The sequence below is a fragment of the Piliocolobus tephrosceles genome, chromosome 4, assembly GCF_002776525.5.
Source record: "Piliocolobus tephrosceles isolate RC106 chromosome 4, ASM277652v3, whole genome shotgun sequence".
NCBI lineage: Eukaryota > Metazoa > Chordata > Mammalia > Primates > Cercopithecidae > Piliocolobus > Piliocolobus tephrosceles.
The window spans coordinates 34811018-34955196 of NC_045437.1; the positions used below are offsets into that span (position 1 = coordinate 34811018).

Here is a 144179-nt window from a genome sequence, read left to right on the forward strand (position 1 = left end):
CTATTTTTTAACAGCTACTGGATTGTAAGGTTGATTGACTTCATATTCTTCTTCTTTAAAGGGCTTCATAAAAACATTTCAAGACCTAGGTGCCAAGAACCTGGAGCCAATTGAAGTTGCTGTTCTCTTGAAGCATCCTTTTATTCAAGACCTGATTTCAAATTATTCAGACTATAAGTTTCCTGTGAGTATTACCCCAAAGTGCTCTAATGTGGTTGGGCTCCGGTTCAGGACATGCTACGATGTTTCTAAATGTGAGCTGGCATGGAAGAGAAAGAAACTGGACTCTGCCAGGCCAGGCCAGGCCAAAATCTGGAGAAGCTAAGCTGGTAATCATACCAGGCCAGAAAGGTCAACCTGAAATATCCAAAGGGCAGCCAGCTTAGGCACAGTTGATAGGTGGTAGTTAAAGCTGGCTGGGTGACAGTGTTAGGATTGTCAGTGTAGCCATGTAGTGACCCTAGCCTGTGATTGAAGAGTTTGGAGAATAAGATTCCTCCTGCCAAAAAGAACTAACCAAGACAATGATCTCCAGCCAAGTGCTGACATATTCATTGTACTCTAATCACTCATGGTACACATCATCTCTGTAGTGGAAATGATAGTGTGTGCAAAAGGTTGGGCACCACTTCCATCAGGAAAACAGTGTGCAAGATGGAGAAACTAAGGACAAACCCAGAGAAACTGGACAAACCCAGCAGAAGAAAGGAAGAACTGCAACTCAGAAATCACATAACCACCAAGCAGGTCTGGACCACACGTGCTAAATGTGCATCCGCTAAGGCGAGTCCCGGGCCTTTAACAGCAGGGGCTAAGGAAGGCAGAGGCTGACACCAACTCCCTTTCATACTGTGGGACTACATCCCTCTCAGATACCAGTTTAACATGAAGTCTCCCTGTTTGGCTCCTGTGAGTAGTGTATTGAACTACAAAGGGTTTGCTGAGTTGAAAATAAAAGCACTTTCACTTTGGTAAAGTGTAGATTATGTATGTTCACTTCTCAATGACAACAAGTTACATTTTGCCGTTTTCTTCCTATACACACAAATGAAACTCTTCAGACTTAAATATCTTTCTGTGTGCCTAAATGTTTTTGTTCTAAATTGCTGATTCTTTAAAAATATTAAATTATTAATTAATATTAAAATTAATTTTACTGCCTGTATTAGTATAACTGAAGTTGATTTCTAACAAGCTAGCAGCTGTTTAGACACAAAGCCTATGCAGTAATGAAATACGATTATAGCATTTAAGAACACAGGCTCTGGACTCAGGTCATGGGACTGAATCTCAGGTCTACCCCTCAGTAGCTCCCTGACCTTACCTTTCTCTTAATCCTGGCTTTCTCATCTGTTAAATGGGGATGAGACATTCATATTGAAAGGGTGATGGTGAGGATTAAGTGAGGTCGTGCGTGTAAAGCACTTGGCATGGTATCTGACACAAGGGAAGGACTACAGAAATGATGGCTGTTAGGGGTACTATTCAATATTGATCACCTACTACTGAGACCCATGGCATAAGCTTCCATAGGAGAGAGAAAATTGAGTACATAATTTGGTCACTGCTCTAAAAAAAATTAACCCCTTTTTGCAAGATAATTTTTATATGCGGGAATCTCAAGAAAATGATGTAAGTTAAACCAACCAAGTGCAAAATTATAGGAATTCAATACATGACATTTTTGTGCTGGAAGCATGGAGGGAGTCTGCCCAAGAAGGAATAAACTGGGTCTTGAACGATGGCCAGGGTTTGGGAAAGTAGAGAGAGGGAAAGGGAAGTCTACATGGATTTTGCTGTTGGGGTAGGGAGGTAGCAGGGTCCTGGGTGAAGGCAAGGTCTGGGGAAGGCATGGAAGAAGGACTGCAGGAGCCCCACCCCATGAAGAGCCTGGGAAAGGTATAAAATGATCCCATTAAATTGGTAAGATCAGGCCAGATTGTGAAGAACCCAGATATCACACAGGAAAATGTGGATCCCATTTGAAAAGCAAGAGAGAATGAACAGACTGCTGAGCAGGGCATGATATGATATTTCTTCATCCCCAAGCATTCCTTGGGGATACTGTGCCGTAATATCATCCTGCACAACGTGGGTTCCATAGGCCCATCTCTCTAGACTGCATTTTAGCTTACATGCCCTGCTCCACTTATCAGGGAATAGCTCTCTTATGTTGAACCGGTAAAATAATTTGCAAAATTCTTTGGGATTATGTAAAATAGGACTTATTTTATGTTGCCGATTACAAGTAGGAGCATAAATTGATGCCGCAATTATTTCCTCTCATACTGGGAAGAAGACTCCCACAAAGTCAGGATGGTTTGAAAATATCTTCACTCTGAGCAGAGTGATTAAATACAATAAACTTGCAGGGAAGATTCTATTTGACATTTTGCTTGAGGAAAGAAAATAGCCAACGGATGGCTGCCTTCAAGAGTTAGCCTTTCCGAATAGGTGCTCTGACTTCCCAGGAAAGCTGTCATCCATAGGACTCCCTGCCCTGCCTTTTTTTTTTTTTTTTTTTTGTTATTGTTTGAGACAGTTTTGTTCTTGTTGCCCAGGCTGGAGTGCAATGGCATGATCTGGGCTCACTGCAACCTCCACCTCCCGGGTTCACGCGATTCTCCCGCCTCAGCCTCCTGAGTAGCTGGGATGACAGGTGCCTGCCACCACACCCAGCTAATTTTTTGTATTTTTATAGAGATGGGGCTTCACTATGTTGGCCAGGCTGGTCTCGAACTCCTGACCTCAGGTGATCCACCTGCCTCGGCCTCCCAAAGTGCTAGAGGACTCCGTTTAAGTTATACATTCCCCTCATTTCTGAAGGAGTGTCAGCAATTAGCAATGTTAACTGAAGTACTATCGGTATTTGGAGCAGCACAGTTCCTCTTTGAAGATAACTGTCCCAAGTGTGGCAGAATACCTAACATTTCAGGCCCTACCCCCTGTATTCCAGGAGTATCCTGACATTCTGACCTCCAAAACTACCTCTGCCTGCACATTTGCCAAACCTTCCTTGGTGCACAGTACCCCTCTGGCTGAAAGCCGCCCAGCGGAGGGTGTCTGTCTTCTGTTAACCAGTTTCACAATACCAGTAGCACTTGGCATTCTCATAGCAGAGAGTGAGTTAGTGAGTGAGTTCATTGCCAGAATGTTTCTCTAAGATATACCCGAGTCATCTAGTTTAACTCTTCCTCCTCACATCGTCCACACCTCGTCCTGGTCACTCCACGAAGGAATCTAATTAGAGGCCAGTAAACTACCACCAGTGGGAGTCATTCGTATGATGGTCCATCAAGAAGAGTTGTGCCTGTGTCCTGAAAAGTCTAAATTCTGATATTTACAGTGAAAAAAAGGGTCCCTTTCCAGTAAGGGGTTCTATTCTCATTTTTGCTAACAACAACAACAACAAAAGGAATGAAGGGATGGAGAGAAAAGAATCTTTGAAGAACCACTGCACTTGTCCTGTCATTTTTTGCTTCAGATATCCATGTACAAGTAAATAGATCACATTTTTATAATACACTTCAACCACAGTGATGTCATTTGAAGATCTTTCAAGATAAGAAGAGCAAAAGCTAGAGTGTGGTTTTTCAGGTTAAAATGTTGTTTGCTATTATAAACAGTGGCAAGTGAAGGTTGTTGCCTAACAGCTTTATGTTTACAAGGTTCTTGTTTAGAAGTGACAATGTTTTAAGATATATATTTGAAAACACTAAGTATGCATAATTGTAATAATGTATTAAGGTGGACTGGTTTTGTGGTTATGAGAGTGGGCTCTGGAACTTCACTGACTGGGTTCATACCTATGAAGTGTGTGGCCTTAGGTAAGTGACCTCAAAGTGCCTTGGTGTCTGCATCTGTAAAACAGGGCCAATTATCATAGTCACCTCATGGTGGGGTGGGGGGGAATTGTACAGATTAAATGAGATAATACATATAAAGTACTTAGCTCAGTTCCTGGAAGATAGAAAGCACTCAATAAATGTGACATACTACTACTACTACTACTACTACTACTACTACTACTACTACTATTAGGTTGGTGCAAAAGTAGTTGTAGTTTTTGCCATTACTTTCAATGGCAAAGAACCACAATTACTTTTGCACCAACCTCCTTCTACTACTGCTGGTCTGTAGTAGTTACCGTGCACAGTAAATAATTCTGAATCATGTGCAATTATATGTGGATGGACTAGTGAGCTGGCATCTAATCTCTTGAATGCATATGTCTTATCTTTGGAAAAAAAGAAGGACTTTCACTGGTGCAGGACCATGATGATAAAGGGTCCAAACACGTCCCAGGAAGCCTCTGGTCCATACCTATGTGGAAGTTCCAGATTTTGTGTTGGACATTATAGGTATTCAGCTAAAGTCACTTATTTAATTTCCACTTTCATAGGCCTTGTTTAAAAATGTTATTTTCAAATAATTCTCCTAAATTATTAAAAAAATGATTTGTGTAAATATAACAAGATCAGTGAGGATATTGGAACTGCGTTGTTGGTGAACAAAGTCAATTTCCTGTGATAAATATATATTTATAAATGTAAATGAATAAACAATTTTCTCTAAAAACTTAATAACTTTAGTCTCTTGTGATGAACACAGACTCAATTGTTATACATCTTTTATAACAAATCTGTAAATCAAGCATATTACCTTATCATTGAGGTTTATATTCAATGGGAGACAGCAAGAAATCTTTTAATGTTAAAATCAGAATATCACCAAAAAATATCTTATGAACAAATGAATCAGGACCCAATTACATTAGGATAACATACCTATAATTGTAAGTGTGAACTGAAGGAGACTTTCATCCCTCTGTGTCTTCAAGGCACCTGACTTTAAAGTACTCTCTAAGCTTCTCTTTATCTTTATAACAAAATATGATGGCTGCTTCAGTGCTTTGTGTTTTCAAAGCACCAGTGTCAAACATTTTCTGGCTTTCACAGGCTCTTCTCCATTCACTGCTACTGAAAATTATGGTCCCTGATTTCAGCTATAAATTTAGCTAAAACTGGTTTAAATATATCTGGAGCTTATCATTTTCCCCATGCTATGGAGTGTCAGATAATCACAAGTTAGCTTGTTCCTTCATCCTCAAATTAACTTCTGATAATATTAAAATGACATTAGTTATTATAAACATACTATATAAAGACGACATGTTATTAAGAATTGTAGTGGGCTGGGCACAGCAGTTCCCATCTGTAATCCCAGCACTTTGGGAGGCTGAGGTGGGATGATTTCTTGAGGCCAGGTGTTTGAGACAAACCTGGTCAACAGAGCAAGACTCCTCTCTACAAAAAATTTTAAAATTAGCTGGACGTGATGACATGTGCCTGTAGTACCAGCTACTTAGAAAACTGAGGTGGGAGGATTTCTTGAGCCTCGGAGATTGAGGCTGCAGTGAGCTATGGTCTTGCCACAGCACTCCAGCCTGGGTGACAGAGCGAAACTCCATTTCTAAAAAAATAAATAATAAATGAAAGCATTGTACTGGGTAAGACTAGAAAAGTCAATGGGGAGCAGTTTTCTTTTCCATTTGGTTCACTTAGCATTGACCTGTGGCTTTAGGAGATAAGGAACAAGATCTCTAAAGAAAATGATTCACTATGATCCCTCACAGTGACTGATAGAAGCAATGCATAGAAGCAAGGGTCAACACAAATGGTGAACAAATTCATGTCTTCTCAACTAAAATGATCACAGTCAAATTGAAGTCTTTGAAACTCAGCTCTGAGGAAAAGGAACTTATATTGTTAAAACACTTCTCTAAATTTGTGAAATAAAAAAAAAAAAACCTAAAAGCTACCTAAATGCAATTCTGTATTTTTCATGTGTTGGTACTCCTTCTACATTGTGATAATAGTTTAAATATATTTTGAAAAATATCTGTGATTTAAGATGTAAGATAGCTGTATAGCAAATGAAAAACAGATCATTCTTTCCCTGATGTTTTTTAAATGAAAGAATGAGACAGTTTCAGGAAAGTAATCTTTTGTTTTAAAATTCTACAAATCTATAGACATGATTAATTTAGCATTAGCATTTTCTTTCATAGAAGGTGAATACTGGTTTTTGTATTCATTCATAAGGAAATAATCTTTTAACTTGCAGATTTATTATATGCCAGGTTCTGTGTAACTGCTTTTACAAATGTTAATTAACCTAATATGACAACTGCATTATTAGGCATGGAAACTGGGGTTCCAAGATCTTAGATAGCTTTCCAAAGGTACAAGTAGTAAGTCTCAGGGTGGGATTAAAACTAAATGGAGAAGTTTGCTCAGTGGAAAAAAAGAAATAAAAGCTGTTTAATGGTTGCCATGTACTATGTGATCATTTATTAGTATTTGTGTAGCATAGTATTGATCATCCTTTATTAGCATTTGTAACTTCTCTTTGAACCATTTGTCTTAGGATATTAAAATAATTCTCCAAAGGAGTGAACATGTACAAGGAAGTGATGGAGAGAGATCACCTTCAAGACATACAGAGGAAAAGAAATGAGGACAAAAGAGTGTGATTTTTGTAATTCAGCAATAAATCTTGCAAAAATTAAATGTGACCATGGTGTTTGTCATATATGTTATGATTTTAAGTATAGAAATGAACCCTACCAGTTTATTATCAGCATTGAAGAGAACCTTCCTTAACTTGGAGAATATTTCATAATAAAGAGAGAAAAAGAAAACCAAAGTAAAAATCCAAAATAAACAGCATGCATTTTGAAGTGATTCTGAAAATGGAAGGCGCCAAAACAATATGTTCAAAAATAAAGAAGTCATGAAAACTCCCTATGAGGGCTATCTACATTAGGCAGATATAGTGAAAATTTCCCCAAAACTCCACATCAGCACAGTGCTTCTAGGTACATCTTATAGTTCTTGCTCCATATGCAGTAAAATTTCCAGGTTTATTTCAGTAGCCAAGAAGAAGGCTGCATAATTGAACTGCTAGTAAAGCTTTGTTCCCATCATCTATTCGTAATTATTTCTTAATAGAATATATTTCCTTCATAGATAGATGTACAATTTCATCTTTTTGCTTGATAAGTTGGTGACTCAAATTCAATGACACTTATCAAGAAACTTTCAAGAATGGTGATGTATTCTCAGTGGCTGGGCTGCTTCTGTGATAACCCCTGTGGGTCTCCTCATTGACTAGATCCTCCTCTTCTGCTCAACCTCTGAGTGTAGGAGGGCCTTCTCCATCTATGGTCAATCCCTGGATGATCCACTGATTTCCATGACTTCACGGGTATTATAGAGTCTCCCAACACTGAAATTTCTATTCCTACCTTCATCCATAATCCAAATTTCTCTGTCTTAATGGCCCCCCATTTTCCACATGGATGACTAATAGTCATCCCAAACTCAGCGTGTCCGGGGTGAATTTCTGATTTTCCTCTTCCTCAAACCTGCTCCTCTAAGCCCTCTTTCATTTTAGGCAACTGTGTCCTGCTATTCAAACCAGAGAACTTGAAGTCATCCTTGAGTTGCCTCTCTCTCTCATATCCTACCTCCAGTCTATCACCAAATCAGGTAGGATAGACCCTGAAAATGCATCTAGAACGTGATCTTCTTTACTTCTTTGTCGCAGGAAGTCTGGTCCAAGCCATCACCATCTCTCGTTTGGATTACTGCAGTATCCGGGTAACCAGTGATCCTGTTTCTGTTCTTACTCCCCCTACAGGCTGTTTTTAAGCACCGCAGCCAGAGGGGACCTTTTATAATTCAAGTCAGGCCATGTTACACTTCTGCTCCAACCCTCTATGTCCTGTGTCACCCAGAATGCAGCTCAAGTCCTCATCTTGATCTTACCCTCGCTACCTCTTTGACCCCATCTCCTGTTCTCCTCTTTCTCACTGCTTAAGTCACAAAACTACCTTGCCCATCTTGGAACCCACCGGGCACACTCCTGCCACAGGGCCTTTGTGCTTGCTATTCTCTCTGCTTAGAATGATTTTCCTCCCACATCTCTACATTATTTGTCCCACAAATTCCTGCGAGTCTCTGCTCAAATGTCACTTTATCAATAAAGCTTTCTCTCACTACCTTATACAAAATAGAAGCAACTCACCACATCTTACCCCCACGCTTACTTTTTTTCCCCATCACACTTATCAGCGTCTAACAAATTACAGTATATTTTACTCTGTCATCTATCACTCCAGTCAGTTGTAAGTTCTGTGAGGTCAGAGTTTTGTGTATTTTCTTTGTTGCTGTGCCCCAGAACCTAAGACTCAAAACCATACCAGTTTTATGTTATGTTGATACATTTGTGCAAAATATGTGAGAAAATCACATTTAAATTGATCACTACGTCAATGAGCAGCCCAAGGCAATTCTTATTGTTAATGGGAATTCTAATTCTAATTCTACAAAGAGACACATTTCCTAATTTTGCTTCTTGTGGGGTAAAGTTCACTTGAAGCTTTATTCCAAGAGCACTTATCTTCAAGCTAATGGAGGATACTGATCCAGATGATCCAGATGTGTGCTTGGGAGATGGAGAAGAAGCCCTACCTGAGATTACAAAATTTCAATTTAGCTGATTCACATGTGGGCCAACAGGGTAGTTCTAGTAATTCTAGAGAAGAGAGAAGAAGAATATCTGAAAACAGAGTTCAAATCAATAAAATATCATAAGGACATAGGCAGTAAGCAAATCCACATTTCATTAAGAATTGAACGAGACAAGGCAACAATACATTGCAATAGAAAAACACCAAAGCATAGCAAGCAGCATTCCCATAATAATTTTTAGCACAGTGTGGTTAAATAGGAAAATTATAGAATCTCTCTTTTGAGGCTCATTAACTCCTCTAAGCAGTAGGATGGCAACCAGCACACAAAGTGTCTCCTGGTCTTTGCCAGATCAGAGTCTCTTAATCATCGTCAGAATGAAGCAGGTCTGGTGACTAGGCATGAGCCAGAGTCTCTCTCACTTCTTCCACTGTTTGCACATTTATCTCCTACCCCTATTTGCTTATCATAGCATGATCTATTTAACACATAACCGCAATCTTATCTGACCTTGCTACTACTCACTTATTTTCACACGTCTTTAGTAAACATCTCATTGCATTTCCCACAAGCTCTGATCCAGATGTCTTTTTTATTTTCCACAATGTTGGTCCCACCTCTATTTTCTTTATAAAGGCAAAAGAAATAATAATAGCATGTATTGAGCACTTGCTATGGGTTATGAGGCTATGGGTTATGCTATGTTGCCTGCATAATTTTCTTATTTTTGTCCTTGTAATAATGCTCTGGATTTGCTATTACTTTCCCCTTTACAGGTGAGGACACTGAGTATCAGAGAGGTTAGGTGACTTGCACAGGATTGCCCAACTAGGCTCAGGCAGAACTGTGATTCAACCCCAGTAGAAACCAAGGTCAAAGTCCATGCTCTTTCCTCCACAACACATTGCCTCCCTTTGAGATGGGAATCTCTGAGAGCTGTAAGAATGTCCAGTGTGAGCCTTTTCACTTTCCCTCTTACCTCTAACAGTGCCAAACTTTGCTGCTTCATGTAACCTCTGCATCCATACTTATTCTCTCATCCTTCCCTTCAGTCCCAGAGTACCAAACCTCTTAAAGTCTGTTTGTTCCTATCATGCTATAGGTCATAATCCCTCCCCGACCTCTAAAACCTTAGTCTATCATTATTTCCAATATTGTCCGTTTTTGGTCTGTCTCCTCTGGCCACTTTTCCTCAGGATATAAACCTGTTCAAGACTTAAAAGATATGGGGGAAAGCTCCTTCCTATAACACTACTCTACTTATGCCTAGAGTTACTTTTCTGTCTTTCTGTTACTGTTTTCTTTTACTGTCAGACTTCTTAAAATAATAATTTGCCCTCATTCCTCCTACTTTACCACCTGGCAGTTATTTTTATGAACAGATATTCAATTTTGTCAGATAATTATTTTCTGCATCTAAAAATTTATCATGTTTTCTCTTTTTTAGTATATTGATATGGGAAATTACTTAGTTTAATTTTGAGTGATGAACCAGCCTTGCATTCCGGGAATGTATTACACTTTTTGTATAAAAATGGATTTGAGTTACTAATATTTTCTTGAGAGTTTTTTGACCTGGGTTTGAGAGAGATATTGGTCTATAGTTTTATTTTCTTGTAATATACTTGGTTTTCATAGCAGGTTAATTCTGGCATCATAAATGAGTTAGTATGCATTCCTTCTATTTTATAGAAGAGTTTATGTAGAATTAGTTTTTATTCCTTAAGTATTTCCAATAAAGCCTCCTGACCCAGAGTTTTCTTTGTTGGAAGAATTTTAATTACTAATTCAACTTATTTAATAGCTATGGGAGTGTTAAGATTATCTGTTTCTTCTTGAGTGAGATATGGTGTCTTTCAAGGAATTTGTCCTTTACATCTAAGTTCCTAAATTTATTGACAAAAAATTTGTAATATTCCCTTACTATTATTTTAATATTGGTAGGTTCTGTAGTGATCACCTCTTTTTATTCCTGATATATGTTTTTTGTCTTTTTTCTTGGTCACTCTGTCTAGAGATTAATCAATTTTATTCATCTTTTCAAATAACCAGCTTTTTAATTTTATTAAATTTTTATCTACTATTTTTCTGCTTTGCAGCCAATTTTTTAACCGGTAAAATATCTTGCTTTCTCCTTGCTGATCCACTGACACTTACCCCTCAGAAAGTTCCTAAATGGCCTTTCAATAAACAAATGCAGTAGCAATTTATCTCCATATTTGTATCCTGTTAATCACTGCTCATTTTCAAAATTTTATTCTCCCTTGGATTACAAGAGCGACTACAAACTCTGCTAACTGTCCTTTTATCTCTATAATTACTTCTTCTTATGCAGTTTATTTTCTCTTCCTATGTCTCATTCCATACTCTCTTGATTATTCCAACCATCTACTTATCTTCCATTCTCATCGGTATGTAAAGGACTTAAATATTTTTCTTCATCTCTGACTTCTGTGACCTCCAGAAGCTCACACACATCTACCTACTAGCCTGAAAACCTGCTAGGCTTCTTAGATATAATCTCCAAATTTGAGTCTTCATCATTACTCATCTCTTTCCAGATACAGGGCATTTGGACATCAATAGGGCATTTTTACAGTTATTCATATCTCCATGATATCCTTGGGAACAAGGTAGACAAATACGGCTAGATGCAAAGACAAGTGAATTTACAACTGGTGAAATAACTTTAGCAAACACAGAAGATTCACACATGGGTTATTCATTAACTGTCTTCCTCACTGGACTGATGACTAGAGGGGATAGTGACCATTTCTGTCTTATTCACCTCTGTGATACAGTCCATCAACAAAGATATTCAAAGAGAGGTATAGAATTCATGTTAATTAGAATTGTGGTTGACATAAAGTTGAAAGAGATTGGAATTAAATTATGTTTACCAAGAGAAAGAGGACCCAATAATTTCCTGAAGGATGAGTCCCACCTAACAAGATTGAGATACTAATATTAGGTAACAATAGATAATAATAGCTAGTATTATTGAGGGTTTACTGTGAGCTAGGAACTGTGCTAAATGCTCCTTATCTCATTTAGTTCTGACAATTCTGTGAAGTAGGTACCCTTAAGATTGCCATTTATATATGAAGAAATGAGGTTTAGAGAAGTTACGTAACTTGCCCAAAGATATACAGCTGGTAAAAAACAGACACAGACTAGGAACCCAATACTAACCCCAAAAGCCCTCCTCTTACCCAGTTGTCTATGCTCAGGTACAAATAACCCACCACACAAACACAGGATGAAGCATGGCTTAGCAGTGTTTAAAAATAAAAACAAAAGGCTTTGTTCAACGTCAAGTGAATCTAATTGGCTGTGTTATGTGGCCCCAGGAGAACCCATTATCTTCAGAGAATTGGTGGTAATAAAACAGCTCGATAATGGATGTGCTGACTTTCCACTGATATGTGGTGGTCAGACCTCAACTGCAGTTCTGGATAAAGTTAATGGCCTCACAATTTAATATATGTGAACTCTATGCAGATGAACTGGGATATATGTCAGTTCTATACACATACACGTGTGACTGAAGTGAGGAAACTTCATCCTTGAGAAGAGAAGCTTCAGATTTGGGGGACAAGGAAGAGAAACTTCAGATTTAGGGGAGCTATCACCAACCATCTGAAAACCTGTTTAGATGAAGCATCCTTTCCGGGCCTCCAGGGATGAACTAACACTAGTGGTGAATGATAAAGCATGAGAGATTTCAGTTGACCATCGAAAGCTATGAGCTCCCTCTCACCAAAAGCACAGAAGTTTTCTGACAAAGGCCAGGTTCACTGTAGCAGGGAAGTTGACAGCCATGGCAGGAGCCCAGTCCTGCTCTTTGTCCTGCTCCTCCTGAAATTTCATCTCTACTGAATCAGTTGCTCAGCTCTACTACCCAAACTTCTAACTCCCCAAAGGGCCCTTTCAGCTTATCCTTTATCATGTGTGATTCTCTCACTTCTCTAGAACACTCTGACTAGGCTTATCACACTGTGAGCATCCCAGATTTCCTTGCACTGGGACTCCAGGCCTCAGAACCCAATACCATACCCAGCCACTTAGTTGCTGTACTATCCGGGCCAGTCTATGGTTCCCTAACAGATTATTAAAGTGGGAGACGAGGGAATACCAACATCAGATGTAGCAGTTGACTGGATGACCTTGTAGCCCCTTCCATTTCTGAGGCTCTACAGGAAGAGTTACTCCTCCTAACTTCCCATTCTATATTAATGACAACATCTGTGGTTCTTCTGGTCTCCCATACTCAAAACTTCAGTGCTGTCCTTGCTTCCTCATTCTCTCTCTCCCGTCATACCCAAGTCTTACTGGTTACTCTTTGTAAATTTTTCTCACAATTTTCCTCTCCTTTGGGTTCCCACGGTCACTACTCTATTTCAAAAGCTCTCAAAATATTTTTTCTAGACTTGAAATACTCTTCAATTGACCCCCTCTGTATCTTCTCCCCAATCCTCTATATTTCTTTCACAGCACAGTCTCTACTCTACTCTCAACATAATATTCCTGAAACTCTGATTCAGCATGTCACATTTTTGCTTAAAAAACCTTCCTTCTGAGGCCAAGTATGGTGGCTCACACCTGTAATCTCAGCACTTTGGGAAGCCAAGGTGGGAGGATTGCCTGAGGCCAGGTGTTCAAGACCATCCTGCTCAACATAGTGAGATGCCATCTCTACAAAAAAATTAAAAGCTAGCTGAGTGTGGTGGCATGCACCTGTAATCTCAGCTACTAAGGAGGCTAAGGTGGGAGGGTCACTTGAGCCCAGGAAATCAAGGCTGCAGTGAGTTATGATCACATCACTGCACTCCAGCTTTGGTGACAGAGCAAGACCCTGTCTCTACAAAAAATATATATTTTTTTTAGTTAGCTAGATGTGGTGGTGCGTGCCTGTAGTCCTAGCTACTCAGGAGGTTGAGGCAGGAGGATTGCTTGAGTATGGGGGGTGAGACTATAGTGAGCCATAATTGTACCACTCCACTCCAACCTGGGCAACAGAGTGAAACCTTGTCTCAGGAAAAACACAAAAATCCCTTCCCTCTGACCCCTCCCTACTAAATGAATTTTAGATTTCATAGAATGTTTTTCAGAACCTGACTCTATTATATGTTTCAGTGCTTACTCATCTTTTTCTCACACTCAACACCCAACTCAGCTTCACTCAGCATAGCTTCTGGCACTTGTCGTATACTTAATAAATTTGGAATGAATTAATTAATGAAGATGGAAGTCACCTACTAACAGAAGTGGAGATGAACTCTTTAGAGTGGAGATGTTTCTATAATCTTATATGTACCTTATGCTAGATCTATAGAGAGAATTGAATTAATGTTTACAGGATTGTGTGTGTGTGTGCAAATGAGCGTGTGAAAGTAGAAAGAATGTCACTTTTCTTTTCCCTAGCTGACCCCTTGTAGCTCAGGATAGATGAGACTAGGCACCATGAGGGTGCATCTACTAGAGGCTGAGAAGCTCTAGTCTACTACATGAAAGCTAATGAGAACCACAAAGTCTATTATAATCAGCTGCTTTTAGGACCTGGAGCCTGGTCTAATCCTAAACAGGTCAGCCCTGCAGCTTGACATCCAGACTGTATCTAACCCCTCCCCCACTCTCTACCCATTTCTTACCTAAACAAAGGGTGTTCTAACTCTGCCTCAACACCCTTTGCAACTTATTTTATCTCCTTTCATACTTTATTGAACTTGACTTCTAACAAATTCATATTGCCTATTGGCATAGCTCCTACTGTCTCCAGTAGCTTTTCTGCCATATTCTCTGGCAAAGACATAAGACTTAGCAGGGCATCCTTCGTTAGTTACTAGATACATCGCTGAACATTCTATTGAGCCAGGGACAAGCAAATGCACAAGCACATTCACTCACAGATCTTAGCATAAGGACTGGGTGAAATCTTGTTTTCAAGCTTGTTTCAAAACAAATCTGGAAAGAGATGCCACCAAAGTCTTGTGGCTGAAGTTCAAAGCCCCAGAGGGCCGCACTGGGCTCAAAGCAGTGCCTTGAGCACTCGAGTTCCAAACACAGGCTGTTGTGTCTTTGCTCACTTCACACTAACCACACGGAGAAAATAGCGACAGCCTCACCTTGCTGTGCCCCCACAAACCTGGCTGAAACCACAACATCCTTCTTGTGTATGGCAGACTCCACCATGCACTCCAGAGAGTGAGGCTCACTCTTCTCCCAACAGATTTCACTGTGAGCCCATTTCATGGTAACATCCTTTTAAATTAAAGAGAGTTTTGCACCATGCTCCCTCCAAAAGTGTCCAAAGGAAGAGCATCCTCGACTGGAAAACATCACTTAGCTTTCTGATGCTACAGGAGCCCTTTACAATTTATTTCGGAATTTAACTACCCTTTATAAAAGGTTTGCCCATTGTGCCAGGTGCATGCTTGGCAAGTTCCTTTAAAATACTAAGATGCATATATTGCTGTTATTTCTTTCAGAGGGCAATTTCCTCCAAGCTGATAAACATGTTTCTAAAGATTGCATTTTCCTAAGGAAACTGGGAAAAGTAGCAAGCAGGTGATAATAAACACTTTTTGGAGGTTTTGCATGTGCCAGCTACTATTCTAAGCACTTTGTAATAATTAGATCATTTAATCCTCATGCATAGGCAACCTTATAAGGTGAGTATATCACTATCTTCATTATACAGAAAAGGGAGCTAATGCATGAAGGGGTTGAGAAGCTCACCTGATTCATAGCCAGCAAGAGGCTAGGATTTTCACCTAGGAAGGGATCTGTCTCCAGAGCCTTTGCCCTTAACCATCTGACTAGACTAGACTACCTCTCTGTCACCTATGGGCCATGTAGAGGCATCTTGAGGGATGACCAAGCATGTAAAGTCCCCAAGAGCTTCTCTGAGCTAAGGACTGAGCTTCCCAACCCTCTGCATTTTGTGCATCTGCTCCCTACTGCAAAATTTTGCATGGCCAGGCACACTGGCTCACACCTGTAATCCCAGCACTTTGGGAGGCTGAGGCAGGTGGATCATTTGAGGTCAGGAGCTCAAGACCAGCCTGACCAACATGGTGAAACCCTGTCTCTATTTAAAATTCAAAAATACCCAGGCAGTAGTGGCGCACACCTGTAATCCCAGCTACTCGGGAGGCTGAGGCAGGAGAACCGCTTGAACCCAGGAGACAGAGGTTGTGGTAAGCCAGGATCAAGCCACTGCACTCCAGTCTGGGTGACAGAATGAGACACTGTCTCAAAAAAAAAAAAACAAAAAACAAAAAACAAAAAAACTTTGCCATTGGGGCCTTAGCGTATGAAACCTGATTTCCTTGAGCTATGTACCTCTTTTGCAGCTACTTGGCTTGCGTCATCTAGGTTCCTAATGTCCGTATCCTCACCCCCTGATTCTGGTCTCATATTTCTCGTCACAGTATTCTTTTCTTTGACCATCTGAACTTGCCCTGGGTCATCTACTCACTGACTAGCCTCACAGCTCAGCAAGAAGGGTCTAAACTCTTTGTCATGATAAACACTTCAGACTGATGACAGTGGAACAGATGAGCCCACAGAATATGCTCCTCCAAATCAGCCCCTCTGCTGCAGAGGGGTCATGATAAATTCAGGCGCCTCTGTAAGCCTAGTAGCTGCTTGTAATGGCCCAATGGAGGAGCATGTGCTAGAACTGAATTTCTTCAACTGCATGATTATGAGACACGGGGACATGGGCTGCAAACATAGATGATAAAGATTTAGCAGGCAATTAGAAAATGTGTAGCAGGCCAGACTTTTCCACAAATGGCTTCTCAATCTATTTTTAAACCTTCCCACTTTAAAAAAGTGAGCACAAGATAGATTTTGCTTTCCTTTTAACTCTTCTAGAAGAAAACAGAACACAAGCACTATGATAAACAGCAATTGCCGGGCGTGGTGGCTCACATCTGTCATCCCAGCACCTTGGGAGGCCGAGGCGGGCAGATCACCTGAGGTCAGAAGTTCGAGACCAACCTGACCTACATGGAGAAACCCAGTCTCTACTAAAAATACAAAACTGGCAGGCACAGTGGTGCATGCCTGCAATCCTAGCTATTTGAGAGGCTGAGGCAGGAGAATTGTTTGAACCCAGGAAGCGGAGGTTGTAGTGAGCTGAGATTGTGCCATTGTACTCCAGCCTGGGCAACGAGAGCAAAACTCCATCTCAAACAAACAAACAAAAAACAGCAATTGACCTTCATCTTCAGTGCTGGAGAGGCCACAGGGCATGGCAATGGCTGTCACACATTAACTGGTTGCTACCAAATATTATCTGGGAGTGCTGTGGGAAGCCAGAAACTCAGATATTTATGTAAAATCTCTTAAATTTTAAGTATTGACATCCAATTCAAATATTCCACAACACTATGTGGTCTAGCTTTGTGTAAACCAAATAAATACGTTCGTGGAGCTTGTATATATGGCCTGTGGTTATCAATTTTTCAAGGTCAGATTCAAGCAAGTCAGAGAAGGTGTGGGCTTGGCAGTGAGGGGACAGGCTTCAAGTCAAGGCGTCACAGTTTAAAACTATCTGCCCAGGGCCACCACTAGCTCATTCAGGGCCCTTGTGTCTCCTCACAAGTCACTCTCTGGGAGGATAAATGATAAAAAGACATCCCTTCCTTCAGACTGATGTAGCACATGGCAGGGAACAAAGATTGGCTAACAGAGGTTAGCTTCCATTCTCCTCTCAACTGGTTACATTATGACAGAGCATAAGCCACCCAACCACAGGCGGCTGCTTTAGGTGGCCCCAACCAGCAAACCTGGACACTCAAACCATATGGGTGAAAAAATTTAAAAATCTTAGGAAGGAAGACAATCAGCAGCCAAGTTCCCCAGTTATTGCTCTTCAATTCCAAGGCTGCCAGTCATTTGATTCCTGGGAGTCTAGGGGTGCGCAGTTGGCTCAAAATCAGAGCTACAAGCCTCTTGACAGCCTGATTTCACATCAGCTGTATCTCTGGCCCACACTAGACACACAGGGTTAGAAGTGAGATACTATACAGATGCGTGGGATGAAGCTGAGTCTTAAAGAAACCTATAAGTGGTAGAGTAGGACAGGCCCCAAGAACAAGCCTGCAAACACATTGCACAACCTGTCGATCCATTTGCCCACACATTCCTTTGCATTAAGAGGATGTTTAGGCCAGGCGCAGTGGCTCATGCCTGTAATCCCAGCACTTTGGGAGGCCAAGGAGGGTGGATCACAAGGTCAAGAGATCAAGACCATCCTGGCCAACATGGTGAAACCCCGTTTCTACTAAAAGTACAAAAATTAGCTGTGCATGGTGGTGTGTGCCTGTAATCCCTGCTACTCGGGAGGCTGAAGCAGGAGAATCGCTTGAACCTGGGAAGCAGAGGTTGCAGTAAGCCAAGATTGCGCCACTGCACTCCAGCTTGGCAACAGAGTGAGACTCCGTCTCAAAAACAAAAAAAAAAAAAAAAAGAAAAGAAAAAAGAAAGAAAGAAAGTGTTTAGCAATGCACCTTTGTGAAACTTTCAATTTAATCTGCAAAACTAAACTGAAATGGAAAAGCCAGCACGGTTTCCTGTAACCACCCCTCCAATACCACTATTTTCAGGCTACGGTCACTGAGATGGTGATTACCATCTACCCACATATCAATTGTAATCACACTGTTGGTCTGGAAATCACAGATGGGGGATCTATTTCCAAATTGGCTGCAGGCTCACTTCACAAGGCACTCCTCTCCTTTCACAGAAATTTTCAGGAACAAGAGAGCATGGAGAGAAAATGTATTCCCCATAACCACCCCATCACACAGTTTCCTTTCATGGCCACCAACACACCTTTTTTTTATTCTTTGGGGAATAAAGTAAGATTTTTATTGAGAATAAAATGCGTCTTCTGAGAACCACATTACTGATTCTAGTGGAGCATTGAGGGAAAGCATCCCCTTTGTTCTCCTCCCATCCTCTGTTCCCTTCCTTCTGTCCCAGGACCCAACCATCCACACCAGACATTCCCCAGAGCTGAGCTGCACAAGGCAGCATGCAGCATCGCAGAACCTGAGAACAGAGAGCAACCTCCTCCTCACTCCATCATCCTGTGAGGGGCTGGGTGCTGCTCTCTCCCATGCAGAATGGAACTGATTTCCATTTCTACTCTAGAGAGGGCAAGAAAAGGGGACTAAGGTTTAGGTAGGACTGACCTTGCTGTAGAGCCAATGACTGAACAGCTGGCTGGACTCTTGCCCCTGGAAGCTCCTTAAGAGTTTTGTGGATCATATCTGCTTTGCCATGAAACCCTCTGATTCAGGTACTAGAGCTCAGAGAAGTCCAAGCAATAAACGATTATTTCTTTTGAGTGTAGATTTTTTGCTGTGAATGTAGCAGGAACCCCAGCGTAAATTTAATTTGGGACTCAGAGGCCCATATGCAGGAGGTATAATCCTGAGACAAAATATACCTTGAACATCAAAGAAACAAGGGCCCAGCAGCTAGATTTTATGACAAGGCCATGGCCACAGTGTGCTTTCTGATACTTGGATTTGTCTTCTCGGAAAGCCCTGATACCCATGGCCTCAGGAGAGAGGAACCTGTTAAGTAAATGCCAAAAGTGGTGTTTCACTAACATCCTGGGACCTGGCACCTTCATACCCCTAAAGAAGACAGACTAAGTTATTTCCTTTCATCCACAAGAATGTCATGCAAGCTTTGTCCCCTCCACCCTACACACATGCTAGGACTCCGGTGTCCCAGCTATAGCTGGAGACAGATGCCCACTGGGAGAAAGAAGCTGCTCTGTAGAAGAAAAAAAAAAATTCCTGGCAGGAGTGTTGTTACCTGAAAGCAGGGGACAAAGCCAATGAAAAGTAAGAAATGGCAGATTATTTGGTGGCCAACCAGATGTTTGTGAGCATTAATGAGTACAACTCCCCCACCATAAAAAAGTCCCCCAAATAGTTGGGCAACATTTTCTAGGTTGGCGGTCCTGAGAGAATGGGTGCGTTTGGGTACATGAGCCAAACAAATTTGAACCGTTGCTCTTAATGTAAAGCCATGGAGACCCAAAAGATTGTGGCTCCTGGAGAAAATAGATTTCAAAGACCGATATATTTTAACCTTTGGAGACTTTTTAGAAGTTGCATATATTTTCAATTTAGCCTGCATAAAATATTTCCTAAGAATAAGGTGTATGTACAATGGATTATTGAGGTAGAAGATGAATTCTTGTCCTAGGTAGATTTACAGGAACCAACCGTGTGATGAGGATGCTCCATTTCTAACTTAAAAAGGCAGGACTACTTACCCTACGCCTTTGAACCTCACCCCTACTTTGGTGTCAACAAATCTAATTGTGGACCCTGCAACCAAGATATTCCATACTTGTTTGCCAGTTCCTTGATTCACAGCAAACCTGAGAATACCCATATCCCAAGATAAATCAGTCAGAATTTTTAGTGCAACTTTCTGATTTGAGGAAGTCTTAGATTATTAAAAATTTAACAGTAGGATGGTAATCACAACTCAAACTATGGGAATGTTGCAGAGGAAAGTTTGAAAGTATTCTGTGACACTGACTCACTGTCTGTCTCATCAAATGTTCCCTGTCAGAAAAACCCTCATTGACATCATTACATTTTCATATCCTCAAAAAGCAAGCCATGCTGCTTGGAGAATTTTCCTTTACCACTGCATTTCTTAAACTGGAACACACTAACTGACCATATGGGCATTAGTGTGTGATGAATACACACTAATCTGTGCCTGCAGACTTGAGGGTGTATAGGAATACATGCACATGAAAAAGTTCAACATTATACAAATATTTAGTGAAAAACAATTTCCATCCAAGTTTGTCTGTCAGTTCCCATCCTCCATCCAAAAGTCAGCCACTGTTAGTAATTTCTTAATTATCCTTCCAGAGAAGACAGTTAATAAATATATTCCCAACTTAACAGATTGCAAGAGATTTTAAAACAGTAATTTTTAAATGGTAAAGTGCATATGGATCACCCAAAGATCTTATTAAAATGCAGATTCTGATTCAGTAGGTCTGGAATGGGGCTGCAGGCCTGCATCTCCAACAAGCTCCCAGCTGAGGCCATTGGTTCTGGTCCGTGAACGCTACTTTGAATAACAAGTACTTTAAACATTAGGTTTATTCTAATCCATGCTGGTAGAAATGTGAGCTGATACAGGCTTTTTGGAAGCAAGCTTAGAAAACCCCATTAAAATTAAAAATATTTGAAGTCTTAAACTCAAAAATCTCATTATTGAGGATCTAATCCATAAAAAAACAATAGATAGATGATAGATAGATAGATAGAAAGTATATATATATATATATATATATATATATATATATATATTTGTTTTGTTTCCCAATAAGTATAAAACAAAGCCCTACTTCAAGGAAACAATTAATTGTAATATAACTATAACATGGGACTCTGTGCTGTCATTTAAAGAGAGTAAGATTTCAGAGATAACTGGTTTGTGCAGAGATTTCCACAATGTATTGTCGTTGTGTGTGCAAAGCTAGACTCAGGCAAGTATGTATTATATAATTCTCTTTTTTCAAAATAAAAGACAAAAATTAAATGCATTTGTTTGTGTTTCCATATATGAATGTGTGTAGCATTTATACTCATAGATGTGCATATGCTATATATGATTCTGTGAACATATAGAAAAATATGTAAGATACACTCTAAGTTATTAACCTGAATTTAGAGGATAAAAGATTATTGTACATGAAAGCGCAAACAAAAAAATAAGAGGAAAACTGCATTCGAATAGCATGTTTGATATCATATTCATGCAAAATTATGGGTGTATGTGTATTTTTATACATAAAGAAATTGAGGGCCCAGTGCAGTGGCTCACATCTGTAATCCCAGCACTTTGGGAGGCCAAGGTGGACCAATCACTTGAGGTCAGGAGTTCAAGACCAGTCTAGCCAACATGGAGAAACCCTGTCTCTCCTAAATTAGCTAGGTGTGGTGGCTCACACCTGTAATCCCCGCTACTCAGGAGGCTGAGACAAGAGAACCTCTTAGCCTGGGAGGCAGAGGCTATCGTGAGCCGAGCTCGTGCCACTGTACCCTGGCCTGGGCAACAGAGTAAGACTCCATCTCAAAAAAAAAAAAAGAGAGAAAGAGAAATTAATTGGAAAACCTTGGTTTTTTGTTTTGTTTTGTTTTTGTTTTCTTTTTATGAGATGGACTCTCGCTCAGGTTGGAGTACAGTGGTGAGACCCCAGCTTACTGTAACCTCCACCTCCTGGGTGTAAGCAATTCTCCTGTCTCAGCCTCCCAAGTAGCTGGGACTACAGGCGCATGCCACCTCGCAGGGCTAATTTTTGTATTTTTACTAGAGATGGGGTTTCACCGTATTGGTCAGGCTGGTCTCAAACTCCTAACCTCAGGTGATCCGTCCGCCTTGGCCTCCCAAAGTGCTGGGATTATAGGAGTGAGCCACTGTTCCCGGTCACCTTATTTTCTTTATTTTTAAAAACCTATATATGCCAGCAAGTGCAATATACATATATAAATACATTTTAAGGTAAAACACAAGACTTCAATGTCCTCAGAACATGTCCTCCTTTCTTAACTTACTTCAAATGACTTTGAGATGAAGGTTTGAGAATTCCTGCTTAGATCATTGCTGCCTGCATGGTACCTCTCAGTTTGATTGCTCTGAGTAGAAAAAATAAATGACAGTGAAGACTGATATTTTAATAATGACGAGGAAGGTGATGATCTGGGATCACCCCGTATCAGTTACTCTTAATAGCAGGCACCTGTAGTGCCTATTATTACTTAAGTAATAATAGTGATTAAAGCTCCTTGAGTTCTACCTTGAGTTCTACTTGAGCTCAGAAACTAACCCCTATCTGCAACACCTTCCTCTTTAATGCTTGTTCTCCCCACTTTACTCCCCAACCCCCACTCCGAAGAAATAAACACCAAATTAGCAGTATCTATATCCCACATCACGGTGCAGAATGTGGGGCAGATTACCAAAGGATGTGAGAGGCACACAATTTGAAGTCTTTTTATCCTCAGAGTTAAGAAACATTATTTTTTCCTCCCTACCACTACCCACATCTGAGCACAATCAGCCAGCCAGCCAAAATACACATATGGCAGATCAGCTAGAAAAAAAAATACGGCCATACTTGCATTTTGTTTTGAAGATTTTCAGATAATATCAAAGATTGTTTCCAAGCCGCAGTCCCAGTTTTACAGTCCAGGGCAATGCTTTAACCATTTCAGAAATGAAAAAGAGTATAGGTTTCCAACTCTTTCTCCTTGGAAGCTCTAGAACAGATCTTAATTCACTTCAATGATAAAGCTATTTGACCTAAACAAATACGTGATCTGATACATCACGTGCTGTCACCCAAAATGTTTATTTTTATGAAAAATTGAAAAGTAGTAAGATATCTAGATATCCCAAACATCTACTATGTGCTTCCTTCTCTTCTAAGAAGATTCCTTCCTAAAAGAAGGTTCTAATCATGGATTAGCACAAAGACAGTCTTCCTTGTCTCATTTTTGTTGTTACCTGCAGTAATTTTTCTTACATTTGAATGAAAACAAGGAGAAAAAAGTTAGAACTACATAGTCCTCCCTTTATATTGATTAAATATAAGTTACAGTTCATTCAAATGGAATCGGGTACAATGAGAAGACCAGACAGCTGGGCTTCAAGCTGTGTGTTAATCATGCTCTGTCAGGTTTTTTGTTTATTGGTTGGTTTAACTATGTTTAACCTTGGAATCGTTTTCTTTATTGTTAGTACCTAATTAAACTTCCAAGTTACCTGATTTAGTAAAATTCTGAATTATTTGATGCCACAGTAATGATATTTTGCTTTAAAGGCAATTTCTACTGTTATTGTAATCATCTTATCTGTTTCTATCCTGGCTTGAAGCCCAGCTGTCTGGTCTTCTCATTGTACCTGATTCCATTTGAATGGATTGTAACTTATATTTAATCAATATAAAGGGAGGACTATGTAGTTCCAACTTTTTTCTCCTTATTTTCATTCAAATGTTACATAGATTTTTATTGTTAGAGCTGAACACCTTTTTAAATAAATATACTTGTGCCTAGCAGGATACCAGTCTGACCTATTTCAATGGGAATGTGTTGAACAATTGCAAATCACCAACACTGACTGACCTATTTTCAATCATATAAGGTTTCTCTGAAACACTTATCAAGAGAGAACACGAATTTAAATCATTATGGAATTGCCTCTTCAAACAAGAGCAAAATGACAGAAAATGCTACTACAAAATCCTATTCTCTGTTTTTCAGATAGTGTCATCTTTTTCCATGATCCTCTTTTTCTTCCTCCTTGAGTGTTGATTCATTATCATCAAGAATCAAGTTGCTACTTTAGTTAACTCATCTCCTCTCAAATAACCAATTGAATCCTTTTTACTACAATGATTACTCATACCTAAATGAACTTTTAAACAAATCTCTGAATTAAAAAGCTGTTTGTAGGATTGGATGAAATTATCTGGGATTTTTATGAAGTATCATTGCAACATTGTCTGGATATCATGTTTTTGATACTGAACACTGCTGCACATAAAATTATGTTTATTTAGGACTTATGGAAATGCAACTCAAAATGACACTTGATTAAGCTTTTGAAGGATCTAATCATTTACAGTATCTGAAATTATCCAGATAAATCATATATCCATTCATTTCTATTGTATAATTAACAATGTGTTGATTACATGTATTTTGGGTGTTCCCTTATTGGGAAAAATGTTTTTAACACCTATAAACCACAAGTAAAGTGTCAGATTGAACTAAGCTCTTTGTTCCCGTAATTTGTTCAAGACCAACTGTATCCGTAAGCAAAAGTTGCTATCAGCATGATTCTGGGCCAAAGTGCTGACTTAGAACATATGTGGACTCACAGCTCAGAAGGTAGTGGGTCTACAGAAATAAAAGGCTGAGGGTGAACTGGACTTCAGAAACCAAGCAGAAAAGGGGTGTAGGAAATCATTTTTATTTCAATGAAAAATTGGCTCAAGACTTTTGTTGTGTTTTTATTGCCTGGAAAACAAGACTAATTTCAACTTATCTGAAAATTCAGTCTCACAGAGCACCACTACCTCAAAGTGGCTAAAACAAAGTGAACTTCTGGGGCATCACAAAAATAAAAGCTGATGTGTCAAGACAGAACTGTTGTCTAAACTATGTAAACAGGAAAACCTAATTTCTCTAAAGTTTCCTACCTGAACACATTTTTGTTGTTGTTGTTCAAACAAGCACGTTGATATATTATCAGGAAACATCAAGATGCTGCCTGCAATGGTTAAAATACCGATTCTTTGACAACATAACTTACCACAAGATAACCAAGAAAGGAATAGATGTAGCCAACCAGAACTTAGCCAATTGTGTGTTATCTGCAACAAAAAGGGGGAAGGGACCAAGGAGGAAGAAAGATGGGCAAGAACATGTTCAAGATTATGACTTCCTTACATTGAGAACTGAAATAAGAATGTGAGGGTAAATTGAACCAGGATTATTAATTAACCGAATCTTTTAAAACTTGAAGTCAACCCATTTTCATTATTTGAAAATTTTAAATCGGAAACTACCTTGTTTCTGAAAACCTGAAAGATTACTCTTTTCTGATTTGTTCCACTGAAGTAGCATCAACATGTGCATTTGCTCTCCTAGAAGGTACAGGAATCTTTTTCAGATTATAGAAAACATGGTAGGGCTCTCAAGAGAGTCGTGCTGAAAGACATTTGCTGGCATCCCAAATCCGTGATCTTAAACTAAGCCAGGGCAGAACAACTTGCAGAAATGTTAGAGGAGAACCATTCAGATAGCTAGAGGGCTGACAGATGAGACAGTAATGAAAACATAGAGGATTTGATTTGAGATTATTCTTCCTGAAAGAAAGGTGTGTGTGTAATTTGGTAATGTTTTTCATGTATGTGAAGATGCCTCTGAAAAGCCATGAATAACATTTTTTTTTTGATGTTTTACTGACTTCAACAAAAGAAAATGAACTTAAGCTACTGCATAAAGGAATTAGCTTCACTTCCAAGCTTGCTTGCTTTTTTTTTTTTTTTTTTTTTTTTGGAGTTGGAGTCTCGCTCTGTCACCCAGGCTGGAGTGCAGTGGTGCGATCTTGGCTTACTGCAACCTCCGCTTCCTGGGTTCAAGTGATTCCCCTCCCTCAGCCTCCTGAGTAGTTGGGACTACAACTGTGCACCACCACTCCCGGCTAATTTTTGTATTTTTAGTAGAGAACGGGTTTCACTGTGCTGGCCAGGCTGGTCTCAAACTCCTGACTTCAAGTGATCCACCCACCTCAGCCTCCCAAAGTGCTGGAATTACAGGCATGAGCCACTGCACCCAGCCCAAGCTTTCTTTATTCAGTAAACTTTTATGAAATTGAACTAGAAGACCTCAAATGAAGCTCCAGGCAGTTTCGGACATCAAGCCTCTCTTCAGTGAACTCCCTACTTACTGAAGGACACAGACTAGAACAGGTCTTTGCCCACTCATCCCTATTGTAGTGAGTCCCCAAGAGGCTATGGGAAGCAGCAGAGGGGCAACTAGAATGTGCACCACAGGGGACTGTGAGGCATCAGAGTAGAACGCCAGAGAGACGACGGAGTCTATTCCTTGGACACAAGATTGGGGAATTTACTTTTACTGAGATGATTTTGGAAGAGTCTTTTCAAGGCCCAGACTAACTTTAGGGTTTGGCTCATTCCCACATACGTAATTTCAAAGTTGTATTCTCAGAGGCATATTCATGTAGTCACGAAGAGCATGGGTTGAAATCATATGAACTTACATCTTTCTTAAAACGGCTGTGTGACTCCAGGAATATTACTTAAATCTCAAAGCCTCAGTTTTCTTTCATAGGAAATAAAGTTGTCATAATAATTAAATGAAATAGAATGAAGATCCCAGCATGTGTTAGCAATGATGATGATGACGATGATGACAATGATCGAGGATGCCAGTGATAAGGAGCCCCATGTCCATGCATTTATTCATTCAGTTCTTTAAGGGGTTTTTGCCAATTTTAAGCCTATTAAGAGTCACCTTTTCTTTCACTGTAACATAGCCCTTTGACAATTATAGCTTTTCGGCCATGAGCAGTTACTTCTCTCTCCTGCCTGGGGTCCTTTCCATTACCATTTAGAACTTTCAGATTTTTCTTTTGATAAACATTCTCACAATTCTTCCTCAATTCCAGTCATAGCAATTCCAAATTATTTGCTGGCACTCATGATTAAAATTCTTACTTGGCATCATAGTTGTTCCTGCAAATGCCTCATAAACAAACATTTCTTGTAATTGCAAAATATCTACCTAGAAAGTTGAGGGAAAGGAGTGGTGGCACCGGTTTCTTTTTTCAGTGTTAATCAGAGAAAGACTGAAAGTGATGTTTTATGACTAAACTTTTGAAGAAATGAGACTATTCAAGTTGTTGAAGTCTTTGTCTGGAATCTGTGGTTAGCGTTAAGCAGACACTTCCGACATTCTCTTTTATTGTCTTGACTAAATGTTTAAAATTTAAATATGCCAAGTGATGAAATTTAAAATTTCTGAATAATTTTAACTTTAAATATCATAAAATACGCACTTAGATCTCATATCCTAGTTCATCTGTGAATGCAAAACATAGCAATGAGTTATCATCTTGATTACCAAAAAGGAGAAAAAGTTCTGAGCAACAGTGAATCAAGATTGGTGTGAACACAAAGAAGGGGAAAAACACTACAGCAAAGTACGGGGAAACTGACAGTGAAAAACATCTATTTTTTTTTTTACCAAATGAGAGGCAATTAAAAACTCACAAAATATAAAAAAGAAAGATCAATGTAAGTCAGACCACAGTGAAGACTGATTGCTTTACATACTCCATCCTTCAGCCTCCTAGGACCATGTTAATTTGGGGCACAGTGCAGGTGCTCTATCCACATAACACCAGAACGGGTGGCTGACCAGGGAAAAGTTCAGTGCATTGTGCGTCTGACCTCCAAAGAAAGACTGGTTTGACAGTTAGTATTTTGAAGTGACTGACTTTGGTGATTGACTAGAAAAGCCCAGGTTTGCATGAAAGCAAATAAAGGGAGCAAAATAGAAAAATCAACCTTTGATGCTGAGGACAACAAAGAAAGCAGATATGGACCAACCGGCAATAATAGCCACCATTTGCTGAGTACCTGTTACATGCCATGTTCCTGCTAAATGGTTTAAGGCTCATAACTGCCCTTTACAAAGGCATTATTATCTGCATTTTTGAAACGAGAAAACTGAGACTGAGTGGAGTGAGTTGCACAGCCCTGTTCTTTCCACCACTCTGTAAATGATCTCTGATGTGATTGATAGCTCTCTAATGCTAATTAGCCTTTTCCATGTTGTATCGTGGTTATCTGTTTTAATTGCTCCATCCTCTCATGTCAAGAGAAGATAGATCTTTAAAATGTTTGCATCTTCTTGAAATCTAGTCCCTGTTTTACAGTAATTTTTTTTAAAAAATTGAATACTACAATTTAAGAATTTTGTCTAGAATAGAGATTTCTAAAAATCTTTTTATTTGTTTATTTCTTGCTATGTATATTCTAACTCTATGCCTGAGCTGGTTATTTAAACTTCCTAAGTTTTAGATACTTCACCTGTAAAATGGGAATAGTGCTACAATTTACAAGAGTTGTAGTGACGCATAAATAAAACAATAAATACCTGCACAAAGTAAGCAATGACAAAAACTACTGCTGCAGAAACGCTCCTATTAAAGTGGAAATTGATCAGTATACTGAAGATAACAGTATAAAGAGTAAAATAATTAAAAATCATAACGTGAACATTTTTTACTTAATATGCATTCATTTCTAAAATGTTGGTATAAGACTAAACAGTTTTTCTTTTAGTATAGTTCCTTTTACTGGAGATTAATATTGTTTTCCCTGTATTTCATAAGGCCTCATCTAATAATTTTTAGTTTATCTTTCTCTTAAGTGGAGTAATATTATGTTGTGAAGCTGAGTGAACAGCCATTTACATGTTTACATTTTTATACTAATCATTAAAAATTCTCTCATACTTAATCTGCTGCAATTTTTTTCTTTCCTTTTTTTGAGATGGAGTTCCTCAGGCTGGAGTACAGTGGCATGATCTCAGTTCACTAAAACCTTTGCTTCTGCTTCCCAGGTTCAAACTGTTCTCCTGCTTCAGCCTCCAGAGTATCCGGGATTTCAGGTGCCCACCACCATGCCCAGCTTGTTTTTGTATTTTAAGTAGAGACGAGGTTTCACCATGTTGATCAGGCTGGTCTCAAACTCCTGACCTCAGGTTATCCACCCTCCTCGGCCTCCCAAAGTGCTGGGATGAAAGGTGTGAGCCACTGTGCCTGGCCTCAACTTTACTTTTCAAATAATTCAAACATGTCTTATAGAAATGATAATTTTTATTTTATATTGATAGTTCACCAGTTGATCTAGTACTTAACTTACCTGTATAATTATAATAACAATTACATCTGGTATAAACAAGTTTGCAGACACATACAATTTGTCTTTCATAAATAAACAACTCCACTGGTCAGAGCAGTGTGGCTTGGGTGGTCAGCAGGCCTGAGGAGTCAGTTATGAGAAGGTCAGATAAGATAGTTTCTATTATACAAGGTTGTTATTATTGTCTGTTCTCTCTCTTAACATGTAGTACTAATATAGATTTTACTGAAGATTTTTTTGAGAATTTGGAGCAAGGCTGTTATGTGGTACAATACACACAGTAAGACAGCCCAGGACTCTCAGTTCGCACAAAGATCTATTGCATATGGCACTGCCAACTTGTGCTGCATCCTGCTCTCATTAGTCCCTCACTATCTTTTTTTCTCTGGTCACTCAAGCTCTTGGTATCTATCCCCAATTTTCCTTACAAGTGCACATTGGCTATTTATTTTCTTAAATAAAACAAAGCACACGAATTGTCTATCAATACTAAAACTTGTTTTTCAGCCACAAGTCGACCCATTGCCTATAACTACACCCTTGAAGAGCCAGCCCCCATTCATCCAACCACACAATGATCTTGTTCAACCCCTTGCACCCAAAGAGAATGACACGGTGTCTGGTAGGTCAAATATGCTCTCCACCACACTTGTAGTTTCTATGAAATAGAGTCCAGTTTCAAAGAAGTGAGATCTTTATTGCATGTGCACATCTATGAGTATTTCAGTGTGAAGTAAGATCTATTCAATCAGTCTCACTGAAGTCCCATGAATAACATATAATTCTTCAAATCACATCATCCGCTCTATGATTCACCTCTTCCTGTGTCTATTCTGTGATTCTACTTATTCATACTAGAATACTAAAGTATGATTTTTTTTATTAGTAATGCTTTCTCCAATCAAATATCAGAATAGGACTTGACTTGAACAGATGCTCTCAACAAGATATTGCCCTCTTCTATTCTCTCCTCTCCATGAGATTATAGATGATAGATAGATAGATAGACAGACAGATAGATAGATAGATAGATAGATAGATAGATAGATAGATAGATTTTATACACACACACACACACACACACACACACACACATATATAGTAGGTTAGAAAGACATGCCATTGAAACAATCAACAAAATTGACAACAACCATTAACTAGACCACCATGTAAAAAGAGAGAAGATTCAAATTACTAAAATCAAGACTGAAAGAGCAGACATCACTACTGGCTTTACAGTAATAAAAGGAATTATTAAATAATTTTAAAATAATAAAAGGGAATACTATGATCCACTATAGGCCAACAAATTAGATAACCTAAATGATGGACAAATTTCTAGAAAGATACAAACTACCAAAACTGACTCAAGAAAGAAATTGAAAATTCAAATAACCCTGAACAAGTAGAGTGGTCAAAATAGTAATTTTTAAAATTCCCACAAAGAAAAGCCCAGGCTTGGATTGCCTCACTGAAGAATTCTCTCAAATATTTAAAGAATTAATGCCAATACTTCACAAATTCTTTCAAAAGATAAAAGAGGATGGAATACTTTCCATAAACTTTTTATGACCTTTTACCATTTTCTACTAAAAAGCAGATCAAGGTTCCAAGAAAACCCTGTTACTCTGACACACAGACCCCAATGCTGGCCTTGCACCAGCATGCTTTTGATATTAATGTTTAATTTATAGACAAACTCTGAACTAATCATATCCCTCAAAATCAGCCCTTACAATCTCATCTCCCCATCTCTTCCTCGATGCCCCTGAACTTAGAGAGATTAAATGGTTTTAATTTCTGGCCCTGTGTCTCATGAAAGCAGTTCATTTTGATTGTCATCCTCTCCCTGGTGTGAAGATGAGGTTTCAACTGGTGTCAATGCTCAAGATTTAGCAGGGGTCAGTGCCTTTTTCAGACCCAGGAATCAAAGCCCTTTAACCTGAGCACAAGGATTAATTAATACAATATTTATACTGCAGAAAGTCCTATCATTCTAACATGTCACAAATTAAAGCACTGTGATTTTGTGTCTAAGAGTTACTGCCTGAAGCACTTCAAACCACAATATTAAAGTAGTTAGGTTACTCTCTACATATGTCTAATTGCTAGCATTCTAGTGGCAGAGCTGTGACTAAAAGCACCAAAAATGTGATAAGTTCTATGCCAAATTTATCAAAGTAAGGCAACTAACTTTTATCTCCATCATTTAAAAAAATGGTAAATGCAAATATGGGTTTTGGAAATTCAATATAAGGGTAAATAATCTCCTTTCATTTAAATATCATACAACTGTGAACCCCAAATATCTGAGACAAGTCTCAGTTAACTTAGAAAGCTTATTTTGCCAAGATTGAGGACATGGCCTGTGACACAACTTCAGGAGGTCCTGACATGTTCCCAAGGGGATTGGGGCACAGCTTCGTTTTATACATTTTAGGAAGACATGAGGCATCAACCAATATATGTAAGATATACATTTCTGTCCAGAAAGTCAGGACAACTCAAAGCAGGGAGGGGATTCCAGGTCACAGGTATGTGAGAGACAAAGGGTTGCATTCTTTTGAATCACTGATCAGTCTTCCCAAAGGAGGCAATCAGATATGCATCTATCTCAGTGAGCAGAGGAATGACTTTGAATAGAATGGGAAGCAGGCTTGCCCTAAGCATTTCCCAGCTTGACTTTTCCCTTTAGCTTAGTGATTTTGGGGCCCCAAGATTTATTTTCCTTTCACACAACAAAAAGAGGGCAAAATAAGAACAAGCACATAGTAATTTATTTTAAAAGCCGTCATCACATATTTATAAGACTAGTTTCTATATATAATACTGACAACTGATTAGATAAACTTTCATTACTAAAATCTTCAAACAAGTGCAACACTTGTACATATTTTGCTTTTAAATACACACATGAATGCCTATCTGTGATAAACAGCTTGGGATCAAAGATCACTAAGCTTTTTTTTTTTTTTTTTTTTTGAGATGGAGTGTCTCTGTCACCCATGCTGGAATGCAGTGGCTCCATCTTGTCTCACTGCAACCTCTGCCTCCTGGGTTCAACCAATTAAGTGAATGTCATTTAATTTTAATAATGGTAAACATAACTAAATTAGTTTGAGAAAAATCTCAATCAATATAATTTGCTTAAGAACAAGGCCAATTTTTCCTGAACATTAAAACTTTGAACACACATCACAATTTTTCTTCATTACCTAAAGGAAAAGGTCTGAAACAAACTCAAATTATTGATTGAATTAAATTACCTTGGAAATAAACACCATTTAAACATATTTCTTCTCAACTACTTTTTCAAATAACAAAATAAAGAATGCACCATCTCTGCTCAGAACTTGCAAAAATAAGTCTTATTTTTTTGTCATGAACCTCAAAGCTCTTGTAGTTATCTAGATCATCAGAGGTAAACAAAACCAACCAAATTTTAAGTGACTGGTGTGCTCCATCAGTTTTTGCATGCTTGACAAAGGTAACTTAGGAATTCTAGATATATATATCTAGAATATATGTATATATAGATGTAAATATATATAGAATATCTAGAATATATAGATATATCTATCTAGAATTCTAGATTGATATATCTAGAATTATATATGTAATATATGTGCAAAATTCAGTTTTACATATGTAATATATGTAAAATATATGTATATATTTATATATGTGTAAAACCCATATATATGTGTGTATATATAGGTGTATTATATGTATATATACCTATATATACACATCTATATATAATATATACACACATATATACCTATATAGGCACATATATACACACACCTATGTATATACACACACATATGGGTTTTACATTATATAAATATATACATATATATTTGTATGTATATGGGTATATATATGTGTGTATATACGTATATATACATATATATGTAAAACCCAAAGTAGAACAAACAGCAAATAAATGAAAATTAAAAGCAAAACAAATAAATGGGAAACCAACCCCAAAGTTTTCTCCTACTCAGTTAACCTTGGAAGCTAAAGTGCAACTCAGAGCCTAAAAAAAGGACATGATAGATATTTCACTCCTGATACACAAATTACTGTCTTTAAGTCCACCAATACCACTACACATTTTGGTCAATTAAGAAATTCACTTTAGGCACATGACCAGTAAGTACCTCAGTGCTAACACTATCTATGCAGAAGAGTAAATACAGTGTGAAATAAAGTAATGCAAGCATGTGTGTGAAATTTGGCTCCATGTTAAATCTGGCTTCATGCTTTAACTTAATTAACAAAAAATTGACTACCAATATATTTCTTTACAATATTGCTTAATTTACCTTCATCAAGACTAAAAGCTTTAACTGAGACAATGTTAATTAGCCAAATTTCTCCAATTTTCTATCAGGTTTTAAAGAATATTTTACTACCAAATTTTTTCAACTTTCTATTTTCTCTGTATGTGCATGAAGATAGACACACAGAGAAATGGGGAAAACTATATATGACTTACACAGACCATCTATGGTATGCTTGGACTTTCTGTTTTGTCCTAAATTTTCTTTTCTGTTTTAAATAATCAGTCATTTTACTTTAAGACAAAAATTCAGCATACAAAATCCTTTCTCATACAAAATTATTCTATTTTCTTGATAACCTTTCTTACTAAAAATACAACTTTATATCCATAACTTTCTTCACATCTCTCTCCTCTACTTACTGATTTCTTTCTACCTTGTTTTATAAATAACCTTTTCAAGTCTATAATTTGAATTCATCCTACGATAACTTCTGAGTTAGTCAAAAGCATTCTTTTTCTCACTGAGAACACATTTTCTTTGGCACATTTTATATACAGAATTGTATATTAACTAGAACTTTTATCCTTACTAACCTTAAATTTCGGGGAATCCTTAGGAAGCAAGAAATCCTGAACTATCATATATTTGCATTTTATGTATAAGAACAATTCCACAATTTTTAGAAACACGTTTCCCCATATCATAATCCTCTCTTAACTGGAAAAGACTCAGGCATCTAATAAGCATCAAAAATAATTTTAAGATTTAAAATTACACAAAAAGTTCACCTATAGCATTCACTCATTTACATTTTATTTATTTTAGCAGTTTCTCTAGGTTATTTATGCATCATTTATTTGTATTAACCATTTGATAACCTGTGAATATCAGGTATTCACCTAAATAAGAACCTTAAAGTTAACTACATGGGCATTTTCACCAAAAACTTAGAAGATTCAGCTGTTTTCATTAAACCAACAACATTAATTAGCCTAACTTATCAAAAGATTCACATATAGATCACTTTGCTTTGGCTGGGTTTACAGTTTTATAACCATCTGTGGCAAACCTTGATATTTCAAAATATCTGGCAAAGACAAACATAAAACCCAGACAAAGATATATGCTGACAATTCTGAAGATATTTCTATTTTAATTTACCAATAATTTTAAAGACAGCTTGTTTAGTAACACACATGAATTTGAAAATGGATTTATTTACTTAATTTATGAACACTATTTTATTTATAAGCCAATTTAGTGGACACTATATATAACTAAATATACATGCACATAAACACATCTAGACATGTATACATGCACATGAACAAATGAGCCAAAAGTTTTTACCTTGGAACTCTACCCGTGAGCTAGCAATACAAACTCACCAGTCTATAAACATGTTGACATGGCTGAACTTTGTCAGCTCTGATAGGTAATCCAGTGAAGGCTGCAAACTAAAATTTTGGGTAAAGCAATTTCCATAGCAGTTTGATTTTTAAAGGTCAAATCTCTCCAACTCTAAAGAGCACTGGGGCCAAATAGCACCACAGAAGAATACCACCTGAAACCTACTAATGAGATCTACCCCTGCTTAGAACAGAACAGCAACATAAAAGCCTGTTCTTTTATGGGAACTCCATCTCATTTTCCCATTCAACAACAACCTTCAGATTCCAAAGAAAACATGAGCCAAGCAGTATTATGAAAAGAAAGTCCGTTTACCAAATTCTAATTTTCCATGGCTGTATCAAACACACACAATCACCAAAACACAATCCAACTGCTGCAGCAACAAACAAGCACCAACAGTGTTTCTATTAGTTCATTCTCACACTGCTGTGAAGAAATATCTGAGACTGGGTAATTTATATAGAAAATAGGTTTAATTCACTTATGATTCAGCATGGCTGGGATGCCTCAGGAAACTCACAATCATGGCAGAAGGGCAAGCAAATATATCCTTCTTCACAGGATGGCAGCAAGAAGTGCTTAGCAAAGGGTGAAAAACTCCTTATAAAATCATCAGATCTCATGAGAACTTGCTATCATGAGAACAGCATGGAGGTAACTGTCCCCATGATTCAATCACTTCCCACTGGTCCATCCCATGACATATGGGGATTACGGGAACTACAATTTAAGATTAGGTTTGGACGGAGACACAGCCAAACCATATTACCCTATCCCTTGCCCCTCCCAAATCTCATGTATTCACATTTTAAAATACAATCATGCTTTTTAACAGTCCCCCAAAGTCTTAGCTCATTCCAGCATTAACCCAAAAGTCCAAATCCAAAGTCTCATCTGAGACAAGGCAAGTCCCTTTTGCCTATGAGCCTGCAAAATCAAAAGCAAGTTAGTTACTTCCTAGATACAATGGAGGTATAGGCATGAGATAAATACACCCATTCCAAATGGGAGAAATTGGCCAAAACAAAGGGACTACAGGCCCCATGCAAGTCCCAAATCCAATAGGGCAGAGATTAAACCTTAAAGTTCCCAAATGATCCCATTTGACTCTATGTCTGACATCCATGTCACGCTGATCCAAGAGGTAAGCTCTCATAACCTTAGGTGGCTCCACCCTTGTGGCTTTGCAGGGTACAGCCCCCCCTCCCAGCTGCTTTCATGACTGGCACTGAGTGTTCATGGCTTTTCCACTCGTGTGTTGCAAGCTGCCAGTGGATCTACCATTCTGGGTCTGAAGGATGGTGGCCCTCTTCTCACGATTCTACTAGACAGTGCTCCAGTGGGGACTTTGTGTGGGGGCTCTAACCCCAAATTTCCCTTCTGAACTGCCCTAGCAGAGGTTCTCTGTGAGGGCTCCTCCTCTGCAGCAAACTTCTGCCTGGACATCCAGGCATTTCTATACATCCTCTGAAATCTAAATAGAGGTTCCCAAACCTCAATTCTTGACTTCTATGCACCTGCAGGCTCAACACCACGTGGAAACTGCCAAGGCTTGGGGCTTGCACCCTCCGAAACCACAGCCTAAGCTGTACCTTTACCCCATTTAGTCATAGTTGGAACAGCTGGGACACAGGGCACCAGATGCCAAGGCTGCACATAGCAGAGGGACACTGGACCCATCCCACAAAACCATTTTTTCCCTCTAGGTGTCCGGACCTATGATGGAAGAGGCTGCCAAAAGGTCTCTAACATGCCCTAGAAACATTTTCCCCATTGTCCTGGTAATTAACATTTGGCTCCTTATTACTTATGCAAATTTCTGCAGCAGGCTTGAATTTCTCCTCAAGAAGTGGGTTTTTCTTTTCTACTGCATCATCATGCCACAAATTTTCCAAACTTTTATGCTCTGCTTCTGCTTGAACACTTTGCTGCTTAGAAATTTCTTCCACCAGGCTGGGCACAGTGGCTCATGCCTGTAATCCCAACACTTTGGGAAGCCAAGGTGGGTGGGTCATGTGAGGTCAGGAGTTTGATACCAGCCTGACCAAGATGGTGAAACCCTCTCTCTACTAAAAATACAAAATGGTGGCATATACCTGTAATCTCAGCTACTTGGGAGGCTAAGGCAGGAGAATCGCTTGAACCCGAGAGGTGGAGGTTGCAGTGAGCCAAGATCATGCGATTGCACTCCAGCCTGGGCAATAGAGTGAGACTCTGTCTCAAAAAAAAAAAAAAAGGAAAAAAAGAAATTCGTTTCACCAGATATCCTAAATAATCTCTCTCAACTTCAAAGTAGTTCCACAGATCTCTAGGGCAGGGGCAAAATGCCACCAGTCTCATTGTTAAAGCATAGCAATAATCACCTTTATTCTGGTTCCAACAAATTCCTCATCTCCATCTGAGACAACCTCAACTGGGACTTTATTGTTCATATCTCTATCAGCATTTTGGTAAAAGCCATTCAACAAGTCTCCAGGAAGTTCCAAACTTTCCCACGTCTTCCTGTCTTCTGAGCCCTCCAAGTCTCCAGTAAGTTCCAAATTTTCTCACATTTTTCTGTCTTCTTCTGAGCCCTCCAAACTGTTCCAATCTCTGCCTGTTATCCAGTTCTAAAGTTGCTTCCACATTTTGGGGTATCCTTATAGCAGCATCCCAATCTCTGCAGTACCAATTTACTGTATTAGTCCATTCTCACACTGCTATGCAGAAATACCCAAAACTGGGTAATTTATAAAGAAAATAGATTTAATAGACTCACAGTTCAGCATGGCTGGGATGCCTGAGGAAACTTACAGTCATGGTGGAATGGGAAGCAAACATGTCCTTCTTCATATGGCAGCAGCAAGGAGAATTGCTGAGCAAAAGGGGAAAAGTCCCTTATAAAACCATCAGATCTTGTAAGAACTCATTATCAAGAGAACAGCATGGAGGTCAGCATCCCTGTGATTAAATTACCTCCCACTGGGTCCTTCCCATGACATTTGGGGATTATGGGAACTACCATTCAAGGTGAGATTTGGGTGGGGACACAGCCAAAGCATATAAGTGTCCAAACTGAGACAGTCAAGGTGCTTCCTTTCTCCATCAGTTGGGCTTGATCAACCTGCAAACAAAAATTCCTTAGGAATTTCCCAAATTGAAAGGAGCCAGTCCCATTGTCTGGGACCCACAAAAGACACTCACTTGCCTGGACACACACACGACATGCAGTTACAAACAAGTCCCCAAGAGTTTTTATACTGAAACAGTCAAGGTGCATCCCTCTCTTAGTCAGTTGGATTAGTTCAGCCTACAAATGGAAATTCCTTTAAAAATGTCCCTAATTGAGTGGAGCAGATCCTGCTGTCTGGGTCCATAGAGGACATTCATCTATCCAGATGCAGATGTCATAAAGGGTGGTCTTTCCTAGGCAATCAGGAACATGGTTGCGGCCAGCAATAGTGAAGCCAGAGAAAAATGGGAAGTTATCACCAGCCAAAATTGAGCAGACAGCTGCTTAAAAAGCCTTCTGAGACTGCTGACACACAGCAGCCCAGTCATGAGCAACACAGTCATGGTCAGGCAACTAAAATCTGTTACCAAAGCACCAGGGGTTCAGTTAAGGTACTGTTCTCATTACACAGAAAGCCAATTACTGAGACAACAATTATTGCCAAGGAAGAAGGCTTTAATCGGGTACTCCAAATGAGGAGATGGAAAATCAGTCTCAAGTCCATCTCCCTGGCTGACTAAAATTAGGGGGCTATGCAGCAGGGAAGAAATGTAACTATGTATGGGAAAACAGGAGCCCAGGAGGGCTAAGGAAGCAATCATGATGTATGAGGGGCCATTATCTGGTGGGTTTCAGGTCTTTGATACCTTTTGAGAGGCCTAAACTCACGGTCTGGCTCTGCTTCAGAAGAAAAGCATCAATTTCTATTTTTATAAAAATAAATAATAACTGACTATGGCAGATGTCCCAGACTTTTTGGCACCAGGGACTAGTTTCGTGGACGACAATTTTTCCACAAAGTGGGAGCAGGAGATGATATTGGGATGAAACAGTTCCACTTCAGATCATCAGACATTAGTTAGATTCTCATAGGGAGCACATAACCTAGATCCCTCGCATGTGCAGTTCACAATAGGATTCACACTCCTATAAGAATCTAAGGCTGCCACTGATCTGACAGAAGTCAGGCCTTAGGCAGTAATGCTCACTTGCCCACTGCTCACGTCCTGCTGTGTGTCCTGGCTCCTAACAGGTCACAGAGCAGTACCAGTCTGTGTCCCAGGGACTGGGGACCCCTGGTCTATGGCACTATTGGGTCTGTTTCAATTAAAGCATGCGACAAAGGGATAGGAAGGAAATTTTTTAACCTGATAAAGGGCATCTAAGAAAACCCCATAGCTAAGGGTATGTTTAATGGCAAAAAAATAAATAAATACTTTGTCACTGAAATCAGGAAAAAGACTCTGACAAATTCTATTCTATATTGTCCTTGAGAGTCTAACCAGGACAATTAGCCAAGTGAAAGAAGTAAAAAGCCTCCAGACTGGAAGAAAGAAGTAAAACTATCACCGTATGCATAAACATGATTCTAGATATAGAAAATTGTCTACATTCACAAGAATCCACAAGGAAAAAAAAAAAAACAGAAATCCACAAGAAAAAACACTATTAAAACACTATTAGAACAAAAAATTGTAGGATATAAGATAAATATACTGAAAGCAACTGTATTTTTATAACAAGCAACTGATAGTATGAAAAGGAAATTCAGAAGACAAATCCATTTGCAATAGCATTCAAAAGAAAAATAAATACTCAGGACTACATTTAACAAAAGAAGTGAGAACTATGAAGCACTATTGAAAGAAATGTTTTAAAACTTTAAGAATGGAAAAATATCCTGTGCTAATGAATTAGGAGTTTTGATATTATAATGGCAATGCTCTCAAAATTAACCTTCAGATTTAATGGAGTCCTGTCAAATTCCAGCAGCCTTTTTTTGGAAATTAGTAAATTAATCCTAAAATTTATATGAAAATGCAATAGACCTAAAATATGTAAAATAACCTTGTAAAAAAGGAAAAATAAAATTGGAGATCTTAATTTCCCGATTTCAGAACTTACTACAAAGTTATAGTAATAAGGACAGCGTAGTGCCACAAAAAGAATAGATATATAGATGAATGGAATAGAATTACGAATCTGAAAAAAAAAACCCGTATAATATGGTTAATTGATTTCAGACAAGAGTGGCAAGACAGCTGAAAGGAGAAAGAACAGTCTTTCAATAAGTAGCTTTTCCATCAACTGGATATACATATCCAAAAGAATTAAGTTCCTATATAATTTTTTTTTGAGGTGAAGTATCACTCTGTAGCCCATGCTGGAGTGCAGTGGCATGATCTCCGTTCACTGCAACCTCTACCTCCCAGGTTGAAGCGATTCTTTTGACTCAGCCTCATGAGTAGCTAGGACTACAGGCGCCCACCATTATGCCTGGCTAATTTTTGTATTTTTAGTAGAGATGGGGTTTCACCATGTTGGCCAGGCTGGTCTTGAACTCCTGACCTCAAGTGATCCACCTGCCCTGGCCTCCCAAACTGCTGGGATTATAGGTGTGAGCCACTGCACCCAACCCATCTCTATGTAATTTGTACATGACGTGATTCTTTCTAGAGAAGTCATGAGGAGAACCTTGGGACTGCTGGCATGCTTCGGGTCTCCAGCAATAAGATTTTTCAGTAAGAAAGCCAAAGGCTGCCACCCGCCAGGCCTCAAACAAGGGTATAGCTGGTGAGAAGGTGATGGAAGGGGATGGATCAGCTGCACAGCCAGGCAGTTGTTCTTAACATCTTTGAGGTCACAGACACATGAGAATTAGGAAAAGCTACAAATCTCTCTAGAAAAATGGACAGCAAGTTTTGCACACTACTGTGAGGGGTTTCCTGCCCCTCCTACCCCAATCTGTGTTTAGGACCCAAGTTAGAGCACAGATGGACATGCCAGTAAGAACAACGCTCTGATCTGGTCTGGCTTCTACAGCAACAGAGCTTCAGGTAATTGCTAAGTCCTAAAGAAGAAATATATGCCTTTGACCACTCGTATGGGGCTGGAAATAAAAAAAAGAAAAAGAAAATCTTTTCTCTTATCCTCACCACAAATGTGTACCTGATGGGCTGAAGGAACCAACATGAGAGTGTTGAGTGAGGAGAATGGCAACCTCCCGCTGCTTAAATCTGTTTTATGTTGTGGTTCTCTGCATGGAATTTTGTTTGGAAAGAAAATGAGTTCTACTGCTTAAAAAACTCTGAATTCTAATAAATAGGGCATGAACTTAGAATTGCACTTGGGTTCCAATTCTATTCCTGCAAATGCCTCTCACCTACACTGTCCTAATCTGCAAAATGGGAGAATAACATTTACTTCAGAGAGTTACTCTGTGACCAATGAACATGGTTCAGTGCCTGTCACACAGGTATTGGTTGCATGTGAATTTTCTTCACTGTCTGCTTTAATCAAGAAGACAGCAAATATGGCAAGTGATATTAGAAAATATTAAACCATGTTTCTCCTTCTCCCATTAAATTCACCCTTTGACCCTCTCCGACCAGTTACCCATTGCTCCAAGCAAAATTTGTCATACTGGAATACAGACTTTAAATTCCTGCCCATGGTCTTTGAGATGCATGAGTTTGCATAACCACTAAATATACAACCCTTTCAGGGGCTGCTGCTTCTCTCGCCATCCATTCTCTCCTTCTTTCTTTAACTAATTTTTGTTGGGCATATAGCAACCCCCTCTTCAGACTCATTACCCTTTGTCCATTGCAGCTAAAGTGCCCATGGTGACTACTTTCTGGCCAAAATGTTATCAGCAGAAGTAACTTTCAGATCATGTCCTTAAAAAGGAACCCCGTCACTTTCTCCTTTTTATCTACTCTCCCAGAGATGAAATGGGATCATAGTGCTGGTAAGCTAACATCAAATACAATAGGTAGACATGGGCAGCCACCTAGGAAATGAAAGATAGACCGGGTTCCTAATTGTATGAGCTCACAGAGCTGCCTGCCTGCTGTGAATAATCCACTAATTGAGAGAGCAATAAATTTTCATCCTTGCTAGAGCCACTGTGTTTCTGGGTCTCCCTGTTTTGGCAGCATAGCTCAACTAACACATATAACAAAAAAAAATTCTTTATTAAATTCCAGAGTTTCCTAAGACTGACGATAAAGTGAAAGCAAAAGTTGGCAATACATTACCATTTTCTTGGAAAGCATCTGGAAAGAATGATTGTATCTTAATCACTTAGCCCAGGGGTATGCATTGTGACCAGAGACACAGCCCTTGCTCCTGCTTTTTTAGGAACATCTGCTAATTCTCCGTGACAATTCCATGAGCAGTATCATTCAGGGTCACTTTTAAGGTTGACTTTACATTTTTTTTTTTTTTTTTTCCTCAAGACAGGGTCTCACTCTGTCACGCAGGCTGCAGTGCAGTGGTGCCATCTTGGCTCACTGCAGCCTCAACCTCCCAGACCCAGGTGATCCTCCCACCTCAGCCTCCTGAGTAGCTTACAGGTGGATGCCACCACACCTGATTAATTTTTTGTTTTTTTTTGGTAGAGGAAGGGTTTCACCATATTGCCCAGGCTGGGACTTTGGACATTAAATTTGGGAAATTATAGGCTAGCAGAGTTGCTCTTGGGGACTCAATTTGCACAGAGGACTGGGTTCTAATAGAGCAGAGGAAGCTTCAGAGCAGAATTCAGGACTCTTGCCAGCTTTCCCAGTGGTCTGGGTTTGGAAACGACCTGCAGGGTGTGACCACCAACTGTGGTCCCTCAGGAACCACTCTGCAGGATAGGAGCTTACCCTGAGGCAAGTACTGTGTGCAGGGGCAAAGTCTGGATCTGCTTGATCCAGACTTTTCTCAGAAACACAGTGGGTCACTGTGTCTGACACTGAAGTGGGCAGCATGAGCTGCTGTGAACTGTCTGTCTGCTGGGAAGGCCTGAGAGGGAGACACTGAGCTATGGGGACACCACACTGGCTCCCACTGCCCAAAGGGGCGCCGCGACTCAGTCTTTGCCTGAAGGCATACCACTCTCCCTACTCTTCCCAGGGTCAGACCTCTGGTTCACAGTTTTATCAAAATGTGAGCATGTCCTGAATTTGAAATACCACTCACTTTCTGGCAGAAATGTCATCAGCAAAGAGTGAAAGGTTGGTGCTCAAAGTTTCCATTTTTATTGCATCCAGAGACAGAGGCTAAAATCTCATAAAGGTGAAAAAAGCATGACATTTCAAACTCTGCCCAGAAAGAACACAAATGGCAGCAGGACATGAGGCTGAAGATGTGGGGGAAGGAGGAAAGGGAAATGAAAGAAGAGCCACAACAAGGAAAATGTCATGCTCCTGGAAATGAAACTTCAAGATACTGGGACTCCCCCTCAGAACCCTAGGGACTGACTCAGCATATGTTGATCAAATGCTAGAGACTATTCTTTTAGGACTAGAGTGTCATTAGCTTTCCCTACAGCCATCCGCACCTTCTTGACACCCTTGGATGTTTTTATTTTTATTTTTATTTTTTTTGTCCACAGCTCTTGAGGTCCCCAGCCTCTCTCTTGTGCAGGACTGGATTTTTTTTAAACAAGAAAACTGGTCCCCAGGATTGTTTGCCACCTTAAGGATAAAACCTATTAAGAAAGGTAAGTTGACAGTAGATGGGGGCAGTTCATACAGATTTTATAGAATGTGTCATAGAATGTGTTTTCAATATTTTTCAAATATCAAATTTTGCCCAGGATATTCCTGTTGCAACATTTACTGCCTGTTATTATTGCTCTTTCACTTTATTGTCCTTCAATATACAGTCCCAAGATGAGTGACTTTTAAATCATCCTCATTTAGGACAATTTACTAAATGCTTAAGGACTATTTTATAAGCTTCATCTAAAAACTGAGTCAGAGGAACGCTTCTGTCCTTGAAACAGTTTGTTTCCCAGGGTTCTCATGATACACTGGTATCTGTTCATAAATAAATTCATAATTTCTGTAGAGAATCGAGTCAAAATTTCTGTTCCTTATAGATGGATCCAGATACTAAACATTACAATAAGACAAGATGCTCAGCCTGAATAATTTTCCCAGGAAAATCTTTGTCCTTACTCATTAGAAAAAAAAAAAAAAAAAAAAGGAAGACCTGGACTAGATTTTTATCCAGTTAAGAAACAACAAACAACCAAATAATGCATACACCCCTCTAACATTTTAGGATCTCAATCTCACTGAAAAGTCGGTTCTTTGAACTTGCTAGGACTCTACTGGTTATATAGGAATACCACAGAACTTATTGCAATCTGAAGATAAAAGAAAGTCTTTTTGTGTTTTGCCTGTTGGGCAAATGGCCTGAACAATCACGAAAAAGGAAGAAAGGGAAACTTGGTCAATTGGTATCAGGAGTCTTAACAAGGTTAATGTGTTCTGCTTGTGCATGAGAAAGAATCAAATGGCTTTTTTTTTTTTTTTTTTTTTTTTTTTTGAGGCAGGGTGTTTCTCTGCCACTCAGGCTAGAATGCAGTAGCACAATCTCAGTTCACTGCGCAATCTCGGTTTACTTACTGCAGCCCTGAGTAGCTGGGACTACAGGTGGGCCCTGCCACGCCTGGCTAAGTTTTCTATTTTCTGTAGAGTCAGAGTCTCACTATGTTTACCAGGGCTGGTCTTGAACTCCTGAGCTCAAGTGATCTGCCCACCTCAGCTTCCCAAGGTGTTGGGATTACAGGCATGAGCCACTGAACCCAGCTGGCTTTCCTTTTTAATGATTCACTACATCATACAAACTCATTAAACTAAAGGAAGACAATGTACAAAAGAGAGATGAGAAAATGTAACCATGAAAGGAAGTGATGGATGAAGAGGAGGAAAAGAAATACGTCCAAGCCAGTTGCCACCCCAAACTGCTTGCTTCTACCACAGCCCAATGTTTGCATCCTGATTTCACATTTGGAGGCCTGAGTGCCCCCAAATAGTCTTCCTCATCCTCCTTTCTTCTTTCTGTGCTTGTCTCACAAAAGTAATGACAAAGTAATACAGTAAATGTGTGTTACCTGGGGGATAGGGTGAGCTAGGTGGTTCTTCCTCAGCTTTTCTAAGTCTCCAAAGGACTAGCAAGACCTGAGTGAGGAAAGAGAGAAGGCACTGTTGTTCCCCAACAATCTCTAGAAGGACTGGTGATGCATGTCATTTTTCTTTGAGCTCCCCACACTTTAGTCTTCTCTCTGAGGTCTTTTCAGCATCTCCTGCCCCACCCAGAGAGTAAGCACCCCTGTGGAAATCCCCAGAACAAACCAGCACATGCTGTACCAAAATATTGTGTCTTGGCTTTGTTCTTTTACATCTTCACAACTAAAGGAAAGAGATACAATCAAAATGATAGTCCACTTAAATGATAAACAAGAGAATTTAAAGAGACATGACCCAGTTACTCACCCATGAAGTGACAATCTGTTAGCAGTTTAGGAGATCTGTGTTGGTAGATAGATATAATTTGGGGTTTTTCCTTGAACACTTGCTTAATTCATGGGAGTTTATAATTATAGCTTTCTTGAACGGGTATTTAGCTCAGTGCACAAAACATACCAATTTTTGTGAATCAGGCTTACAATTTTCTAACCAAGCTTTCAAAACAAGGTTAGAAATTAGGACACAAATTATTATCAATGCACAAAATTTTCACTCTTTATTTGACTTGGAAAGTGTTTTCAAATGCCCAGAGAAGGCCCTGAAAAATGGAGAAGATGGGATATGTCCCCTTCAGTTGGATTCTTGCTCCGAAGTATTCCTTGAGCCTATAGTCCAAAGTGTGGCATTGTAACTGGTGCAGACCGAGTGTCTTAAAACAGAAAAGGAGGAGGATCCAGAGACTGGTACAAACGTCCAACCTCCTTTTTTTCTTACTTCATTATTGTCAGATAATTGTAATGATGGGACAAGCTAAATCACGTGTCTTTTTTTTTTTTTTTTTTTTGAGACGGGGTCTCTGTCGCCCAGGCTGGAGTGCAGTGGCGTGATCTCGGCTCACTGCAAGCTCCACCTCCTGGGTTCACGCCAGTCTCCTGCCTCAGCCTCCTGAGTAGCTGGGACTACAGGCGCCCGCCACCACGCCCGGCTAATTTTTTGTATTTTTAGTAAAGACGGGGTTTCACCATGTTCACCAGGATGGCCTCGATCTCCTGACCTCGTGATCCGCCCGCCTCGGCCTCCCACAGTGCTGGGATTACAGGCGTGAGCCACTGCACCTGGCCAGTCACGCGTCTTTTAAAAGCTCTCCGATTTGTTTTGCACCTAGGGGGATGTTGCTTGTCTCCGCTAATTTTAGCCATTTCACAAGCCCATAGGTGCAATTCTACCTAATGACAGTGAATCCAACAGAAGTTCATAACTCTAATCACTTAGTTTCTCTGCACTCCTCACCGTATGATTGCAGTCTTGTGGTGTCTTTCCAAAAGAGAGCCACTGCGAATCAAACATAGAGGTTTATGGCCTAAATCCAGGTTAGATTATTTTTTTCAAGAAAAAGAAAAAAAAAAAAAATCCAACAGTTACCAACAAGCAGTCAGGCTTTACAAATACCACCACTTTAACCATGAGGCCATATTAAGAAGGTTTTTGACTGGCATACAGGTTCGGGGGAATCTGAGTTGTCTGTGCCATGGTCTCAGACTTCTGCCCTGTATATCTAGGCAGTAATATAGTTCAAATGTACTATATGTACCTGAAAAGTTGTGTGGCAATCAAATTTTCACAAATAGAATTCTGTTTTAAATACACTAAGAAAGGACCTACTTTATCCTTTAAACAAGAGGTCAGCAGACTTTTTCTACAAAGGGTCAGATAGTAAAGATTTTATACCTTTTGTACCATACAATCTCTATCCCATCTACTCAGCTCTGCCATTGTAGCATAAAAGCAGCTGTAGATGATACACAAATGGGTGAGGCTATATTCCAATGAAACATTATTTGCAAAAACAGGTGGTAGACTAAATTTTGTCCCAAGGCTTACTTGGGGAAAAAATGATCTTTTGAAAAAGAAAAAATAAATAAATAATTAAACAAAAATTGGTCCCTAGGTCATAGTTTGCCAACTCCTGCATTACATTAAACAAATAATTCTTGAATGTCTACTATGATGCATAAGATATGAGTAAATACCAGGGATACACAGAGAACAAAAGAGAAAAACTGCTATTCTTGTGAAACTTGGAAGTAAGCTATTTAAAATAGACCTACGATAAAGTACTTCATATAGTGCAGACTGTTTCTTTAAAGCAAAACTCACTCCAAACAACCAATTGATTCACTTTGTAAGTTTGAGTTTTCGTCTTGAGATTCTTTTAAAGTGGGCACTTAGGTAGGGTTGCTCACGCCTGTAATCCTAGCACTTTGGGAGACTGAGACAGGCAGATCACTTGAGGTCAGGAGTTCAAGACAAGCCGGCCAACATGGCGAAACCCCGTCTCCATTGAAAACTCAAAAATTAGCCCAGCATGGTGGCATTCGCCTGTAGTCCCAGCTACTCAGGAGGCTGAGGCAGGAGAATTGTTTGAACCTGGGAGGTGGAGATTGTGGTGAGCCAAGATCATGCCATTGTACTCCAGCCTGGGCAACAGAGCAAGACTCTGTCTCAAAAAAATAAAAATTAAAAAAATAAATAAAGTAGCCTCTAGCCTAAGAGAGCTTGAGGTGTGAATCTACTGCTTTACTTTAAAGTAAGCGCAGTAAGTGTGGGGGCTGCGGGGAGTATCCAGGAGGAACAATAATTTCAGAGGCACTAGGTCTCTTCATGTCCTTTACCTCTGCTTACAGCAGCAATATTTTTACTCAGACTTCCTGTTTCTGGAACTTGCCTTCTTTTTTGCTGTGTTTATACTTCCCTTGTCTGTGGTTAGAGAAGTATAAAGCCCTAGATCTAAGCTTCTCTGTCTTCCTCCCTCCCTCCCTTCCTCTTCCTCTCATTCATTTCATACACACTGGCTCACACATCTCTCTCTCTCTTTCTCTCTCAGAATGACAATTCTAGGTACAGCTTTTGGCATAGTTTTTTCTTTACTTCAAGTCGTTTCTGGAGAAAGTGGCTATGCGCAAAATGGTGAGTCATTTCTTACTTTTCTTATGGATTTTGGATTATCTGTAGCATGGTTTCAGGCTACTCAGTTCCCTAACAGACCTGAGTCAGGCACTGGGTTGGAGTGGAGTTTGAGAATTTACTACATATTCAGTCATTTTTTTAAATGTTCTAACCACCATGACAGGGGGCAGGAGGTCAATACTATGGGTGGTTTATAAGACCTCAGAGTTCTCAAGAAGGAATGCATTTCACTCCCAAGTGTAGATCTTAAATGTTGGAAGATTCCTCTGCCCTTACAAAAAGAACACTCATGTAGATGCTATGACTGTGCTTGTAGGAAAATGTCCAAAGTCATTTTACCTTGTCAGGAGATGAAATTGGATTCATTTTGTTTGACTTTTTAAGAAATCCTGAAAGCACAACTTTCAGGATGAGATAATGTCCAGAAGCAATCAATAGCTTTGTCTGCGTTGACCAGTGCTATACCCTCAACACCTAAATCAGTGGCTAGAATATGGTAGACATCCAATAACTTTTGAAAGTGTTTTCAAAATAGTTTTGAGAGATTTATGTGAGATTTTAAGTAAATAACTGACTAGAGAAAGATCTAAATAAGTTTACTCATTGCAATACACTGAATTGCCTCTACACCAACAAATTGGTCATATATAATGATTCTCTTTGGGATCTAAAAAACTTAATACCAAGAAGCCAACCCTGCCCATATATAAACACATTGTAATTATAACAAAACTAGACAGAAGCGTCTAACAGTAGCAGGAGGCATGTGGGAATTTAGACAATCAGCTTGCTCCTGCAAATTAAGCCCTTTCACTTCAAGAGTTAAAGAGTATTTGCCTGTAGACAATATCAAACACATCAGCCTAATGACTCAGCTTATATATTTTGAGTCATGTAATTACAAAGGATGGAAATCCCTAGAATTTTCTCATTAAGGGGATTGTCAGAGAGTTTGACGTTTTTTACAGTGTATGACTCACTTTATGGGGGATGATCATTATTCTCTGCTAAACATTGCCTTGGATTTCCACAAAGACTGATGTGTGGCAGGAAACATAAATCTTACTCTCTTTGGTGTCGTCTATACTCACTATTTCACCATGGTGATCATACTATTTTTAAAATATATAAGAATTCTAGTTGAAAGCTGAGTTTTCACTTCAACTTTTTAAGTTTCAGATTTTTTAGAAGATGTATAATTACCCTATTCACATGATTACATCAAAATACTTCCCAGTTTGGGGCATAAGGAATTCACATGCAGTTGCTGCTTGTCGAAAGTTGTCAGTTTTCTGATCATCACAAGGATGATCAAGAGAAGAAAGGTATACTTTTTAAAAATCCAAATCATTTACACTATTAATCAACTAACTCCATTCAGTAGGAAGAAGACTTCTAAATGACACTGGCTTGCCTATGATACATATTCCACAAAATTTAAATTTTTATGGATAAATATGTCTAGATACCTATTTAAATATGAATAATATTAATTATTGAGCATTCAAAGAATAATAGATTAACTCATTATTCAAAAGCTCCATGTAATTTCAAAACCATAGTGATTATAACACCTTCAATTGACATAAACTTTTTAAAGAGACGCTCAAATGTTTCATGTACATTTTCAGAATTAGAATTCTTATTTTACCTTTTCATTACTTATTTCTCAGAAAATGTTATACTCATAGCTAATCTCTATTAAATCCTTACTGTGTTCTAAGCTGCCTCTTTGTATATATCCATTCAGTGATTGCTCATAGCGTGAGTTTACACATTAGAACACATGTTTTAGAGAAGTTGCCTACCTGACAGAGGACCACAGATAGACTATGCAGACAGAATTTAAATGCACATCTGTCCAGCTCTGACGCCACAGGTCTTAACCACTGTGTACATTACTACTCTTAGCCAAGAATTTTTCAGCTCGTGTCATGCAGAATATTCTCTTTGTGAAATGCCATCACATTTTATAAGTCACTGAAGGGAATTTTTCTTGGTTACAAAGGAACTCTGCCCAGTAATATCTACTGAAAAGTCAGTGAGCTGCTTCCTAAAACACAGCCATTTTAGGTGCAAGAAACAGGGTATAAATGGCTTGTTGTATGTTGTATGCTTTGCCAGACTGAATGGAAGTGGGAGTCCTTTGTTTTGTGATGTGGGTGCTGGCATCTGCTAGAGTGTGCTGTCTCTATTGAAGAATCGTGAAGACAAAGCTGGCCCACAGGATGTCTGAATCCAAATAATAATGTATGTTCTGTGTATAGGATTGGTGGAAGAGAAAATGTCAGGACAGTGTGAGGAGTGCCATGTAAAGTCAGAACCACCGCATTTAGAAAGCTACCACTGCACAGGGAAGAAATCTAAGTCTACAAAATTAGCGGGCTGCCTCTCATTATTTCATGCTCTCATCAGAAGGAGGGCCATATCCTGCTGAAATTACATAAAGAGTTTTGCTGGTGGCAGAGCTGTGAGCTGGATGGATTCTGGGAATGGCCAGAAAGATAAATGCCTGTGGCTGTGAGCAGCACCCACACCTATGGTCTAGCTAGGACTGTTTGAGATTTGTTGCTTTGACTGAACCAACCTGTCATTCAACTGGTTGGTCCATTCGCAATCAGCTTTACTAACTTTCCCATTTTCCCTACTGAGTTATTTAAGTAAAGAAAGTGCTGTTCCAACAGCCCTTGATCTCTGGGACACTCAACTGGGATTCGATTTTAGTATATTCTGTTTCCAGTGTAAAGCCTTGGAAGCATCTAATTTCTAGTACCAGTGAACCAAAAATACATGGATGCAGTCCTAGGCTCACACTTGAGCACTCTGAGAATGGCTTTGCTTGCTCTGGATTTTCTCAGGTCCCAGTGGTTGTACACTTTCTGACATATTTATTCCAGCCTCACTTTGCTATCATGTAAAACATACATAAAAAATGTAGATTTCATTATAGGGTCTACAACTCAGCTTAAGAAATCAAATACTATGTGTGACAGATTACACTTTCCAAAAGTGATAGCAAAAAAAAAAAAAGAAAATTTTTGGTTCCCCACTTTCTTCCACAATCCTGCTAGAATCTATAAGATACTCTGTCTATAGAAGAATCTATAAGAGCAGAAGCAGTATGTAGAACATTCACAGGAAGTTTCACCAAATCTGAGTCCTGCCAGATCTAATTTTTTTCCTAACCACATTTGTCTCAGTCAGTAGCTTAAGATAATGGAAATAATCAGTGCCACTTTTAGTTGGGATGCCTTTTTAGGCAAGGGAAAGTGACCTCTTAAAAAAGCAAAATTCTGACTGCAAGATAGCTATCATTGTCCTTCATTTAAGAAAAAAAAGATACTAGGGAGGGAATAAATTATGATTTGTAATAAAGTCAAAAGTGAGATTAGGTAGCATGGGGATAATGGAAATAAAGTGCCTCTTCTTTGAAATGTAGGGACAATCAATGTAACAAATGTAGTAGAAGAAACTCCAGTTTAAATACAGAAAAAAAAAAAAATGTGTTCAGTGCCTCTGGTTCTTTAACTCAGAAATATTTGGCGGTTACTTACTCATTATGATGGATTTTTTTTCTATTGGAAAACTCTGTTAGCATTGAGCATTTTTGGGTTTTTTTGTTTTTTGTTGGTTGGTTGGTTTTGAAGCATTTTTCTTGTCTTCGCCCTTGGGCTTTCCTTCCTTAGATAATACATAATCCATTACTACTGCATGTCTGCCACGGAGTCTGCTATTTTATTAAGGTCATGCCATATTTCAAAAGGATGCATTTATTTGTTTCATTAACAGCTGCATGTTTGTTCCTCCCCAGGAGACTTGGAAGATGCAGAACTGGATGACTACTCATTCTCATGCTATAGCCAGTTGGAAGTGAATGGATCCCAGCACTCACTGACCTGTGCTTTTGAGGACCCAGATGTCAACACCACCAATCTGGAATTTGAAATATGGTGAGGGATGGTGGTTTTAATGGTTGCTTAGGCATCCTCTGTCTCTCTTTTCATGTGCTCTTTTTAATAGCTGCAAAAGAAAGAATATGTGGCCTAATTAACAAATGTTAGCATCTAAGGAATTCCCAACAGCCTCCTGAAACTGCGTGTCCTTCACCATAAACACTCAGGCAAAGCTCCTCTCATGGTCCAACTTTCAGATCCTGAGGCTCAGTCAAATGACACTCTGGATCTTGGGGATCCCACATCCCTCCCAACTTCATGTCAGAATTTAAAACCTGCGTCTCCTACAACATGCCTCGCCAAAAATCTATTTGCCCAACATGAGACAATCCAGTGTCTTCAAGTTGCATCTGAGAGTTAAACTGCCTTGTTTCCAATCCCAATACCAGTGCTTACTAGCTTTTTGACCAAGAGAAAGTTATGTGATATATCTATGCCTCAGTTTCCTCACCTGTAAAATGAGATAACCTGCCTCACAGGAAGGTGGTGATGGTTAAATACTTTCATCATTTAAATCATTCCAAATAGCCAGTGAATAATGAGTAATAGGGAAGCAAGATTAAATTATAATTCTGTGAATATTGACCTAACTTCTACCATCTTGACACAATTTGATTTCAGATGATCCTCTCAATGTAAATTTTCCAAAAATCCACAGGAACAAGTTGGCATTGTTTTCACAAGGTCTCACAGAAAAGGCAAAGAAAAAGAGTCTTTGATTTGAAAGTTTACTAAAGGTCTCAGGGAACTTTATCTTCTCCTTCCACCATACGTCATCTCTTCTTGCCAAGGGTTACTATCTCTGGTGATTTGAGACACTACTCTAACTTGAAATTCTGATGTGAGGCTATCTCCAAATTCATATCCGAATGACCTAATTTTTACTTAGTGTCCTAGTGAGCAAAATAAATCAAGATCCACCAGTAGTAATAGAAGGCTTCCTACATTCCATAGACACTGAGACAATTCTCCATAGTCCATAGTCCAAACAAGCCCTGAATTCCTGTTTATGTTAATTTATAGGAGCTTCCTGCATCTATTCATTGCAGCGCTTCCTGCTGCAGTCCTTAGATAAACATGCTCTTGGACTTGAGTAGTGTACTGGGTTCTCCATCTGCCTCTGTTCACTTCCCTAACACATTTTCCAGGAATAAAATATGTAGAAAGAACTGGAACCAGTTCAGTGTCCACAATCTAGGCTGGAAATGGATTGCCCTAAAACAGCCGAACAACTCATTCAAACAATGCACTCATTTTCATGGGCAAATCACTCTCCCACACAGAGATTTGATATTGGCTTTTTGGCTAGTGGGCTGAGTGTTCATCCTGGTTTCTCTTGGCCAAGCTGAGGTTGACCTTTCTGTTTACTTTCATTCACACCATATTTGACCACTTCCTTGCCCACTTGAACACACTTACCCTTTAACATGTCTCTTGATTTTTCCTGTCATATTGTAATTGCAATCTGTCCAGAGCCTCCTCTATTTGGGTTTTCCAATTGGATTCAGGTATTTCAGTTGGAAAGGGACTGCCTTAAGAAATATTTTCAGCAGAAAAAATAAGTATGAGCTCTTTAATAGATTAACTCCTGGATTTCAGAGCCCTTAAAAGGATGCCCAGTTTCACAAGACAGCCATATGGTCATCCTTGATTGTCCATTGCTCATTAATTTCATTCTCAAAAACATGGGAATGAGCTGAGAATACCATTTTATATCCCCCTTAAATTCCCAACAGTGCTAGAAACTTGCTACAGGTTGGGGCCTGTAATTGGATATTTCACACATACTTTCCTTACAAATATATTCTATACTCAGGGATTGAACTAAAAGTTACTGTCCTAGCTTCTCTACAACCCATGTTTACCTAAAATTCAGAAATGGGACCCCGCTCCCAGTCTCCCCTTCTAGATTTATTTATCAAATCGTGCCAACATTACCATCTTCAGATCTTTCCACCTGGTGTTTGTCCTAAGCTTATTCCCTGGTATCTGTCTACCTTACCCAAAAATTCAGTTTTAATTTTTATCCTGTTCCAAATGGGAAAGCCCATCTACCCCAACAAGGAACACAACTCCCTAGTAACTTTGAAACACACACATACACACATACTCTTTAAAGCCTAAACAATTGCATACCCTAAAAGATAGCAGTTAACAAAAGTAACGATTTGGAAGAACAGTTTTAAGGAATGTCCCCAAAGTAATCAATATATTTTACCAGTTAATTAACTTAACATTTCTTCACCAATCTCTAGTTTTCATGACTGTAGGAGCTTAACCAGTCACTCTCAGACCACAATAAACCAAAGGTGAAAGATTCTGTACCTAAAGCTGGGGCACTCTCCCCTGTGTTTAAACTCCTGGCCAGCTCACCCGAAGCTAGACAACCATGCTCTTCTTTTTGTGCTGAGTCCAGGAGCTGTTCTTGAAAGGACTCATTTGAGCACATTTAGAGAAGAGTGTACACACATCCAGTTCACCAAGGAAAACCAACACACATTGTAGGTTGTAGGTAATAAAAGGCCTCCCTAGAACACACTCCTTAGGATTTAAACAAAATTACATCTGGTTAATGGAAAGAATTCTTTCATATACGCAAACTTACCCAGAGGAACTTTTCTGCCCAGATCTTCACTTCCAATTTGACCCAGTTATGCCTCTTTAGAGCTATTTGGCTGAGCTTAAAGAGCACATAGGAAAAACAAATTGGTAACTGTGTTTATCACAGAAGAGGAAAATTAAATTTAGGGTTAGGAAAAGAAAATAACCCTTGGATTTTACTTTTATTCTATCTTTACAATGAGAATATATACCTTTGTTACTTCTTTAATGTTTACATTATTTATTTATTTTTGTTTACTTTCTTGTTTGATTACAATGGATTTTAGGGGTAAAATTTATGTGTGGTAAATGCACAAAACTTTAGTGAGTTTTGAGAAATGTCTATGACATGTAGCCATTCCAACAGTAAAGATATAGAACTTTTTTTTTCCCTAGAAGGATGCTTCATATTCCCTTCCAGTCAATCTTCATATCCCAGGAGCAATCATAATTCTCAGTTCTATTACCCTTTGGTTTTTGCCAGTTTCTGATTGTTCTTATTAATAGAATACTCTTTATTCTTTTCTATTTTCTTTCATTTAACATAGTGTTTGTGAGAGTTAGCTATGTTGATGTCCATCTCATAGCTCATCTTTTCAATTGCTGAATAGTAATTCCGTTGTATGAATATATCACAAATTTTTAATTTTTTCTCCTCTTGATAAATATTTGTGTTTTTTCAAGTTTGAGACTATTCTTTTTTAGGTTGCTGTTCACATTCTTGGACAAATCAGTTTGTGAATATGTATTTTCATTTCTCTGGGGTATAAAACCTCAGAATGGAATTGCTGTGTCATAAAGTAAGAGTGTATCTAAGTTTATAGGAAACTGCCCAACAGTTTTTCAAAGTGGTTATACCATTCTACTCTCCTCCCAGCAATGCATGAGAGCTACACATCATTTGCAACATTTAAGTTTGGGATAGTATTTCACTAGACTTTTAATTGCATTTCTCAAATAACAAATGTTGAACATCTTTTCATATACTTGGTAATTTGCATGTCTTCTTTGGGTTAGAATCTGTTAAAATCATTGAGTTATTTGTCCTTTTATTATTGCTGGATATGAGTTCTTTATATATTCTGTATACATTTCCTTTGTCAGATAGATGTATTGCATCTATTTTCTAGTCTGAAGTTTGCTATTTTATTTTCTTAATGGTGCATTTTACTAAGCAAGAGACGTTTTTGTCTTGATGGAGTCTAATATATCATTTATTTTCTTTTATATGTAGTGCTTTTTGTATCCTTGCTAAGAAATCTTTGCCTACTCCCAAAATTGGGAAGACATTTTCTTATGTTTTCTTTTAAATGTTCTACAATTTTAGCCCTCATATTTAGGTTAATATCCAACATATAATTAATCCTATATAGCTATGTGGAACTAGGGATTATATTTTCTATACATTTACTCAACTGTTTCAAAGAAATTGGTTGAAAATGATGTGCTATGACTCCATTGAATTTATTGGGTGCCTGCATTTAAAAATCCATTAACATTATATGTGAGTCTATTTCTGAATTCTCTATTCTTTCTATTGGTCAATTTACTTATCCTTATGCCAGTACTAAATTATTTTGATTATCATAGCCTTATACTAAGTTTGAAGTCGGGTTTCTGAGGCTTCCATTTTCCAGTGTTGTTTTGGCTATCATGGGTACCTTGTATTTCCACATAAATTTTAGAATCAGCTTGTCACTTTCTTAAAAAATTCTGCTGAGATTTTGAATCATATTATATGGGCCATTTTGGGGAAAATTTCATGTTATCAATATTGAATTAGCTAGTCCATAAACATAGCTCTCTATTTATTTAGATTTCTTTTAAAATCTGTCAACAATGTTTTGTCATTTCTAGTGCAAAGACCTTGAACATCTTTTATTAATTTTATTTCTAACTATTTTATGTATTTATTTACATCATAAATTGAAATATCATTTTTAATTTTATTTTCTAATTGTTTGATGCTAGCCTATAGACATATAAACTTACTTTTGTATCATAGCCTTGATAACTCACTTTATTCATTTCTGTAGTTGTATTGAATATTCTTTACCATTTTCCACGTGAATAAACACGTTGTCTGTAAATGCTGGAAGTATGTTTTCCTTCTTTCCAATCTGGATACATTTTATTTGTTTCTCTTGTCTTATGCATTGGCTAAAACCTCTTGTACATCACTGAATAGAAATGGTGAAAGTGGATATTCCCGTCGTGTCCTGGTCTTAGGGAAACAATTCATGTTCACAATTTCAGCATTAAATATGATATTAACTGTATGCTTTTGTAAATGCTCTCTATCGGGTTGAGGAAGTAACTTCCTATTTCTTATTTGCTGGGGGTTTTTAATATGAATAGATGCATTCATGTTACTAAATTATGCTTTGAATGCATCAGTTGACTATAACCAGGTTATTTATGTCTTCTAGTCTGTTAATGTGGCAAATTATATTGATTAATTTTTGAATGTTTAACCTGCTTTGGTTTACTGAGATATGCCCTACTTTGTCATTATGTATTAAAATTAATGTGTTAGTATTTTCTTGTAAAATTTTGCTTATACATTTTGAGGGATATTTGTTTATCAGCTTCTTTTCTGTAATATTTTGGCCAGGTTTGGGTACAAGGATTAAGCTAGCTTCAAAAAATAGGTTGACAAGGGTCATTCCTCCTCTAGTTTCTAAAAGAATTTGTGTCAGATTGGCACTATTTCTTTCCTTATACATTTGATAGAATTTACCAGAATATAACCCTCAGGCATAGAGTTTTCTTTGTGGGAAAGTTTACTGATAATAAGTTTAATTTCTTTGACAGAAATATAACTCTTGAAATATTCCGTTTCTATGTGGGTCAGATTTACTAATTTGTGTTTATGAAAACATTTTCATTACATCTAAGTTATTATATACATTAAAATAACATTTAAAATTTCCTTATTGTACTTTTAACATCTGCATGTTCCATAGTGATATCTCCTCTTACATTCCACATATTAGTAATTTATATCTTTTGTTTTCTTAACCAGTCTTGTTAGGGTTTATCAGCCAAAATTACCTACGAAAATCCCTTACGTTACCCATCAAGTATATGTGATATTATGTATATAACCCTTTATACTATGTTATCATTTTCTTTAACTCTTTTTTAATAAATATTTTTATGACTCTTATTTCTCACATATATTCCTATGGAGCAGCAAAAAAAAGCAATTACCTTTCTACCTGAACAAAGCATTTGTGTTCCAATGATCAATTATAAAAAAATACAGAAATGTCCTATAATTTTATAAACATGTTTTGACTATTTCATGTTCAATTGCATCTAATTGTAAGTAAATCATCACTAAGTATCATAGCAGCAGAAAGCCATATGATTTCAATTCATTATCTCTCATTCCTGAACATGCCCCCACTCACCCACCCACATACCTATGAGCAGAGTTAAAGTCTAACATACATCAATGTGCATATGATACTATTCCATTGTATATAGGAACTCCTACCTGAATCAAGACATATCTCCTTTTTATTCCTACAGTGGGGCCCTCGTGGAGGTACAGTGCCTGAGTTTCAGGAAACTACAAGAGATATATTTCATCGAGACAAAGAAATTCTTACTGATTGGAAAGAGCAATATATGTGTGAAGGTTGGAGGAAAGAGTCTAACCTGCAAAAAAATAGACCTAGCCACTATAGGTAAGAAGTTGTATATAAGGGTATGGTTGTCATTTTGGGGATACCTGAAAACACTGTGTCTGGACATTCTGTAGGTTAAAAGTAGACAAGTAGTGGAAACAATTGGCAATAGACAATAGCTAATTCCCTACTGGAAATTTTTTTAATAAATGAAAATTTTAAAATTTGTACTTTCCTGCCATGAAAGAATTCTGAGGATCTTCAAACCCACCTGTGAAAGAGAGTGTTTGTGCAAATCTACATTAAGAGTCTAACTGGAGCTGGGTTTCTTGTCATCCATCCACAGGTGTCCTTTCCTTCCTTACCTGTTCTTTCCTTCCTCACCTGTCCTTCTCCTGAATTCCTTGTGGTATTCTCCCCAAATCCCCAAATAAGTTTAGCTAACTTGTCAAATTATTTTTAAAAGTATATATGCCTTCTCTATTAGTCAGAGTTTTCTAGAAAAAAAAAGGGAATCAATAGGAGAATAGATAGATAGATAGATAGATAGATAGATAGATAGATAGATAGACAGATAATTGACAGGAGAGATTTCTATTAAGAAACTGACTTTTGTGGTTGTGGGAACCGGCAATTGCAAAAATCCATAAGGCAAGCCAGTAGACTAGAAATGCAGGAAAGAGTGCAGTACTGAGTCTAAACTCCACAGGGCAAGAAACTCAAGCAGATTTTCTGTATTGTACTCTTGAGACAGACTTCCTTCTTCTTCAAGGAACCTCAGTCTTTGCTCTAGAGGCCTTCTACTGATGGGGCGATGCCCACCACATCATGGAAGGCAATCTACTTTACTCAAAGTCTACTGATTTAAATGTTAACCATGTCTAAAAAAATACCTTTAGCATTCCCTATTCGAGCCCACTTCAACACTCAAAAAGAAAATTAAAGGTAAGAGAGCAATACTCATTAAACACAGGAAAGAGTGAGAAACCTAGCTCAGCTTTGTCTCAGTTTTGTTTCACTAAGATGGTAAAATAGAGAATTAAAGCAGAAGTCCATGTGTGAACAATTAACTTGTGAAAAAGCAAATGTAGTAGAAAAGAGACATTAGGCAGATGGCTGTGCATGTTGGTCACAGACATGACAAGTGTGGGTCCTGGTTAGTGGCAGAGGACCAGGGATGACAACAACAGGGTATCTCTGAGGTTATGAAAAAGTTGGGTTCTGATCATTTGGAGATGAGGCCTCTATGGATAGGGCACCATATCCAAAGTTTCACCATTTACATTGCAAATATACATTCACTTCTCTGAGAGTGAGCAGAGAAGGCAAAGGTTCTGAGTCTTCTGACAAGGTCCTGGAGCATCAGAGGAGAACCCATTCTTACAAAACTCCACACCAGCATGCAAGCACTTACATGCACACAAGCACTAACAACACACCAAGAGCCTCCAGGTGACACCTGCCACCTCCAAATCCCCATATCCCACATGCTTAATGCACTTACAGTCTCCATCCCCCAGAAGACTGTAAATCTGACATGCCTCATCCGAATGGCAAGGGGAAGAGGTACGGTACACACACTGCTGATAGCACAGGCCCCTTTGGAAGGGGTGGTGTGAGTCCCTTGGGGCTATGGAAAGCACCCCTGGACAAGCAGGATGAGAGGTGGTGGAGGCATGTCTCACAGTAGCATCTCCTTCTAGGTCCTAATGGGACACTTCATTAATGGAACTACCATTTAAGTGAATTTAAACTGGATGCTTCTGATTGAGCCCCAGAGCTAGCGCTCCCCTGCCACCACCTGCACCCTCACTTCCCCTTGTTTAGGTGTCTCCCAACCCAGTAAGGCTGAAGAGGGAAGCTTCCTGCCTTCCCACTTCTCTGGGCAGAGTAGATTGATATGATTGTTCAGATTGTACGAGGATGTATTCCCTCTAAAATATTGCTTGAAGAATGAGCCCCTTTTTCTAATTTGCTGAAAGAAATCATTTGGGCTTGAGGCAGAACTGTCCAGAGGGCACCAGGACCAGCCATTGTGATATGTAACAAGGTAGAGAAACAAAAGTTAAATGAAGAAGAGTGAGCCTCAGAATCAAAGAAATGAATTTGAATCCCTTTAAACCATTTTACAGGGACCTGAACATAATTAACTTCTCTGAAATTCAGTTTCCTTATCGATATGCTGGGGATAAGTGACTGTTGTTTGAAGACAGCATAAACAAAGCATGCAGTACTTAGGAGATGTGTTCTTCCTTTAATTCCTCTATTATTAAAAGATGGGCACGGGCCAGGGGCTTCAGCTCAGAAGGCCTTGTTGAGAATGGAATGGAGGGCAGGAACCGGGGAGAGGGGCAAAAGCATTGCCATCATTCTCTGTTGGGCTGTTCTCCACCCACCGCCTTTCCTCCTGCTTCCCTCTAGGTCCAGGGCATCTTTCCTTTTGATAAACTTCCCTTTTATAATGCATCCAAGGGTGAAAAACGAAGTCACTACTTTTTTGCCTCTAAGGCAAAGTAGCAGAAACAGGCAGTCACCACTATGAACAAGTGACTACAACAAGAACTGGGCCAAACTCTGCATTTTATTGGGCTGGCAAGTAGCTCTAAATCCCAGCTCACACTCTACCGAGTGAAAGTTTGATGAACCCACATCCTCTTGTGAACAACTGCGCCCGAAATCAGTCATGCAAAAAGTAGCACCCCCATCCCCAGCCAGCTAACTTCCCAGGCTGTGATCAATGAGCAGCCAAGAGGCCAGGACAGGGAAGTCTCAGGACCTTTCTAGGAAATCAATACCTTTCTCTGGGTTTGTTCTACCTGAAGTAATACTGATCTCCCTCCAGCAGCTTGGCATGTGTAGAGCATTTGATCCTAACAGCAACTCTGCAAGGCAGGAAGGCAGTAGGAGGAAGCCCACAAGGAATTAAGGCATTCCTTCATCATTGAGGCAGTGAGACTGACAGAGGGGACCCCCTGAGGCCACTCTGGAAGGTCTTAGCCAGGGCTAGGATGCAGACCCTTCGTGTCACTGTAGCTGAGATGAGGTGCAGGGTTCACAGCATATAACCGAATTTTATTACAAGAATGAAGACTCAGAGTTTAAATACTCCTGCTTTGGGGCTCATTAGTAACAAGTTCTCCAATATTCAAAAGCGAAGAGGATGTGTTTTAGTGTAAAATTAACACTAGCTGCTGTAACAAATAAGCCCCCAAACATATGATATCTCAAAACCGTAAGTTTATTTCTCACTCACATCAGAGTCAAAATGGATGTTTCTAACCTGCAACTGGGGCTTCTCCAAGCAGTATTCAGGGCACTTTCCATCCTGTGGCTCCACCGTCTGTAATGCAGGACTCCAAGTAGTGGAAGAGGACACAGCCAAGGAGTCACATATGGGTGTGTGTCTGGGCCAGGATGGAAGTGGGTGTGCATTTCTTCTGCCCACCTCATTCACAAGGCCACACCCCACTGCAAGGGAGGCTGGAGAATGTGGACTGGATTTAAACCCAAGAAGAAGAAATGGTTTTCTGAATAGTTGGCCATTTACTGACACCAAAAGGGTCAAAGTGATTTGCAGAGGAGATGAATTTTAAATACTATAATTATTTCCTTGGCTGCCCTTTAGACAGAATTTATTTCTTTTTCTTTTCCAGTTAAACCTGAGGCTCCTTTTGACCTAAGTGTCATCTATCGTGAAGGAGCCAATGACTTTGTGGTGACATTTAATACATCACACTTGCAAAAGAAGTATGTAAAAGTTTTAATGCACGATGTAGCTTACCGCCAGGAAAAGGATGAAAACAAATGGACGGTATGTAGTTCAGTTACGTTAATAAAATAAAAACTTATCAATGTTTTCTATTTTGTTGGCCTAGTGGTGCATTTCCCCTGGGAGGACCCAACAATTTTGCTTTCAAAACCTACCTTCTACTGAAAGAAGCTCCCAATATTGGCCCCACGAAAACCTGGGTCTTCCCTGGTGCATACTCTTCTAGCTCTGGTTATTTTTTCTGCTCTAATTTTGGTCTTCAGAATGTTTCTACATTAGTAAGTTGGATAACAATAAAGATTGAGGTCAGATTAATCCTCTGTATTCAGGGGCCTCAGAAAGTATCATATTTAGTGCCGCTTTCATAGGCAAATCTGGCAAAAATGTTTATCTGGTTATGATCACCAAGTCATAGCCACATTCTCGCTTATGGGATTCATGGGACCAGCATGAGGTAAGGAAGAGAGGCATAATGTTTGTCTTTGTTTTGTTTTTTATTTTAAAGCCCAAGGTCTTTGTTGTTGAAGTAACAGCTTCATTTTTCTTCATAATCAGGAGGGTTACTTAGATGCTCTCTTCATGATTTGTTGAGGTTGGAATGATTTGGCAGTCCCTGAAATTTATTTTGGGGAGGAGGTGGCAGAAGAGTGGAGTGTACCAGGTTATGAGATTTCTGTTAACCCACCAGCCTAACTTCTGTTCTTTCTGCACCTTAGAGACGAAGAGGAGAGATGATGATTTCTCTTTCTTAAGACCTTCTTATTCTTGCTGTCCTCTTTTTTTCAGGCCAAGATTGGCCTTGTTTGTTTGCAGTATGATGCAAGATGCCACTTGCATAAATGTAACTCCTTCCCCAAACCACTTGCTCCCTCCTTCTACTTACCTACCCCACCCTTGATCCTGCCATCTTTCATTATTCATGTGAAAATTGCATCAATGGAAAAGCAACTTAGTGGAGAAAGGAAGGATTATGAATAAATGCTTCCAGGACAATTAGTTAACTAAAAAAAAAAAAAAAAAAAAAAAAAATTTTTTGAGACGAAGTCTTGCTCGGTCATCCAGGCTGCAGTGCAATGGCACGATCTTGGCTCACTGCAATCTCTGCTTCCCAGGTTCAAGCAATTCTCCTGTCTCAGCCTCCCAAGTACCTGGGATTACAGGAACCCACCATCATGCCTGGCTAATTTTTGTATTTTTGTAGAGCTGGGGTTTCACCATGTTGGCCAGACTGGTCTTGAACTCCTCACCTCAGGTGATCCACCCACCTTGGCCTCCCAAAGTGCTGGGGATTATAGGCATAAGCTGCCACGCCGGCCAAAAATTTTTTTAATTAAAAAAAATTATGATAAATGCCTAGCCGCCTTCATATAACAACAACAAAATAACAGATGATTTAAGGAAATTATATAAAAGTGAAACTCTAAATAAACTAGAAAAAATATAGCCAAATGTTTACATAATCTTGACATGAAGAAGAACATTCTAAGCATCAAAGCTGTAGAAGGAAGGAAAGGATTGAGACATGTGACTACATAAAATGTAGAGGCTTATATATGTCAACACACATAATAATCAAAAATCAAAAATGCAAATTTAAAAGTAGGCTTAAATTGCCACATAAACAGCTGATAGAGGGTTAGTATCATTAATAGATAACAAATTCCTATAATTCATTAAAAAATCACAATAGAAAAATGAGCAAAAAATTTGGGAAAAATCTCATGAAATACGGAATAAATTCAATAAATACATCAACATGAACTAATTATCAAATAAATACAGATATAAATAACAATGGACTGCTTTTTATCTATCAAATTTACAGAATTTTTTTTATCTTAAAGATAATACACTGTGTGGGGGAGGCTTTTGTCTCTATATCACTATTCACAATGTAAAATGGCATCTTTCTGGAAAGAAATGATTCCTGCTCAGTAACCTAACCTAACCTTTCTTCTCCCTTTGATATGCGAAAGGATAGAGAGAAAAGAAGAAGATACTGAAGTGTGGAAAGGGAGAGCCTGGGCAGTGCCTAACTCACCTGAATAAGACCCACCATTTCACTCTCCTCCTAGACCACTCACAACATCCTTTATAAGCTCAGATTCTGTCCCTAATCTTGCTGTTGACTCCTTTATATATCAGAGCTCCTTATTCTAACAAATATGAGACAACCTTGAGAGAATGCTTATGGGACTAAAGGAATCCCACTTGAAATGATGTGGGAGATTTAGGCAACACCTCTTTTCCCATCCTAAGAATGTAACTGCACTCTACTCTCTAGCATGTGAATTTATCCAGCACAAAGCTGACACTCCTGCAGAGAAACCTCCAACCTGAAGCAATGTATGAGATTAAAGTTCGATCCATCCCTGATTACTATTTTAAAGGCTTCTGGAGTGAATGGAGTCCAAGTTATTACTTCAGAACTCCAGAGATCAACAATAGCCCAGGTAAGGAATGGTGGTAGAGTTTTTGTTCCCCCAGAGTGCTTTGCATGTCAAAGTGTGGGAGCAAGTGAGAGGAAGATTGTTGAAACTAACCTGCAAAATAGGACACCCCTGGAGGGCATTCTTACACTTTCTTTGGAGAATGACTTGCCTGCTGTCTTCGCCCCTTTTGTAAAGAACAAAGAAGCAGAGGGAGCGGGGTCCTTATTACCTGAGAATTAGTACAGGCCATCTGTGTTCCTGGAAGCTGCCACACATTTTGAACAAAATCCCCACCCACTACCTCCAGTTAACCAATTTAGCTTGGGACCCCAATGGTTGCAGTCTTTAAGGCCCCTCTAAGAAGCACCTTTATTGGTGTCAGGTATGTGGTCAGGTGTGGCTGTCCTGTATCTCCTTTTCCAGAAGGATGAAGATGTCCTTGGGACTGGAACTGAGAATGTCTAGGAACTGAGACGTCCCCTCCCTAGAATTTGCAACAGGGGTGAACCTCTCTTTCATCAACTCCTGCTCTGGCTTCTTTCCATTGGTAGAAAGTTCAGAAGGGAAGAGAGCATTGGTACCTTTGATGCTAAATCACGTTTACATTTCAAGTGGCAGATGCTCTAGGCCTGGTCACCCAAGTCAATGCCTTTTAAACCAAACTCCCTCCATAAAGCTGTCACATCTTTCTGTTAACTCAAAAGCAACTTTCAGGAAGTAGTAAGTCGGCCCACATTACTAAGTAAATGCAAAGCATCCTGAGACCCTACCCTCACTGCATGGCTACTGAATGCTCACCACGATCTATTCTTGCTTTCCAGGGGAGATGGATCCTATCTTACTAACCATCAGCATTTTGAGTTTTTTCTCTGTGGCTCTGTTGGTCATCTTGGCCTGTGTGTTATGGAAAAAAAGGTGACCTTCTTCAACTAATAAAAAGGGTGATTGTGTGGGATCACAGACAGTCAGAGCTTGAGTCCCATTTATTGATGAGAAAACCACAAAGGGGATTAAGGCATTTCACAAATTTAGTGCCCAATATCCCTATCTATCCTCAGTGAATTTCCACAGTTAATTTCATAAGAGTCAAAAATGTATAAACTGGACATTAGGCAAACCCTGTACCCAAAGTAAGAATTCTGTAATGCAATGTTTCCCAAGCTTTTCTTCCAGTATCTCTTAAAGGTTGCAGAAGCCATCATTCATGGCAAATGCACAATGCACTTGAAGTCTTGACTTTAGGCATATAAATTCATGGGATTTTGTATTCTAATCCATGCTAAGACTATGTTTGTTTCATCGTAAAAATGATGTTTTAAACATGCACTTGTTAAGTTACTTACTATACTAGGAGAATGCCCTTGGCAGAAGGCTACATATCCCCAGGATTACAAATACCTTAATTTGAAAAGTACTGCCTTGAAAGTACTAAGCAATTTCCCTGGGCAACTTGAAAAATATTCCCCCACTTCCACAAAAATTAGCTGCCAGAGTTGCTGTCAGTAAAGGGAAGGAATAAAAAGACAACACTTAAATTGGAAGTAAACAACGGGGTCAAATTGTACTTCATAGCTCCACCAAAACTACCTCCTTGCAAGCTTTGATATTCCTTCCCTCTAGGGCTTTTTCCCAGAGGTATATTATTGTCATGTCTTGTTCACAGAATGGATTGATAGCAGTGGTCTCTGGTCCAACCCCTCCTTGAATTGATAGGGCACCGAGGCCCACAGAAAACCAGTCCCTTGACCATGGTCACCCACCTAATTGTGATAGAGCCAAGACTAGAATTCTGTTCTTCTGATTCCAGGCTTAGAGTAAGTGGGAAGACTCAGTGTGCCTGTGCCCTCTGCCATTCACTTCATCTATCAATGTTCTCTGATTTCAGAATTAAGCCTATCGTATGGCCCAGTCTCCCTGATCATAAGAAGACTCTGGAGCATCTTTGTAAGAAACCAAGAAAGGTGAGTGCTTTTGGTGCTTAAAAAGTATTGTGTTGGCAACATCCCAGTGGTCAAAAATGATATTCCAGGACAAGGAACAGTTGAACCTCACCTTTTGGTATTTAATGCATCCTGTAACTGGGGCCCCTCCTAAGACCCTAGCTGCAGTAGGGAACTGAAATAAGATACACATCTCAGAACTTCTGGGCTCCCTGGGGCTGGAGGTCATAGCCAGTGGTAACTTCAAGTCTTGAAGTGTCTCAGAAGCTCCAGAAGCAAGGAGTCCATTGAGGAATATGCAGGTAATTCTGTGACATTCCCTGTCAGAAAACTCTTTAGACCTACTCTGGAACTGAACATTTGGTGGTGTGTCTCTCTGGTGCCATCTTAATGCCTTCTCTGCTTTTTCCGTGCAGAATTTAAATGTGAGTTTCAATCCCGAAAGTTTCCTGGACTGCCAGATTCATAGGGTGGATGACATTCAAGCTAGAGATGAAGTGGAAGGTTTTCTGCAAGATACGTTTCCTCAGCAACTAGAAGAATCTAAGAAGCAGAGGCTTGGAAGGGATGTGCAGAGCCCCAGCTGCCCATCTGAGGATGTGGTCATCACCCCAGAAAGTTTTGAAAGAGATTCATCCCTCAGATGCCTGGCTGGGAATGTCAGTGCATGTGATGCCCCTATACTCTCCTCTTCCAGGTCCCTAGACTGCAGGGAGAGTAGCAAGAATGGGCCTCATGTGTACCAGGACCTCCTGCTTAGCCTTGGGACTACAAGCAGCACCCTGCCCCCTCCATTTTCTCTCCAATCCGGAATCCTGACATTGAACCCAGTTGCTCAAGGGCAGCCCATTCTTACTTCGCTGGGATCAAATCAAGAAGAAGCATATGTCACCATGTCCAGCTTCTACCAAAACCAGTGAAGTGTAAGAAACCCAGACTGAACTTACCGTGAGCAACAAAGATGATTTAAAGGGGAAGTCTAGAGTTCCTACTCTCCCTCACAGCAAAGAGAAGACAAAATTAGCAAAACCCCACTACACAGTCTGCAGGATTCTGAAGCATTGCTTTGACCACTCTTCCTGAGTTCAGTGGCACTCAACATGAGGCAAGAGCATCCTGCCTCTACCATGTGGATTTGGTCACAAGGTTTAAGGTGACCAAATGATTCAGCTGTTTTTTTTTTTTAAGAGGAAATAATGAAAGAGTAAAGAAAATGAATGAGGAGTGAGGGAGGCAGGAAGAGAGCATGAGGGGAAAGAAAGAAAGGAAAATAAAAAATTATAGTTGCCATTATTAGGATTTAATATATATCCAGTGCTTTGCAAGTGCTGTTGTGCACTTTGTCTCACTCCATCCTGACAATAATACTGAGAGGTGTGTGCAATTACTATGACTACTCACTTTTTAATAGATCATTAAGTTCAGAACTAAGGAGTTAAGTAACTTGTCCAAGTTGTTCACACAGTGAAGGGTGGGGCCAAGATATGACGGCTGGGAGTCTAATTGCAGTTCCCTGAGCCATGTGCCTTTCTGTTCACTGAGGACTGCCCCATTCTTGAGGGCCAGGTCTCACTGGGTGTTCTTAGATAATTTATGATCCAAACTGAGTCACTTTGGAAAGTGAAAGGGGAACTTACATATAATCCCTCCAGGACAATGAGCAGAAACTAGGACTGCCCCCAGACAAGTGTGAACATACATGTGGTTGCTTAAATTAAAATGATTATGAGAAAGAAAGAGGGGGAGAAATGGTCTTGTGGGTGTGAAGTCCCATGACCAGCCATGTCAAGAGAAGGTAAGGAAGGCAAGAAAAAGCCATGAAGCCCATTTGATTTCATTTTTCTGAAAATAAGCTCAAGAGGGAATACATTAGAAACTCACAATTTCTCCTGTTTGTTACCAAGACTGTGATTCTTTTGCTGCTACCACCCAACCACATCCATCCGTGATCTCAGAGGAACATGTCACTGACCCTGGACACGGGTACATTTGATGAGTGAGAGGAGGCATGACCCCTCCCATGTGTATAGACACTACCCCAACCTAAATTCATCCCCACATTGTCCCAAGTTCTCCAACAATAGATGCTGCCACAAACTTCAGGGAAAAAGAGTTATAAGTACATGCAATGAGTGAACTGACTGAGGCTACATTCTTGAAGATACATAGAAGAGACATATTAGTGCTTGATATTTATCATCTTACCTTTCTTGGTCTAGATTGACTTACAATGACTAGCTCAAAGTCAAGGCAACTCAGTAATGTCAGCTCAGGGAAGTGCAGCAAACCCCTCTCCCAAGGCCTTCAAACCCTGGTTGTTCACAGAACCACAAAGGGCAGATGCTGCACAGAAAACTAAAGAAGGGGTCATAGGTTTAGGGTTTTGTTTGAGATTTGTTGTTATTGTTTTCCGCTTTGAATTTTCTTCTTTGTTCTGTTTTCACTTTATTTAGGGGGACTAGGTGTTTCTGATATTTTAGTTTTCTTGTTTGTTTTGTTTTGTATTGTCTGTGAATGGGGTTTTAACTGTGGATGAATGGACCTTATCTGTTGGCTTAAAGGACTGGTAAAATCAGACCATCTTATTCTACAGGTGAATGTTTTACTTTCCGAAGTGCCCTCCTCTGCACCAGCAGTAATAAATACAATACCATAATCCCTTAGGTTTGCCTAGTGCTTTTGCAATTTTCAAAGCACTTTGATAAGCATTCCTTCCACCTCCTTGATAGATATTTATGGAAAGCCTGCTACATGTTAATCATAGTGTTAGGCACAGGGGACCTAAAGACAAACGAAAGGATGGCATTCTGCCTCATAAATTACAAAACCTGATGAAAGTGACAGTTTGGTAAACAAATTATTGTTATATTATAAAATGCTATAAAAGAGGCATATTGAAAGTGCCCTGTTGGAGACAGGGCAAATGCCACAAAAATGATGTAAATTTCCATGGAGGAAAAGTAGAATCTGCCTGGTTTGTAGGCAGCAGAAGACATTTTTCATCAGTGGGCAGGTGTTCTTTACCTTTTGTAGAAATGGGAGTCAAATCTCAAATAGGAGGCTCCACAAAATCTCATGCCAAACCTAGGTCTCTGATACCTTATTCACAGAGGTTCTTTGAAGTATTTATTGTTACTTTCTTTGACTTACGGGAAAATTGGGACACAAGAAGACAGGTAAACTACCCAACCTCACACGTTAAGTCAGAACTGGGAGCCGTGATTTTGTATCCTTGGTATAAATAGACCATCTCTTGAAGAAATGAAGAGATGACCATAGAGAAACGTCGAGATATCTCCAGCTCTAAAATCCTTTGTCTCAATGTTGTTTGGCATATGTTTCATTGGAATTTAGTGTCTGAGCATCTGTCTGTTACTGTAGTATTTAAAATGCATGTATTATAATCGTATAATCATAACTGCTGTTAATTCTTGATTACATACCTAGGGACAATGTGTAATGTAAGATTAGTAATTCGTTCTGCCCAATCTCCTTTCAGATTTTATTAAGAAAAAAAATAAACCTCCTGATCAGAGACAACGTATTAATCAGAAGTGTAAACTGCCAGTTCTATACAGCATGAAATGAAAAGACAACTAATTTGGTCCAACAACCATGTCTGGGTCTAGGGCACCGTGGCTTATTCGGCTGATTTCCTACCAGCCTTTGCCTCTTCCTTCAGACAGTGGTTTCCATGGGAATTTGCTTCAGAAAAGTCAACTATGGGCTGTTTCAGAGGTGCATACCTGTGTTTTCTTAGCTCTTCTAGAGGGGCTACAAGACTTGGAACGGGTCAGGAAGAATATGTGGTAGAGCTCCTGGAAATGATGCAGATCAGGAGGCTTTTTTGTCAGCTCCATGGTTTATTGTTGGGATTATTCTTTAAAATACCCATTGTTCACTACAGTGAAGATCTCTGATTTGACCGTGTATTATCCACATGCATTACAAACATTTCGCAGAGCTGCTTACTATATAAGTGTACAATATATGTAACCATCTAATATTTAATTAAATGCTGTGGAACTGTTTGTGGCTGTGTCTGTCTTCTCTGGAAACTGTGGCTAGAGGGATTCCCAGAATGGACCACACGTCTCTTCAGCCCCTGAAAACTCACCCCCCCCCCATGTCCATGGAAAAAATTGTCTTCCACAAAACCAGTCCCTGGTCCCAAAAAGGTTGAGAACCACTGCACTAGAAGACAGCCTGCTAGTAGTTAAGTATCAATTTGTCAATGTATTTAACAGAGAGAACAGAGTGTTGCTTCACTCAACAGGTGGTTCAATGGAAGCCCTGCATGGACACCTATTTCACTTGGTATACCTAGTCCCTACAGTGTGCAGAGTAGTGGCTGGAGATTAGGCTTGGAAGAATTGGTGGGGGCCAATGATTAGGCATTTGGCATGGCAGTCTAAGAAGTTGTCATCTATTCTGCAGAAAATAGAGGTGCTTGGCAGGATTTTAATCAGGAATGTGATGTGAAATATACATTTTCTGTGCATATGTGTATCAGGTTTTAGGAAGGAATCTTAATTCAGTAGGATATAAATATAAAATAATTCTGACATTTCTTTAATTACTCATCTCCAAAGATGCTCCATTGAATATCCCTTTCTGAAGTAGATCACTTTAAGTGACGAAAGCTTAATTCATCTAGTTTTAAGATGCAGTCTTATATTCTTCTTTTTTTTTTTTTTTTTTTTTTTTTTTGAGGCCAAGTCTCTCTCTGTCGCCCAGGCTGGAGTGTGCAGTGGCATGATCTCGGCTCACTGCAAACTCTGCCTCCCGGGTTCACATCATTCTCCTCCCTCAGCCTCCCAAGTAGCTGGGAGTACGGGTGCCCGCCACCATGCCCAGATAACTTTTTTATTTTTGATAGAGACAGGATTTCACCGTGTTAGCCAGGATGGTCTCGATCTCCTAACCTCGTGATCCACCCGCCTTGCCATCCCAAAGTGCTGGGATTACAGACATGAGCCACCGCATCTGGCCATGCAGTCTTATATTCTAATTAAAGTCACACACACCCTATCATAGGCTTGTGGTGAGGGGGACTTGCAAAGAAAGGAAGATAATAGCTTCTGTTCTCTTGACTCCTCCCCCTTCTTGGCCTCTTCCTCCTCCCTTCTTCCTCCTTTTTTCCTTTCCCCTCCCCCCTCCTACTTTTCTTGTTCTTCTTCCTCTTCCTCCTTCTTTCTTTTTCTAACAGCTTAAAACACCACACATTTCCTATCTCACAACCTCTGTGGCTCAGAAGTCTAGGCATGGCTTAGCTGAGTCCTCAGCAAGGCTGCAATCAAAATGTTGGCCCTGGCTTGCTTCTCTTTGGGAGGCTCCACTGGCAATGGGTCCATTTCCAAAGTTACTTAGGTTATGGCAGAATTTATTTTCTTGTGCTTGTAAAACTGAGCGCTGCAGCTTCTTGATAGCTCTCACTCTCGGCTCCTAAAGTTCACCCACAGCCTCTTGTTGTATGACTCTCTTCATAAGCATTTTTTTTTTTTTTTTGACAGAGTCTTTCTCTGTTGCCCAGGCTGATGGAGTGCAGTGGCACGATCTCGGCTCACTGCAACCTCTGCCTCCCAGGTTTAAGAGATTCTCCGATTCTCCTACCTCAGCCTCCTGAGTAGCTGGAATGACAGGTGCACGCCACCATGCCTGGCTAATTTTTGTATTTTTTTAACAGAGATGGGGTTTTGCCGTGTTGGTCAAGCTGGTCTCAAACTCCTGACCTCAGGTGATCCACCCACCTTGGCCTCCCAAAGTGCTGGGATTACAGGTGTGAGCCACCGTGCCTGGTCCATAAACTTTCTTTCAACAAAAGCTTGCTTCTTCAAAGCCAGCAAGGGAGAGTGAGTCTACCAGCAAGATAGTGTCTTATATAAGTGATATGACCATAGGCATGACATTCCATCATGTTGTCATATTCTTTTGTTTAGAAGCAAGTCAGAGGTCCCATCCATACTCAAGGGGAGGGGATTATATAAAGACAAGATTCTCAGGAGTTGGCCATCACAGGGGCCACATTAAAGCCTGGTTGACACACAAGCTAACTCAGTCATGCCATTTTTAGTTCATTTAACTAGTTAAATGCCATTAACTAGTTCATGCCATTTTAGTTCAGTCTCTTGTTAAATCTTCAGTCAAATTCAGATGTCTTCTCCTTCCATTCTCCTGAGAGTTTTAGATACACAGTGGTATGAACTGAGTTGTGTCCCCCCAAAATTCATACGTTGAATTCTTAACACGCAATAGCTCAGAATGTGACTTTCTTTGGAGATAGTTTCTTTAAATAGGTAATCAATTTAAAATGTCATAAAGGTGCAGTGTAATCCAGTATGACTGGCGTCCTCATAAAAAAAGGAAAATTTAGAGACGGACATGCACATAGGGAAAACATCATGTGAAAAATGAAGGCAGAGATCAGGGGTTATATTTTTAAAAGACAGTAAGTATCAAAGATTGATAGAATATCATAGTAGCTAAGAAAGAGGCATGAGACAGATTCTCCCCTACAGCTCTCAAAAGGAACCAACCCTGCTGGCACCTTGATCTCAAACTTCTAGGCTCCAGAACTGTGAGACAATAAATCTCTTGTTTTAGCCACGCAGTCTATGGTGCTTTGCTATCACCACCCTAGAAAATTAATGCACATGGTACTGGGAGAAGGAATCTGGGGCCATGTGACTTCTTTGGACTCCTCTGAGCTCTAGGCTTCTGTCTTGTCTGTGGATGGTATCCCCTATGCTGTATCTACTGCTAATGTGTCAGGGCCCATCATGTTCCTTTGAACGTGGATGATCCACATACTGTCTATTAACTGGGTCTCCACGTGTTGTCGAGAAAGCTTCTTTCATCCTCTAGACCTCTCTGCCTCTTCAAGCATGGAAAGTAATTGGATCAAATGTCCACTTTAGGATGATCCCCCTGGTGAAGGCAGAGAATAGGTCATAGGACAGCCAGACTAGAGTCAGGACAGATGGACTTTTGTGACCTCTATACCCACTTAGGGGAGGCCACAACCAGGTCCAAGGTGAGCCTGAGGCTAAGACCAAATTGGTCTTTGTGCCACCTTTATCTTCTTGTCAGAAAAGCTCTTCCTTCTTCTCTCCCATACTTCCATCTACCAGTACTTACTACTTACTAAATATCTGTTTCATTCCAAGAATAACATAGATAGTAGAACCTGTGGGGCTCCAGGGAAATCCCTAGGCCCCTGAAATAGAAGCTTGCAGTTAATAGCTTTCTGGGTGTCTTGTTACTGATTGGCTGAGAGTTAGATAAGCTAGAGCTTGAGTGAAGGGCTTTTATCCTTTTCCTCCAGAACATCTTATAATAGGGAATCAGCCAGCCTGCCTGTCCTAAGGCCTTTGCTCTTGCTACTCCTCCTTCTGAAATGTGGTTTCTCTGGATCTTTGTGTGGCTGGCTCCTTCTTACTCTCCAGGTCCTAGCATCTATGTAACCTCCACAGAAGTGGTCATTCTGATGAAAACAAGACCCTCCTCCTGATATTCTCTAGCATGCCTCCCTGTTTATTTCTTTCAAAACCCCTTCCTCAATATTAACTACCATTTATTACTCACTAATTCATTACTAATTATTAATATTAATTTATTTTTGCTGATTGTTCTTATTGCCTTTCTCTGATTCTAAAATTCAAGTTCTGTGTAAGTTCCACTACCTATATTATTCTTGGAATAAAACAAATATTTAGTAAGTACTGGTAGATGGAAGGGAGGAAGAGAAGGAAGAGCTATTCTGACAAAAAGAAAGATGGCACAAAGATCCACTTGGTCTTAGCCTCAGACTCATCTTTAACCTGGTTGTGGTGTCTGCTAAGTGGGTACAGCAATCACAAAAGTCCATCTGACACTGCCCTAGTCTGGCTGTCAGATGACCTATCCCCCGTGCCCACTGGGAGTATCTTTCTAAAGAGGAAATCTGATCAAGCTACCTCCCTAACTAAAATCCTTTAGTGACTTTCCAGCACGGCATGTGACATAGCTTGGATTCTTGCCCCCATCCAAATCTCATGATAAAATGCAATCCCCACTATTGGAGATGGAGCCTTGTGAGAGCACCATCCCCTTGGTGCTGTCCTCTCAAGAGTGAGTGAGATCTCACAAGATCTGGTTGTTTTAAAAGTGTGTGGCACCTCCACCCATCCTTGTTCCTGCTTTCACCATGTGACGTGCCTGCTCCCCCTTTGCATTCCACCATGATTGTAAATTTCCTGAGGCCTCCTCAGAAGCCAAGCAGATCTTAGCACCATGCTTCCTGTAAACCATACAGAACCGTGATCCAATTAAGCCTCTTTTCTTTATAAATCATCCAGTCCCAGGCATTTCTTTATAGTAATGCCAGAACGAACTAACACAACATGGAAGGTTCTTGATGACCTAGTGTATTACTTTCTTGTGGCTGTTGAAATAAATTATCACAAACTTGGTGGCTTAAAACACACAAATTTACTTATTCGCCTGCAGATCAGGCATCAGAAGTCCAAAATGAGTCTTCTGGGGCAAAAACCCCAGTGTCAACAGGGCTATGATACTTCTGAAGACTGCAGGGAGAATCCATTTTCCAGCTTTTCTCATCTACCAGAGGCCACCTGTGTTCCCTATCCCACAACTCCCAGCCCCTTCCTCTATCTTTGAAGTGAATTATTTCATTCCCTGTTTCTACCATGACAATGCCTTCTCTCACATTGACCCTCTTGCCTTCTTCTTATAAGATTCCTTGTGATTACACTGGGTCCACCTGCATAATCAAGGCTAATCTCTCCATCTGGAGATCGTATCATAATCACATTTACAAAGTCCCTTTGGCCATTGAAGTAACATATTTATATGTTTTCATTATTAGGATGTGGGAGACTTTTGTCGAGGACAGGGATTGTTCAGCCTACCTTTTTTTCTTCACTTTTTGCCACCACTCTCAGCCTGTGGTCTCAATCGCCAGTCTTTGCACTTGCTACCCCCACTGTCTAGGTAGTTCATACCAGTCCCTCGAGACTAGCCTCAGGCATTGCCTCTTCTGGGAAGACATCCTCTTACAGGCCAGGATATGACTCATGCGTGCATTCCTAATAGGACCTCACTTGTTTATATTGTCACCACACTGATTCGTAGTTATATGGTTTGTCTGACTCTCGTGGGGGCTTGTAAGCATTCTGGCGCAGAGAACTATGACTTACTGGGGCTTACGTCTCTTGCTCAACACAGTACCTAAAATTTAGTAGGCATTCCCTCATAAACATTAAATGAATGAATTAAAGAATGAATAAACATTTAGGAAATGATGTTGTATTAGTCAATTTCTTTCCTCATCACTGTTAAAGATAAAAGAATGCCAAGCCAGGTTGTTCAGAAAGAAGCAAGCACCACATCCCTGAGACAGGAGCACATCTGGGCAGCCATGTGTGAGAAGTCGGTTGCATTCCCCATACACGGTTGCCTTTGCAGCTGTACTCTTAACCACTGTAACCACAGAAGTGGGGAAACAGTAGGGTGGGGTGAAGTGAAAAGAACATTTTCCAAAGCTTCATTTATCTAATAAATATAGATATTTAATTTTGTTTTTTCAGTTATTTAGTTTATTTTAGATTCATATGAAAGTCTACCCTAATTTCTGAATTTTAATGGTTTGTGGCATTTGTGTGGGCATTTGTGTGTAGCTTGCAATGAAACAGCTGTTCAGACAAAGAAATTGTGATACATAAAACCTATTGGGTCCAAGCAACACATTCACGCTCCTCAAGACTCGGGTAAAAGCAGTGAAGCAAACAACATACAAAGCCCCTGAGGATTGAAAAATAAGGCTTAGATACTGAATTGTGCTGAAACACTTGAGTTCATCTGGAGGGCCTCTCAACGGTGAATTATTAGAACAAATTTCCCTTTACCCTAAGTGTAGATTTTTCGTCAAGAAGAGGTGGAGAACTTATAGAGACTGAAAAGGACCCTCTTTTTTATGACAAATTAGTTCCTGCAAAGTATGAACTGCACTAGTCATGAGACAAAAATGCAGAATAATCAGAAAACATTTTACTCTTAAGTTTATCCACTGATAGACTGAAATATTACTTTTAGAGCCTAATAAATCATTAATTTAATTAGAGCTTCAGTAAATGCTATAGTACCAGACTGATAAACCTGTTTGTTACATAATTATAAACTTTCATGAATTTAAGTGTGAAGTTGCCAGTGTAGAATTGAAAGCTTTATTTTCAATTAAAGTTTAATTTTTGAAGCTTTATTTTCTCAAATAAAGCTTAAGCTTAAAGCTTTATTTACTCAAGTAAAGAAATGCTATCAACATTTCATTTAACATGGTTCTAGAAGTTCTAAGAAATACAATTAAACAAGAAAACAAAGTAAAAAGTATAAATATTGAATAGGAGAAAATTAAATCGTCATTATTGGCAGATAAAATTATTGTACATATGGAAAACACAAGGGAATCAAGACACTACAAGACACAGATACTTTATTAAGGTCTCTGCTTACAATATTTTCATGTTTATTTATTTATTTAAATCCTTATTGAATCTTTACAACTATTATTTGCTTGTGCCCCCAAATTCAAAAAAGGTAGATGTGTCATGTACCAAGTTGAAGATGCCACTTTCAAATCACACTCTTCAGGAATAACCATATTTAATAACTGACATTTAGGCTTCCAGTTGCTTTTCTGTGCATACACTATTATTCTAACCATCATGCAGAGAAATAAATGTTGGAGAATAGCCTGCACAATTCCAGAGAAGAAAAGAATTGTGAATTGACTAACCATACAGGTGGTTTTAAAATTTGTTTCAGCAGGAATTCACAGAACAATCAATGGCATAAAATAGAGAATCTGTCAGTACAGATCTATGTAATTACAAAAAATTCATCCATTTCTAATCAATAGGGCTAAAGTGGATTACTTAGCAAATAAGATTGGAATAACACACTAGCCATTTGCAAGCAAAGAAGAAAGGTAACTGACTTATTATTTCAAAATAAATTCCATATAACTCAAAGATATAAATAAATTTTAAAATAAAAGCAAATGCTAGAAGACATGGATGACTCATTTCATATTTTTGGGATGTAAAAAGCATTTCTAGATAAAACATAAAACCTGAAAGCCATAAAAGGAAAAGAGTGATATGTATGACTAGATAAACTTTAGAATGCTGGTAATTTCTTTGCTTAATTTTAAAAAGTCATGACCAAAAGAAAGATAAAAATAAACTGGAGAAAGACAGTAACACTATGATAAGCAAACTTCTGTTATCCTTATAAGACCCCAGAGTCTTACAAGTCAGCAAGCAAAAGATGAAGAGTCCAAGAAGGAAATGAACACAGCACATTAACAGAAGGCTCACAGAAGAAATAAAACAAACTTTAAAAGTAGGAAAATGTGCTCAATCTCATTCAGAATAAATAATGCTGATAAAATGAATGAGATAAATGCTTTGCCCATTAAATTGTGAAAATTATAAAGATCACCAAATCTCAATGCTGAGAAGAGCATAGGAAAATAGGCTTTCTCATATACTGTTAATAGAAATGTAAATTAGTACATTTAAGAGGACAATTTGGAAATATATAACAAAAATTGTAATGTATATACCTAGAAATTCTATGTATAAAATATCTATGTATTACTTCTCATAACTAAGAAGAATTGTAAATCTAAAAAATCTGTAGTATATTCATACTATGGAATACTAACAAAACCATTAAAAAATTATTTTAATGTAAGAAAATACATTTCCTTCTTAGACTCTTCATCTTTCGCTTCCTGACTTATAAGACTCCGGGTTTTAAGGATAACAGAACTTTGCTTATCATAATATTACTATCTTTTTCCAGTGTATTTTTATATTTTCTTTTTCTTGCAACTTTTTAAAATTTAGTAAAGAAATTACCAGCATTCTAAAACTAGCATGGTAGTGCTACATATGCTGATAAAGAAAAACGTCTATGTTATTTTGTCAAAAGCTTCTAGGAAGAGAAAACTCTCCAAAAGTCTCCCTCTTTCTCTTACTCCTTCCCCTATTGTTTCCATGAAAATTCCAAAATATGCAGTGTATCTATCAGCTGTTGCTACATTGATGCTCAACAACAAATCACGCCAAAACTCAGAGGCTTTAAGCAATATTTATTTTCACAAATTGTGTGAGGGTTGAATGATCTAGATTGGGCTCTGCTGGGTGGTTCTATGGTACCATTATCAGCTAGGATGACTCAGGAATGTGAAACTTAAGGAAAGTTGGCTGGGTTCAGTTGGGAATGCCTCTGTTCCATAAGTTTCCCGTCTTTCTCCTGAGACAAGCAGGCTAACCCAGCTGTCTCTTTTTACAGCAGGGACATAAGACGGCAAGCAGAAAAATGCAAGGCTGGCCTACCCACCAATTCTACTTCATTTTATTGGCAAAGAAGGTCATGTGACCAAACCCAGAATCAGGGAGTGAAGAAATATATTTCCCCTTGGGTAGAAACTTCAAATCACATGGCAAAATAGGTGGATGGGGAAGGAGTGAAGAGTCAAGCCATTAATGCAATATCCTACAGTCATACATGAGGACAGCCTGGGTTACATTTACAGAAAGACACAAATGTTATCTCTTATTTGAGGAAGCTCTTCTTATCTCATCCATATTGCAGCAAGACTACAGCCACATGCTTTCCATTACTTTGTGAAGTAAGTTTTGTCTATATGTGTATTGAGAAGCTTTAGGGAAGAAAAAGTATTTGGGTCATGCAAGGACTTCAATATTCATGGATATCTTAATTTAATAGCAAAAAATATAATCATTTCATATTGAAATTGTTAACATTAAAAAATATTCCTCTCTTAAGCGTGATATGGGAGCTTTTCCCTTTAATATGATTGATCCAGTTGAAATCATATGCACATCTTTGTGCCAATAACAGTCACTAGGAAAATGCCGTGAACTTATTAGCTTGGGAATGGCTCACCTTTTCCAGAACTGAGAATGAGATGGATACCTGGTCAAAATAGGGGTGACAAAGGAGGAAGAAATTAAGAATGTTGGAGAAGAAAACAAGAATGTCTACTATCAGAGGAGGATTTTTTTTTTTAATTAGAGAGAAAAAGAGGGAATATTAAAATGAGAATATGCTTAGAAAAAAGTTTGGAAGCCAGTGCTCCAAAATGTTTTCAGTGGTTATTGGGGAAAAGAATGGGATGGTAGTGGATGCATGAAAGTTGGAAACTTCCACTTATTTCTTTTGTCATTTTTTTTTGGGGGGGGAGTATATAGATGTATATATATGTATACGTACATATGTATACATATATACATACATATGTATACACATACATACATATGTATACACATACATACATATGTATACATATATACATACATATATATGAGATTATACATCTCTACATACATATGTATACATACATAGATACATATATGGGAGTATACATACATATATGCATGTATATATTATTATATAAAATAAAAGTATACATTATCTATTAATATAACTCTTACTTATAATTAATATTCTCATTTTTTTCTGTAAAGTCTAGACTATAATAACCTTGACTGCAAAATTTTCTATTCTAGAATCGTAATCTAATTTGTCCCTTGTGAGATGGATAGTACAACAGTATATTTCAAGATTTCTTATCCTTCAATGTTTTAAGTAATTAATAAATTTCATCACAGTTTATCAAGCACTTCTTATTATACAAATTGCAGTGACAACTGCTATGGAACAAGATGATATAACATGTTTCTACAAGTCACATCTCTGCTCCTGCGCTTTATCTGCTAAGCTGTCTTAGTGAAAAATCACACAATGCTGCCAAATGGCATCCATATAAATTTGTTTTCCTTTATTTGTGCTTGACAGCATTCTTTTCCAATGCCCTTGATGACTATTGTCAAATACACTCCATCTTTTACTTTAATTCCTCCAATGAACTTTGGCCTTTCTCATTCCCAGAAAATAAGTTTGCCTATACCTTGAAAAAATGTGGACCATAGCTCATGTTTCTACTCTATTTCCTATCTCCATCTGCAAACTCCAAAACTGGGTAAATTCCTGCCTGCTATTCCCCTAGTCTAAGAATAAGCTAACCCTTCATCTGCAGAAGACCAAACCAACCATTCATACCCTTAACTCTTACCCGTCTCTCTTCCTCCAGAACCTTGCTTCATCAGTCATTTGATCTCTTTTGTTTCTTTGCTTCTGTTGTTCTGTTTATTGGCTTTTTACCTTCAAGATTTTCCATTCCATCCAGACCTAAACTTCAGAATCATGTCTGCTAGATTGAACTTCCATGAAGAAGTATATTTATATACATATATATGTATATAATATACATATATTTATAAACATATATATATGTTCAATGAATCCAACTGCCTACTGGATTTCTGACTTAGATAGACCACAGATATCTCAAAACTGAGCTCTTCACCTACCCCACTGGCAGCTTTTCAAATTTTCCATTTTCCAGGTGTGGTAGAGAAGTTCCCAAAATTCAGTGGACTTAAGGGACTCTGAAAAGAAGAACGACCTGTGTGAACTGAGGTTACATACTTCCCACTCCTTCTGCATTGGCTTTGCTTCATGTCCAAGAACAACAGCACAGACTTAAGTCGGAATCCCAAGAAAGACAGCCTACATTTCTGCCAGCAAGCTTGAATGGGAGAAGACTGCAAAATTTGAATGTCAGAGAAAATAAAGTAGTATTTCTTATCTGACTGATGGACTGTGATATAAAGATGCATATACACTCAACAAAAGAGGCACAGAAATGAAAGAGCAAGTCAATTTTGCTGAAACATCAAGGTAAGCTTTGTAAAGGCTTTAACTTTTCAATAGGACCTTGAAATATGAGCCAGTTTAGCAAATAATGACTTAGCTTGTTATTCTGTTTCAGCCCCAGCTAGGTGTACTGCAATTCAGTCCTGGCACTCACCACCCAGAGTTAGCAACACTCTTACAAGTTAAAGAAAATAATACCCAACAAGACTATTTTTACTTTAGAAATTTTCCTCTTATGTTGGGATTCCCCAGGCTATCTATGCTTCATCTGCATTGGTCAGTGTTCTGCAGAGAAGTAGAATCCAGAGTGTGTGTGTAGTAGGGGAGAGAAAGAGATATTTACTTTAACAAATTGGCTCATGTGATTGTGAGGGCTGGCACGTCTGAGATCTGTAGAGCAAGTCGGCCAGCTGGAAATTCAGGTAAGAGCTAATGTTACAGTTTTGAATCCAAATTCTGCAGAGCATGCCAGGCAAGCTGGAAACTCTGGCAGAGTTTCTATATTGCAGTCTTGAATTTATAACCAGTTAGTAAGAAGTACAGGTTCTTACAACCCCCTCAGGTTCAGTAATTTGCTAGAACAACTCATAGAATTCAGGAAAATGCTATACTTAAAATTATGGCTTTATTTGAAGGATATAAAACAGGAAGATCAAACCAATAAAGAGACACATAAGTGAAGTTTAAGAAGCAATACATAGTGCTCTCCCCTCATGGAATCAAGGCATGTCACACTCCCAGCACGTCAATGTGTTCAGCATCCAAGAAGTGACACTTAGCCTCAATGTTCATAGATTTTATTACAGTTTTATTGCATAGTTATAAATGATTAAAAGGTTGTCTATGTGACCAAACTCAATCTTAGACACCGCTCCTCTCCCCAGAGGTTGGCTGGCCTAACCTTCTAACAACATGGTTATTCTAACCTTCTAATAACATGGTTGGTCTTTCTGGCGACCAGGCACACATTCAAAACCTATCTAGGTGCTTACCTTGAGGCATCTCATTTGTATAAAAAAGACACTCTTATTACTAAAGAAATAAGAGAGTTTTAGAAGGTTTGCATCAGGAACTGAGGATGAAGACATGACAGGTTGTTTATCACATCATCCTCATATAGCTGAAGCAAGGGAATGTAAAGAATGTCATGCAAAATTATATAGAAAGAAAGATCAGGGAAAATTATGGATGACATGAATGCCATACTAAGATGTCTGAATATTTTAATGAGGGTTAGGAGGCAATTGAATGTCCTCAGGAAATGAAATAATATGCATAGACTTGAGGCTTAGGAAAAGTCATTCTGGAATTAGAATGAGAGATGGATATAAAGGTATGACTCTAGTTAGGGAAAGTATACAGGGACTCTTTTTGTATTTGAGGTAAGATAAACTGAATCTGTACAATGGGAAGAGATAAAAAGCTTACTCAATAAAATGACATTAAAAAATGACTCTAGAAAATGACAGTAAATAGGAACAATCACTTCTACAGAGCTTATTTGGTTCCAGGTAAAGTTCTAAAAACTTTTCATATATTAACTTTTTCAACCCTCATCCTATAAGGTAGTCACTATTATCTCCACTTAACAGATAAAAAACTGAGACTTAAGAGGACAAGTAATTTGCCCAAGGTCACATAAGAAACTAGGCAGACTGGCTTTAGCATCTCTACCCTTAACCATTAGGGAACAAAGGTCCTTGGGTTACAAGCCTGGGCAGTTCAAAGAGTAGTTCTTAGATACTCAGACCTAGAAGTATGCTTGGCACAAGTGGAAAATAGGATAGGGTTAGTAGAGAGAAAAGAATGATGACTTTTATTTTGGCTGTGCTAAATTTAAGTGAAACTGACCAACATATACAAATGTCTCTTGTCTGGGCTTCTACAACCAAAGAAAGTAAGCTCTTCTATGCTACATTTTTGGACACTGATATTTAGTGTTAGATCTAATGTCTTAATGATCTGATATTTTACTCAACTTGATTCTAAATTTTTCCTTACAGTTTCCACCTTTAATTATATTCAACTTTAATGATCAGTTTACTATGTGTGCAAGCCTATGTCTCTAGTGCCTTATGAAATCCTATTGATTAGTTACTTTTTCCCACTACTATGACAATGTGAAAGCATCTGATTTCTGCAGTCAGTTGAGTGGTGCTACATTAAGTTTACTCCAAATATTAATAACAAGGAAATAATATGGCCCTAGAGAAACGTTAAAATTACTGTCATAATTTGTATATGATAAATTAGAATAGAACTGTCTTAGTCTGTTCAGCTGCTATAATAAAATATCACAGGATGAGTGGTTTACAAACAATAGAAATTTATTTTTCACAGTTCGGAGGCTGGAAAATCCGTGATCAAGGAGTTGGTAGATTTGGTGTCTAGCGAAGGCCTGTTTCCTTCTTGACACTTTCTTGCTGTGTCCTCAACATGATGGAACAAGTTCCTTTGGGCATATTTTATAAAGGTACTAATCCAATTAATGACGGCTCTGCCCTCATCACCTAATCACGTCCTCAAAGGCCCCACCTCTTAATACTATAACCTGGGAGGTTAGGAGTTCATCATATTAAGTTTTGTGGGGAAACAAACATTTCAACCATAGCAAGAGGTATATAAAAGCACCTAAGGAGACAAACATCACCCCTAGGCAGGCAAGACAGGCCAGATCCTGAGTTGTTACACGTAGTTTGACAGGCAGAGGAGGGCAGGAGAGAGCTGTCCCTCACCCAGTAGAAACATCAGGTGATGGTTTGGCAATTATCACATTGCCTCTTTGAAAATGATAAATTGAGAGCCAGCATCAGGGAGATGCCATTTCCTGACGGTTTACACCCGTTGCTCTAAAGTGTTAATTGAATGCAGACACCAAGGAGAAGCAACTTCCTGGGCATGCACAATAAGAGACAAAATGGTGGAGTATGACATTCCAGGGGCACACCACCAGAAAAGGGAAGAAAGCCTCAGATGGGCATGCATACAACTTCCTAAACACACTGTGCATGCTCAGCTCCCAAGGGTAAGAAGGGCACTGTGTTTGTGGGCAGCTCATCCTAAGGGAAGAATCGTGGGAAAGAGGCCAGACTGCAAAGTCCTAGAATCAAGGTTAAACACAGTACTTGACCTTCAAGTACCCACTTGGATCTCTTCCAAGTGAACTTTCCTTTCTTTCCTGTTCTAAAGACTTTCTAAATAAACTTCCACTCCTGCTCTGAAACTTGTCTTGGTCTCTTTTCTGCCTTACGCCCCTCCGTTGAGTTCCACCTTCTAAGCAGGCAAGAACTGAAGTTGCTACAGACCCCTATGGATTCGCCGCAGGTGATTCTGATACCTTCCACTGGTAACATACTGATTTCATTAATATGTATAATCGATGAATCTAAAGTAAAGTGTCCCTTCCACAGGTAGTTACTCAGCTTTGAAACGTTGAAAAAGAAAGGTCAGGGAGGACATGTTTATTAGTCCCCTCTAGGAATTTCGTGAAAAGAGTGTTATGATCTCACTGGCAAGATGAGTGCATTAAACTGTCTGCCTAGTTTCATCAAATATTTAGTCTTCATACCCCTTGCTATGATTCCAATGACCAAAGAACCTCATAACTATAATTTGTCTTCCAAGAAGAGATCTGCCTCTAGGACAAAAATGTTATCATTTACCATGTGAATAAATAACTTAGTCCTGACTTGTACAATAAGACATAGCTTCAACTCCCCCCAGAAAGCCTTTATGTGGACATATATAGAAAATTCCTAGGACCCATATTATAGAGGCAATAAAGGACAAGTTGCCTTTGTGTTGTAGCATAAATTTCAAGGCCTTGAATAAAGTCTTGAGGCCCAGGTGACAGGGTTTCTGATTGGAGAGTTGTTACTTTATATGGTTATATAAGTTGTTTTCTTGGTTGCTAACATGGCTGAGGATGGAGAGACTTCAGTTTTGCACTCCTCCAAACTGACAAATATCTCACTCCACATGAGCTACTGAGATCACCAAACATGAACTACAGGCAATGAAGACTACTACTTCAAGTGGCAGACATAGCTAGTTGTTGACCAAAATAGTACTTTCTTTGCATGAAGTACATTTTCGCTGGCAGGAAGTTTTCCTGCAAGGACTGTTTCTTAGCCACCCCTTCCCCTACCCCCACAGTTAGATGTAATCCTGTGACTAGCTACCATCAAATGAAATTCAAGCATAAGTGACGTGTATCACTTCCAGGTCAAAGCTTTTCAGAAAGCTTTTCAGCATTCTCAACTCCCTGTTCCTCCTCAGTCACATGGACTCAGTGACTATAAGGTCCTAGAAAACAATAGAATCACAAGATGGAGAAAGCCTGGAACTGAAAACCACTACACAGAGGTACTGTTTAATGAATGAAAAATAAATATATATTGTGTTTGAGCTTTTATAAGTTGAAATATTTATTTGTTATAGCCATAGCATTACTCTAACATACCATGAATATATCCTCTGTACTGCTTTGTAGTATCTGAGAATAAACTACTAAAAGCATCCCTGAACTGCTTTGTAGTATCTGAGAATAAACTACTAAAAGCATCCCTGAACTGAGAGCTATGCTGTCATTCTCGCACATCCTCAAATCCAGATGAAATTCTTTGATCTTATAAGCAAACGTGAGAAGTATATCCTCATTATAGTTGATCAGTGGCTTGGCATTCTAGTTTTTGCATAAATTGCTATGAGCTTGCTCAACGTAGGTCTTAAAGAGATGATCTACTCTTGGATGATTGACAGATTCAAATCTTTGATGCTGGAAAACTGCAGGACTCCATCCTAGACTATGAGAAATTCTTCAACTGCAAATGTTATCCCTCATTTCCCTCTTACACATACCTGGGAGGTACTTTTTTTTTTTTCTATTTCTTTCATAAGTTCCTGACTTTAAAGACAAAGGGATAGCCCAGCAGTCAAAAAGCACAAACTATTATGGCCAACCAAAAGTGGGCAAATAATAAGAAAAACACATGGAAATATACAGTGTACCCCTCGCTACTCAGTGTTTTCTGAAGACCAGAGGCATCAACATCATAGAGAAGTTTGTTAGAGGTTGGCCGGGCATGGTGACTCACGTCTGTAATCCCAGCACTTTGAGAGGCAGAGGCAGGTGGATCACAAGGTCAGGAGATCGAGACTATCCTGGCTAACATGGTGAAACCCCATCTCTACTAAATATACAAAAAAAAAAAAAAAAAAATAGCCAGGCATGGTGGTGGGCACCTGTAGTCCCAGCTATTTGGGAAGCTGAGGCAGGAGAATGGTGTGAACCCAAGAGGCAGAGCTTGCAGTAAGTGGAGATCGCATCACTGCACTCCAGCCTGGGTGACAGAGCGAGACTACATCTCAAAAAAATAAAATAAAATAAATAAGTTTCTTAGAGGCAAAAGTTCAGTCCCCCACCCAGACTTTTAAAAGACAATGGGCAGGTTAACAAGATCCCCAGGTGATCTACGTGCTCATTAAAGCCTGAGAAGCACAGGTTTCCCCTTCCAACCCTTTTCCCACACTTCTACCCCTTTTCCAAGGTGAAGGGTTTATAGGTGTGTGCAATAAACTTAGAGCTGCTTTTGTTACCTAAGAAGCCGTTAATGGAGGAGAGAAATCAGTCAAAAAAACCTGACATCACCTGTCTGGCGAAGGAGCCTAAAAATGGATTCAAAAAGATGAATTCCCCAAAACAGGCTTAAAGTCCTAACCTAAAGCTCCAAAAAGCCTCTGAAGTTTGCAATAGGCACTTCCTTTTTCCCTTGCACTCTCTTTCCTCCTAATAGGTTGACCCAGTAAGTGAGACCACTCCATGAAAGCCCAGCCTTCAACCAAGTGGGCCAGCTGAGCTCACCTTCCTTTTCCTACCAGAGGCACTTAATGTCCCCTGTGTAAGCACATGTGGAAATTTGCATTAAAATCTGAAAATCGAAAAAGACTCATACATTTCAGAATAAAATAAATGTTCTTTTATTTGTATTCACCAAGATTAAAATAAATAAGTTCAGGACATTTTACACAGTTAGAGGTTCCTCTAATCCCTGTATTATCACCTTCTGCTATGGAGTTCCAAGACTGTAAAGTGAAGGTATGAGGAAGCAGCTACATTTACACCTATAACAGGAACATCTATAACAACAAGCAGATTGTTTTAACTAGGAGCCACTTCCCAATATCACTTCATGGTTTTCTTTCTTCCTTCTCTCTCCTTCCTTTCTCCCTTCTTCCTTCCTTCATGACTTAAAAATATAATCTCAGGCATTTATAAAAATGAACACATTCCAGATAATTAAGATGACCAAAGATCTATTTATTGCTTTTAAAATTCCAGATCTTTTAGGAAATTTAGTTTACACCTGATCCAAACCCATAGCTTGGAATTCTTTCAAACTCATTCTGCTCTGGGAGTCCCTGATTTCCAAAAGGATTAATAGGCAAAAGTTATAATCTCCAAGATTTTGTCATCATCAAAATGAAATAGGCATCGGTGTCAACAGAAGCACTGACACCTGCATAATAATTCAAAAAGTCTTCTTTTGAAACCTGAAGAAAAGAAAAAGGCAAGAAAAGAAAGAAGGAAATGGTGTCAAAATATGTGAGTCATGGTAGAGCATTTTACATTCTCCAAGATATCTTCTATTGAGTGTCATTTGCCACTGTCAATTAAGCAGGTTCGAGTTAGGCAAGGAGAGCCTGGCTTGCCTGTCCCTGCTGGATGGTTCACTGAGATGGGACATGTGCAAGGGTAGCCAAAGATTCACCTGCTCACTGGCCACATACAGTTCCCTCATGGCCATCACTTTGTACATTAAGATAAGATTTCTAGATCTCTACTGTACTATCCAATATGGTAGCCACTAGCCGCATGTGGCTATTTAAATTTACACTGATTAAAATATACATATTTACAAATATATATTTTATAATATATGTTTTATGAATATATTCATAATATAGATTATAAAATATATTTTATATTAATATTAACATACTAATAATATATTAATTAAATTATTTATTTAATGATTATCAAATTAATAATTATTTATTAAATTTAAATATTAATATATTTTATAATCTATATTATGAACAAATTTATAGTTTATGAATATATTCATATTTTATATTTTATGAATACATTCATAAAATGAATATGAATATGAATGTATTCATTAAATATAATGAAAAATTCAGTTTCTCAGTTGCACTAGCCATATGTGGCTAGTGGCTGTCATATTGGAGAGCACACATATAGAACAATTCCACCATTTTAGAAAGTTCTGTGGGACAGCAGTGCTCTAGAATGGACATTGTATAACCACTCTCATGACTATTAATAGCATTCTAGGGTGTAGAAATTTACAGCATAAATGAACAGATAAAAAGTGCTTTAGTGAAAGGGAGTCTACACAAAACACACAGGTAGGAATAGAACTAGAGAATGGGTACTTCCCAGAACCCTTGTGCACCCAGAAGTCCATGATGCCTGACATTCAGTGGCAGCGTACAGAGGTACTAGCCCTATATGAGGTACTGGAAGGTCAACTCTACCCACTTCTCAATTTGGCCAGGATGCATGTTAATATTTTATGATTGGACTTGTGCTTCCTATGCTGGGCAATGAAGTTAAGAGTAAAGATGCAAAGAGTAGGAATCAGCCTCTAAATTCCATCTCTCTCTCCTCCCTCTTAACCTCCCCAATTCCTTAATGCCAGCATATACAGTCATACTATTCCCACAGTCCCCACAGTCCTAGAAGCACCACTCAAAGACTGGGCATTCTGGAAACTTGCTCGGTCTGCTAGATGGAAGTAGTTTATCCCTGCAAGAAAGTAATATTAACATGAAGTGCTCGAACTTTCATTCTTGGCTGTCAAAATAATAGTTTTATGAGTAATTATGTTTTGCTCTTTTAAGAACATGAGTGAGTACAATGTGAACAGGGCTGCATGATTTTCAAAGAAGAAATGTTATCACCTGTAACTGAAATATCACACAAATAACATTTTTAAATGATCCGAAAGCACTGTCAAGGAAGTATAATACTTTTAAAGAAGCATGATATGTTACGTGTTTGCTAATAAGAAGAAATATTTTTTGGAAACACTTTAAAACTGAAATACAGAACTAGATGTGCTTTGGGGATTTTTGTTGTTGCTGTTTTGAGACAGAGTTTCGCTCTTGTTGCCTAGGCTGAAGTGCAATGGCGCGATCTTGGCTCACTGCAATCTGTGCCTCCTGGGTTCAATCCTGCCTCTCAGCCTCCCAAGTAGCTGGGATTACAGGGAGGCACCAACACATCCGGGTAATTTTGTATTTTTAGTAGAGACGGGGATTCACCATGTTGATCAGGCTGGTCTTGAACTCCTGACCTCAAGTGATCCACCCACCTGGGCCTCCCAAAGTGGGGGGATTATATGCACGAGCCACTGCAGGCAGCCAGATGTACTCTTTTGTTACAATAGTTGCTAATGCTTCAAACCTTAAATTGAAGAGATGATATTAAATTAGAACCAAGTTAATGGCAAAGTGCAGTCTGATAATGTAAAAAAAATGACAAAGCTGGTATTACAAATCAAATCATATCTAACTTTGTAACTCAAGAACTGCTCAATTTTTCATCCCTAGAAATGATATTTCAGCTCTTGCTATTAAGCCAATTTCTTGCTTTCAATGCATGTATAGCTTACCACTAGAAACACCTATAGCTTTTCAAATAAAATATATAAAAATTTACACCATAAATATCATGAAAATTTTTCCTTATAAAGCAGAATGTTGTTTTCAGCTTCAATATCTATTCAATTTCTATTTAAAAATATTATCAAGATAGGATTTACATAATAGAAACATTTCACTATTTAGAAAACAGCTTGAGCTATAGTTGTCCAATAAACTGTTGCCAATTAACAATTAACCTAGGACTATTTTAAAAGATATGTGAAAACATTTTATGACTAGCATACTAATTATATTTATATGCAAATAGATAGCTCCAAGTACTTGTAAAACATATATGAATATATAGAAATATATTTATATGATTGTAGATATGTTTTACAGATACTTGGCCTATGTAGGCACAGCCCTTATAGCCTTTGCATTGCTGACTTGCTTAACAACCTCCATTCTCTCTTTTTTCTGGTACAGATAAAATAAGAGTAAACTTCCACTCAAACTCTGTCTAAATGACCTCAATTAGTAGAGGCTGAATTCATAGTGATTTGCTAAACACACTTAGCCACTTCAGTAATAAACTCAAATAAACGGATTTTGAGTAATATTGCTAAATGAGATTTTAAGCATAACTAAGTATGACATTTGTGGAAGGGTACATTATTTCCCAGTTCCCTTGGAAACAAAAGGAGTGAGCCGTTTAGTAAGGTAATGGCTAACACTTGATAATAACCTCCGATTGTGTAGCACTTTATCCCATCAACAGGAAGTACTCTGAGACTCACTGTAACTGGAAGGAGCAAGTCCCTCCTGCATTTGTCATTTTCTCTCAATTCCAGGTCCTCACCCTGTTCTAAGTCTCTCTAGGGTTGCGGATTGTCATTAGTTCCACATGTCGCCTAAGTGTTTCCAGGAGTTCAGCAACTCAAACCTTTCAAACTTAAGATCAAGATGTTCCCAAGTCAACAGCAGGCTCTGAATGCCAAGTTTTCAGGTCAGAAAAGAAAAAGTTACTCAAGTCTTTGAGTACAGGATAATAAACTACTATATATTCAGTTCTTTCTTCAAATTTGAAGTTCTTGAGCTCTGAGTCACAAAGTCCCTGGTATATTTATTACAGGGTCTGGAGCAGAACAAAATTGGAAATGAGTAACAGTTATATGGTGGCATAATGTAAAGCTGGATGTGATCCTTGGAGTTTTTGAGCTGAGTGTCACACTTCTAGTGTCAGGAGACGGAGCTGGAAGCCCGTGGTGCTCACAGGCACTTTCGTGAAACTCACATGACATCAACAATGTTCAGTGGCTGCTAGGATTTTTGAAATACCCCAGAGAAACAATAAATAAATTCCATTAGGAAGAATCAAAAGAAGAATCTAATACAAAATTTTTAAAAAAGGCCATTATGTGTTGAGACTTTTTTTTCCCTGATGAACTCTACCTTTCTGGTCATTGCAAGGTCCGTATTAAAGCCTTGTTTACTGGTTGACTGCTCATATTTTCAGTGAGTTTCACTCCTGAAGAGGTTCTTCCATTATACTTTGCTCAGGGGAAAAGATATGGCTTTGGCGAGGCAGGTGTGAGAATTAAACAAGAAGGTCATGCTATTCTCAGAGAGGAAGAGCTGTTTCACCACAACCTCTCACCACACCAGCTGAAATGGCAAAAAGAATTCTTCTCACACAGCAATGTTCTCAGAACCCCATCAATCATTTGTTTATGTTTCTTTCAACAGATCTCACCCATCATCTGTTTTAGAATATGTAATTTTAGGGGTTAACTAGGTGAGTTTAATTTTTTCAGAATAAAAGAACCAGTTACTTCTATCAAAGTTACATAGTTTTCATATAAGTGACTTGGAGGAGTAAAATCATGCTGAGAAACATTGGCTTTCAAAAGGATCAGTTACACGAAACTCAACAACATTATATGGCGATCTGTCAGACCCCTGATGCCTTTGTTTTTTCTTTGAGTCATAAGCATTTCCAGGATTTAAAACTTTACTGCTTCATTCAACAGGATCTTAATTTAAAAGAACAATCAATAATCTCCAGGAAAGCAAGTTTGTTGACCAATTTGGAAAATTGGAAAATATGAGGTTCTTCATTTCTGTACTCAAAATAGATAGGCATGGTCGGGAGTGGTGACTCGCGCCTGTAATCCAGCACTTTGGGAGGCTGAGGTGGGCAGATCACCTGAGGTCAGGGATTTGAGACCGGCCTGGCCAACATGGTGAAATCCTGTCTCCTAAAAATACAAAAAATTATCTGGGTGAAGCGGCAGGTGCCTGCAATCCCAGTTACTTGGAGGCTGAGACAGGAGAATCGTTTGAACCTGGGAGATGGAAGTTGCAGTGAGCCAAGATGGCACCACTGCACTCCAGCCTGGGTGACACAGCGAGACTCCATATCAAAAAAATAATAAATGAAAACAATAACAAAATAGATATGCGTAAATCCAAAAAAGCTATACTACTCAGAGAAGGTTAATAGAATTGCAGGAAGCAGAAGTAGAAGGGCCCCCACACACCATCTATGAATACATCTGGTAAATTCTCTCTCTCCATTTGATTAAACTTCAACATAGACTGCATCTGCAGGTAGTTTAGTGAGAGTGGAATTATTACCTACTTGTACTCTCATGGCTCAGTGAGACAATCTACTTTGGCCAAGAGAATTAAAGAGCCAAGACAATTATCTGCCTCCAAATATAGAGAGGGATTTTCCTTGCATTGTCTTGATAGGCTGTCTATGTTCATGAAATTGATTACGTCACTCCCCAACACAGTGCCATAGAAAGGGCTCCAACTGTACTGGCTTCAGAGGCTGAATGAGATTCTGGGAGGGGAATTTGGGTGCCTGTTCTTCTCTTCCCTCTCTACCCTCTTTGATCTCTTAACAACTGTGGGTTGTTAGTTTAGTTTGAAAGCCAGTGGTTTTGCTTGCAATTATTCTAGTTCACTGCTCTGTCCCCACAGCCTAGAAAAAAGCATGTATCTAAAAAAATATTTATTGATGGGATGTATTTCCACCTGCAAGCCATGATGTCAATCTGCAGCCTACTTGGAGAACACCCAGCTCTGCCTTTGAAAAGCATGATTAGGGTATGAAATGTGACTCCATGCCTGCTGCCAAACCATACAGAACAAGTACATGGTCCTCCAAAGTGCCATCTGTGCCTGAGAAGATCCTATCACAGTTTACATCACTGTGAAAACCAGTCCCACAGACCACCAGAAAGAATTCTGCCTCAGTCTACACTTTAGCTTGCACAGCTTGTACATTCTGGGTTTCTCATTTGCACTGTGAATGGAATCCAGGTACGATGTGCACAGCAGCAGAGAGTCAGTCTCTGGCCATTGTTGCATGCGTTTGCCTTTGTTAGAGTTAGAAATCCAAATTCAGGCCGGGCGCGGTGGCTCAAGCCTGTAATCCCAGCACTTTGGGAGGCCGAGACGGGCGGATCACGAGGTCAGGAGATCGAGACCATCCTGGCTAACACAGTGAAACCCCGTCTCTACTAAAAAATACAAAAAACTAGCCGGGCGAGGTGGTGGGCGCCTGTAGTCCCAGCTACTCGGGAGGCTGAGGCAGGAGAATGGCGTCAACCTGGGAGGCGGGGCTTGCAGTGAGCTGAGATCCGGCCACTGCAGTCCAGCCCGGGAGGCAGAGCGAGACTCCGTCTCAAAAAAAAAAAAAAAAAAAAAAAAAGAAATCCAAATTCAGTATTGTTATGGGTGGCTTGTTCTGACAAACTCTCATTCTCAGAATGTTTGCATGCATCATTCTTGTCTCATAAAAAGTTGCTGATTTCATTCTCTTTTCTTTGGCTTGTTTAATTTTCCATCTGAAGACCAGATCCAACAGGTGAGGTTTTCCTGGGGGATGTTTTGACAATTTTTATTGTGTTTTATCTTCTGAACTAAGGGCTTATTTTTAAAATTGTAAACAGAGTAAGCTTTAAAATCTGTAAGTTAAATAACCAAAAATATATCCAGAAGAGTGTTAGCAAATGATTTCTTTAAATGTCTCTTCTCTGTTCCTCCCACTTCTACTAGGAGTAGAGCTAACTAATGCACAATTCCTGACTGTGCCAGAAGCCATAGAGGAGAATGAGAATTGGAGTGCAGTGACCCTTGACCATTAGGTTATTAGCAGATTTTGTTTCCAGAGGGTGAAAGGGCCTTGGTGGAACCTTGCTCATGGGCCCAGAACCAAAAGCGCTAGAAGAGAAGCAACTAAATGTGACCAAATACACTATGAGGTAGGGGTTATCTGAAATTGGATAACTGTGCCCTGTGCCCCCATCAGACAGGAAGCAAAGTATCACCGGAGAAGGCTAAGCTGATAGCTGCAAACTAGTCCTTGCTCAGAATCACATGCTCATTCTATAGCCCCATTTAAGCTGAGGCATGAGTCATACCCAGAATCAAAGACAAGAATCTTTCTAGAGCAAAAGGCTTGAAACCCACCATCCCCAGGAAACAGGGGACCTCTCCTTAGCCACAGTCTGCAAGGTGCAGGCTGCAAAAATATATGGATTTTTTTTCTATACATTTCTTCACCATTTCTTCTGCTTTTCTACATAATTATACACATTTCTTCATAACACTTGGTATCTTTGGCCCAAACAATCTCTCTATGAGCAGAGATAATAAATCTAATACAAAATCAGACTTGTGCAATTAAGAAAAAAAAAAAAACTAGTTTCTGGTAATACAGGGATGCACCCATCCTCAAGAAAAAGTTGAGCATCTCAGCAAGTTATTTAATAACTGCTATAATACTTATGTAGTAGCACTGGTTTTCACATGTTTTAAATCAATACATATCCAAATCTCAACTTCCAAGCCTATGAAATAAAACCTAAACAGTGAATTGATACAAAATATGGCAAGTGTGTTCAACCCCTGAATCCAGAGCCAATTAAATATATAAGATCTTAAAGAAGACTATTAACCCAGTCTATGTCTCCAAACTGGGGGATGAATACAGCTAAGGACAGAGGCAAAAGGAGGTATTTCACCTAGCAGCAAGGTGGGTGGACGTTGTCTCTAGCACCATAACCAGAGACCGGTCACTGTGCTTTTATCTCTGGCCCCAGATACAGAATACACAGAAGGAGAGCTGTAGTTTTCTTATCTATTTTCCAGCCTCTGGGCTGTCGTTGCTTCTAGTAGCCTTTCATGGGCAGAGTCCTACACATTAACGATATGAAGTCAAAGCTTAGTGCTGGGAGGAGGAGGCGTTAAGCCATGAAGTGTCAAGATGGAAAACCTGCTTTGGAATATTATTGTGATCCTAGTCCGTGTCACACCCAACCTCCTTTTGCTAGTGGGAATTTTTTTTTTTTTTTTTTTTTTTTTAGACAGAGTCTCGCTCTAGGTTGGAGTGCATTGGCATGATCTCAGCTCACTGCAGCTTCTGCCTCCCGGGTTCAAGCAATTCTCATGTCTCAGCCTCTGGAGTAGCTGGGGTTACAGGCATGTGCCACCAAGCCCAGCTAATTTTTTTATTTTTAGTAGAGACAGTGTTTTCACCATGTTGCACAGGCTGGCCTCGAATTCCTGACCTCAGGTGATCTACTCGCCTCAGCCTCCCAAAGTGCTGGGATTGCAGGCATGAGCCACTGCACCCAGCCCTCGCTGGTGGGAATTTCAACATAATTGGCAGAAAGCAGAGAGAGAAGAGGTAAACATTCCACCAGGCGAAGGCTTGCTGGGATAGCCTGCCCACACACAGGGCAAGATGTCCCACATAAAATCTGGGCGCCCAGCCCAGTTTCAAAACTTTAGCCACAGGAGTACTGTGAACAGTCGTGGATCTACTGCTCAAAGAAATGGCCTCCTCTCTCACACCAGTCTTTAAAATGACCATTTAAATAAATCATTTTAAATCTATTTGTCAAACTGTGGCTTCCCTAAACCCTAGGCAGTGAAACTCAAGATTTTCTTGTAGAAATTGAGGCTAACACGTGGTCTTCTTCTGGTCCCCAAATGACACTGAAACACTTAAAGACTTTCAATCAGTCATAAAAAGAGATGAATTGTCATCTCACTTAGAAACGGATCATCTAAAAAGAGGTAAAGAAAAACTATGGGTGCATGGGTGAGGGTTTTAATTAAAATACTCAAGCTTTCATTAATAGCCAAGGGATAAAACCTGAAGTCGATTAGGCACCTGCATGTATCAGCACAGCACTAGGAGCTTTACAGAGCTCATTTTATTTAAGTCCTATTTTAGAGCAAAGGAAACAGTCTCAGGGAAGGCAAGCTCTCAGTTGGCTACTCGATGTCTTTTATTTCTGCCTGTTTTTTGGCCCCAGAAAAAGAGTATTTTGACATAGAAAAAAACATTAGGATGAGTGTGAAATCAAATATGATTCTGGTTTTTGTACTGAGGTTTAGTCATTTGGAGCCACATGGCTGTCCCAAGGCCTGGTCCCCAGGTCACATGCTTAAAGCTTCCAGGCGGTTCTCATCATGACGATGAAGTACACATCAGTGTCAATGGATGCGCTCACGCCTGCATAGTAGTTCATGAACTCCTCGGGGGTCACCTGCAGTGGAAAAGTTAGAAACAAAAACAAAACTTTGCTTCTCACCCTGTCAATAGGGGCCCACCTTGTGCACCTATAAATAGAAGGGAAATAGAGGATTTCTTTGTGTGTGTGATCATGGCTGAGGAACTGATCTAAAACAAAAGAACAAGTAAAGTTGAGGATGGTGTGAGAACAGCACCTAGGAAGAGAGAAAGAAAGTGTTGAAAGTTTCTAAGCCAACCTAAATGGAAAGTGACACAGGTTGTCATCTTTTCTCTAAGGGTGGGAGCCTTCTATTCAGATAAGGGAGACTGAAATTCAGAGTAAGAAGGAAGTGCTCTGCAACTGTAGTTATTTCTGTCTTTCTGTGACACGTCAGAAATAACATCTCATGTCCTTGTGTCAGGATAAGTGATGTTTTCCTTTCCAGAAATGGAGTTCTCTCTTGTGGGTGAAGAAACAGATTTCTAGTTAAACACTCCTGGGTTGCATGCTTTTCTAACACATAAATAACTCATTCAAGGCCCAGGGTGACTAAAAAGCTTACTCCTGCTTCATGCCTCCCACCCATCCTGGCTTCTCTCCACTCTACACCCAAGACCATCTCTTTGAAATATCGACTAATGTGTTTATCTATCCTGGGATTTTATATTACTTTACTTTGGAGAAGAAGAAAAAAACAGTTATTAGTCTTATTTTTAACAGGCCTAGATAATATGTACACTCTAATTTAACCATGTTGGTTGACATGATGAGTTGGGGACATACTTATGCCTTCCAGGAATCATAAGAGATGACTGACCCACTTCTCCTGTTTGCTGAAATTATAAGTGAACAGGAAAAAATGTCACAGGATCCATAATTCTCTCTCATACCACCCCTTCCCACTAAAAACATAAGGAAGGGCAGTAGAAAGAAAGGCGTTTGAACTCAGCTCATAGTTGAACTGTAAATACACATCTACAATACATGCATACAGCCTCTGTCAAAATTAGGATACCATTTGCATCCCCCTTTCTTGAACTTCTTTATTCCTCTCCTCCTTTGGATTCCTCAGCCTCTGTTTTCAATTCCCTCATTAAGGGATTACATTTAGTTTCACACATCATTATTGCCCTCTCTCTATCTTTCTCATGTTGTGTGTGGTTCCAGGGAAATGTTTATCAGTGTGGATCCACACCACCTACATCAGGACCACCTGGGGTGTCTGTCATAAACCTAGGTCCCCAGGCTCTACCCTACGTGGACCTGCTAAATCAGAATCTCAGAAGCAAGTGATTGCGGAATTTACTACTTAAAAATCTAAACATCCCAGTTAATTGTTGTGCACACTACAATAATTTAACAGGGAATATCAAAGATAATTAAGACAAAGTCTTAGTCCTCAAAAAGGCCGCAGGCTGGTGAAATACTCCAACAAAGTAAGTGGATCATTTTAACAGCAAATAGCAAGTAAAGTAAAAGCATTATACACGAGACCCTGAGCCATTTTGACTGTGCACTTTACTGTGACAGTTTGAGGAACATTTTTACAGCTAATTATTTTTTAATTAAAATTACCAAACTTCTAATATTTTTACTTTGTTGTTTCTATTGTCTGTTGGTTGACCAGGGGTGACAGCCATTGAGTGAGACTCCCTCCACATCCACTGTAATACTCCTGTCCCTAGCTTTTCTCTCCCATGAAAGTTGAAAGACTCAAAACTCACTTTCCCAGACTTTCCTGCAGCTGCAGTTTGGGATAGCCAAGTGGTAGGGTTCTCACCAATAAGATACAACAGATACCTGACATGAATTTCTAGGGAAGCTTTTGCTTTCCTCATGCAGGCTCTAGCCCTTTCTCATTCCCTCCTTCTCCCTCCTTTGTCCTGCTGCCTGAAACTCAGATGTGCTGGCTGAAGTTAGGCAACCATCTTGAGATCATGAAGGAAAGGCCAGGAAAATCACAAAGACCTCAGCTGTGTTCTCTTTAAGCCACTTAAGCGAGAACATCAAGTAGAATAAAAAATAAAACCTACTTTGTGTATTCCAATGTTTAATAAGATTTCCTATTTCTTGGATTGAAAGCAAACCCTAACTGAAACACCAATACATGATTGAGACTGGTATTGACACCCCCATGCTTCCATCCCAAACTCCCCCAATGGGATGGGGTGACCTGGGTTGAGTTGGCTCTGATGGAGAATGGAGAAGGAATCCAAGATGGGCAAAAGATAAAGGAAGCATTAAATCTCACTTGGAAGTCAGATGACGTCAAGCCAGAAGTCAGAGCTAATGTATTTGATCATTTCAGAAAAAGCCATCAGTTACTCTTAGCTAGGTGTTTGCTTGTTTTCTGAGACTCAACTTATATTGGGAATGGCCTGAATCGCAAATTCTCTTATCTCCCATAAATTTGCCCTCATCATAGTAAATTGTTGGTTAGCAATAATTACTATCCTTATTCATTTTGTTTGACATTAGAAAAAATGAGAGACTGGGCACTCCTACTTTTAGCAGGCCTCTTGACTAGGCTACATTTATGTGACAAGGTATATATCATATATACAGGGGAAGGTCCCAGATGAGGGTAATGGAAGTCACAATACAATCCCTTTTCCTCAGCTCTAAATTCATCAGAAAAAATCCTAAAACAAATCTAGGTTACTATTAATACATACACTCAGTAATAGACCTAACATCTTTTTAATTATTTAAAACTTTTTTATGAGATAGATGAGGCAATAGACTGATGTTCCCTGAAGGACTAAAGTCCTAAGAGGCTTTTTTAAAATATGGTGATTATAAAGTCATATATACACGTGAAGAATTCAAAACTTAGATATTAAAAAATAAGAAGTAAATGTCTCACCAAATTGGGGTGGGGTTTAGTGATAGAAAAGGGGTAAGGAAAGTTTGTTTTATCTGATTGCTTCACACCTCCGTCCAAATAGCTTCCGGCTGCTATGGGAGTCCAGTAGGGTATTAGTGCAAGATTTATGACATCAAATTCCATGACTGCTGCAAACTCCAGCAACCTTTATGGGTATTTGAGAGTTTAGCCTAGATTATCAAGTTTAAACAATATCCTTAGCTAGGAGCTATGCTGAATTTTTTGCATTATTTTAAATTTTGCCTTATATGGGATGTTTTTAACCATAAGTGAGCACACTGGCTTCAAGTAGAGCTATGCTTCAACACAAAAAAATCTTAATATGCAAAATAATTCAATTTGCAAGAGGTAAATTAGAAGCTAATTATTCTCCTCATAAAAGACTTTACCATGGAGTTCCTCTACATCAACAATTTCTTGTGCATTTAAAATACAATTCAGTGTGCAAAAGTTTGAATTACACATCACTTCTCAGAAAACTTTTATTATGTCTATTAAATAAGATATCCCTGGTAAGCCCTTAGCAAATGCCCAGTTGATATGTGCTCAAAAATGTTGCTCAGATTCATTATTATGCTAAGTGATATCATGTGCATATTATATTTAGTAATTTTAAAACAGTCATTTCTGAACCTTTTAGAGCTAAGGATCACAAATATGCATGAGTGTAAGAGTCATCTGATACACATTAAAATGTGAAGCCCTGGACTCCACCCTCCAGAAAATCAGATTCTGTGGTTCTGCAGTACAGCTAGCAATCTACATCATTAATAAATCCTCTTGGTGATGATTATGAACAGCCAGAGTTGGGTATCAATACAGGGTCTGTAACATTCAAATGACATCAAGTGCTATAACTGCTAAAAACCTCAATAACCTTTATGAGCTTTTGAGAGCTTAATGTGGCTTCTTAAGATAAATATCAAAAAGGGTTGTGTGTAGACTTGAATCAGCCGAATCACAACTGCCTATTTTGACTTTTGTTGAGAAAAGGGTAGCTGAGGTTTCCCCTGGCAATGAGAAGGAACCACCTGCAGAGAGGAAGCAGACACACTCGGATCCACAAAGGGGTGGGCTAATTTGGGGAAATGGCAGTTGGCTATTTTTCCACTGACATCTCACTGATCAAGGCCAGCAATACTGGAAGAAAACATATAGTTTTTATTTCTGTCCCTAAGATTTTGGCTGCCCTATTGAATTTCGGCCCTTTTGTAAACCTGCCTCCACAATCCTCAGCCTGAAATAGAGGGTATATCTCCATCCCTGACTGGAAAATGTCAACAGGAAGGACAGAAGGGTCACCTTCCTATCACCCACCCCTTGCTAATAAGACTCATCACAAGGTTTCATTTAAAAAGTTGGAGGACTTTCCCTTCAGAAGAGGAAGGTTTATTTCTTCTTCCCTTAACTACCCTCTTCTTGTCCACTGGGCCACTAATCTTTTCCTGTGCTGTAAAGGGCTTAAGAGACAATGAACCCTGGGGTTGTGCTGCTGCTGCTGTTACCCAGGGGACAACCCCCTTTCCTTATCACCAGAATCCTTAGGTCACCTAAGAACAGAACTGGCTCTGTTTTTTTTTTTTTTTTCCTAAAAAGTCCATTTATGGCTGTTGATAAAGGACAGATGACATTTTCATTTCAGCCTAGACACAGTCATGGAGCTATATAATTCCTTACCCTACCAAGCTATGCATTTGTAACTTGAAGATAAAAGTTAATGGAGAAGGGGTGGTTGATTTTGTTTTCAAATTCAGTGCAGTTTAGAAATGTAAGTTAATCTCAAAGCACACTAAAGAATAAATCACAGTAAATTCTGTTATTTGGCATCCCCATTACCAAAAACTACCTTCAAATGGCATTTCCACATAGCAAAGTGTGATGACAAGTGAGGCTTATAAGGATGAGTGTGAAGGCACTAAAACATCCTGAAAGGCCTTGTAAATCTGTTTCCCAAAATTAAATTACAATCTCATTTCAAAGTTAAATGTTTTATTATAGTTCATTGGAATGCAACTAGCTGAGTATGGTAAATATAATAACAATAAAATGGCATGTTTAATCAAAACATCACATTCCCCAGATGACAGGTCATCACTTATGTGGATCCCTTACCAATATATGTCAATATATGTCTATGAGTGTGTGCGTGCACATACATACATTAGTTTTCAACTGAAGTAACATGAAAGTTTCCCCTGGCAATGCGGAAGTTTCTAGGTGGTTCCTAGGGAAATAGTTTACTTCTATTTACTACAAATATATATCGATGTGTTAAAAATTTTAAGGGTTGAACCTATTTCCCACTTACAATTTCAAATTGAAGAAATTTCCCCTAGATTAGACTGTTTTACTTACCAATCCATCTTTGTCATAGGGTGAATCAAAGTTATCCAGAAATTTCCTAAATACTTGTTCCTCACTCCATTCCCCATTCTGGTACTTTGGGTGGTGTTTTGCATTATACACCTCACGAAGGTCTTCGATTGTTATAACACCATCTCCAGTCTTGTCTAACTTTCTAAAAGCTTGCATGATTACCTCTTTTCTGGCTCTGGACATTGGAGGCTACAAAAATAGAAGAATACACGCAGAGACATACATAAGCAAATGAGATTTTTTGGTATCCTATGTGACAAAATATCTTATTCCCCTCAATGATATGAAATAGTATTTGTGTGCTATTATATAATAAGCAGCACTATGATTGCTCCAAAAAGTTCTTAAGTCTGTTCACAGTCTTCTGCTCATCCCCCTCCCCACAGTGTACTAACAACTTGTGAAAACAAAACCTCAAGGTAGCCAACCCAAACCACGTGAAAGCCAAACTCATCAGATATACTGATTAATGGGGCCACTTACTCTTAATGTGAGAAGAAATTCATTGAAGTCTATTGTTCCATTTCCATCTTTATCAAACCTCTGGAAAAGTTCTTCCACCTCTTCCCTTTCCATTACCACAGCATAATCATTTAACCCTTTCATAAATTCTTTAAAATCAAGGGTTCGATTATTATCATCATCCATAATTCTAAACATTCTGAAGAAAATACACACAAAAATTAAGAAGAATTTTACAAAGAACAGGTGTAAGTGTAAAGATTCTTTTAAACAATATCCACACTCAGGGTTTCATCAAATAAAAATACAAAAGTCTTAAATTCTTCTCTGCACCCTCCCTTCCAAAACTAAAGAGCCTCTTCCCACCACACACACACACACACACACACGTGCACACACACAAAGTATAATTCTAATTACATGACATTCTGAAAAGGACAAAACTGTGAAGACAGTAAAAAGATGAAAGGTAGAGGAAATAATTGAATTGGTGAAATATGGGATTTTTAGGTCAATGAAACTATCCTTTATAATACTATGATGGTGGATACATGACATTATGCATCTGTTAAAACCCATAGAACTTTACAGAACAAGGCGTAAAACTTAATGCATATGAATTTTTTAAAAAATGATTTAGGAAGTCAGAAAATCACAGGAAGGAATGCAAACTGTGACAAGAGAATCTCACTGTATTATGAAAGAATGAAACATCACCAAAAGGGGTAAAGGGATAAGAGAGAAAGGTGCTGATTTAAGTACTTTGAAAATGAGTAGAGTCTGTAAGAACACAGGAACTGCCCACAATTTACTGTACTCTAGTTGATAAAGTTGTTTCCCACAGGATACAGGTTAACAAATCTGACACTGATGTACATGTACACTGAAGTTGAAGCATCAAGTAAATGGATAACAAAGATGGAAGCCGGGTTTCTCAAAGTGGGAGTGAGAATTTAGAGATAAGATAGGAAAAGAGGCATGGATTAGAGTTGGAGACAGCAGTGTGAACTCATGTTTAGCTTAATATAGACATAAATCATTACATATGAAAATATTTAGGCCAAGCGTGGTGGCTCATGCCTATAATCCTAGCACTTTGGGAGGCCGAGGAGGATAGATTGCCTGAGCTGAGGAGTTCGAGGCCAGCCTGGGCAACATGGTGAAACTTCACCTCTACTAAAATACAATAAATCAGCCAGGCATGAGCATGCTCCTGTAATCCTAGCTACTCAGGAGGCTGAGGCAGGAGAATCGCTAGAACCTGGGAGGCAGAGGTTGCATTGAGCCAAGATCACACCACTGCACTCCAGCCTGGGTGACACAGCAAGACTCTGTCTTTTAAAAATAAACAAATAAATAAAAAATGTTTATACGCAGATTACTATACACACATATATTTCCTTGTTTTGCCAGCCAAGAAGACCTAGAAATAATAATGTTCCAGTAACAATAAGCACATATAACTAATTAATGAACAGACAGCACTGCTACAGAAAGTGAACTTATCAGTTTCTTTGTAAAACATAAATAAATCTGAAAGTAATTACATATTATTAAGCCACCATGTGTTATTCAATAAAATTCACTGCTTAGGAATTTATAATGCATGAAACTTTGCACTAAGCCCTGTAAAGAGGAATAAAAAGGTGAACGAGATGCAGTCTCTGGTCTTAAGAAGTTATTGAAAGAGAAACACTAAAAAGGATAATTAGTGGTTTTAAGTGAAGGGAGAAAGGATGCATTTCAGAGCAACGGCAGTTTCTAGCTATTATTGGGGCATCTCAGAAAGCTAGAGGACAGCTCTGAAGGAAGAAATAACGAAATTAAGATAGGAAGTTGGGTGATCTGAGCAAGATGGCCAATAGGAACAGCTCCGGTCTGCAGTTCGCAGCAAGATCAATGCAGAAGGCAGGTGATTTCTTCATCTGCAACTGAGGAACAAGGCTCATCTCGCTGAAACTTGTTAGACAGTGGATGCAGCCCATGGAGGGTGACCAGAAGCAGGGTGGGGCATCACCTCACCCAGGAAGCACAGAGGATTGGGGAACTCCCTGCCTTAGCCAAGGGAAGCTGTGAGGGACTGTGCCATGAGGAATGGTGCATTCTGGCCCAGATACTATGCTTTTCCCATGGTCTTTGCAACCCACAGACCAGGAGATTCCCTCAGGTGCCTACATGCCCAGGGATGTGGGTTTCAAGCACAAAACTGGGCAGCCACTTGGGGAGACACCAAGCTACTACAGGAGATTTTTTTCATACCCCAGTGGCACCTGGAAGGCCAGCGAGACAGAACAATTCACTCCCCTGGAAAGGGGGCTAAAGCCAGGGAGCCAAGTGGTCTAACTCAGTGGATCCTACTCCCACAGAGCCCAGCAATCTAAGATCCACTGGCTTGAAATTCTTGCTGCCAGCACAGCAATCTGAAGTTGATCTGGGATGCTCGAGCTTGGTGAGGGGAGGGGGGCCACCATTACTGAGGCTTGAGTAGACAGTTTTCCCCTCATAGTGTAAACAAAGCCACCAGGAAGTTTGAGCTGGGTGGAGCCCAGTGCAGCTCAGCAAAGCGGCTGTAGTCAGACTGCCCCTCTAGATTCCTCCTCTCTGGGCAGGCCATCTCTGAAAGAAAGGCAGCAGCCCCAGTCAGGGGCTTATAGATAAAACTCCCATCTCCCTGGGACAGAGCACCTGGGGGAAGGGGCGGCTGTGGGCACAGCTTCAGTAGACTTAAATGTTCCTGCCTGCTGGCTCTGAAGAGAGCAGTGGGTCTCCCAGCACAGTACTCAAGCTCTGCTAAGGGAAAGACTGTCTCCTCAAGTGGGTCCCTGACTCCCATGCATACTGACTGAGAGACACCTCCCAACAGGGCTAAACAGACACCTCATACAGGAGAGCTCTAGCTGGCATCTGGTGGGTGCCCTTCTGGGATGAAGCTTCCAGAGGAAGGAACAGGGAGCAATATTTGCTGTTCTGCACCCTCCGCTGGGGATACCCAGGAAAACAGGGTCTGGAGTGGACCTCCAGCAAACTCCAGCAGACCTGCAGCAGAGAGTTAGAAGGAAAACTAACAAACAGAAAGGAATAGCACCAACATCAACAAAAATGATGTCTACACAAAAACCCCATCCAAAGGTCACTAACATCAAAGACCAAAGGTAGATAAATCCACAAAGATAAGGAAAAACCAGCACAAAAAGGCTGAAAATTCCAAAAACCAGAATGTCTCTTCTCCTCCAAAGGATCACAAATCCTTGCCAGCAAGGAAACAAAACTGGATGGAGAATGAGTTTGACAAATGACAAAAGTAGGCTTCAGAAGGTGGATAGCAACAAACTCCTCTGATCTAACGGAGTATGTACTCACCTAATGCAAGGAAGCTAAGAACCTTGAAAAAAGGTTAGAGGAATTGCTAACTAGAATAACCAGTTTAGAGAAGAACATAAATGACCTGATGGAGCTGAGAAACACAGCACAAGAACTTTGTGACACATACACAACTATCAATAGCCGATTTGATCAAGTGGAAGAAAGGATATAAGAGACTGAAGATCAACTTAATGAAATAAAGCATGAAGATAAGATTAGAGAAAAAAGAATAAAAAATCACGAACAAAGCCTCCAAAAAATATAGAACTATGTGAAAAGACCAAACCTACATTTGATGGGTGTACCTGAAAATGACAGGGAGAATGGAACCAAGCTCAAAAACACTCTTCAGGATATTATCCAGGAGAACTTCCCCAATGTAGCAAGACAGGCCAACATTCAAAATCAGGAAATACAGAGAACGCCACAATGAAACTCCTCAAAAAAAGCAACCCCCAGACACATAATCATCACATTCACCAAGGTTGAAATGAAGGAAAAAATGTTAAGGGCAGCCAGAGAGAAAAGTTGAGTTACCCACCATGGGAAGCCCATGAGACTAACAGTGGATCTCTCTGCAGAAACCCTACAAGCCAGAAGAGAATGAGGGCCAATATTCAATATTCTTAAAGAAAAGAATTTTCAACCCAGAATTTCAAAGCCAGCCAAACTAAGATTCATAAGCGAAGGAGAAATAAAATCCTTTACAGACAAGCAAACGCTGAGAGATTTTGTCACCACCAGGCCTGCCTTACAAGAACTTCTGAAGGAAGCACTAAACATGGAAAGGAAAAACTGGTACCAGCTACTGCAAAAACATACCAAATTGTAAAGACCATCGACACTATGAAGAAACTGCATCAATTAACGGCCAAAATAACCAGCTAGCAGCATAATGACAGGATCAAATTCACACATAATCATATTAACCTTAAATGTAAATGGGCTAAATGCCCCAATTAAAAGACCATCATTCTCAACAAAGTAATGCAGGAACAAAAAACCAAACATCACATGATCTCACTTGTAAGTGAAAGTTGAACAATGAGATCGCATGGGCACAGGGAGGGGAACATTACACATGGGAACACGAACGTCAGGGGTAGGGGACTAGGGGAGGGATAGCATTAGGAGAAATACCTAATGTAGATGACAGGTTGATGGGTGTGGCAAACCACCATGGCATGTGCATACCTATGTAACAAACCTGCACATTCTGCCCATGTGTCCCAGCACTTAAAGAATAATTTTTTTAAAAGATGGAAAGTTAAAGTAATCAGAATCTAAAGACTTTTAAATGTCCTTACGTGCTAAAAAATTTCAACTATATTAGCAAGTCATTTTTAAAGTCATTAAATGGTTGACTTGAAGTGACATTATCAAAATAATGAGAACTTCAGCAATAGGAGAACTAAGAGAACTCTAGCAACAGTGGGTTGAATGAATTGGAGGACTGAAAACTTAGAAGCAAAGGAACCAGTAAGAATACTATTGTAAGAGTCCAGCAAAAAAATATTGAGTGTCTATACTTGAGCAATTGGAATGAAAATTAAAAAAAGAAAGATTTCAAGATATTGTAAAAATAAAGGAGTCAATACGGTGGGCTAATGAAGGTAATTCTAAAGTTTTCAACCCAAGGACCTGGAAGAGTAGTAATACCACGAAGACAGCAGGGGCTGCAGAAGAAGCAGTATCTGCCAAAAAAAAAAAAGACTTTTGTTTTGTTTGGACTAGATACTAAGACAACCACACAGAGATATTCACTGGTTAGTTGGCTAATTAGCTATATCTTTCCTGATTTTATATATTTTCTGAATTTATATATTTTCTCTCCAGATTTTATATATATATATAAATATAATGTGTGTATATATATATACACACACATACACACACACACACACACACATATATGGTGAAATTAGTTTGTATCTCAGGAACGGATATCATTCCAAGAATGTGGCAAGGGGCCAGGGTAGAGATGTGCTAACTCAGGAGTAGCCAAGGTGTCTGATAAATTAAGGATACTGGCAAAAGAATCTTGAAAATTTAGATACTAGAGAAGTATCTGCATTTACAAGGCAATTGGAAATTACTAAGAAAGAACATATACTGTTGAAAACCATGAGAATTTCATGTCAAAAAATGAAGGTGTCAAGGTTATAAATGATAGAGTCACCTTGATCTTGGTCAGGATAAAGACTCAGACAGGGTGGAAAGATGGTGCCAGGAGACAACACTTCACAGAATGCTAAATGTTATGTGGGTGGGAAGATGGCAGAGTCTAACCTGAAGAGATGCCCTTCTAAGACAGGATTTATGGGAAAGAAATAAATGAACAAAGGGGTGAATATGACCTGGGATTTTGAGTTAGACTGAAGGAGAGTATTTAGTCTTCAACTGACCCTAAGGTAGGAGTGGAGGAGAAGGGGCAGCTTCCACTCGAGTTAGGAGGTACTTAGAGAAGGCCAAAGTCAGTAAGGCGGGCAGACGGCACATTCTGCAAAAGGCCTAGGATGGAATGGTGTCTGTTCACCGTAGACTGGTTCCCAGTGGAAAGGCTGGTAGAGACACAGTGTGCAGCGTGGGTATGAGATGAAGACAGCACAGGTAGCAGGAGAGTTTCCACTGAGTGAACCAGAGAGTGGAAGAGAGGCTTCCTCAAGGGTTTGCACTAAGGGCAATGATGTGGACCCATGATGAACGGGGTAGAGGTTGAAGTGACACAATACTGAGGGCATGAGGACTGGTCTTCCCATTGGACTGGGGAAGCCTGGCCACCAGGGTCCATATCCCCACTGCCTGGCCTTCTGACAGAGCTGGGCTTAGTCTGAGACTTGGACTGTTCAGAGTTGTCTCCCAGGCACTCAGTAGCTTGCTGGAAGTGAAGCCTTCCACATTATCTGGGTGCAAGGCTTGATTTCCCTCCCATTGGCATCCTGTACTCTCTAATATACAACTTCTCACACCACTGAGATACATTTAGATCACTCATATACTCCATAGTCTTAGTCCTCCATGGGGGCTTAGGAAGCCTTGTTCACCCAAGGGTCCCTGAGATGTGTCCAATGCCTGGCCCATGGCAGGCTCTTGATGGAGTTTGTTATGATGCACAGGACCTGCCCTCAGGAGGCTCACAATCTTCTTTCCCCTTGGGTTTCTCAGTCCTTAAAACTATTCACACTCAGAGGACAGAGGGTGGGAGAACAGGAGCTACCCAGCTGATAGAACCTCAATGGCAGTGATCTGTCAGTTATCTGACAAGCAATACCAGTGTCCCTCGAAGTGACGGAGAAATGATTGCCTGAGAGCAAGACTCCAAATTCTGCAATTAGGGCTAAATGGCTGTTCCTTCCTCCCTCTTCCACCCTGGACTTTATTATCACAGCTGCAGAGAGAGTTCCTCTCATTGTCCTGGTAAGCATCTCCATGCCAGGGCACATGCTGCTTCTCCCTTTACCTCGTATTTTCCCAGAGCTGCACTGTCTTGTAGCAGATATGAGTCTTGCTGAATCTGGGACTAAGATTCAAAAACTATGAGGGACTTCATAGATCAACTCTTCTACACTCCACATTTTACAAATAAGGAACTGAGCCCTAGGAGGAAATGACTTGCTCAAGACCATGTGGCCAACATTAGCCTCACCTGGCCGAGTCGTTCCTTCCCACTCCATTCCCTGCTACCTGTAGCTGAGTCCTACCTGCCAAGTCCTTTGATCCCAGCAGAGCCCCTGGCCAGGCACTGCAGTCGGAGTCTTTCAATGGGGTCGGTGGCCGTGGTGAGCTTTTTCTTGGCCTGGATTGCCATCTCTCGGTCATGGCGTGCTGTCCCCGCCATCTGAGGGGAAACCATAGCATGTTAGCAGAGTCCAGGCCTTGCCACTGCCTCTGGTTGGGCAGGGTGACAGCAGCCTCACTGAGAAGGAAATCTACAGCCTTCTCTGTCAGGAAACCTCTCAGAATGTCCCATTTTTCTCTGTGCCAACTGTGTGCCTGGCATATTTATAACTTACTTATCTAGTCCTGAGGACATCTGGTTTCTCCAACCCAGACAATAATCCTAAATATGTCACCATTTCCCAAGATGCTGTGATCTTTCTTAGGCCCTCCTCCATCCATAAAAGAAGTCCAGTTTCTCTATACTCTCTTTTTTGAACCAACCTTATATGCCATATTATTTTATGTGGAATTTTCCATATTCCCTTGACCCTCACATTTAATGTTCTCCTCTGATTTTGTTGCTTCTGTCTTGAATGAGATTTTCAGCACTTGATCCTTAATGATTCTTACTAGTAATAGGTATGGTCTCCTTGATTCACAAGTTAGTGTCCACTAACACCTAACAAGGTTCTTAGGATGGGTGTAGTGAAGTGCTGTCTCCTGAGTGGTCCCCAAGGGACGTACAAACTCCTGTAACCACACATGAGCTCTCAAGGCTTGCACAACAGTGGGAAGAGCACTGGGCTGGGAGTCTGGAGACCTGAGTTATAGTCCTGACTCTTCAATCCCCACCCCACAACTCCCCCTACTCCTCACCCCCATCTGCCTGGTAACCTCCCTGTGAGTGAATCTCACAGCCTGTGTTTCCTCCTCTGTTAAATGGGAGGATTGGATAAGATGGTCTTTAAATTCCATTCCAGCTTCAAAAAACACTAATTCTCATGGGGGCTCTCAGGAGGCTCTAGAAGTTACTTGTGAGTTGTGAAATAAAAAGAATGAGAGGCAAGAGCCTTGACGGATGTGCAAAGGACAGCATGCAATGTGCAGGAAAAAAAATAGTATTAGAATGTGGTTCCGCCCTGGCTTCAAGGCTCCCTCCCTAGTCAAATTCTGGCACTTCACCTAAGTGCTACATTAGGACAGAATTATTTTCACCAAAGAGAGTAACCTGCAGATTCGCAACCTCATCTATGCCAAGACTGTTTTTCTCCTATACACCCTGGAAGGTCTCCTACACAGGGCACTCCTTATTTGACTTTTGGGAAAGGGAATCTCATCAAGCCAATAACTGAGGCCAGAATAGACAATTCAAGGATGCACACACTTGACATGGCCACTTTCTTGCAGTCTCAACCGAGCCAACGTACAGGATCCCACCTTCTTGCCCTATATCCAGATTCCCAGTATGTGGGTGAAGATGGGAGCAATTCCTTTCAGTTCTCTTGCACCTCGGGTCAAGAATGAAACCTGTCTAGGTCTCAGCTGCTTTACTCCACGTTAGGAAAAACTTGCTTTGTCTAAAGCTACACAGTCTTCCTCTGCTTCCTCTGGCACCTAAGCAGAGGTTCCCTGGAACTCAAGACGGTGGCACACCCTGCTCTTAGAGACTTCCATCTCCGTTCTTGCTAGGCACAAACAAGGAGCATGTTCCAATTCTCATCCAACAGGGACACCTGCAGCCAAGACCATGCCCTTCTTGGCAGCTTTAGCTTTCTAATACCTGGTGTTTGCTTATTACTATTTTGTCACCCGACCTCAAACTGACAATTCCCAGAGCTCATTCCCAGCTTCAGCACTAACTCTCCCCTCATTAACAGCCAGAATCCTGAGTCACGGACAAAACCACCAATTCACTCATCTAGCCATCTCCTGCTGCCTTACTCATCCTTGCCTGAGCCATTCCCTTGCCCTGACCATACTCTGCTAGTGGCATGTGCCCCATCCCCACCCCAACCCCTATAGAAGCAGGAAGAGGTGTCGACAACATGCACTTCTCATTCTCCAAACCCACCTCAGAGTCTTGATCCTTCCCAGGACCACCACCATCTTTCCTGACCCTCGACGTTGCTTCATGATACTTGCCCAATGGTTGTCCCCAGCCATACACCTCCCATTCTCATTTCCCATGACATCTCCCCTACCTTATCCACCTTGTTCATTTTGTTCTGGTTTTTCCCTGCCATCCATGACAGTAAGTGAGAATGAAGAGAAACAGAGACTAAAAACCAGTCATGGAGAGAAAGTGAGATCTGGCTCCTGGATCTGGGACAGATCCCTAGTAGGACCCTCTTTGCACACCTTCAGAATAATATTAAAGGCATCAGTGGTGCCCCCATGCCCCGACTAGGTAGTAAGCACGTGTCCAGTTCCCACAACAACCCCGTGAGCTGAACTGAAAACAGGAACTCAAACCAATGCACAAATACCCATGTTTATAGCAGCATTATTCACAACAGCCAAAAGGTAGAAACAAACCAAATGTCCATCTATGGATAAACGGATAAACAAATTGTGGTGTAGCCATACAATAAAACACTCTTCAGCCATAAAAAGGAACACAGTACCGACAGATGCCACAATGTGGATAAACCTTGGCCACATTATGCTAAGTACAAGAAGCCAGACCCAAAATGTCACACATTGTATGATTTAATTTATGTGAAATATTCAGAATAGGCAAATTCATAGAGACAGAAAGCAAATTAGTGGTTGCAAGGGGCTGGGGTGAGAGGGCCAGTGGGGAGTGACTGCTTAATGAGTGTAAAGTTTCCTTCAGGGGCAATAAAAATGTTTTGGAACTTGATATAGATGGTGGTTTGTCAACATTGTGAATGTAATATACACTTTAAAATTGCTAGTTTATGTTATGTGTATTCATCTCAATAAAATAAAAACCATGCACAGATGTTACTAGTTTGATTTAGTCATTTCACAATTACACATACTTCAAAACATCATGTTATACAAGGTAAATACAACTTTATCTGTCAATTCAAAAAATAAATTTTAAAGTGTGCTGGGCATGTAGTCATCTTGGTAAATTAGCAAAAGTTAAAAAAGTAAAACAAGCCCATGAGCTAGTTACTACTATTATTGGTATTTCACAGATAAAGAAATTAGGATGTAGAGAAATCAGGTAACTTGCCCAAGTCACACGGAAACGTGGCTCACAGTAATCCACATGCTGTTAGGATTGTACGACCCTTGAAGATCCTCTGGTGCAACCTCATTTTGCAAACTTGGAAACGAAGGCTTGGGTTGGCAAAGTGACTTGCTCAAAAGTTCCTGGCCAAGACCAAAAACAGAGGGCTTCTGATCCCCAAGCAGGGCTCTTTCTGCTTCATCATGTTTGTGGTTTATGAAATAAAATATAAGAATCTCAAAGCACAGTTCGATGGTGCTTTCTCATAGGAAAGTGGGATCAAGTCCAGGAAGGCAAGAAACGGCCAGCCCAGTACTCCAGGCTGTCCCACCTTTTGTGGCTGACCCTACCCAGCGATGATGTGGGCAGTTTTTATCTGGAGTCTTTAATAAATTCAAGGGGAAAAAAAAGTCCATTCTCTCCTGCTACCCTACCATGAAACTTGAAATGCCCATAGTAACCATCCTTTTTAATCATCGAATCACCCAGTTCACCAACCACTAGCTAATTGTATTGTGTACTCTTTTCAAGGCACTATGCAGGAACAGAGTGTGGGAGTGTGAGGAATTATTCAGAGAAGCAAGCCCTTGAATAGCCTAGAGTCTTCATCAGTTTGAATCCTGATCTCCTATATTTAAGCAGAACGGAAAACAAAGTTTATTAAGCACCCGGGCTTTTAAGGAAGGCAGGATTGCACAGGATCTCAAGTGAAGAAGGGAGCTCCTCAGGGTTGAAGTTTCAATAAAGGCGCCAGGCACCAGGGCAAGAGTCAGTACCCAAACATATGTCACCGACTTCACAGCAGTGTACAGTGTCTCTTCCTGCAGAAGACTCTGTCTGAACCTTAAAGATCCGGCGTGGTGACAAGGGAGCGCATCCCTGTGCAAGGCGAAGAGGTTGCACTCCCGACCCACTAGGCCGCAGCGCCACCACGTGTTCTCAGGCGTCTGCGCAGTCCCCCGGCCAGGCGTGCGGTTCAGTCTGCCTTCCACGCAGGTCTACTAAGAGCTCAGGAAGCGCCACGCAATGTGCCAGGGGTAGTATGAAAGCGGGACCAAGACAACGCTTACAGCCTAGAGGTTGAGTGGAGGATGCAATCACAAGAGGGAGGGCTGCTTACCTGGCCTGGGAGTGGGGCTTTTTGAGGACCTCTCAGAGGAGGTGATGTCTGAGCTTTCATCCTAATGGAAGGTGGTAGTTATCGAGGCTGAGGACGTGGGGATGGAAGGATATTTTAGATAGCAGGTGTACCAACTGTTAGACCAAGGTAAGAGAGAAACCAATATAATTAGGAAAGTACAAGTATTTCAGTATGGTTGGAGAATAGATAGATTTATGGGTGGCAGAGGGAGATGAACAGTCGTGGAGATTCGGAGGAAGTAGGGAAAGGGGAATTTAGAGTAAAGATGACACTGACCAGGCGGGCAGCCATCAGATCTCAAAGAGCCTGGGGTGTCAGGGTGAGGTTTGGATTTAGTCCTGAGAGCAACAGCAGACCACAAAATCTTCTTAAAAAGGGAAAGGTCGTTTGCATTGTGCAGTGAAAAGAATGGATAGGAAGGTGGGACAGGCTAGCCAGTGGGAGACTGTTGTTCCCAGCTATGCTGCCTGGACGGTGTGGACGGAGAGAGAGGAAGAGATACAAGATGGCCAGTGGCAAAACGTGCAGTTTGAGGGAGAGGGCGGACTCGGGGCTGGCATCCAGAGCTGTTGCTTGCACTCTCCACCCCCACCCTCCAATGGCTGGCGGCAAGGGAGGATATTCACAGAAGCCTGGAGATTTGGGACAGAGGCACAGTGGAGCCACAGTAGCAGTGGTCCGATTAAGGCTGTCTCATTCCACTGTCCCGGTGCACAACCGACTGCCACGCCAAACTCCCTGTCGGCCTGGATTTTGCGAATTATTGTAGGTCTATATCTTCACGGTTCCCTCTATAAGGTTCGGAGACAGATTTAAGTGAACCCTTAGAAGAGGGAACCGCTCTAGCCCGAGCCTGCATCTATTGACTTGTCTTTGGTGCTCCCTGGTGGCAGTAAGCTGAATTACATCTCTCTCTCTTCCTCTTTCTCTGTTCCTCTCCATCTGCAGCCAACTACCTGCAAACACAGAAGGGGATCTTATTGCTAAAGAGGCAACCCTAGAGATCATTGATCCAGACACCATACAGCACCAAGGCTTTTACATCCTCTTTGTTGCAAAATCCAATGGAAACTTCTCACCTCACCCTCAAGAAACCCTCCCTCCTTTGACTTCTCTGACAGTACATTCCTGGTTTTCCTTTTTCAGGGAAAGGATAGTTCCTTGAAAGGGAACCGAAGCAGGTTTAGTCAGTTCGGATGAACTTTAGAGAAGAGCAGGGTTAACCTGTGTTAAAGTGGAGAGGGAGGGACAGAATTAGATAAATAGAAAGGGACAGCAAATGTGGTGTAGGGGACAGAGGCGAGATGTGTTTGAGGAGGAAAAGGAGGCTTCCCCACTGACAGGGACGTGCAGTTGTGATGGCTGGACCATATGTTTCCTGGACAGTCTTCTTTTGCACCCCACTGCTTGGAACAGCAGATACTGCGAGGAAGCTGTCCTGTTGAGGAAGTCCTGCAGGTCCAACCCTGTGACAACAGCAGCCCTCTGCAGTCCAATTGTTCCGAGTGCCTGTCCCACCTCTTGATGCTGTTGAGCCCGTTTTCCCCACACCAAGCCATGTCTTTATTTTTGCCTTGTGAACATTTGTAGGCATTTCTGTAATGGTTAGATACCTGTGCAAGTACATTAGCTATTTTCAATAGCAAGAAACCTGGGGTTGCTACAATGGTTCCATGTGCTTTTAAAACATTCTACAATGAGAAGAGAAGAAAGGAGAAATGTATACAGTAGGCAGCTACTGATGAGGCTTGTAGGACACCAAGCTAGTTCCGAGAAGGTGGAAAACATTTGCCTTCTTTTAAATTCTCATCCAAGACAAAACATTTCCTATTTCTGCTAGCTCAGGCTTAATCCTGAGCACTGAGACTAGTCCCCCATAGGGATGGGGAACCTGATATGGTTTTCGCTCTTTCTCTCTGTACTTGGAAACTGAGTATAAGGTTGAAATTTTGATTAGGACTCAGTGGACCTTTCAATACTTGAAACATCATCCCAGTATGAGAAAAGAGATACAACAGACCATGTTGGAAGGCAATTAATGGAAAAAAATTAAACCATCTGCACTGATTTTAGTCCAATCAATAAACTAGCTATTACTACGTGGTAGATGGCAAAAACCCGTAGTTCCTCAATAAGTTTCCCCTTAGAAAATGCCCTTCTGAAATATATATTGCATTTCAGATATCTTAGTACAGTTGTGCTGCTAGAACAAAATACCATAGACTGGGTAATTTATAAACAAGAGAAATTTCTTTCTCATAGTTTTGGAAGCTGGAAAGTTCAAGATCAAGGTATCAGCAGATTTGGTGCCTGGCAAGAACTATTCTCTCTGCCTTTAAGATGGTGCCTTGAACTTGGGATCCTCCAGAGGGGACAAATGCTGTGTCTTCACATGGCAGAAGAGATGGAAGGGCAAAAAAGGGCTGAACAATTTGCAAAGTCACTTTTATAAACACCTTAATCTCATTCATGAGGGAGGAGTTCTTGTGACCTAACCAACTCCTAAAGACCACACCACTTAACAATATTGTATTGGAGATTCAGTTTCAACATGAATTTCAAACATTCAAATCATAGCACTAGGTGTTGAGTATAGCCTAGCAGGTGTCTAGGAAATGAATAAATAGTGATGTCCTCCAAAGAGACTGAAATTGAAGACTCTGACAGTTTGAATACGTGGCTTTTGCAGTACTCAGAATCCTCAGACAAGAATGTGTGTCAGTGTCGTTGACATCGTGAGAGTTACTTCACGGAGCCCATTTGAGTTTGAATCAACTGAACATGCCCTTAGCACCACTAGCTATGCAAGGCACTGTGCTAACTCTTCAGGCGATAATTATAGAGAAGTGCTTCTCAACTGGATACAATCTCCCCCACCCCCAGGAGACATTTGATAATGCCTCCTGCAAGACATTTTTGGTTGTTGCAATGGAAGTAGGGTAGAGTGTATTGGCATCTAATGGGTGGAGGCCAGGGATGCTGCTATACATCCTACACAAGATACACAAGATGGCCCCTGGCAACAAAGAATTACCAGTCAGAGATGTGCGCAGTACTGATGTTGAGAAGCCCTGCAATAGAGAAAGACCTGGGACCACTGTGGGTGCTGTTAAAAAACAAAGATGCCCACAGCACTCACCAAGCACAGTAAATTAGACTCTCTTGTTGTAGATGCTGTGGCTGGGCATTTTATTGTTTTTAGTTGGTTTTCATGTATCCCTAAATTTGAGAACATAAGCTATAGGAATTACAAGGTCACCCTCTAATAAGAGGAGTAGGGAGGGCCTTATTATAACACAACACAGGGCAAGATAAAGGCATGGAGAGAACATGTAGTAATACAGTTGTAACTATGCTGGGGGCCAAGCCCTTGGCTAAGGACTTTACATACATCCACACATTGTCTCATGTGGTGGATTCTATCAAATACTGCTGCCCTATTACAGGAAGTCAGCAGAGACCTGAAGAACCCAGGTCACTTGTCTGAGAATGTGTCACTAGGGAGTAGCAGAGCCAGGGCTGAAAACAGTTGTTTTGTTTTTGTTTTTGTTTTTGTTTTCCTCCTGAGACAGAGTCTTGCTGTCCCCCAGGCTAGAGTGCAGTGGTGTGTTCTCAGCTCACTGCGACCTCCGCCTCCTGGGTTCAAGTGATTCTCCTGCCTCAGCCTCCCGAGTGACTGGGATTACAGGCGCCTGCCACCACGCCCAGCTAATTTTTGTATTTTTAGTAGAGACAGGGTTTCACCATGTTGGCCAGGCTGGTCTCGAACTCCTGACCTTGTGATCCGCCCGCCTTGGCCCCCCCAGTGCTGGGATTATGGGCGTGAGCCACCATGCCCAGCCTTGAAAACAGTTCTAAGTCACTTCATGCAACAACTACACCATGATGTTGCGTAAAACTGATTAATTGCTTTGGGGACTCAGAGAAGGTCCCTGAAATAAAAGATGCAGGAAAAAAAAAAACTTCAGGGAAAAGAATGCTTTGGAGTGCTGCTGGAATTCATACCAGCAGAGAGTGAGGATGGCAGTGCAGAGCAAAGCTGGGCTACTCACAGTCCCTAAACATGACCCCTTCTCCCATCTCAAGTCCTTGCTTGGGTTTTCAAGTCATTAAGGCTCAGTATAAATACCTTCTGGTTAAGATGAAAAGTTTTACTTAGCCTCTTCCTCTTGCAGTAGCTATTTTTTTCTCTGTTTGTTTTAATTAAAATGATGTATGGGATTAGGCTCCAAATAGACGAATAGGAACGGCTCCAGCCTCCAGCTACCAGCATGAGCGACACAGAAGACGGGTGATTTCTGCGTTTCCAACTGAGGTACCGGGTTCATCTCACTGGGGCGTGTCAGACAGTGGGTGCAGGACAGTGGGTGCAGCCCAACGAGCAAGAGCCAAAGCAGGGTGAGGCATCACCTCACCTGGGAAGCACAACGGGGAAAGGAATTCCCTTTCCTAGACAACAGAAACCATGACACACAACACCTGGAAAATTGGGTCACTCCCACCCTAATACTGTGCTTTACTAAGGGTCTTAGCAAATGAAACACCAGGAGATTATATCCCATGCCTGGCTCGGAGGGTCCCACACCCATGGAGCCTCCCTCATTGCTAGCACAGCAGTCTGAGATCTAACTGCAAGGTGGCAGTGAGGCTCAGGGAGGGGGGCCTGCCATTGCTGAGGTTTAAGTAGGTAAACAAAGTGGCCGAACCAGGTGGAGCTCAAACTGGGTGCAACCCACCACAACTCAAGGAGACCTGCCTGCCTCTATAGACTCAACCTCTGGGGACAGGGCATAGCCAAACAAAAGACAGCAGAAACCTCTGCAGATGTAGCTTTGAAGAGAGTAGTGGTTTTCCCAGCATGCAGTTTGAGATCTGAGAATGGACAGACTGTCTGCTCAAGTGGGTCCCTGACCCCCGAGTAGCCTAACTGGGAGACATCCCCCACTAGGGGCAGACTGACACCTCACACCTCACACGGCCGGGTACACCTCTGAGACAAAGCTTCTAGAGGAACGATCAGACAGCAACATTTGCTGTTCAACAATATTTACTCTTCTGCAGCCTCCGCTGCTGATACCCAGGCAAACAGGGTCTGGAGTGGACCTCGAGCAAACTCCAACAGACCTGCAGCTGAAGGTCCTGACTGTTAGAAGGAAAAATAACAAAGAGAAAGGACATCCACATCAAAACCCCATCTGTATGTCAGCATCATCAAAAACTGAAGGTAGATAAAACCACATAGATGGGAAAAAAGCAGTATGGAAAAGCCGGAAATTCTAAAAATCAGAGAGACTCTCACCCTCCAACGGAACGCAGGTCCTTGCCAGCAACAGAACAAAACTGGATGGAGAATGACTTTGACGAGTTGAGAGAAGACTTCAGACAATCAAACTTCTCCAAGCTAAAGGAGGAATTACGAACCCAGTGCAAAGAAACTAAAAACCTTGGAAAAAGATTTGATGAATGGCTAACTAGAAAAACCAATGTAGAGAAGTCCTTAAACGAACTGATAGAGATGAAAACCATGACACAAGAACTACGTGACAAACGCACAAGCTTCAATAACTGACTCGATCAACTGGAAGAAAGGGTATCAGTGATTGAAGAAGAAATGAATGAAATGAAATGAGAAGAGAAGTTTAGAGAAAAAAGAGTAAAAAGAAATGAACAAAGCCTCCAAGAAATGTGGGACTATGTGAAAAGAACAAATCTATGTCTGATTGGTGTACCTGAAAGTGATGGGGAGAATGGAACCAAGTTGGAAAACACTCTGCAGGATATTATCCAGGAGAACTTCCCCAACCTAGCAAGGCAGGCCAACATTCAAATTCAGGAAACACAGAGAACGCCACAAAGACATTCCTTGAGAAGAGCAACTCTAAGACACAAAATTGTCAGATTCACCAAAGTTGAAATGAAGGAAAAAATGTTAAGGGCAGCCAGAGAGAAAGGTCGGGTTACCCACAAAGGGAAGCCCATCAGACTAACAGCAGATCTCTCAGAAGAAACTCTAAAAGCCAGAAGAGAGTGGGGGCCAATATTCAACATTCTTAAAGAAAAGAATTTTAAACCCAGAATTTCATATCCAGCCAAACTAAGTTTCATAAGTGAAGGACAAATAAAATCCTTTACAGACAAGCCAATGCTTAGAGATTTTGTCACCACCAGGCCTGCCCTACAAGAGCTCCTGAAGGAAGCACTAAACATGGAAAGGAATAACAGGAACCAGCCACTGCAAAAACATGCCAAATTGTAAAGACCATCAATGCTAGGAAGAAACTGCATCAACTAACGAGCAAAATAACTAGCTAATATCATAATGACAGGATCAAGTTCACACATAACAATATTAACCTTAAATGTAAATGGACTAAATGCTCCAATTAAAAGACACAGGCTGGCAAAATTGAACAAAGAGTCAAGACCCATCAATTTGCTGTATCTAGGAGACCCATCTCACATGCAGAGACACACATAGGCTCAAAATAAAGGGATGGAGGAAGATCTACCAAACAAATGGAAAACAAAAAAAGGCAGGTGTTGCAATCCTAGTCCCTGATAAAACAGAGTTTAAACGAACAAAGATCAAAAGAGACAAAGAAGGCCATTACATAATGGTAAAGGGATCAATTCAACAAGAAGAGCTAACTATCCGAAATATATATGCACCCAATACAGGAGCACCTAGATCCATAAATCAAGTACTTAGAAACTGACAAAGAGACTTAGACTCCCACACAATAATAATGGGAGACTTTAACACCCCACTGTCAACATTAGGCAGATTAACGAGACAGAAAGTTAACAAGGATATCCAAGAATTGAACTCAACTCTGCACAAAGCAGACCTAATAGACATCTACAGAACTCTCCACCCCAAATCAACAGAATATACATTCTTCTCAGCACCACATCACACTTATTCCAAAATTGACCACATAGTCAGAAGTAAAGCACTCCTCAGCAAATGTAAAAGAACAGAAATTATAACAAACTGTCTCTCAGACCACAGTGCAATCAAACTAGAACTCAGGATTAAGAAACTCAATCAAAACTGCTCAACTACATGGAAACTGAACAACCTGACCTCTGGGTACATAACAAAATGAAGGCAGAAATAAAGATGTTCTTTGAAACCAATGAGAACAAAAGTACAACATACCAGAATCTCTGGGACACATTTAAAGCAGTGTATAGAGGGAAATGTATAGCACTAAATGCCTACAAAAGAAAGCAGGAAAGATCTAAAATTCACACCCTAACATCACAATTAAAAGAACTAGAGAAGCAAGAGCAAACACATTCAAAAGCTAGCAGAAGGCAAGAAATAACTAAGATCAGAGCAGAACTGAAGGAGATAGAGACACAAAAAACCCTCCAAAAAATCATTGAATCCAGGAGCTGGTTTTTTGAAAAGATCAACAAAATTGATAGACCACTAGCAAGACTAATAAAGAAGAAAAGAGAGAAGAATCAAATAGATGCAATAAAAAATGGTAAAGGGAATATCACCACCGATCCCACAGAAATACAGACTACCATCAGAGAATACTGTAAAAACCTCTATGCAAATAAACTAGAAAACCTAGAAGACATGGATAAATTCCTGGGCGCATATACTCTCCCAAGACTAAACAAGGAGGAAGTTGAATCCCTGAATAGACCAATAACAGACTCTGAAATTGAGGCAATAATTAATAGCCTACCAAGCAAAAAAAGTCCAGGACCAGATGGATTCACAGCTGAATTCTACCAGAGGTACAAGGAGGAGCTGGTACCATTCCTTCTGAAATTATTCCAATCAATAGAAAAAGAGGGAATCCTCCCTAACTCATTTTATGAGGCCAACATCATTCTGATACCAAAGCCTGGCAGAGACACACACACACAAAAAGAGAATTTTAGAACAGTATCCCTGATAAACATCGATGTAAAAATCCTCAATAAAACACTGGCAAACCGAATCCAGAAGCACATCAAAAAGCTTATCCACCATGATCAAGTGGACTTCATCCCCGGGATGCAAGGCTGGTACAACATATGCAAATCAATAAATGTAATCCAGCATATAAACAGAACCAAAGACAAAAACCATATGATTATGTCAATAGACGCAGAAAAGGCCTTTGACAAAATTCAACAATGCTTCATAATAAAAACTCTCAATAAATTCGGTATTGATGGAACGTATCTCGAAATAATAAGAGCTATTTATGACAAACCCACAGCCAATATTGTACTGAATGGGCAAAAACTGAAAGCATTCCCCTTGAAAACTGGCACAAGACAGGGATGCCCTCTCTCATCACTCCTATTCAACATAGTGTTGGAAGTTCTGGCTAGGGCAATCAGTCAAGAGAAAGAAATAAAGGGTATTCAATTAGGAAAAGATGAAGTCAAATTGTTCCTGTTTGTAGATGACATGATTGTATATTTAGAAAACCCCATTGTCTCAGCCCAAAATCTCCTTAAGCTGATAAGCAACTTCAGCAAAGTCTCAGGATACAAAATCAATGTGCAAGAATCACAAGCATTCCTATACACCAATAATAGACAAACAGAGAGCCAAATCATGAGTGAACTCCCATTCACAATCGCTTCAAAGAGAATAAAATACCTAGGAATCCAGCTTACAAGGGATGTGAAGGACCTCTTCAAGGAGAACTACAAACCACTGCTCACTGAAACAAAAGAGGACACAAATAAATGGAAGAATATTCCACGCTTATGGATAGGAAGAATCAATATCGTGAAAATGGCCATACTGCCCAAGGTAATTTATAGATTCAATGTCATCCCCATTAAGCTACCAATGACTTTCTTCACAGAATTGGAAAAAAAACTGATTTAAAGTTCATATGGAACCAAAAAAGAGCCTGCATTGCCAAGATAGTCCTAGACCAAACAAAGCTTGAGGCATCACACTACCTGACTTCAAACTATACTACAAGGCTACAGTAACCAAAACAGCATGGTACTGGTACCAAAACAGAAATACAGACCAATGGAACAGAACAGAGCCCTCAGAAATAATACCACACATCTACAGCCATCTGATCTTTGACAAACCTGACAAAAACAAGAAAAGGGGAAAGGATTCCCTATTTAATAAATGGTGCTGGGAAAATTGGCTAGCCATAAGTAGAAAGCTGAAACTGGATCCTTTCCTTACTCCTTATACGAAAATTAATTCAAGATGGATTAGAGACTTAAATGTTAGACCTAAAACCATAAAAACCCTAGAAGAAAACCTAGGGAATACCATTCAGGACATAGGCATGGACAAGGACTTCATGTCTAAAACACCAAAAGCAACACCAACAAAAGCCAAAATTGACAAATGGGATCTAATTAAACTAAAGAGCTTCTGCACAGCAAAAGAAACTGCCATCAGAGTGAATAGGCAACCTACAGAATGGGAGAAAATTTTTGCAATCTACTCTTCTGACAAAGGGCTAATATCCAGAACCTACAAAGGACTCAAAAAATTTACAACAAAAAACAAACAACCCCATCAAAAAGTGAACAAAGGATATGAACAGACACTTCTCAAAAGAAGATATTTAAGCAGCCAACAGACACATGAAAAAATGCTCGTCATCACTAGCCATCAGAGAAATGCAAATCAAAACCACAATGAAATACCATCTCACACCAGTTAGAATGGCGATCATTAAAAAGTCAGGAAACAACAGGTGCTGGAGAGGATGTGGAGAAATAGGAACACTTTTACACTATTGGTGGAACTGTAAACTAGTTCAACCATTGTGGAAGACAATGTGGCAATTCCTCAAGGATCTAGAACTAGAAATACCATTTGACCCAGCCATCCCATTACTGGGTGTATACGCAAAGGATTATAAATCATGCTGCTATAAAGACACATGCACACGTATGTTTACTGCGGCACTATTCACAATAGCAAAGACTTGGAACCAATCCAAATGTTCATCAATGACAGACTGGATTAAGAAAATGTGGCACATATACACCATGGAATACTATGCAGCCATAAAAAAGGATAAGTTCATGTCCTTTGTAGGGACATGGATGCAACTGGAAACCATCATTCTCAGCAAACTATCGCAAGAACAGAAAACCAAACACCACATGTTCTCACTCATAGGTGGGAATTGAACAATGAGAACACCTGGACACAGGGTGGGGAACATCACACCGGGGCCTGTTGTGGGGTAGGGAGAGGGGGGAGGGATAGCACTAGGAGATATACCTAATGTAAATGATGAGTTAATGGGTGCAGCACACCAACATGGCACATGTATACATATGTAACAAACCTGCATGTTGTGCACATGTACCCTAGAACTTAAAGTACAATAAAAAAGGAAAAAACAAAATGATGCGTGAGAATTTTTAAATCAAACTAAAAACTTCTGCACTGATTACCTTTCATATCATTTGCTATTTTCCCACAATTTATTTTTAAAATTTTTCTAAAATGTATGAATATATGAAACATCTGGTTTTTGTTTGGATTGTCAACTTCCACATACCACATAAAGTATGACGGCATTTCATCTGTACTTAAGTGACATAGCATACTGTGAAAATAAGATGTCACTGAAGTCTGGCATCTTACCAGTTTTTCTGTGCATCAAAATACATTTTCTCAAAATGCTTAAAATGCATGTTGCAGCCACTCTCAATAGGCAGGTTTGTGTAGAGCCCATTTATGCTAAACCACAGTCTTTACTTCTTTCTATTGATCTTTGAGATGTGAATTCAGTCCTTATTTTAATGTTTGTGATACGGTACATTTTAAAAATAATATTTTATAAATATCATTGTGATAAAGTGTTTACTTCATACATATTCATATTTCATTTTATTCACTGAATCAGGGTTGGGGGTAGGGCTAAGTAAGAAAAAGGCATAATGTTTAAAGAGGCACACAGTCTCAGAATCATGCAAATGTCAACCATACATTTGCCCAAGCCTGAGAATGAGTGTCTCCTTAAATAGTGCACCCTAAACACCTAACTTGCCTCACTCTAGTCTTGGTTCTGCATTAACACATGTTTATCAAATACCTATTATGTGCCATACAAGAGGAATGGATGAGACAGCCAAGGTTCCAACCCTTGGAAGTTTACATTCCTAGAAGTAGTTTTAACTTGATTAAATTTGAATTACAGCTAGTTTTTTAGACACTGCCACCTGGCTGAGACAAGGTCATTCTATTCCCCTTTTTCTCTGCTGTATTCCACTTTCTACTGGATAGGCATAGGAACCAGTTCTGGCCAAAGGGACCCAAAGGAAAGTGCTGAGAGCTCTGGAATATCTCGCTCATCTTTTTTGCCTTCCTCATGCCTTGAGTGAGGATGCAATGTCTGGAACTGTGGCAGCCTCTACGCAATCATGAGGGAAGGGCCAAGGGAATCATATCCATACCAATCTAGAGCCCTGACATCATCAAGCTGCTGAACCAATGTTGGCAACTTCTTGACTTCACACTCCTGTCTTGTAAGAAACATAATCTCTTTGCATTATCTGTTTAATCAGCTGTCGGTCAGGTCTTCAGTCACTTGCAGTCAAATTATTCCTAACTGATACAGATGGCAAAAAGCTTATTCCTGCTATGTTTGGACTAACTGTAAATAGTGACCTTTAGCTGGGTAAAATAACTAGCAATCCAGTATGAGAAGAGATTCACCCCTGAGAATCATGAGGAGAGAGAAAGTCACTGCATTATAACCACTTCTCTCAGCAGAATTTTGTCAAGTAGCAGCCTCTCCAGCACTTTTGACTATGAAAGAGAACAAAATAAACAGCTTGGCATAATATTCAAGAACCCATGTAACTGACACAATGTGGTAAAAAAAAAAAAAAAAAAAAAAACCCAGGTTTAATAAAATACAGAGGCCCCAAGGTTACAGGGTCCTTGTCATAGTAAGCACCCACTGGGAATGTCAGGGGCATGCACTCTCCTAATAGCTCTCTCCTTGCTGTCTTCTCCATCTTGCTTTTCCCTTTGCTGTGCCTTGTCTCTGGGGTTTTTACCAAGAAATAGCTTACAGTCTATTCTGAGTTAGGTCAACCTGCTCGATGCAACATCTTAAAGAAACAGAGTAAGGAGCTACCTAAACTATGCGAAGGTAAGCAAAGATTTAGCTGAATTGCAAAATAGAGAAATAAATAAACAAATAAATAAAACCAAGACAAAAGAAAAATAAAACTTCTGTTGGTTTCAATGGTTATGCTCTTAAGATCAACCACGTAACTTTCAAATATTCCATTTTTGCTATGAAGTCGTGACCTCAGAAAATTATTTCAAACCCACTGCAAGGACAAAGCCCAACTGGTACATCTTCTATCACCCTTTTAGATGCAGGTAAAGCCACAGCTCTGGCGGACATTTGCCCTTTTGCAGCCATTAGTCACCAAAATCACTTAGTAACTATCTTGCAGTCCCTTAGAATGAATGCTTCTTTTGGAGTCATTTGTCTATTTTAATGTTTATTTTATGACCACTTAGAAATCTAGTCAATTATTTGTATCCTAGTTGTTCTTAACTGATACTTCTAGCAAACCAAAAAGTGTTAAGGAATCAAAATTGAATGTCAGGTCAGGCGTGGTGGCTCACACCTGTAATCCTAGCCCTTTGGGAGGCTGAGGCGGGTAGATCACCTGAGGTCCGGAGTTTGAGACCAGCCTGACCAACATGGAGAAACCCGTCTCTACTAAAAATACAAAATTAGCAGGGCATGGTGGCGCATGCCGTTAATTCCATCTACTCCAGAGGCTGAGGCAGGAGAATGGCTTGAACCCAGGAGGCAGAGATTGCTGTGAGCTGAGATGGCAACATTGCCCTCCAGCCTGGGAAACAAGAGCGAAACTTTGTCTCAAAAAGAAAGAAAAAAAAAAAAAAAAGAAATCCAATGTCATAGTGCAACATCAGTGTAGATGAGTATATCAGTTATGAATTGTGTCCAGCGACTCATAATAGAAGCAGGTCCCGTCTCTGAAAATGATAGAGATTTACTTCACTTTCATGTAAAAGAAGTCTGGAAGTGCTTCAAGCCGTCATCAATGTTTCCAGACTCTCCTATCTTTCTACCCTAGCATAGTTTTTATACTCAAAGTTGCCCAAAGGTATATAATATTCATACATAATAGCCATAGCAGCTCCAGGTATTACCTCCACACTCCAAGCAAAAGAAAAGAAAAAGGGCAAAAGGCAGGAAGGATGCTCTTCCCAGCGAAATCAGCCCTTTCTGAACTGGTTCCCAGAAGATTCGCCCAGTTCTTTTTATGTAAATCTCATCAGTCACTCCAAAGGAGTCTGGGAAACCTGATTTTTGACTGGATACTTTGCCACCCCCAAGGTTCTGTTTATAAAAAAGAAGACAGTGGCTATCGAGTAGGCAACTTACGGTTTCTGCCTCATTTGCCAGAAGAAATATTGTTATTCCAAAAAGTAAGAGTGTGAGCATGTCTAGATCAGCTTATTTCACAAAACCGTGTGGAGCATGAAGCTTTCTAAACATATGGAGCAACCAGGTCACTCTGATGCAGAAGACTAAGGAAAGCCCTAAGGGTAGACGTCAACACATTGATGATTTCTCCCCTTTCACCTCCGTTCACCCAAAGCAAATAAGGCTCACTTTTCCATGGGCAGTTAGAAAGGACGCCCTCAATGCAGGCAAACATAACCTAAAATAATCCAGGCCTGTTACATCAGACCACACCCCATGGGCCAAATTTGGCCCTCCACCTGGTTTTGTAAATAACATTTTTTTGGAAAATAGCCACATGCTTGTATTTATCTATGGTTTGTGGCGGCTTTCACATTACAACTCAAAAGTTGAATAGCTGCATCATAGACCTTCTGGCCCATGAAGCCTAAATTTCCTACTCTCTGGCCTTATATAGAAATACTTGGCTGACCTCCAGGACTATGCAAAAGATAAGAACAATAGCAATAGGAAACATTTTCTGCATACTTACTCTGTCCCATGTTCTCTGCTAAAAGGGTGGCCTGTGTCTTGCAAGTTTTTTACAGTTTGTTTAGAACAGAAAATTTGTCTGGTATAAAGTAAGTCTTGATAACAATCCGTATAGGTTACAGACATAGCTATATCCACTTTTCACAAAATAAGGAAATTGAGCTACAGAGAGATTTGGAGGTTGTCTCAGTTCATACATCAGTAGCAAAACCAAGATTCTGAGCAGGACCTTTTGCATCTGCCAGTCCCCCAGCAGCCTTTTGTAAATTATCTGTGGATAATTTATTTCACAAAACCATGTGGAGCATGAAGCTTTCTAAACATGGAGCAACCGGGTCACTCTGGTGCAGAAAACTAAGGAAAGCCCTAAGGGCAGATGTCAACACATTGATGACTTCTCCCTTTTCACCTCCATTCACCCAAAGCAAGTAAGACTCACTTTTCCATAGGCAGTTAGGAAGGATGCTGTCAGTGCAGGCAAACATAATCTAAAATAATCTAGGCCCGGGACATCAGACCACACCCCATGGGCCAAATTTGGCCCCTGACCTGGTTTATCTCAGAAAATGTTCATTTTTTTAAACAGGAAACCCCTATAGTCACCACAGGACACTCATTTTTTTAAATGATACTTTAAGTTCTAAGGTACATACGCACAATGTGCAGGTTTGTTGCATATGTACGCATGTGCCATATTGGGGTGCTGCACCGGTTAACTTGTCATTTACATTAGGTATATCTCTTAATGCTATCCCTACCCCCTACCCCCACCCCATAACAGGCCCTGGTGTGTAATGTTCCCCACCCTGTGTCCAAGTGTTCTCATTGTTTAATTCCCACCTATGAGTGAGAACATGCAGCGTTTGGTTTTCTGTCCTTGCGATAGTTTGCTGAGAACAATGGTTTCCAGCTGCATCCATTTCCCTACAAAGGACATGAGCTCATCCTTTTTATGGCTGCATAGTATTCCATGGTGTATATGTGCCACATTTTCTTAATCCAGTCCATCATTGATGGACATTTGGGTTGGTTCCAAGTCTTTGCTATTGTGAATAGTGCCGCAATAAACATACGTGTGCATGTGTCTTTATAGCAGCATGATTTATAATCCTTTGCGTATATACCCAGTAATGGGATGACTGGGTCAAATGGTATTTTTAGTTTTAGATCCTTGAGGAATCACCACACCATCCTCCACAATGGCTGAACTAGTTTACAGTCTCACCAACAGTGTAAAACTGTTCCTATTTCTCCACATCCTCTCCAGCACCTGTTGTTTCCTGACTTTTTAATGATCGCCATTCTAACTGGTGTGAGATGGTATTTCATTGTGGTTTTGATTTGCATTTCTCACAGGGCACTTATTTATAAAACTGGGTCAGGCTTATTAGCAATATTGAGTCCAAAGTACACGAAGTAAGAAGGACTGATGTTGTTTGTTACTGAAGAGTGTTTGCCTGCTCCTCCCTAGGCGTGAAGAACTCCTGTCTAGGCTACAAGGGTAACTGCAGAGGGGACACACACTAAGCAGAGCTTCCAAAGAAAGTAAGAAGAGCTGTCATCCACCTCTCAACCAATGACTGTCCTGCTGTCTCAAGCTATACTTTTTAGTTTGGGAAATTTTAATTCTATTTGACTTCAGTTTACAAGAAAATATACAAGAATTTTAAAATTATTCTCAGACTGCAGGAAAAGCAAGATGTTGAGTGGCAATGGAATTATGGCTAAAAATGTGGGAGACAATCTGCTCCAAAGAATATCATGCATTGAACAAATGTTCATGGGCATCAGGAACCCTGTGAGAAGCCAATATGTGGCCATTTCTACATTTCAGTGTCTTGTAATGCCATCTTCTCCCAAATATCAATCTGTTGACTTCTGAAATACAGAAAACTGCTCTTTTGAACCTTGATATGTTTTCTTTATACAAAGCTGTCTGATATCAGAATAAAGAGCAACATTTTATGAGGAAAATTCTTATTTCATTCTCCAAGAGATTAAAGCAACAGTTGAAGCCAAAAGTGTTATTCCACTCCCACTCCTTGCTCTTGAGCACCTCACCACCACCTCCACAAGTTATGAGCAGAGGTTGGCCCTCTTGGCACCAAGCGCCAAGGTCCAGAGACACCCAGATTTTCCTCTATTCCTTATTCAATTATAAGCCTCCTCATCTTGATCAACCTCTGAACAGCAGTCGTCACTGATGAGATGAATATTGTTTGCCCGTGTGCTTCTCATGATCCATTCCCCACCCACATCTGTGCTACAAGAGGTTGACCTCCATAAACTGTGTTAACCACACTTCCCTGCTCACTGGCTTCCAACCGTGTTCCACCATTTGGAGGCATCAGCAGAAGATCAGAGGAGAGGAGGAGATAGAGGTTGGAGTATTTATTTCCCCAGCTTCCACTCTGCCAAGCCATAGTTTTTCAGTGACCATATCCTTCACCAAAGGCAGCCCTCCCTACAGAAATGCTTTGATTGAGATATGAAAACCACTTCTCCTTTTGCCCCTTTAGGGCTATGGATAACACCTTTCTTGCCCCTTCTGACTGTGACATTGCTGGGTGTCTCATTATGCTTTCTCTATATTGCTTAGCCCTACGCACACTTCCGTGAATTGTCCTTCATTAAACTCTTTTCTGTTACTACTTTTGAATGTGCCATCAATTTCCTGCGAAGACACTGATTGGTACAATGTCTTTATCCTGGATGGTATCTGATTTTGCCTAAGAAACCCTATCCCTCTTGCAGTCTTCTCAGATGAAAGCACTTCTTACCCCAAATTCTAAGTATTAAGGAACCTCATAGATTTTAAGATGCATACTGTCACCTCCACGTCATGACCTATACCCACATCCTTCTTTGAAGCACAGCCTCACTGGACAGACTTCCTATATTCCTCTTCTGTTCTGTCAGTTTATAAATCACTGAGACTCTGAATGTTGCCTCAGAGATGTCCTTTCCATTTCAAATGGTGTCATCAATCTGGGAAAACCCAGGGCTCATCTAGGCAATCCATCCAACAGGCAGCTATGAAGTTCCTGGAGCTCCTTGTTTTCTACCAACTCAACTCTATCTGTTTGTTGTCTCAGCATTCTCTCCCAACCAAATCTGGTCTCCTCTGAAAGTCCAAAATTCTTTTTTTTTCTTCTTCTTCTTTTTCCTTTTTTTTTTTTTTTTTTAGACAGGATCTCACTCTGTGGCCCAGGCTGGAGCACAGTGGTGCCATCGTAGCTCACTGCAGCCTCAATCTCCTGGGCACAAGTGATCCTCCCACCAAAGCCTCCCAAGTAGCTAGGACTACAGGTGCGCACCACAATACCCAACTAATTTTTTCTTCTTTTTAGTAGAGACAGGATCTTGCTATGTTGCCCAGGCTGGTCTTGAATTCCTAAGCTCAAGCAATCCTCCCAACTTGGCCTTCCAAAATGCTGAGATTACAGATGTGAGCCACTGTGCCCAGACTGAAAGTTCAAAATTCAAGATTGACTTTCTCTGCACTGTTCAGTTCCATTATTCCAACTTGCTATGGGACCTCCAGTCTTTTGGCCCTACATTTTCACCCCAGACATTACCTACCTCATTCTCCATTCTGGATTCACTTCCTTTCTTATCCATTTTACACACTCTGCACATCTTTCTGACCATCCGGGACCAGTGCCTTCCTTCTTGACTCTCATTTGTCAATCTCCCACCCTCTCAAAATAATAGCTAACTTGGTTCAATTTGCCCATGCTCCATGTACTTAAAGGCAGGCTGAAGTGTAGCTGAATAAACCCACATGCCAGCAGGGACAGGTGTCACTGCGTTTATTCCTTAACCACAGCTAGGCCTTCTGCAACACACAACTCTACTTTTATATGATGTTGGTCAGGTTCTTATTCCAGTCTCCTCAGAGGCTAATCCAAATCTTTGCCACTCCAGACCTTGCCTTGAAAGACCCAGAAAAAAATGGAGCCACAAGTTATGAACAAATTCACATCACCCTCCTCCAAATCTATAAATATATGGAGCTATTAGGGCATTCTGACTTCATCCTCCCTCCCTCAAGAGAGTTCTGAACTTCCTCCCATCTAAGGATGCCTTCTCTACCTGCAACACAGAGGCTTAACCCTCTAAGACTCTCAGCCATCAGTTATGCCCTTTTCCTCCTCTCCAACAGCTCCTTCCTTTAGTTCATGAATCCACTGTGGTCCCTCAGTCCTGGACTCCCTCTAGCTGTCACCCCTCAAAGTCAGACTATTTGAAAGAATGTCCAAATTTTCCACTTTCTCATGCCCCATTCATACTTCAGTCCATTTCAGTATGGTCTTCACTCTATCATTCCAACAAATATACTCTCCAATAAGTCATTGCTAAACTGTTTGCCAGTTTGCCAACTTCAACAGTCATTAGCCCTTAGTTCACGTCTCCCAAGAGTTGACTATTGGTCATTCTTCCTTTTTAACATCCTTTCTCTCAATGGCTATAAATCTAATTTCCTGTCTCTCCTCCTCCCTCTTGGATCTGTCCTGTTTTTGTTTCTTCCTCGTCTTCACCTGCTTCTTAAGTGCTGTTTCTCAGGCTTCAGTTATCTATTCTCTTCTCACTATTCCACTATCCTGTGGCAATCTCAGTCACATCCCCTGATACAATGACGACTATCAAACCTTTATTCCAATGTAGGCACTCTCTGGAGCCAGATTTCTCACAAAACATGTGCACTTGGATGACCTACAGACACTTTCAGTTTAATGTTCCAGAGCCAAATTCATTACCTATCTTCCTTACTCCTTGCTTCAGGAAACAGCAATACCATTTACCCAGATCACTGACTGACTATCATCCTAGACTCTTCCTCTCCCTTTACATCCAATTGGCAGCTAAGTCCTATAGAGTTTCACTACCTTGACACACCCTGCATTTCCATTCCCTCATCTCCATTGCCACGGATACTGACCCAGCCCCGGACATGGTAACCTTTTATTTCCACCATTGCAAATGTCTCCTACCTGGTTTCCTGTCCCTAGCTTTGCACTCTCTGCTTTGTCTTTCAGAAGACTGAGCAATCTTTAGAAAATGATGGCATGAACTTCACGATCTAGTTTAAGACCTTCTGATGGTTCCCCATTGTATACAGGTAAAATGAAAGTTCTTAGCATTGAATTCATGCATTGGCCCTTCCTATGTCTCTAGCCATTTCTAGTAATTCTCCATCCATTCAAAATCTATCCTGCATCTCTACTCACTCACTTTCCCCAAACACACCATAGCATTCCATATCTCTGTGCCTTTGTACATGTTGTCACACTTTCAGGTACACCTTCTTTTTCCTGTTGGCCCAGAGAAGTCCCACCCATCCTTCCATAATCATGTGGTGAAGTCCAAATAGCATTCACATTGCATGACAATGTAATTTGTTTTCAGAATTACTTGTCTTGCTAGACAGACTATAAGATCCTTACGAGCAAGGGCTGTATCCTTTGTGTTTCCTATCATCATATCATCAGGGCTTAGCAGGATGCTATTATATTGCTATCAGAATTTATCATTGCCATTACTATTGGGTAATTGCTATCAGAATATAAATACAAATGTCTGCCTGAAATTCAAATCTCAATATTTAAAACTTTCGATAACAAAATAGATTTTTGTGGTTGTAGGGTTTGAGGAAAAAATAAGTCAAAAAAAAAAAAAAAAGGAAAGAATTTCATCTACTTAATATGGCTTAAATACTCCCCAGACTGAAGGCAATAGAGATGGCTGCCTGGGTCATTGGTGTTGTCCTTTACTGAGAAGGTAAAGAGGAACCCACTCCAGTCTCTGATGAATCAAATCAAATATTTGATATAATTTTGAACAAACCATGTAAGTACACTTTAATAAGCATTCTAATTTTTATTCTGATTCTCAGATATCAGTGTATAGCAAAAATAGCATAAGTTTAAGTATCAGACAAAGCAAGGTCTGAATGAAAGCTAAAATGTTTTATTGTTCTGTGTCTTGGAAATGCTGAACCTCCCTGAAACTCAATTTTATCAGTGGTCATCAGGATCGTTAGAGCAATTCACCCAAACCCTTCACGCTCAAATACCTAGTACTCAATGACTGCTCAGTAATGTTTACTTCCTTCCCCTTTACTGAATGCAATTGATTTTTGTACATGTTTATCCAAGCATTTTTTCACAAAGATTACAAAAATCTTTCCCAGTACCAAGCTCTTTCCTCTTTTCACTGACAGCTTAGTGATGGCTTCTCTAGTCCAAGAACTCTCAAAGACTTTCAGGTTTTCTTTTTAGAGAGTAACATCTACTGTCTTCTTTTCTTGGCTAAGACACACCAAGAAAACAAACAAACATCAAATCATAGAATAGATAAAAAACATTGATTTACCTTAAATGCTCACCTTTTGCCACCAGTTGCTTCGAACTGAAACTATGGACGCTGTCTCCTGCATCTAGGAAAACTGGTTCCTCCCAAGCCACCTTAGCCTCCTCCCTCTTACCTGTCTTCCTCAGAGGCCCAGGTCCACTCTCTTAGTATTAATTGGATGGCCTGGGATCACTGCTGCAGACTCACAGCCTGATTGGCTCAGCTCACTGCCAATCTCTACTCTGGTTCTGCCTTTTCTCAAGTTTACACTCTTGTTGCCTAGGCAATCTCATTGACTGTGAAAGCTCAAGCCATTTGCACTGGGAGAGAAGCAAGCAGGAAGTTTTGCTGGCAATGGTTTGGTTTCTAGAACAGCATCAAAACTTGTCTCCCATGTTTTGTAAGGTAGTATTCAGCACATGGTCTTCTTTCTTGTAGGTAGCACCTCCCTGCCCTTCTGTTGTCCCCAGAAACCTTACTGCTAGGACGCCTCATTACTAGGTGAAACTTAAAACCACAACTCTTGGGAGCAGGCAGGAGTAATTATAGATGACTCAAGGTTCTCCCTCCTTCTCTGCATTTGCAGAGGATGACATTTCTGCTGTTTTCATCCTTGGTTTCTTCTCTTCTTTTCTCTTTTTGTCTCTTTTTACTTCTGTTTTTCACATGTTCCCTAGCAGTTACTTTGCCAGATAAGAAGAAATCGTGTGGCTTAGAGGAAAATATCTACATTGTGCTCTCTTTCATTGTGTGTCTATGACATCCACCCTACCCTTGCCATTCCCACTCCTGCACGTCCTGCTCTCAGGAGCAGGCAGGTATATGATTCAGACCTTACACCTCTCTCTTTCTCTCTCTCTCTCTCTCTCTCTCTGTCTGTCTGTCACACACACACACACACACATCTCTGTATATAACATAATCCTGGCTGTGTGCAGCATCCTTGCAGTATGAGAACTCACAGAACTGAGTAGATGCCAGGCACCCAGCTCTACAGACTACCAGGCAAGTTCTTTCACAGATTTAACAAGGGTCTGGGTCTTTTCCTGTATCTGCAGGGAGTATGCATAATAGCTATTTCATCCTTTTAGCTGAATTGTCTGAAGAATTGTCCCAGAATTAAGCAATTAGAACTATGGTTCTTCCAGGGCGACCTCAGATAGCTAATGTTTTCTTTTCAGTGGTTTAACCCACAAGATACCATGCATTTTAAACTTTTAAGAAGAAACTTAATTCCATCTGTGAATGCAAAAGCAAATATGAGGGTACAAACATTTACATATGAAGTTTTTCTTGAAAGCCACCTACCAGGAGCAAGTTTGGTGCAATAGTTTAAGAAAAGATAAAAAAGAAACAGGAAAATGGGGACGACGGACAGTATGATGGAGCCACCGTGCAAGCCCTCAATAGTCTGCCTCCAGGCTGTCAAATAAAGTAAAAAGAACAAAATCTCTGGAGTACTTAAGTAATGCTTTTGCTTGTTTCTACTCCTAGCAACTGGTGTAATTCCAAGGGTTTTACCATGTGTAGAGATAGTATCTACCAGATCCAGTTCAAAAAACTAGATCTGGGTTTGTGGTATTGGGTTTCTGACATGATTGATTATATTTTAAGGCATAAGTATTCTTTCCAGTGGTAAAGAAGACAGCGATAGTCTATGGTGCAATGTGGTAAAAAGATTTGTAAAATATTACTACTGGATTCCTAATCAAATATTCATAAAAGGCAAATCTCTGGGTAATTGTGATACCTTAAAATATTTTAGTCAAACTAATAAATGTAATGAGGATGACTGCTCCTAACTGTGGTAGACAAAGTAAAGAAAAAGGATGAACTCAGGGCTTGAAATTCCAAGTTCAAGTTCCACATAAATGATCTGAAACCTTCTATGTCTTCCCAGAGGAATGTATTTATCTCCCATTGTCATCAGCCTGAGATTTCAGAAAATCAGATCTAGAGTCTCATCCTGAGAGTGGCAGAATTACAGTGCAAATTGAATTCCCAACCAGGCAAAGTATCTTCTGCTAAACTGAGGGAATTGGTTGGGAAGGAATGAGATTCTGAAAATTGGAATGAAACATGTAGGGTAGATCCTGATGAAGCTGAGGATACTTAACCTCTAAATTCTCCTGCATCTTCTTTGCCAGTAGGAGCAGCCCTGCTACTCATGTCTGAGAAGGTTCATCCTGATTTTTCAAAGGAAAATGTACTAGCACCTCTGAGGTATTTTAATTGGAAGACACTGCTGATTATCCTCAGAATCTACTTCCACCAAACCTCTTGACTTGTAAGACTCTATCTAGACTCTAGTCCCAACAGGCTTGAAAGAGAAATTAAAATTGTGAACCAGTGGGAGACATACTACATAACCAAAAGTAGTACATATTTTTTCAATTTATACAGACAGAAATCTGGTGAATACATGTGAGAATGTAAGTTAATAGTGTGAAATAATGGTTGAAGGAACATAAAGTTCACTCGAGATTAATTTATTGATACAGGCCCACAAAGCACAAATTCTCAATATAGAGTTGCAGCTCGATGGGTTATATACAACTCTGTTTGTCTGGTTGAGTTAAAAATGAAACAAAGGGTGGCCTGCACTAAATGAAGTTGAAATACCAGAATTGCCTTGGGACACTGAAGAGGAAGGTATGTAAAGGTGTAGGGATATTGAAATGTTGGACTGGATTTATCATGCAAGACCTGATTACCAAGGGAAATTGGGTTGCTACTACACACTGATGTAAAGAGTAAGTCTGAAAAGGAACAAAATCATGTCCTTTGCAGGGACATGGATGGAGCTGGAAGCCATCCTCAGCAAACTAATGCAGGAACAGAAAACCAAATACTGCATGTTGTCTTATAAGTAGGAGCTAAATAATGAGACCACATAAACACACAGAGGGGAGTAACACACACTGGGGCCTGTCAGAGGATGTGGGGAGAGGAGGGAGGGGATCAGGAAGAATAACTAATAGATGCTGGGCTCAATATCTAGGTGATGGGAGGATCTGTGCAGCAAACCACCATGGCACACATTTACCTGTGTAATAAACCTGCACATATACCCCCGAACGTAAAATAAAAGTTGGAAAAAAAAAAAAAAAAAAGAAGCAAATACTATGTTTTCATTTTCTTTGTAGCACTTGTCACAACTGCAATCATTTCTTTGGTTTACTGTTATAGGTCATTAAAAAGAAGAGTAAGCCTGGGATATAGGAACTCTGTTAGCACATCATTAAGTATGCCCATGCCTTTTTATTAAAGTCAACAAAAAATCTACAATAACCCAATTCAGAAAGGAAAACTAATAACCCCAACTCTTCAAAAATGAATATTTGGAACCCCTTCCCAGTCAGGAAAAAATCAATTGCAGTACTTGCTGAGAGCAAAGGACATATGATATACAAATTCTAGCTATCACCGTATGATCAGTTGCAAAAGGATTGTAAATGTTATGAGTATTTACCTTTTATTTTGTTATGAATTTGTGAGTGTGTAGAATACTATTGTATTCTTCTCACTCTATCACCTTAAAATCTAATATATTACTTCACAGTATTTATGTTACAGAATATCGGGGACAAGAGTGAACATCCCCCAAGGACCTCCACTCTGGGGAGGAGTTAGCATATTCCCAGTATGCTATAGAAGAGTTGTATTAAACTGTGTTTTTTAAATGTCAACTTGACATATGCCATTGTACCTAGTTATTAAATCAAAATGTAATCTGTGTGTTGCTCTGATGTTATTTTTTAGATGTGATTAATATCTGCAATCAGTTTATTTGAAGATATTGTGCCTCAAGACTGGAATATCAGGAACATTCTGTCACTGCCCTCCAAACACTCATGTCCTTATCACATACAAATACATCCATTCCAACCCTCTAATTGCAAAGTCTTAACTGGTTTCAGTATCAACTCAGTGGTCCAAAATCCAGAGTCTCATTTGTGAACCTGTAAAATCAAAATAAGGTGACACCTTCTAAGATACAATGGTGATACAGGCGTAAGACAGACAGTCCCATTCCAAAAGTGTGAAAGAGCACCCTTCCATGCTCCCTCTCCCAACAAAAGTAATAGGCTCCAAGTAAGATAAAAACTCAGCAAGGCAGGTAGACATTACATTTTAAAGCTAAAGAATAATCTCTTTTGACTCCATGTGCCACCTCCTGGACACACTGGGCTAGGATTGGGCCCTCGAGGCCTCAGGCAATTCCACCTCTATGATTTTGCCGGGTACAGCTCATATGATAGGGGTTTGTGGAGGTACAGGGGAAAGCCAGGAGAAAAAAGTCTAGGAAACAAGAAGTGGAATAGTGAACACGTGAAGACAAGCTTCACCAGTTCTCCCATTTCACTTTCGGTAAGCCCCAGCCCAGGCACCTATATTCCAACTGCCCAAATCCCTGATCTGTGGCAATCTTCCACCAAAGATTTCTTCTGTGACTCGTGGTCTCCATGTCAGTGTGATGAGCTTCTTCTCTGTGCTCAGATCTTAGGCATTTCTTATTCCAAGATACATGTTGCATTCTAATCAGAGATTTTATGGAAGTACTGTGTCCAAAAGAAATAACTGCATTGGTGGAAAATATGGCACAGAGCTGTGAATGTGAGTTGAAGAATTATTGATGGACAACCAATCAGAGCTATTTCTGGGATCCTTCACTTTGGAATTTTATGTTACTGTAGGAGATAGAAATATAGGAGCTAAAGGATGAGTCCAAGAAACTTCCATTGGAGGGAGAAATATGTAGTCAACACTTACAGCCAAAATTATTGAGATTGAAATGTATTAGGTTGGTGGAAAAGTAATTGCAGTTTTGCCATTACTTTCAATATTTGGCAGGATATTTCTTATTTGGGGCCTGAATTTTGTGCAAAGTCAAATTAAGACATTCAGGAAAATTGTGGGATTGTTCTAGAATGGGCGACATCCTAGTCTCTCTTGCAGCTGGATTCCATGGGATTCCAGTTGCAAGAGAGACTAGGATGTCTTCCATTCTAGAACAATCTTGGGATACTAAGGAAAGAAAAGTTTGATTCTCAGGAGAGGTACAAGTTCCATCACACTAATGTGTCGACCTTACATAATGACATTTAGAAAACATGATTAGGTATAGAGTTTATTCAAGTGCAAAGCTTGAGGATGACCACCCAGAAAACACTGACTCCAAACAAATGGGGTCAGTGTTCTGAAATGGAGAAGTTAAGATTTCACTTAAAAGGTAAGAACAGAGAAGCTGTAGCAGTATTACAACATTTGCCATACAAAATCAGTGCACACATTACAGCGATTTGATTGGTTACAGATTGCTGCATCCCCAGGAAGATTACTTTGTTACTCCTTAAAAAGGGCTAGGACCTGAGGGAATCTTGTCTCTGGCACCTCTTGGTCTTCCTAATTATCTACCAGAGAAGAATAAGGAAGGAGGTTAATCTATAATCAGAGAAGCATAAATTGCAGCTGCATGCTATTTAACTGCATGTTATGTAACTCACATTCCTCTCAAGCCTCAGAGTAAGTTAAAATTCCAACAGCTCTAAGTCTGAATCATTTAATTCTACATATGTCTTCTCCTAAACCATGCTTCAATATGGGCGTTTTCTTGAATCTAAGAGTCTTGGCAGCAGAGAAAGCCAGATCAGGAAAGAAGGTATGGCAATGGCCAAAAATTAGAAGCAAGTATTATTTGGGAGCTGAAGTCCCATAGCGACTGGATTCGAAGTGGAGGCTGTGGTGCTAGAGAAATAGTATGTATCTGTGGGAGTGACTATTTTTAACATCCACACTTGTGTGGTCTGAGGTAATAAGGAATACATAAAGTGAAAATCTCCTACCTCTCAGACTGCCTGCTCTTACTCACATTTTATGCATGTAAGAAGCAGAGACAAGGGGTGACCACATATGCATCCATTCATGGTGGGTCTTGATGAGCCAGAATGTATTCTAGAACAAAGCCCGGGATTTTAGCACCTCACAAATCACATCAACTCCCTCTTGAAGTCTCAGGCAGGGAAACAGTGTAATTGAAGAGATCCGCTTTTAATTTCTCCTGAAGATCAGGAAAAACAAACAGGCAAAAAAGGATTAACACGGAGTCACAGTTTTCTATAACTGTTTTTGTTGTTGTTGTTTTGAGATGGAGTGTGGCTTTGTCACCTAGGCTGGAGTGCAGCGGCACCATCTCGGCTCACTGCATCCTCCACCTCCCAAGTTCAATGGATTCTCCTGCCTCAGCCTCCCGAATGGCTGGGACTACAGGCATGCACCACCACGTCCGGTTAATTTTTGTATTTTTAGTAGAGACAGGGCTTCACCATGTTGGTCAGTCTGGTCTGCAACTTCTGACAGGCGATGCAGTGACCTCGGCCTCCCAAAGTGCTGGAATTACAGGCGTAAGCCACCGCGCCCGACTCGGAGTAAGGAATCAGGAGTCAACACCTCAAGGGCCTTTAGGAAGGCTGGGTGCACTGTTGAAAACGGTGTCTCGATTTCCTTAATCCTTGGTATCCCCCTTAGGAAAATAAAAGAGAAAGGCCGAATTAAATGAACTCCTTGGAATCCCAGCTCCAGGAATCCAGCTCCAGGAATCCCAGATTCTCCACGATCTTAAATTGATCTAAGAGAGAGCCCACCATCCTTTCAGGATGGGCTTAAGAAGGATCTTGGGGAGCGTCCTCCTTTCCCATGATATATTTTCTCTTTCATCTTCTATTCCTTTGGGGATAAAAGTAAAAGAAATTTAAAAAGGGGCACAAAATGCAAAACTAACTGCCCCACTTATCCTTCAAAACCTTTCCAGTAGTTTGAATGAAAGATAAAAGGGCTTCCAAATACCCGATTGACCAGGGGTCCTCTCACCAGCCCCAGTCAGTTCTCCGGGATTCCTATGGACGAAAACAACCCCAATTTGCTGTGGCACGTCCAGGGACACCTTTCCTCCGTCTTTAAGAGCCTGAAAATGCTCGCTACAACTTCTATTGGCAACTACCTAGCACCCCTTTAGAAGAACTGAATGAGCAACGGAACGTCTCTCCAGCTCTGAGGAAGGCGGCCCAGGGCGAACGTATTGGACTGGGAAATTAAATGCTGGCTCCAGCCTTGTGCGATGCAGCGCACGTCCAGAACTGGAGAGGGAAAAGAAAACTTCCGTTTTCTCCAGAACTGTCTTTTTCACCCCAGGTTAGTGGCCCTTCTTGGCTCCACAGCCCCTACCAGCCTCTTCCTTTTCCAGCCCGAGACACCAGCCCAGCGTGGAAACCTACCTGGATGACCCTGTGACAGAACTGCCAGTGCCCATGCGTGGTACCTGGAACATGCTTGTCTCCGGATTTTCCCGCCAAGCACTCATCCAATGTGGAAGTCGTCAGGATTTTGGAGGCCTCTGAAAGCAGGATCCCAAAGAGAAGGAAGCCCGCTAGAAGCAGAACCCAGCTGCCCATCCATGCACACTCTTGCAGAAGCCCCAGAACCCAGCCCTTAGGCTATGTGCCCTGCACCTGCCTAAGGGACCCTGTGCACCAAAGGAACCCATTTCCCTTTTATGGAACCTTCCCTGATCTTATGGTGCCACACTTCCTTTCTTACTCTGATAACCTTGTCAAACCCAAATAACTTACATTGAGAGAGGCTCTCTAAAAGAAACCTTTTGGAGACCCTCTTTAAAAGAAATGGGCATTCCGGCGGGAATACACTGGCTATAGGCTTGAGAAGGGGTAGGAGAAGAGAACCTGTCTATCTTCTCTTCTGTCTGTCCCCTCTCACCCTCTGCGCCTTCTTACTCAGTTCATGATCCATTAGCTACCCTATTCTCACTCTGGCAAACCAGGGACAGTGGAAAGGGGGGATTGGTGAACTGAACCCTTAACCCTGCCCTGATCATGTAAGCACCACTCTCCTTTCCTGGAAATTAGTATGAACCAAGAACACTAGGGACCCTAAGAAATCACATGGATGACAGCTGCAGCTTGAGGTGATGAGAACCCATCTCCCTTTTATGGATCCTTCCCTGATCTTATGGTGCCACACTTCCTTTCTTACTCTGATAACCTTGTCAAACCCAAATAACTTACATTGAGAGAGGCTCTCTAAAAGAAACCTTTTGGAGATCCTCTTTAAAAGAAATGGGCGGCCGGGCGCAGTGGCTCAAGCCTGTAATCCCAGCACTTCGGGAGGCCAAGACGGGCGGATCACGAGGTCAGGAGATTGGGACCATCCTGGCTAACATGGTGAAACCCCGCCTCTACTAAAAAGTACAAAAAACTAGCCAGGCGAGGTGGCGGGCGCCTGTAGTCCCAGCTACTTGGGAGGTTGAGGCAGGAGAATGGCTTAAACCCGGGAGGCGGAGCTTGCAGTGAGCTGAGATCCGGCCACTGCACTCCAGCCTGGGCGACAGAACGAGACTCTGTCTCAAAAAAAAGAAAAAGAAAAAGAAAAAGAAAAAGAAATGGGCATTCCAGTGGGGATACACATGGGCATATTCAGGGAGATAAAAGAAGACAATGAGGCTTTTTAAATGAAAAATGAGGAGAGTTACACAGGTCATTTTTAGACAGTTATCCTTGGCTAGAAGGGTCAATAACAAGAGTGACATCAGTCCAAGGTAGGCTAGGCAGTTGCTGGACAGATATCCTCACAGAAGTATTTTTGTGTGTAAGGGTGCAGTGGCCTAACCAAGGTTGTGGTTTTTGCAATCTTATGTGATAGTTCTTGTTATCAGGGATACTGTGTGAGAATCTCCCTTCACTGCCTTCCCTGGCTCCATTGGTCATGGTTTTAACACAGGTGACTACTTTTTGATTCTGACAACTTTCATAATCTTATACTGACATCCCTGTGCTTCATTTCCCCAGATACCTGCATAAAATTTGTAGCTAGTGTCCCAAGCTCTAGAACTCTGGAAGCCAATCCCCCAAGAGATAATGATCACAAAGGGGGAATGGCCTGTGATTATTATTCAGGCAGTCTCCTTAGAAGCTTTCATATCCATAAAATGATTATAGTGTCCAAACAGGTTAAGCCCTCCTGTAATTTCACTTCTTCATTGAAAGCATGAATCTCTAAAGTTTAGATTATAATCCTGAATAAGTATCATAAAATAAAATCGGGGCTTTTTACACAGTCTTCTCAGGGACAATTTGAAGACAGCTTATAATTTTACCCCCTTGAAATGTCAGCCCTGGCAAGGGGCGGGCACACTACTCCCAAATATCATCTTTGCATTCCCTATCCTCAATATAATGCTGACTTTAATAAAGGATTTCAGTGCAATTCTCAAACAGGCAGAGCCAGGCACAGTGGCATGCACCTGTCATCCCAGCTATTCAGGAAGCTTAGGCACAAGGATGGTTGTAGCCCAGGAGTTTGAGGCCAGCCTAAGCAATGTATTGAGATCCTCTATCTAAAAAACAAACAAACAAACAACAAACTGACAGATAAAGTCCTTCGATGCCTACAAGATGAAGTGGATCCTTGAATTCTGCTTTGCACTATTACATGTTTTCTGTCCATAAGCCTTTTTTAAAAAAAGAAAAAATCTGAATTTCAAGTATTGCATCCTTAGACATTTCTGCAACATAGCCATGTCCATTGGTCACTGAGGAGTTGGTGCAAAGGGCAGTGGCAGGTCTTTACCAGGCATCACAAGGCTCCAGCCCATTTATTATTTTTGGACCTCCAATAATGCATTAGTAAACAGAGAATTTGTTTTTTCATCCTAAACTTATTCATTAACTCAACAATCATACTAATAGGTAAGTATCTGTGAGGCACTGTTCTGCTGCTGCACAGAGTGCATTGAACAACAGAGAAAAAAACACCTGCCTCCCAGAACTTACATCCTTGTTAGGGAGTCAAGTGATAACAAAATAAATAAATCAAATATTTGGTGCGTTAGTAATAAATAACAGGCAAGGACACATGAAGGGTGGGGTATCAGGGTGATCCAACTGAACTCTTACAAACCTCATATCCCTATCAGAGAGTTCTGAACAATGAGCATTTGATATTAAGAGGTTACTGTTGATTTGGGGATGTGTTATAATGTTATTGTGGTATGGAAAAAGGGAGACTCTCAGAGATACATTCTGAAATATTTACAGATGAAAGGCTATGATATCTGGAATTTGCTTCAAAATTATTTGGGTGACAAGGAACGGAAAATGAGTGGGGGCACCAAAAGTATAAAGAAAGTTGGCCAATGTAGTAGTCCATTCTCACACTGCTATAAAGAACTACTTGCAACTGGGTAATTTAGAAAGAAAAGAGGTTTAATTGGCTCAAGGTTCCACGGCTATTACAGGAAGCATCGCTGGGGGTGCTCGGGAAACTTACAATCTTGGCGGAAGGTGAAGGGGAAGCTAGCATGTCTCACAGGGCTATCTATCTATCTATCTTCGATCCTATCATCTATCTATCTATATATCTATCTATCTATGTAATCTATTTATTTATTATCAGTATTATCTCTTAAATTCTTATTTATTCAGTAAGATATA

General features: G+C 40.0%; 3 protein-coding genes and 1 long non-coding RNA gene across 4 annotated transcripts in view; 3 read left to right on the forward strand and 1 right to left on the reverse strand.

Annotated features, from left to right (window-relative positions):
• The window catches only part of SPEF2 (sperm flagellar 2), a 193620-nt gene extending 187043 nt beyond the window's left edge, over positions 1-6577 (forward strand). The window contains exons 36-37 of the mRNA XM_023216523.2: positions 62-184; positions 6430-6577. Of these exons, the coding sequence (XP_023072291.2) occupies positions 62-184; positions 6430-6519 (213 nt within the window). The 3' untranslated portion in view covers positions 6520-6577. The remainder of the gene's footprint in view (positions 1-61; positions 185-6429) is intronic.
• A 41136-nt stretch (positions 6578-47713) lies between these two features.
• Positions 47714-70276, forward strand: IL7R (interleukin 7 receptor). Its single transcript, XM_023216522.2, has 8 exons — positions 47714-47915; positions 51727-51865; positions 58007-58164; positions 61758-61915; positions 64158-64326; positions 65127-65220; positions 66191-66266; positions 66662-70276. The coding sequence occupies exons 1-8, from the start codon at positions 47834-47836 to the stop codon at positions 67163-67165; spliced, it is 1380 nt and encodes a 459-aa protein (XP_023072290.1). The 5' UTR covers positions 47714-47833; the 3' UTR covers positions 67166-70276.
• Positions 70277-95944: 25668 nt separating this feature from the next.
• CAPSL (calcyphosine like) lies at positions 95945-112457 on the reverse strand. The gene is made up of 5 exons (XM_023216584.2): positions 112216-112457; positions 109052-109188; positions 102009-102186; positions 101505-101714; positions 95945-96295 (listed from the first exon to the last, which is right to left on the reverse strand). The coding sequence occupies exons 2-5, from the start codon at positions 109186-109188 to the stop codon at positions 96194-96196; spliced, it is 627 nt and encodes a 208-aa protein (XP_023072352.1). The 5' UTR covers positions 112216-112457; the 3' UTR covers positions 95945-96193.
• Positions 112458-133955: 21498 nt separating this feature from the next.
• Positions 133956-135123, forward strand: LOC111545458. Its single transcript, XR_002732470.2, has 2 exons — positions 133956-134079; positions 134856-135123. It is a non-coding gene; the product is annotated as an uncharacterized LOC111545458 (long non-coding RNA).
• The last annotated feature ends 9056 nt before the right edge of the window (positions 135124-144179 follow it).

Coding starts and splice junctions, on each gene's coding strand:
- IL7R (XM_023216522.2), top strand. CDS start 47,834: ATGACAATTCTAGGTACAGCTTTTGGCATAGTTTTTTCTTTACTTCAA. Junction 47,916..51,726: donor AAGTGGCTATGCGCAAAATG/GTGAGTCATTTC, acceptor GTTCCTCCCCAG/GAGACTTGGAAGATGCAGAA. Junction 64,327..65,126: donor AGAGATCAACAATAGCCCAG/GTAAGGAATGGT, acceptor CTTGCTTTCCAG/GGGAGATGGATCCTATCTTA.
- CAPSL (XM_023216584.2), bottom strand. CDS start 109,188: ATGGCGGGGACAGCACGCCATGACCGAGAGATGGCAATCCAGGCCAAG. Junction 101,715..102,008: donor AATTTCTTCTCACATTAAGA/GTAAGTGGCCCC, acceptor CTATTTTTGTAG/CCTCCAATGTCCAGAGCCAG. Junction 96,296..101,504: donor CCTATGACAAAGATGGATTG/GTAAGTAAAACA, acceptor TTTCCACTGCAG/GTGACCCCCGAGGAGTTCAT.